This window comes from Staurois parvus, unplaced genomic scaffold (assembly GCF_062004578.1).
Source record: "Staurois parvus isolate SC_StPar_1 unplaced genomic scaffold, SC_StPar_1.0 ptg000205l, whole genome shotgun sequence".
NCBI classification, from domain to species: domain Eukaryota; kingdom Metazoa; phylum Chordata; class Amphibia; order Anura; family Ranidae; genus Staurois; species Staurois parvus.
The window spans coordinates 5995337-6139515 of NW_028318001.1; the positions used below are offsets into that span (position 1 = coordinate 5995337).

At 40.1% G+C, this 144179-nt stretch overlaps 1 protein-coding gene across 1 annotated transcript; it reads right to left on the reverse strand.

Moving 5' to 3' along the window:
* Window positions 1-30821: 30821 nt before the first annotated feature.
* Window positions 30822-118926, reverse strand: OPRK1 (opioid receptor kappa 1). The gene is made up of 4 exons (XM_089678429.1): window positions 118559-118926; window positions 70003-70322; window positions 54997-55349; window positions 30822-32593 (listed from the first exon to the last, which is right to left on the reverse strand). Exons 2-4 carry the CDS (start codon window positions 70299-70301, stop codon window positions 32070-32072), a joined length of 1176 nt encoding a protein of 391 aa, XP_089534555.1. The 5' UTR covers window positions 70302-70322; window positions 118559-118926; the 3' UTR covers window positions 30822-32069.
* Between the last annotated feature and the right edge of the window lie 25253 nt (window positions 118927-144179).

Genomic DNA, 144179 nt, shown 5'->3' on the forward strand with positions numbered 1-144179 from the left:
GTGGTAGGAGCAGTGGCAGCTCCACCAGCAGCGGCTGCCTCAGTCTGCAGTCGATGATGAGTAGCTTTCTTCACCAGCGCAGTGAGGAAACTACTAACCAGCCGCAGCAGCAGCAGCAGCAGCATCAGGTGGACCTGGAGCAGGACCTCAAACAACAGGCTTAGGCCTACTTGGACAGCACCCTGCCAACCGAGGTAGACAATCCCCTTGACTACTGGGCAACGAAACTTGACCTTTGGCCCCAACTAGCTGAATTTGCCCTTGAAAGGCTGTCATGCCCGGCCAGTAGCGTGGCATCGGAGCGCGTGTTTAGTGCGGCAGGAGGTATTGCAACTCCGCGGAGGACACGACTGTCCACCCAAAGTGTGGAGAGACTCACGTTTGTGAAAATGAATCAGGCGTGGATTAGTCTGGATTTCAAACCACTAGTTCCTGACACAACTGACTAAATCCGCCATGAATCATGCCCCAAACATGTGCCACTTTCAGGTCTCCTCACACTGCTGGTGTGTTCCATTTTTTGTCATAGGGTGCTGGCAGATTACGGGCCTCCCATAGCTGCTGCCAGGCCCCTAATCTGCCATGGGCCCCTATACCGCCTCCTCATGCTGCTGCCAAGTCCAGAGTCTGTCATGGGTCCCTGTACGGCCTCCCATTGCTGCTGTCTCCATCGCCACACTCTGCCATGTGCCACTTTCAGGTCTCCTCACACTGCTGGTGTGTTCCATTTTTTGTCATAGGGTGCTGGCAGATTACGGGCCTCCCATAGCTGCTGCCAGGCCCCTAATCTGCCATGGGCCCCTATACCACCTCCTCATGCTGCTGCCAGGTCCAGAGTCTCTCATGGGTCCCTGTACGGCCTCCCATTGCTGCTGTCTCCATCGCCACACTCTGCCATGTGCCACTTTCAGGTCTCCTCACACTGCTGGTGTGTTCCATTTTTTGTCATAGGGTGCTGGCAGATTACGGGCCTCCCATAGCTGCTGCCAGGCCCCTAATCTGCCATGGGCCCCTATACCACCTCCTCATGCTGCTGCCAGGTCCAGAGTCTCTCATGGGTCCCTGTACGGCCTCCCATTGCTGCTGTCTCCATCGCCACACTCTGCCATGTGCCACTTTCAGGTCTCCTCACACTGCTGGTGGGTTCCATTTTTTGTCATAGGGTGCTGGCAGATTACGGGCCTCCCATAGCTGCTGCCAGGCCCCTAATCTGCCATGGGCCCCCGTACCGACTCCTCATGCTGCTGCCAGGCCCGTAATCTGTCATGGGCCCCTGTTGTCGCTTGTTGGCATATTCCGCTCGTTCAGATGCTCCTTCTCCTGCTACTCCTCTTCACGGATTCTGTCAGCAGTCTTTCTTGTAATCCGTTTCCAAGAGACAACAGTTTGTGAGCACGCACCCGACGGTGCAGAAGCTGAACGTCCTCCTGTCCAAGTTGCTGCTGCCAGGCTCGTAATCTGTCATGCGCCCCTGTACCGCCTCCTCATGCTGCTGCCAGGTCCAGAGTGTGTCATGGGCCCCCGTACCGACTCCTCATGCTGCTGCCAGGCCCGTAATCTGTCATGGGCCCCTGTACCGCCTCCACATGCTGCTGCCAGGTCCCGAGTGTGTCATGGGTCCCTGTACGGCCTCCCATTGCTGCTGCCAGGCCCGTAATCTGCCATGGGCCCCCGTACCGACTCCTCATGCTGCTGCCAGGCCCGTAATCTGTCATGGGCCCCTGTACCGCCTCCTCATGCTGCTGCCAGGTCCAGAGTGTGTCATGGGTCCCTGTACGGCCTCCCATTGCTGCTGTCTCTATCGCCACACTCTGCCATGTGCCACTTTCAGGTCTCCTCACACTACTGGTGGTTTCCATTTTTGTCATAGGGTGCTGTATGGCCTCCCATTGCTGCTGCCTCCACCGCCACACTGTGGCTCCACACTCTGGTTTTGGCCCCGTGACTGCCCAAATGAGTGAAGTGTGCGGTGATTCTAAGATCGACGGCACTCATCTGCATGTCATACTGACTGACAGTATTATTTCTCTTCCCCAGCAGACTCCAAGGGCATTTAAATTAAAGGTACAGTGTTCTGCACTAATATTAAGTCTCTCTGAAGCCTAGAAACACCCTTTTTTAAGTTAAATTCACAGCGAATATATTCGACTCGAATCAAAATTTTTCCACGAATTCGCTGAATCAGTCGAATCGAATTTTTGAATACTTCGCTCATCTCTATTAGTAAGCATGTTAGGCCAGAAAAAAATTATGCAACACTCAGTCCTTCAGTCTTAGTGATTTCCAAGTGACCTATGGGGGAATCAAGTGCCACTTTCAACAAATGCCCCTTAAACTGACTGGATGCAATGGGCTCTGTTCTCTAAAGCAGATTGCATGCAGAATTTAGGTGATCTGACACATTTATCACAAATATCGCATGCGGTGCTGAAAATGTCACTTTATGTGGTATTTACCTCAAAATAAAAAATGCTTAGTAAATACCACATGAAATAACATTAAAGTCAATTCACAAATGAAATAAATAAATTAATGCATGCGTTAAGTAAGTAGTGGTCCAGACATGAATTAGTTAAGGGATCTGTATTATTTTAGTTGTTCGTTTAGGATTGGGCAGCCGCCAGCTGCATAGAATGCATGAAGGTAAAAAGACTTGAGCCTTTACAACCACTTTAAGTGTATATATTTCACAATAACTCCATAGATGGTATTTATGCATTTTTGGTTGACTGCATTTTGAACATGAGGGACTACAGCTAGCTTTTTAATAAATATTCAAATTTAGAGTGTATTTACTTGACAAATAAAAAGACAACTAAAGATTTTACTATCTACCAACATATTAATAAAAAAAAAGTAATTGGCTGCATTTTAAACAGTAGAGATATCTACTAGCTTTTAATAAAAACATTGATATAGAGTACATTATTTCACCAAAAACAGGTCAGCAAATATTGGCAATTTTTCCAGGTGGTAGCTTATGGAAGAGAGACATGGCAGGTTTAAAGCCTAGGTTTAGCTAAAAATCAGCACAAGGGCAAAACTTACAGTTAGTACTGTGATTTTTCTTCTTTTTTTTAGGAGAAATCTTCCTCTGTCCTACTGCCCATCCCCAACCCTGCTGCCATAATCTTCTGGTGTGGTGGGGCTCAATACAACTAAAGGGAGTTGGGGGTTCTGATCAAGACAGCTTGACTATGCCCTCACTTTCCTGCCAAATCCACCATTCATAGAAGCCATACTATTTTTATTTTATTTATTTATTTCAGGTACTTATATAGCGCCATCAATTTACACAACACTTTACATATATATTATACATTCACATCAGTCCCTAATCCTCAAGGGGTGTACAATCTAAGGTCCCTAGCTTACATTCATAGTTACACATACTAGGGCCAATTTAGAAAGGATCCAATTCACCTACCAGCATGTCTTTGGAAACCCACGCAGGCACAGGGAGAACATATAAACTCTGGGCAGGTGGTGCCGTGGCTGGGATTTGAACCAACAACCCTAGTACTGCCAGGCAGAAGTGCTAACCATTTAGCCACTGTGCTGCTAGAGATTCTATGAATAACACAAGATCTCTGAATGGGAGACTGGGAAAATGGGAGGTGGATGATTGATATCTGTGCCCTCTCCATTCATATATCCTACAGTATGTAATTCATAGAAGCTGTAGTACATCTTTTATGAATGGCGAATCTGGCAGGAAGGGGTGGGCATAGTTGAGCTCTCTTGATGAGAGCTCCTGAAAGCCCTTTAGTTGTTTTAACCTTTTACGTATAGTTGGTGAGAAAACATTATATGTGGCACTTTGACAGTGCCAGAGCAGCATTATACACTGCTAACATTGAGTTTCAAAGCAGGATTAACCCTAAAAAATATTGCCCAAATTTGGCAACTTAGGAGCAACTGCAGAAAAACTAGGTGAAAAACCCTCACAGTGACAGATCAGCATATTTCACCAATAACAATGAGACACAAAGCAGTATTGATACTGCATAAAAATTGCCCAAATGCGTCAGTTCAGAAAATGTCGAACATTAGGTGAGGTACTTTGAAAGTGCTGAAGCACCAAACTAGAGCTGTAGAGGCTGCATGAGAAGACAATGCTGGCAGACATACAGTGGTTGCCTGCCCTTGAAATTCTTACAGAATCTCTGCTCCAGTGAGGCTCCTGTACTGCAGGCATACCAAATGCAAAACAGAGTAGCAACATTCTGCCTGGGAGATTTTATAAAGTTTTTGCCATGTGAGCAGGACTGGTGGTTTTGATTAAGACAATGAGGAGGAGGGCACAGAGGTGACTGAGCTGTCACCATCATCAAGTTGCAGAAAATGGGTAACACCACCAACTCTAGCCGTGCATTATGGAGAGATTTGATTTTGGCACATTGGCAAATGACCCCATAGATTTGCCATGCAGGCAAACTGTGATGAGGCAAAATTATGGTTAAAGTCTGCATCAACCGAAAGTCAAATCTCACTCCTAATTTGAAGTGAATTTCCACCACTTCCTGACTCATGTACAGTATATGTCAGAAAATAAAAATATAAACTTGATAACAGCTCTCCCATTACTCTCATTCCTTCACATTCTCAAAAATAAATGTTGATGAAGGGTTAAATTAGGAAATATCTCTATGAAGTTACATATGTGATTTCTTGCTGTACAACTGCCTAAACCATTTACTGAGCATAAGGTTGTTAGAAATTCCCAGCAGGTAGATATTTGCTATCAAGACATGCAAACATATCTGTTTTTCACTTTTATATTATTTTAAATGGCTTGCTGCATATTTTACAACACAACCAATTTCCTGACATGTTTCCTCTATGGAAAAGGCAGGTAAAAATGCAGATTTCTGTTTACAGTGTACAGTGCTTTTTCCAGCCTTTAATTTAGCACATTATATTATCAGTTTTAGTTTTTTTGGTGCTGGCTAAGCATTTCCAAACCATTTGTGTATATTTATTTTTACATTTGCAATGCAACATGATTTTCTTTCAACATAATTTTTTTAATTCTTTGAATTTACATGAATAATCTTCTAATAAACTATTGTTTCTTCTGCTTTATCACCTTTAAAGGAAAACTGCACTTCCAATACACAACATATATAACATTCAATTGTTACAAAAGCCATTGTGTAATAGAGAGACCCAATTTTAAAGCAGCCTCTGAAGGTGCATTCATTTTAATGAGCATGTGAAAAACATATTGAAAGAAAAAGTGTCTAAAGGTGTCAGAAGACCTACTGACAGGTCATGTGACAGAATTCATCTCCAGAATTATGCAGAAACCTCTCTGAAGGACACCGCAGGCTTCACATTGAGCAAGTACAAGTACAGCGTGAAAAAAACACTGCTGTGACTTGTAGTGTGTGGGGAGCATATCTACTCTTTCCTTTATTTGCCCCTTGAATGTTATATAAATGACCTTTCAGTTTCATTCTACTGCCATCAATATTTTTTTTAAACTGCCACTTATTAAACCCTTGGTTGCTAAGAGACATATGCTGCGAATGATCTTACATTTCTCATATCACCTGACATTATTAGAGCTGATCAGTGCAATTAGTCTGTTTGAGATCTCTTATCTTACTGTGATCCAGTACTTATCTCTGTGTTCTGATCTTTCCAGATACCAAACCCACTTCTTCACTGGGCCACGGCATCTCCTGTACAATGAGAAATACACTCAACTTTGCGTTGAAAGTTAATTATTTGGGTTTGAAATAGGTTTTCACCTAATGTATCAATGTTTCCTCTTAAATTACTGTTCTAAACGAGCATAGACAGCAAATGTTGCAGCACAAAACACTTCATTCCCTAAAATAGAGTTATTTTAACCTTATTAGTTATCTCATAATTATTATCTCTTAAAATTCTTTATTTCATATATATACACTCACCAGCCACATTATTAGGTACACCTTGATAGTACTGGGTTGGACCCCCTTTTGCCTTCAGAACTGCCTTAATTCTCCCTGGCATAGATTCAACAAGGTGTTGGAAATATTCCTCAGAGGATTTGGTCGATATTAACATGAGTTACTGTTGCCTTTCTATCATCTCGAACTAGTATGACCATTCTCCTCTGACCTCTGACATCGACAAGGCATTTTCATCCACACAACTGCCACTCACTGGATCTTTTCTCTTTTTCGAACCATTCTCTTTAACCCTAGAGTTGGTTGTGCGTGACAATCCCAGTAGTTCAGCAATTTTTAAAATACTCAGACCAGCCCATCTGGCTCCAACAGCCTTGCCAAATTCAAAGCCACTTAAATCCCCTTTCTTCCCCATTCTGATTCTCAGTTTGAACTTCAGCAAGTCATCTTTACCTTGTCTAGATGCCTAAATGCATTGAGTTGCTGCCATGTGATTGGCTGATTAGAAATTTGAGTTACCAAGCAATTGAACAGGTGTACCTAGTAAAGTGGCCAGTGAGTGTGTGTATATATATATATATATATATATATATATATATATATATAAGGAAATAAGTAATTGATCCCTTGCTGATTTTGAATGTTTGCCCACTCACAAAGAAATGTTCAGTCTAAAAATCGAATGGTAGGTGTATTGAGACACTGAGAGACAGAATAGCAACAAAAAATTCAAAAGAGAAGCATGTCTAACAAATTATGCACTGATTTGCATGTTCATGAGGGCAATAAGTATTTGATCCCCTTCACGAAACATGACTTAGTACTTGGTGGTAAATCCCTTGTTGGCAATCACAGAGGTCAGATGTTTCCTGTAGTTGGCCACCAGGTTTGCATACATCTCAGGAGGGATTTTGGCCCACTCCTCTTGGCAGATCCTCTCCAGGTCATTAAGGTTTGGTGGCTGACGTTGGTTAACTTGAGCTTTTAGCTCCCTTCACAGATTTTCAATCAGATTAAGGTCTGGAGACTGATAGGCCACTCCAGGACCTTAATGTGTTTCTTCTTGAGCCACTCCTCTGTTGCCTTGGCCATGTGTTTTGGGTTATTGCCATGCTGGCACGCCCATCCCCGACCCATTTTCAATGCCCTGGCTGAGGGAAGAAGGTTCTCACCCAAAGTTTGACGGTACATTGCCCCGTCCATCGTCCCTTTGATGCGGTGCAGTTGTCCTGTCCCCTTAGCAAAAAAACACCCTCAAAGCAGAATGTTTCCATTACCATGTTTGACAATTTGGATGGTGTTCTTGGGGTCATAGGCAGCTTTCCTCCTCCTCCAAACACGGCGAGTTGAGTTGATGCCAAAGAGCTCAATTTTGGTCTCATCTGACCACAACACTTTCAACCAGTCCTCCTCTGCATCATTCAGATGTTCAGTGACAAACGTCAGACAGGCCTAGACATGTGCTTTCTGGAGCAGAGGGACCTTGCGGGCACTGCTGGATTGATAGCGTAGTGTGTTACCAATTAGCGTAGTGTGTTACCAATTGTTTTCTTGGTGACTGTGGTCCCAGCTGCCTGGAGATCATTGACAAGATCCTCACGTGTAGTTCTGGGATGATTCCTCACTGTTCTCATGATCATTGACACTCCACGAGGTGAGATCTTGCATGGTGCACCAGACCTAGGGAGACTGACAGTTGTTTTGTGTTTCTTCCATTTGTGAATGGTTGCACCAACTGTTGTCACCTTCTCACCAAGCTGCTTGGTGATATTTTGGTAGCCCAGTCCAGCCTTGTGTAGGTCTACAATCTTGTCCCTGACATTCTTGGACAGTTCTTTGGTCTTTGCCATGGTGGAGAGTTTGGAATCTGATTGTTTGATTGCTCCTGTGGGCAGGTGTCTTTTATACAGGTAACAAAATAAAATTAGCAGCACTCCCTTTAAGAGACTGCTTCTAATCTCAGCTTGTTATCTGTATGAAAGACACCTGGTAGCCAGAAATCCTGCTGAATGATAGGGGATCAAATACTTATTTCCCTCATGAACATGCAAATCAGTGCATAATTTGTTAGACATGCATTTCTTTTGAATTTTGTGTTGCTATTCTGTCTCTGTGTTACAATACACCTACCATTCGATTTTTAGACTGATCATTTCTTTGTGAGTGGGCAAACATTCAAAATCAGCAAGGGATCAAATACTTAGTTCCTCCACTGTATATATATCAGGGGCGGACTGGCCATTTGGAAACACGGGCACTGCCCGAGGGCCCGGGGTCAATAGGGGGCCTCATGAGATGCCACTGGTACCTTTTTCATAGGCTTTTTTGAGTTTGGGCAAGGACACAGGGGCCCCATGATCCCCTATTGCCCGGGGGCCCCATGAGTTGTAAGTCTGCCACTGATATATATATATATATATATATATATATATATATATGTGTGTGTGTGTGGTTTTAGGTATCTATTTTTTTTTTCCAAATCTAGAGGCATTTGGTGTTTAACTCTTTATTTTCTCATGGATAAGAGAATAGATTTGTGCAAATCTGAACTTGTGAAGAATCCAGGTGGTTCTATGTCAGTCTTTACCCGTAATAAATGAGTGCCACTATTTTCTAAGCATAATGTCAGGAAAGCAATACTAGTTCAGTAACTGCTCATGCTCATACTCATGCAGCTAGTGCTTGTGTGCATGTACCAGCACACTTTGACCAGTAACCAGCATGCACTGACACATCAGGGCATCTTTTTTTTGGCAGTACTTATCGGTGCACACGTGCACTCACATTTGTGCACCCATGCGCACATACAATTCTGAGAATGGAGCCAGGCTGCCTTTTTAAAGTACTAATATTCTTCAGCTATCTGTGACCTGTGTTTTTGTTCTTGTTGTCTGAACTCCTGTGACTGATCTGGCCTGTTCCTGACCTTGCTTTGTGGATTCTGAACTCTGACCCTGGCTTGCCTCTGACCATGCTCTGCATCTTCCTGGTATCAACCTCGGACCACTGCTTGACTATGCTTTCTTCTGCTACTCGTGTATGACTCTTTCTTGTCTTGCTGACTACATTCTCTCTGTTGATCCATGCTGACCCTGGCTTGCTGTCTGACCACATCCTTGATCTCATTGGGAACCTACATCTACCACTGACTATTTGTCCTTGCAGTTTCTGTATGAAGCTTCCAATATCCAGTTCCCAGGTGCCTTCCTGTGGACCCCTATCCTTGTTTCTCCTGTAGTGTGCCTGCACTGCTGCTGACTGCAGTCCAAAGATGACTGCTACCTGCTTACCAGCTTACCAACTGTCCTGTGCCCAGTGTCCCTGTTCCCACATTCAAGGGTGCTAAAGCTACAAGGGGAAGCCCTCTCATCACTTCAGTCTCCAAGCAAGGCACGTGACATATATGTATGTTTTGTTGTCAAATTGGTGGGTCTCCTCACATATAAATCCAGCACACATCTGCATGCTTGCATTTCTTGTATTGGTTGGTAAGGGAAAGAGTGATACATTGGGTTTAGTTTTATCTACTGGACCATATGTATTAAACATATTAGTGTGGTTTCTGTTCTGGTAGATTAGTTTATAAATGGAAGGTTCTTAACCTCCCTAGCAGTATTCCTGAGTGTAGCTCGGGGTTAACTTTCAATAAAAAAAGCGGTAACCCTGAGCTACACTCAATATTACCCTGCAGCGTTGCTCAGGGATTCCCTCGATCACTTACCTTGCCCTTCGCTCCCACGATGTCCCCCCTGCAGCATCCCCAGCCATCGCCTCCGGCCGATGCCGGCATCCATCTTTTGGGTTCCATTCCCTGCGAGCGTCGGAATGTACGGGATGTACCGGGGACAGAACCGGCGGAAAATTCAAAAATGTTAAAAGTGACATTTACTCAATACACTAAAATCATATAGTACAGTTGCAAGAAAAAGTCTGTGAACCCCTTGGGATTACGTGGAGTTTTGCATGAATTGGGCATAAAATGTGCTCTGAACGTCATCTAAGTCACAACAATAGAAGAACACAGTCTGCTGAACATAATACTACACAAACATTAGATGTTGCCATGGTTTAATTGCACATAACATGTAAACATTCACAGTGCAGGGAGGAAAAAGTATGTGAGGCCCTAGCTTAATAACTTCTCCCAGAGCTAATTGGAGCCAGCAGTGAGCCAACCTTGACTCCAATAAGTGTGATGATATTGGATGTGTTGCTGACAGCTGTCCTGCCCTTAAAAAACACACACCTGTTTTGGGTTTACTGGTTTCAAGAAGCACTGTCTGATGTGAACCATGCCTCGCAGAAAAGAGCTCTCAGAAGACCTACGATCAAGAATTGTTGACTTGCATGAAGCTGGAAAGGGTTACAAAGTATCTCCAAAAGCCTTGATGTTCATGTGTCCACGGTAAGACAGACTGTCTACAAACGGAGAAAGTTTAGCACTGTTGCTACTCTCCCTAGGCATGGTCGTCCTGTAAAAATGACTGCAAGAGCACAGCGCAGAATGCTGCATGAGGTAAAGAAGAATCCCAGACTGTCAGCTAAAGACCTACAGAAATCTCTGGCACATGCTAACATTTTTGTTGACACATCTACAATAAGGAAAACATTAAACAAAAATGGAGTACATGGGAGGACACCAGGAAGGAAGCCATTGTTGGCCAAAAAGACTATTGCAGCACGTTTGAAGTTTGCAAAAGAGCACCTGGATGTTCCACAGCACTACTGGCAAAATATACTGTGGACAGATGAAACCAAGATTGATTTGTTTGGGAAGAACACACAACGCTATGTGTGGAGAAAAAAAGGCACAGCACACCAACATCAAAACCTCATCCCCACTGTAAAACATGGCGGAGGGAGCATCATGGTTTGGGGCTGCTTTGCTGCCTCAAGGCCTGGATGGATTGTTGTCATTGATGGGAAAATGAATTCCAGAGTTTATCAAGACATTTTGCTGGAAAACGTACGACCATCTGTCTGCCAACTGAAGCTCCGCAGAGGATGGGTGATGCAACAGGACAATGACCCAAAGCATACAAGTAATTCAACAATACAATGGCTGTAACAGCACAGAATACGCCTTCTGGAGTGGCCCAGTCAGAGTCCTGACCTCAACCCGATTGAAATGCTGTGGCATGACCTTAAGAGAGCGATTCACACCAGACATCCCAAGAATATTGCTACACTGAAACAGTTTTGTGAAGAAGAGTGGTCCAAAATTACTCCAGACCGTTGTGCAGGTCTGATCTGCAACTACAGGAAACATTTGGTTGAGGTTATTGCTGTCAAAGGAGGGTCAATCAGTTATTAAGTCCAAAGGTTCACATACTTTTTCCTCCCTGCACTGTGAATGTTTACATGTTATGTGCAATTAAACCATGGCAACATCTAATGTTTGTGTAGTATTATGTTCAGCAGACTGTGTTCTTCTATTGTGACTTAGATGATGTTCAGAGCACATTTTATGCCCAATTCATGCAAAACTCCACGTAATCCCAAGGGTTCACATACTTTTTCTTGCAACTGTAAAACATTACTGTATCAAACCATTTCACATACATTTTGTCCCAAGTGCTGTGTCCTGTGCCCTGCCTGCATTTTTACTGTTCTTTCTGCCTGGAAACTGAGAAAAGTCCATGGTGTCCAAAAAGCATCCCTTTAGGTCAAAAGCAGTTTTAGACCAGCTAGAGAACAGTGATAGTAAATTAGAACCAGTGCAGAATTGAGTGATAATGAGTCGTGGGGAAATTCATCATCAGACACTGAAAACGATTTTGCGACTAAGATCAGTGATGTGCGAACTTAGCGCTCTATTTAAAATTTCAGTGTTTTTGGTTTGATTACATTATTGAACTAATTTATTATTATATTATTCTTTTTTATGATTATTTATAATATTATAATTTATGATTTCGTGTTTCAAATTTTATCATACCTGGGATGTTTACTAGACTCTTGTTCGGACAGATTTCAGTGAGTTATTCCTAAGAATTACAGGCCTATAATAAAAAAAACTACATATTTCCATGCAAAAAAATGTACCGCTTTGAGCACAGAAATATTGACATAATCAGACCGCTAGGCAGGTTAATTATGGTTACACAGTTACATAGTTGGTAAGGTTGAATAAAGACACCAGTCTATCTAGTTCAACGTGTGTGAGTTCTTGTTTATGTCAATGCTGTTTCTCATATCCCTGTATATTGCATTCCCTAATATGCCCATCTAAGAGTTTTTTTAAATCATCCACACTCCCAGCTGAAAGCACCTACTGTGGAAGAGAATTCCGCAGCTTTACCTCTCTGACATTAAAGAACCTCTTATGCAGTTTAAGGTTAAACTGCTTCTCGTCCACCTTCATTGAGTGGCCATGTATCCTACTAACCCACCAGAGACTGAATAGTTTTCACCCTATGCTAGAATCGCCATTGAGATATTTGTATATCGCTGCCATGACCACTTGTCTCTCCTCCAGGAAGAATAAGTTTAATGCTTGTAATCATTCCTCAGAACTGAGGTCCTTTAGTCCCCTTACTAGCTTTGTTGCACTTCTCTAGACTCGCTCTAGTTCCAGCACAGCCTTCCTGATGACTGGTGACCAGAACTGGATGATATACTCAGGATGTGGCCAAACCAGAGTTTTGTAAAGTGGTAGAATAATAATCTTATCATTTGGGTAATTACCATTTATAATGCATGCCAGTAGTCTGCTAACTTGCTGCAACTTGGAATTGCATGCTATTGCTGAGCCTCTGATCTACTAGGGCACCCAGATCTATTTCCATCCAGGATTCCCTCAAAGATTCTCCCCATAATAAGTAACTTGCCTTCATATTTTTAGCCCCCAAATGCACTATTTTAATTTTTTCAACATTAAATCGCATTTGTCATGTAGTTGTCCATCACTTTATTTTACTGAGGTCTTCTTGCAAGGTTTCTATATTCTGCTGTGAAGTTATTGTCCTGCTTAGCTTTGGATCATCAGCAAACATTGAGATTGAACTATTTACACGAACCTCTATATCATTTTTGAATAAATAAACAGAATTGGTCTCAGGACAGAGCTTAGAAGTACCCTGCTCATAACTCCAGATCATTCAGATCACAAATTATTTATTGCCACCTTCTGGTGCACCCTGTAACCAGTTTTATATCCAGGTACATACACTATCATTCTTGTTAACAGACAGTGTTTACAAAGGCTGAAGTTTTTTTTACCTTCATGCATTCTATGCATGAAGGTAAAAAATCTTCTGTGTGCAGTATCCCCCCCAGCCCCCCCTAATGCTCATCTAAGCCTCCTCTCAATCCAGTGATGTGCACTGGAGTCTTGGCTATCCCGGAACTCCCTTTTCTCATTGGTTGAGACAGAAGCAGAAGCCATTGGCTCCCATTGCTGTCAATCACAGCCAGTGAGCCAATGAGAAGAGAGAGTGGGCAGGGCCAAGCCATGGTTCCATGTGTGAATGGACACATGGAGCAGCAGGTGCCCCCATAGTAATACAAAAAATGGCAACTGCCCCAGTCTATAACTGGCTTTTGCAGCAACGATACGTGAACCGGGCGAAGCATGTCAAACAAGAAAAAGAGAAGGGTTGCTTGCTGTGGGGGCCAGCGACAGGAGAGAGAGGCCAGGAGTGTCGGCAGGGGACCATAGAAGAGAAGGATCCAGGCTGCTTTGTGCAAAACCACTGCACACAGCAGGTAAGTATAGACTTGTTTGTTATTTTTTATTTTAAAAAATAAGCCTATCACTTTACGTGTTTAATCAGCTGGTACATTCCAGCCACTAAGCTCTCCTTACAATTTAAAAAAACGGTCCGGCTATAACCTGGCTAAGTTCTTTCAAGATTCTCGGGTGTAAGCCATCTGATCCTGGTGATTTATGTACACAAAAGTTTTCAAGTCTTTTTGGCACTGGCTTCTGTTTCCCACAAGGGTACATTCTGTGTTGTGTTACTAACAATACAATCTTGATTATTATACTTCACCTTTTCCATTGTAAAAACTGAGGAGAAGAATATATTTAGTACAGTTACCTTCTCCTCATCATTTGTAACCAACTTCCCCTGATCATCCTTTAAGGGGCCTATATGCGCTGACATCACTTTATTACTACAGCTTATATTTAAGTATTGGAATGCTGACAATGACCCCTTGACCTTATATTTTTAAATAACTTTTTTCTCTTTTATATGCCTTTTTTTTGCAAAATATAGCCACCCACGTTGAACTTTAGCTCTTTTATATTTGCTGCCCATTGGAATGTACTGGCTAATGTCATTATTTCGTATTTTCCTAAAGTACTCCTATTTTACCTCAGTGCTCGTGGTTTCTAGAATTTGATTCCATTTAATATTTTGCAGTGTGCAGTGCAGTTTAGAAAAGTTGGCTCTTTTGAATTTCAGTGTTCTTGCACTACCCTCATGCCTCCTTTTCAAATGATTTGCACTGAATGTAAGTACTCTGTGATCACCATTTCCTAAGTTATCCCTTATTTTCACATCTGAAGTCACATCTGTGTTTCTTGCAATTAATCTAGTAATCTAGCAGAGCATTATTTCTGGCTGGGACATTTGCCAATTGGCACATGAAGTTGTCCTGCAAGACATTTATGAAATGACGAGCCATAAATGAGTGAGCAATTCCATCGCCCAGTTAATATCTGGATAATTGAAGTCCCCCATTATGATAACTTTTCCCTGCCTTGCTGCCATTCCTAACTGTGACAGGAGATCAGACGGCTCCACATCCTTCACATTAGAGGGCCTGTATTAATTCCCCATTTGTTTCTACCCTTTGAAGCTCCAGCCACAAAGATTTCACATCCTCACTTGTCCTATTAGCAATATACTCTTTTTCCAGTCAACAAGCCAAAAGAATTCAGTTGTTTAAAAGCATAGAAATATTTGTATTTTGTATAAAACAGTGTGTAGGGGTAGGGGGGTACTGTAATCCTCGTGGAGTGGGATCAGAGCTAATTCCATTGTGAGGACTGTATTCAGTATAGTGTTAGGGATTTTAAAACTCTTGGATTTGGGGACAGGACACTACCATATAAAGGAATGAACCTATGTCTGTTTGACATCTCTGACATGTTGGTGAAGTGTTAGGATTCCCTTTATGCAATCTAAAGCGGGTATAGTATACATTGTGGAGAAGTAGCTCGATTGAATTATTTAACAGTATTTTTCCACTGAAAAAAAACTTATTTTACAGAATACTTAGCTGTTTTACTTACAAGAGCTGTTAGTCAAATGTCTTAGGCTGAATAAACGTTAATTCATAATAATAAAATGTAGTGTCTTATTGGTTATAAGAACTGTCAGCTTCTACTGCACAGTAGTTATAACCCGATGGCTTATTGGATGTCTCCGTGCTGATCTAACAACTTTAACAATTTCTGCTTTGCAGAATTATGCAGACAAGGATTTCTCAGGTTACTAATCTGCATCCTTGTTCCAAGTGTTGAAGCCAGAGGCAACTGTGGGCAATTCAATAATTGACTCAACATTAAAGTGTCTCAGGATAAATCACTCTCACTTATGGCCCCAGAACACACATCTTATGAGCTGGTACCTAGCTTATCTTTTATCCCACAGCACAAGCAACAAATATTGAGACATAACCCACTGGAGTTGTGGAACAAATTGGCTTAAAAATATAGGTTTATCTTTTTTTTCTACCATGTCATCTGCTGGGCAAGAGGTCAGAAAATACATACAATCTTTTCGATATTCCCTCTACCACCCCCAAACAGTGCAACAACATAAATCAACAAATGTCCACATATGAGTCCATATATAGTGTTTATAATAGTGTTTTCCAACGTTGGAGAATCCTTCACTTTTGTTGTTATTCAATCCAGGAACCTCAAATAAGGATACCTCAAAAAAATATAAACTTAATATAGTGCATTATCTTTAAACAAAAACAAAAACACTCGTGAGAAACCACACGTGAGAAACTACAAGTGATTCCTCCTACATTCCCCTCAGTGACAAATCAGCATTCCCAAAAAAAACAAACAAGTGATGAAGTGCAACACTCCACAAATAGTGTCACCATCCAAAGGTACTAAATGCCATTACCCTCTTATAAAGAACCACACACATCCAAATAAAATAGTGCCATCTCTCTTGTGATTCAAAATACTATTACCCTCTTCCAATGCAGATCAAGCAAAAAAATTCCTTCCGGGCAATCCAGAATTTCTCCCTCACCGGAAGCTTCCTATTGCTTCCAATTCACCTTCCCCGTTCCTCAAAGGGGCAGATAGTAGAAAGGCTCAGTGGAGTATATAAAAGGTATCACAATTTTATTATACATATCTTACATAAAAGACGCCAACGTCCATCCTCTCCCACAGTCCGTAAGCCGAACTCCAGTCTTCAAGATGGCCGTGCCGCTCCTTCCGGTTTGAAATATAATGTAACGTCCTTACGTCCCTGACGCGTTTCGTCACTTCCGACTTTTTCACAAAGTCGGAAGTGACGAAACGCGTCAGGGACGTAAGGACGTTACATTGTATTTCAAACCGGAAGGAGCGGCACGGCCATCTTGAAGACTGGAGTTCGGCTTACGGACTGTGGGAGAGGATGGACGTTGGCGTCTTTTATGTAAGATATGTATAATAAAATTGTGATACCTTTTATATACTCCACTGAGCCTTTCTACTATCTGCCCCTTTGAGGAACGGGGAAGGTGAATTGGAAGCAATAGGAAGCTTCCGGTGAGGGAGAAATTCTGGATTGCCCGGAAGGAATTTTTTTGCTTGATCTGCATTGGAAGAGGGTAATAGTATTTTGAATCACAAGAGAGATGGCACTATTTTATTTGGATGTGTGTGGTTCTTTATAAGAGGGTAATGACATTTAGTACCTTTGGATGGTGACACTATTTGTGGAGTGTTGCACTTCATCACTTGTTTGTTTTTTTTGGGAATGCTGATTTGTCACTGAGGGGAATGTAGGAGGAATCACTTGTAGTTTCTCACGTGTGGTTTCTCACGAGTGTTTTTGTTTTTGTTTTTGTTTTTGTTTAAAGATAATGCACTATATTAAGTTTATATTTTTTTGAGGTATCCTTATTTGAGGTTCCTGGATTGAATAACAACAAAAGTGAAGGATTCTCCAACGTTGGAAAACACTATTTATTATAAACACTATATATGGACTCATATGTGGACATTTGTTGATTTATGTTGTTGCACTGTTTGGGGGTGGTAGAGGGAATATCGAAAAGATTGTATGTATTTTGTTTGCACTTTCAAGGGTGAGAGTGATACTTTTCACGGGGATATCTAGAGTCTGTATTACATTTATAAGAGGTCAGAAAAAGCACTGATTTATTTCATGCATTGGTGGTCCACTGTTTTTTATAGGGGTACTATTGCTAACTTTAGTAGACTTCAGATCCTGGCTACCCAATATATCGACTTTTATGTAGCATTTGCTTCAATTATGAGCAAGAATTTCAGTGGCTACTCTAAGCACAAAGACATTATATCACTACACACTGTGAAAGAAAGGAGTCAGGGACCAGGAACAAGAATGCAGGTCAGGAGGTTTGAGAAAACTTTACTGATTTCCGAGACTGACAAAAAAACTAGCATTTTTCAAACTAGTTTGGCAAACGCAGCCTAAATTGTTCCCTTGGGTAAGGTTATCTTTAATAAATATGAGACATAAATAAAAAAAGTTCCTAATTAATGAGTAAAAAAATGTCCATTCTACAAGTTTGTCCATATTTATGCAGCACATGTGCAGAAGCAGAATGTTTTGTTCCTGCTGCCAAAATTTAGTCTGCTACTAGCTCTTTACAAACCCCCCTGACAAGACAACACTCTGTAACCAGCGTAGAGCAACACTGACATTTTGAAGTATTTCAGAGAGTAAATCATTTCTGTAACTTGATCAGAAATAAGTTTGTGAAGTTCAAAATACCTCAAAAACAAAAAGCCTAAATAACATCGAACTGTAAGAATTCAGAAGCTTTAAATACTTTGGACTAAGAGCCTGTCCGGAGAATTCTATGCTTTTATCACAATTAAATTATTACTGCTACTGCCTTTTGTACAGTCATTATGTGCCAGGTACTAATATAATTTTAAGGCATTTTCTGCTCATGGAACAATTTTGTGTCTTACCACTTCATTTTCTCATGCTTTCTCGAATACCTTATAGCTATAAGTTTCCATTATCTATTGTCCAACATTATTGCAGTCTTGTATTTCCATGGTAATCTTCAGGATGATGTACCTTCTTTCAGCTCATGTAATATCATACCCATATCTATTTTTCTTTTTCGTCACTAAAAGTTGGAGGACTTTTTCACACCAGATGGCTTAGTATGCATTTTGTTGCATTTTACAGTAAATGAGCAAATCAGTTTATGTAATTTGAAGAAATGTCATACAGTCTGCATTTTTTGGTAAACAATACTTTTCCATCATGTTCATGTGTAAATTAACTCATATATGTCAGGCATCTTGTGCACATGAAGCATATACAGTATATCCTATAAAAATGTATACAATGCCTTTCAAATGTGGTGAGATTTCTACCTATTACGTTTTAAAATGGGCAAGCATATCAGGCTTAAAACATTGGCATAGAGCTATAATGGATTGAAGTCTGTTCAGCCTGTAAATAGGTCTGGGCCATCACTCTTTGGTTTTTCCCTTTATCATTGCCTTTTCCTTTCTCTTATGATGCAGGTTCTTTTTACCCCTTCTACTCTGTAGACTCTGACTATTACCTATATTGTGGTCTTATTTATCGAGCCACCACATATTTGCAGTTTCTTTATACTGCAAATATGTGGCGTGCTTGCGTTGTAGTGTCAAGCTTGTGGTGAGCAACCTTATGCTGGACAATAATATCATAAACACAACTTATTCATTTCATTAACTTTGTTAGTTGCATAAATGTTTCTCTGCTGTTTTTGACTATTCCATGACTTACTTGCTTTCTGTGATACGTCTACAGAAAAAAATCAATAAAAACATATTGAACCATAAAACATTGGCATAGAACATCAACCAGATCAGTGGTGTAACTATAACTGATGGTACTCTGTAACAAAATCATAATTGGGAGTTCCAGCTGTGCAGTGAAAAAAAGTATGTTACTGTGACCTGTACAGTTCTCAAAAAATAACTAAATGTATAAGGGTAAATTCTTTACAAATAATCCAATCTAAATGCACATTCATTTAATTTGAACTTTTTGAGCTGGCTGCAGAGAGGCCAGGTGAGTGGTGCAGGTTCATAAGCTGAGCCCACCTTCCCCTGTTCTAGAATTGCTGATCCCACCCTCCTGCCTCCCGCCCGAGCCCTGTCAAGCTCTCCCTACTGCAGCAGATACGTCCCTGCCCGGCGGGCTGGATAAATGTCCTCGGCGGGCCGAATGTGGCCCGCAGGCCATAGTTTAAGGACCCCTGATCTAGGAGGGGCTAAATAAATCAGGATGCTCTTACTGTATAAAGAGATTTTTTCCTGTAATCTCGGACCAGAGTAGCAAAGGCTCCACAGGCACAGTGAAGGGCACAGGGAACAACTCTGTCTTGTACTGCAAAATGCAAGCAAGTTGTGCAAAACACAAGCGCGCTGACATAATTGCGCACCACGATCCACCATGATGTTATGTGCATGTGCAGGAGGGTCAGTGGTGTTCAGTTGTGGTTTCTCCCCATTTCCTGCTATTCAAGATTCTCATAGCCAGGGTTAGATTGACAACTTTATTCTTTTCTTATTTATATGAATTGGGACTTATTATATTATTGTTTCTTTTTTATGTAGATTGTGTCATGGGTGGTGGCTTGCTTTAGCTAATCATGGTGAGTTATCCCGGCCCCCCGTGGGTCTGTTTGGGCCTGGGATTCTTCCAAGGTGAATTTCAAATGTTTCTTATGCTTTACTCTGGTGATTTTGGCGATAAGGTTTTAAATGATAAAGTCACAACATGATGAAAACAACAGAGCCAACATTAGAATTCATCAGCTGAATGCTTACATCCCGTAACAGAGGTATTGTGGTAACACAGCACACTGAGTAGGTCCAGTACATAAAGTAGGTTGTAGTACCTTTGGTGAAGTAATCAAAGTTACGTTCCAGAGGCTCAAATCAAGTTGGACCAGATGTGGAGGCCTAGTTGCAGGCATAATTCCCAGGGGGTAGCAAGAGGTATTGTCTTTCAAGTGATAATGCAGAGGTTGGATGTGCAGTGGATGGTGTTCCTACCTACTGCTGAGAAGAATGAGAGGAAATGGTGATATTGCGTTAGCTTGACACTAATGCTGGAAGCCTTTCCCTGGCCAACCTTCAACATGCTGGGACAGATAGAAGTCCCTGTTGGTGGCATAGGCAAAGCAATGCAGCGAGTAAGTGTTCCAGAACTAGAAGCAATCAGCTTATCAAAACCTAATATGTTAGTCTTCTGTGGCATTTTCTGTTCCTTTCAAAATAACATTATTGATAATAAGGGATCAAATTCAAGTTCAGGATAAGCCGGGTTGTGGCCCATGGACCCAATGAACAAATGCATGATTTCTCTGCCAAAGCAATCCGCTACCAATAATGCACTTGCTAGCATTTGAAGTTTGGTAAGATGGCTTAGAAAAGGCAATAAGGGTGCATATGAATAAACCAACTAACTCACTAGGTGTTCCTAGCAGCCATACTGACAATGAGCTTAGCAGTGGTAGAGAAAGCATAGAAAGTACTGCTGATAAAATGCATAGGGACAGATTAATGTAGAGATTGCAGGCACTGGTTTTAAAGTAGATGTAAACCCTTACTAAATGTCCTTTAGATAGCAAGATTTTGTGTATCTCTTAACCATTTGGACATGGAAGAGAAAAGGGATATTAAATGTTAATGATTCTGATGTCCTGCTGCTTCTTTGCAGCTTTTCCCTACCTAGTGCACCACAGTCATAGCCGTCCACATGCATTTTGCACACAGCATATTTTCTCATTTTTGTGGACCAATTGATTTTTTGCATTATTGTTGACATTCTATTCAAGAGCTGTCGGTTTTGTTGTAGCATATCAAAGCATCCTTTAAAAATTAAACAAAGGCTAAAAAACTGTGTACCCAAAACCTCACCGTACCCCCAGGTTATTAAAAATCAGTTTCACAGTAGCAGATGCTACCCACTGTGCATCAAAGTCCTTTTTGCTATGATGCAAGTTCCGTGTCCAGTCTCTTCTCCCACATACTCCCCCCCGGCTGCAACCATTGGGAGTGGGAGGAGTCAGAGGCAGGGATAACCCAGATTGAGAAAATTCTCTGAACCTTAGCTTCGACAATCATTTGCTTTAAACCAGTGTAATTAGTATGGCACCTTCTAGTGTCTGGCTACAAGAAGGCAATGCACAGTCAAAACTGTATTTCTCTACTATAAATGATAATAGCAGCATAGATATATCAGCCCCATAAATGTACCTGTGCTCTATTACCTTAACTCAATTGTAGTATATTTTAAAGCGGTAGTAAACTACATCCAAAAAAAAAAATCACCTGCAAGGTAAAGGCATAATGTGCTAGTATGCATCTCATACTAGCACATTATATAAAACTTGCCTCAAAACGAAGCCCCCCATCGGTGCTCTGTCAACGCTGTAGAGGCTTCCATATTCACCCAGTCTTCCTTGTGGGTTTGCGAGCTCTGGCCATCTGGCTAGCTCAGCCACAATGACGTCACTTCTGCGCGTGCGCACGGTAGTCTTGGGACACGGCACAGTGCTCTGAAGGAGCAGCATGGGTATGCAGTTCCTTCAAAGTGCATGCGCTGGCTGTAAAAAAAACCTCAAATATCTCCTAAACAGTGCAAATTTAGGAGATATTCTATTTATTTGCAGGCAAGCTTTATTATAAGCTTACCTGTAGGTAAAAATTAACAATGATCAGCTTTAATCATTTAAACAAAGGAAAAAATGAATCCCAAAAGGAAAAAACTGTTACTGTAACTGCTTATGAAGTGTAAGCTGGAGTTTGGCTTCAATTTGTTTGCGTACCTAACTCTGCTAGTCCATCTAACACTTCCCTACCCCCAGATTAACAATACTGCTATCCAGAGGTGTCTCACTTGTTCCTTCATCCAGAGTGTAGGGACTATAATACAGGAGGCATGTTACTGCCCAGATCACTAGGTGAAAACAAAGGGTAAAAAGCCTTAAAACAGAAACCTAATGCAGCCATTGTAACTAAGGATGGGTAAGCTGCAATATGTACAAATTTTTGTTTTGGGTTTGATGCCGCTTTAAATACACTCAAATACATAAACCAAGACAGAGAACATCCTTCCTCACAAACAACCTACAGATTCTTTTAGAGATGGTGGACACACACTCCAAAGATTATAGATCCACAGCATCTCGCGTAGTACTTGCTTATCACCACCTCATGTATGAAAGCAATCCAGTGCTCAAAATGACATATAAAATGGATCATAGTGTTGCTTTTTTGCCACATTGTTTTATTATAGGTATGCATATTGCACTGTCAATTTACGCAGCACTTTCATATATTGCACATTAACATCAGTCCCTGCCCTCAATAAGCTTACAATCTAAGGTCCCTAAATCACATTCATACATACACATACTAGGGCCAATTTATACAGGAGCCAATTAACCTTCCAGCATGTCTTAGTAGTGTGGGAGGAAACCAGAGTACCCAGATGAAATCCACACAGACACAGGGAGAACATGCAAACTCACAGGTAGTGTTTGGGATTCAAACCAATGAACCTAGTGCTGCTAGGTAGAAGTGCTAACCACTTAGCCACTATGCTGCACATGTCTAGCTATTGTGCCAACAAATACCAATTATTTATCTCATATAAATGATTATACAGTAATTTGCTTGCCTACATAGGCATTTTTTCCTTCCAGTATAGTATGATCAGCATTTGCAGGATAGAATGTAGACCACTCCCTGTTCTACAGTCTATGTTTAAGTACATCTTCATTAGGTAATATACAGTATATTGGTTACATTCATGAATGTATTGGCATTGGCAATATCTAAATGTCTTACACATAAAATTACCTGTCCTCTTACATGGGTCACCTTGGTGGCTTCCTGAATAATGGCTTTTAACTAACTTGTCTCTTATTGACTGAGTTCTTCTACACACAATTTCTAGTTTATCTTTTACAAAGCCAGCTGTATTCAGGCCTGCCTTCAGAGACTACCAATATTTTCCTAATGTTTGACAAGTATGACCTGTGCAGGGTTGCCAACCGCCCTTAAATTTATAGATAGTTTGGAAAATTGTCCAATATTTACCTGACAGTAAGGGGTTTATTTACTAAAGCTGGAGAGACCAAAATCAGACTCCCTTCTGCATAGAAACCAATCAGCTTCTAACCTCAGCTTGTTCAATGAAGCTTTGGCAATGAAACCTGGAAGCTGATTGGTTTCTATGCAGAAGGGAGTCTGATTTTGAACTCTCCAGCTTTAGTAAATAAACCCCACAATGTCTGGGAATAGGCACAGAGTGCCCATAAAAAAAAAAATCCAAAATGTTGCTGCTATATGAAGTACCCCATCCTAATATTATATAGCAAAAATTACCCCCCAAAAAAACAAAAAATGGACATTACTGGTACCAGGGATGACTCAACTCATACAAAATATACAAAAGATAAAATCCATAAAAAGAATAAAATATACTTTATGTATATATAATGTACATGATTGTGTATAATTACATAGTCTGAAAAATCCAAGAGGCCAAAATGCTTTAAAGAAATGCTTCCTCAGGACCTCTCCTTGGAATCAGGAGAGAGCAACCTATCTGAGAAGATATGATATAGAATATATATATAAGATATGTTAAACACAAATTACAACCATGGTTCATTTAGCATAATAACAATGAATTATCCTTGCAATCTCACATACTATGTCAGAGAAACTAATGGAGGTAGCAGTCAATGGTGGCCAGTTGCTACATCAAGCTCAGTGGATGTATAAATGTCACATAGGGCCACAAAGCAACTTGTATGATGTATTCAACTAACCAATCACAGGGTAAAAGAGAAGAAAAGAAGAGAGAATCACATTAGCTAAATAAGTAAATATGATCTGTGACCTGGGGTAGTTAGCTCTCGTGCATTTATAAAGTGAATCCAGGGCAGACAGGAACTATTTTAAGGGCCTGGTAGCCCACTTTTATTTAAAAGAAGGCAAAAGTTCACAACAGAATGACTTCCCATGCAGGGGATCCTCTTCAGCTTCAGCAAAAAGACAAACTTTGGAAAATGCTGAGCCACCTGGTTCATAAGCTCACTCAGCTTCAATTGCAGTAACTCTCCTGGATACATGGCTCTCTAGCCTTTAAACACAGTGCCCTGCTGTAAGGTCCACCACTGGCCTATAGATGGGGCTCTCCTGACACCCCGATAGGAGCTGACCTGACTCCTGGAACTGAGACCTCTGTCTCTTGGCTTCCGGGGGGGTCCTCTGATCCCTCGATGAGACCTTGCATCTCCCCCACTGGGAGCGGTCTCCAAATGGGAGCCGTAAGCTATTCTCAGACCTGAGTATAAAATGACACCTCACAGCTGTGTACTGCAGATTGCAGATGTCTAACAAAACCCAGACACAGGATTGGGTGTTCCGATCCAGAGCTGCAAAATCCAGAAAAAGCCAAATCCACAGCTTTCTCTGCCCAGAAACACTAGTCTTGAACATTACATTCACCCTAAATGTGAATCCTGCGTCACATTTTCCTATCTTTTCGCAGTGACAGTCTCCTCCTGTCACAGATGACATGGACTAAAAATATCCTTGTTCCCGCTGGTCCACCAATCAAAGGAAAATACAGTGATTTATATGCAGGGGAAACAGTGTGTCAAATAGGTGCTGAAAGTTCACATCACAGCCACCTCTGCAAGTACAAATATATTCAATCTAATGTCTTGACTACATTACATCTGTTCAAATACACTCAATTCTATAGATAACACATAACGGAATATGTGAAATAGATGTATACTTCAAAAAAGAGGGGAACAATTCTAGCTGTTGATAGACTGAAACATAAGTCAAACACAAACTAAACAATTACTGCCTGAAAAAGGTTACCACTGAATGAAAATACTGTATCTACTCTTTTTTCCTGGTAACTGCCAAACGATAACTGATGTCTCTCCTTTTCCTATTGCAGGACTTTCCAAGAATTGTCTTAGTATACCCTCTCTTTAACAACCTAGTCCTTAATGCTTGGGTTTCTTTTTTAAAGAGGTCATTAACTTCTAATAAAGGCCTTTAATAAGGCAAAAGGAAATGAGATGCATTAGTTATTGTTTGGCAGTCAATAGGAAAAATGAGTGGATACAGTAAGGATCATTGCCACATTCTCTAGTCAACACCAACACATAGGGGAGGCCATACAAAAATATTAACATTTATTGATTAGTGATCCTATAGTCACAAAGCATATTAGGGAATATCCAAAGATTACCTATAGGAAATCTAGATCTAGTAAGGATCATTTGGTCCATAATTATTTTGAGAAAGAAGAACATACACATGAATAGGTTAAACGATCAAACAAATGTGGATACTGTGACTACTGTGTGTGGATCCTAGAGAGGCCTTCATTTAGATTACCAGATGGATCACTACATGAGGCCAGGCACTTTGTGAATTGCCAGTCGAAGGGTGTGGTTTATATTATGTTATGTAAATACGGTGCCAATTATATAGATAAAACCATGCATAATTTCTGGCAGTGGATTTGCAATCATATTTATTATATTCATAAAAACCTTTTATATACACCCATTGGCAAACATGTAGCATTGAAGCACAATAGTGACTCCTTTATGATCTGTTTTGCAGCACTTGACAGGGTCTATGAAGACCCCAGGGGAGGAGACTTTGATAAAAGGATAGTACACAGGGAAGTCAGATGGATACTGTATATAATTTGAAGGCTACCTCTCCGTCAATTTTAAATGAGGGGTTAAGCTTCAAACCTATTTTGTAAACCATCAACAATTGATTTTTAGTCCGTACGTGATTTTACACTTGCATGCGTGCTGCCAGCGGATCACTTCTGCTGTGAACTGTCACAGCAGAGGTAGATCTGCGAACGAATCTTTGCTGGCACTTGCAGATTGTTGGGCAGGGAGGAAGAACATAGGCACAGCTGTGTTGTGAAAGGGGAAAGTGATTGATAATGTGTCCCTGCAAAGCTGGGAACTTGATCCATCACTTCCCCCTGTACCAGCACCATCTAGTGTACACCAAGCACATAGCTAGGCACACATTTAACCCTTTGATCACCCTAGATGTTAACCCCTTCCCAACCAGTGTCATTAGTACAGTAATCAGTGTATATTTTTAGCACTGATCACTGTATTAGTGTCACTGGTTCCCACAAAGTGTCAGTTAGTGTAAAAATGTCCACCGCAGTATCGCAGTGCCACTATAAGTCACTGATCGCTGCCACTACTAGTATAAAAAAAAGTTTTAAAAATTTAATTCCAGTATATGTCCCATAGTTTGTAGATTTTGTTTACAAAAATAAGCAGCAGAATACATTTTGGCCTATTTTTATGAAGAAATTTTATTTTTAATTTTTGGATATGCTTTGTAGTAGAAAATAAAAAACATTAGGTTTTTTCAAAATTGTCAGTCTTTTTTTGTTTATAACGCAAAAAGTAAAAACCGCAAAAGTGATCAAATACCACCAAAAGAAAGCTCTATTTGTGGGAAAAAAGGACATACATTTAATTTGGGTACAATATTGCATGACCATGCAATTGTCAGTTAAAATAACGCAGCGCCATATTGCAAAAAATGGCCTGGTCAGGAAGGGGGGTAAATCTTCCAAAGCTGAAGTGGTTAACAAATCAGATTCTTTCTGAAAGTCATTGCCACTAGAAGAATTGCATTTTGGGTGCAAATATCGGCTATAGAATATACTTTGAATCAATGGGGTTGGGTGTGTGCTATCTACATGAAGTGTAAAATTGTCAGTGGCTGGTTTATAGTATAATGTACAGTACTTCCTAGAGGACCGTCATTTTTCTTGCAGATTTCAACATCCAAGAAAGAGATCTGGTCTCTATTACAAGTCATAGTGATCTCATAATTGATTTTATTTTGAAATCATTCATATTTAGAAGACATACTAATTCATGAGGTGCTTTTCAGTACCATTCTACACAAGGAACAAATCTTCTATGTACCCAAGGGAGCAGAAGCATTTCATAACAATAGTTTGACAGGTCATACCTGTGCCAGATGAGGCACTTTTAAAGGGGAGTGTAAATTGTACCTTTTAACACTATATTTTAATAAATGTGTTGCACAATGATACCTTGTTTGCATTCCTGTCCCTCTGCCTAAGTATATGGATAAGGTTAAAGTAAATACAGTTCGAGATGTCCCTGCAGAGATGGATACTGACAAGATTAATCTGGGCATAAAAGACCCATTTTGACTAGCTTATATTTATGAGAGGCCAGCTGCAGCTGGTGAGTGTTTACTACCTGTGGGGGCACTTTGGATCACTGTACACATGTGAAGGGTGGAACCAAATGGTACATCATTACCAGGGGCGGACAGACCATTTGGAAACTCAGGCACTGCCCAAGGGCCCGGGGTCAGTAGGGGGCCCCATGAGATGCCCCTGGTACCTTTTTCATAGGCTTTTTTGAGTTTGGGCAAGGACACACGGGCCCCATGATCCCTTATTGCCCGGGGGCCCCATGAGTTGTCAGTCCGCCCCTGATCATTACTGTGGAACTCTGGAGCACTGTTTGGATCGCATGTATTTGTTTGTGATGTGATCCACTGGCATGAAATTTTGTAGTTAATTTTGCCAATTTTATTGTGTGATATATATACTGTATAATCATAACACTTAGTACACTGAGCACATGTCACTTTGAGTTATCTAAGATTTAGGAGCAGTTTTATATATGATAATTGTTTTTTAGGGGAATGGCTCTTTCTATTTTCTGCCTATTCAAGTGCTCAAATACAGTCCTGATGCTGGCCAATTACTACTAAAAAAATACCAGAAGTCTATATTTTAAATATTTGAAGGCACGAGGATGGGAAATGTGTGGATGTGTTTTTTTTATGTTCTCTGCTTTGGCAGTTTATCAAATGTTTGAGACAATGCAGTGTGGTATTACAAAAGAAAAAAAAAACAACTCACAATTTATACTACTGAACGGTTGTACCCCTAGCCAATTTGTAAAAAGCTCAGAGCTTTCGCTGTTTAACTATAATCTTTCCAACAACTTTTAGATCTGTTGTGGCTGTTATTTTAACCATACATTTTAGGATTATTACCATTGGATAAAAAAATCAGATGTTGCAGTCAAATCTACCTAAAATCCATTTTTTAAGGTTTTAATGAATCAGATTGGGGTGCTACTGTTGTTTCTAAGCCTAGATAGGTTGTAAAGTTAAAACAGTAAAAGTTAAAAAAAAATCAATTACACATCCAAAATATGTGATGCTAGAATGTTGTAGCTGATACCATCTGTGAAAATTGTATTATTTCATTATAATGCATACAGCATCTCCCAGGCATATAATTGAATGGATGCCAATTAAAAGAAGACCTTCTCCCTGTTGTAAGGTATTTAAAAAATATTTTTGCTTTATTAAATGCCACCATGGCATTGTTTAGCTCCCCATGGCTTTTTTGATAATCTCTTACCTGTTAGCCTTGAAATTGGTCAAAATTGATTATCAAGGTTTGTTCCTCCCCCATAGACTTCAGCAGGATTTGATTTTAAGTTTGGATTTTTTTGACCTTCACTATGGATTCCACAAATCCTTTGTGAATTAAACCCAGGCACATTCTTCCATTCCTAATGATAACTGAATTGGGATAATCTGTAGTTCTTTAAAAAAAAATGTGTGCCTGAGCATTAGTGTACTGCTCTAAGGAGCACACATTTTATAAATCTCAGTGAATTGTATTTTTCTACACAGCTTTGCTAAAATCTGCAATTACTGTGGTATAACACATTCACTGCAGGCAAATCTTCCAGCTGCAAATGTTTTAAAGAGAGTGATTGATTTAACACCAGAAAATATTGGTAGAAGTAACATTCACTGGTTTATAAATAAACCCTAAAGGGGCATATTTATTAAGGAAGAATTTTGACATTCACTAAACCTTTACTGTAGGTGTATCAATTAGTGAAATTTAAAAAGCATTCACCAAGAACATATGCCTGCAGTGAAGATTTGGCGTATGTTACATTCACTGCTTTATAAATACACAATAGTTTTTATACATGTTTTTGTTTGTAATGTTCAAAACTAACTGTGTTTTACAGTGATCGCCACGTGATTCTGCCCACGATTCCGAATCATGAAGTGTAAATAGAGCCTTGAAGAAGGGACAATCTGCACTCCAACTCCTTGATCTTTGGCTCCCTACGAGTTTTTATTTAAGCACAGCCTGAAATTGAGCAGAAACTTCTGTGTCATGAAAGCACTATGTATTAAATGTGAATTTGTAAAATAAACATTTGTAAAAGGGTATAAAAATAATAATGTAAAAAAACAGTTTATAAACTTGCAAACCTGAAAAGAAGTAGAATTGACAGAAACATTTTGATTTCCCTTTAAAAAGTAGGTAAAGTTTGCTAAAATAATTTTACGATGTTCTTATAGTTATAACACTTATTATATTCCTATAAATACACTATATCGCCAAAAGTATTGGGACACCCCTCCAAATCATTGGATTCAGGTGTTCCAATCACCTCAATGGCCACAGGTATATAAAATCAAGCACCTAGGCATTCAGACTGCTTCTACAAACATTTGTGAAAGAATGGGTCGCTCTCAGGAGCTCAGTGAGTTCAAGTGTGGTACCGTGATAGATTGCCACCTGTGCAATAAGTCCTTCTGTGAAATTTCCTTGCTACTAATATTCAACTGTTAGTGGTGTTATAACAAAATGAAAGCAACTGGGAACAACAGCAACTCAGCCACATAAAATGAAAGAGCGGGGTAAGCACATGCTGAAGTGCACAGTGAGCAGAAGTTGCCAACTGTCTGCAGAGTCAATAGCTAAAGACCTCCAAACTTCATGTGGCTTTCAGATTAGCACAACATAGGGAGCTTCATGGAATGGGTTTCCATGGCTGAGCAGCTGCATCGAAACCTTACATCACCAAGTGCAATGCAAAGCGTGGGATGCAGTGGTGTAAAGCACGTCATCACTGGACTCTAAAGTAGTGGAGACATGTTCTCTGTAGTGATGAATTATGTGTCTCTGTCTGGCAATCCGATGGACATTTCTGGGTTTGCCAGGAGAACACTGCTTGCCTGACTGAATTTTGCCAAGTGTAAAGTCTGGTTGAGGGGGGGTTATGGTGTGGGGTTGCTTTTCAGGGGTTTGGCTTGGCCCCCTAGTTCCAGTGAAGGCAACTCTTAAGGCATCCACATACCAGGACACTTTGGACAATTTCAACTTTGTGGGAACAGTTTGGGGATGGCCCCTTCCTGTTTCAACATGACTGTGCACTAGTGCACAAAGTAAGGTCCATAAAGGCATGGGTGAGCGAGTTTGGGGTGGAGGAACTTGACTGGCCTGCACAGAGTCCTGACCTCAACTCGATAGAGCACCTTTGGGCTGAAGACTGCGAGCCAGGCCTTCTCGTCCGACATTAGTGCCTGACCTCACAAATAAACTCCTGGAAAAACAGTCAAACATTCCCATAGACACTCCTAAGCCTTGTGGACAGCCTTCCCAGAAGATTTGAAGCTGTTATAGCTGCAAAGGGTGGGCCAACTCAATATTGAACCCTATGGACTAAGACTGGGATGCCATTAAAGTTCATGTATGTGTATACAGACAGGCGTCCTAATAATTTTGGCAATATAGTGTATATATATGCATACCCGCATGCCATATAAACACTTTATTTTTATATAGACTTTATTTATTTATATTTGAACATATCAAACATTGGACAAGATCAAGTATAACTGAGCTGCACGCCAAAGCACTGAGAACTGTATACAGCAACAAATTAGGAGTGAAAACAGAAATCTGATAACACTTCAAGACCACGTGTTAGTTCATAGCATTTACAATAGTTATAAAAAGTACATCAAATTACCTATATATTGATTTAACATTAAGGAATGTTTGTTTATTTTCAATGTTTATTCTATGTTATACTGTATGAATATATTTCATCTGAAATGTATTTTACATATTTGTACTGTACTTTTATATTACATTAGGCTTTATCAGGACCCTATTTGCACCACTGGAACCTATAGGTAGATGAACTGTGGTACCTTAAAGTGACTATCTGAAGGAACTGAAACCAGCAGCACCCTGTAAGAAGAAAAGGAACAGTTACCTTTCTGGTGGACAGTGTGCTAAAGCTTCACTCAGAACTATGACCACTAGCTCTATCCAAAACTTCTAGCTATGTCAGATAGATTGCCCCTCTTTGCATGCTTTTGGATCCATGCTTTGTGTCCTTTAAATTACCCCTACTGACTGTGTCCTCTAGTGACATAGGAGTTAGCAGGAGGAACCACAATATGCAAAGGTAGTCATGCTAGCCAGCACAACCAGAAGTGTTGGATACAGTAGTAGCTGTAGCCCTGTAACAATACAAAAACTGGTGTCACCACCCCCTGGATAGTTAAGTATTCAGTATCCTCTTTGCTGCATGCTGCTGGTCTGGGGCCTCTCAGTTAATAGCAAACTTGCTTTAAGCCCCAATTCATTTAAAATATGCAGCACTTTCACATTCAAAACTTCTAGCTCTACTCTGCTAGTCCTGCTACAGAGCAAAATATTGAAAGATCTGTAAATAACTCTATGTGGATTTTTCACTTATGATTTTTTTGCTGATGAGACAATAAAGTTTGATATACCCACTCTGTGGGTGATAATGACGTCTTAACATGTGCACTCAGGCCCAGATTAGTCATGCATGGTTGTGTGTCCAAGTTCAATTGACCTTTGGTGCACTGAAGTGCCTAAGACTATGTATCCATGACATATCTAACATCAGTTCAATAAAATCTGTGACTGAAAATATTACTACAGTTGGTTACACTGCAGATGTTATCTGTGTTAATCCTAGTTCATGAGTGGTACCACTTCCTTGTGGTGTATAAGAAGTCATTTCCACTGCTAGTCATACTGGCTTGTTAGTTCGGTCACCTTCCCTTCTGTAAGCCGGATCATGTACTGTGTTTCCAACTTTACTGTTTCCTTGGCGATCCAAGCGAAGTTTTGATGGAAAGCAGAAGTCTTTGAAACACCTTTTAAAATTTTCATCCAAGAATGCATACAAGATTGGATTTAAACTGCTATTAGTATAACCCAATGCAATGCAAAAATAGTAGATTGAGCTTACTGCTATGCCTTGTGGGACATCCACAAGGGTCTCAACGAGCACAAAAATATGAATGGGAGTCCAGCATATAATAAACACTGCAACAACAACAAGCACCAATCTTGTTATGCGTCGGAGATTTCTGTCTTTTTCACGAGATCCAGATAGGAGACGCACACTTTTCAGTCGTAGGATCATTAAAGTGTAGCAAATTGTTATAATAAATACAGGAATGACGAATGCAAAGATGAAAACACAAATTTTCATTACTGTGTCCCAATACCAGTAAGGAGATGGAAATTGCAGGGCACATTCTGTGACACCTAAAGCAAAAAAAAAGGAAAATTATTTATTTTCCAAAACAAAGCAAGTATATTTTCTTAACTGATTAAAATTTATGAGTTTGATTTTGTGAGCAGCTTTTGGGAAGAGGTTAAACTCATACAAGCTAAACAAGGCCAATATCTCTGGTAGATATAAACCTTTCCAAATCAAATTTCTTTTCTGAAGTTTGTATTATTTATAGTACTCAACTATCTGTTTTTTCATCAAGATGTCTACCTGGGTAAATTTTATAAATGTCCACCAATATCTGTGCAATATTTTTTTTCTACAAGGAAAACTTTTTATGTGTAAGGGATAAACAGTATCATATTCATATAAGCTGGAAGTTTAATCCTTTATCAAAGTTACAGCACACATTATTTTATGTGAAATAGTGCCAAGACATGCTTTGTTCCATGTAAAATCTAGACACCAGGTCCCTGCAATAGAAGACTCTGAATACCTACCCCACTGGTGTGCAGGATTTATTAACTCCTCTGTCTACTAGTGCTGCAGCCTTCCAGGAGTGTCTAATGTCCGTGACTCCTTTCTCCAAACCCTATGACACTAGAGGGTTCAGCTGTGATGTAGGGACCAGTGGGATGAAACACAGCACATGACAGGGGGTGCAGGCATTTGACATTACTGGTAGTGTTAAATGTAGAAGACTTTGCCAGAGGCTGCAATACTGGAAGACAGAGAAGTTAAACTATAATTATAAAAAAAAAAAAATCGTTATACTAAAATGGTCAATATTTTTATGATTGTATGAGATTGTATAGTATGTCCAGCCCTTTTAAGCCTTATTACATCAGTAAAAAGGAACACAGTACAAATTATATTGTGATTAATTTCTTTATTACTGGATCCTTACTACTGTTGCTAGCAGCGTAACAGAGTGCAAAGCTCGCAATGGCCATAAAAAGGAAATTCTACAAAAAAAAGGTATGTGTTAACAATAATGTAAAGTTCCACTAATAACACAATTTATCAATCAACCTTTTGTGGACACCAGAGGGCTATCTGCATTGTTTGGCTTAGCAGCCTTTTAAACATTTTCCATCAGCATTTGGTTTGGATAGCAGCTGTGTATTGTGACAAGTCTTCTGAATATATAACAAGCTGTAGCAATATTCTAGACATTTCCTTTCTAAAATACAAGTGATGCAGATGGCATACAGAGGATAATTATGAATTCTTTCTTTGTTCTTGTATTATGTACTTGTACACTCCATTCCAGTTACTTTGAGCCTTCAGTGTTACCTGAGTATGGTGGGCACTGTACTGCCTTCCTAGTCTAAGCATTGAAAGTGTGATCTCTGTAATCTATGAAGTTGTAGGGAGAAAACGTACAATCAAAGCAGTGTTGGCAGACAGTTGTCTTGATCATAATGACAACTTGAAGGCCATTGAGAAGTTTAATTAAATACTGTGCAGATCTTGACAACAGGGTGGAATTTATCAAAACGAGAGAAGACAGAACCTGAAGCCAATCTGCATGAGAGCCAATCAGCTTCTATCTTCAACTTGTACAGTTAAAAGAGAAATAGGGCTTTTTTTTCCTATATATTCTTGAGTTCTCCTCTCTGCTCTGAGCAGAGAGTGGGACTGTCAGTCACCGCTGTCTGCTCAGCCTCCCCATTGCTCAATGGAGCACTGGGCTCTGGAGGGGGGGGCTTGATCAGGCTCTCAGAACTTCACTGAGAGGCTGAGCCAGGTGCCATTCCAGGCTCTGAGGTGGATCCTAACTCAGCTGAGTGATATTAGCCGACAGTGGTAGTACAGCCAAAAAAGCTTTGACTGTACGTCTCCTTTAAAATCAAAGAAAGAAGCTGATTGGTTGTCATGCACACCTGCACCAGATTCTGGCTGCTCCAATTTCGATAAATTTCCCTCAATTAATTGAATTCCTAGACATGTCAAAAGATCCTAATGTGATCCACTCTAGCAAAATGCATGTGAATGGAAATGGAATGGCAGAGCTAACAAAAGAAAAGAAAATTGAAATATTGAGGAAGGTAGAGATACATTAACAATTGTAATTTCTTTGAAACTGTTGACTGTGGAAGAAATAGAAGACTTGGTGTTAATGACCTCCTTTTAAAAGGGAAGGCAGCAGCATGCATATGTCCTTCTTACCTGCCATTTAAGGAACATTATCTGGTAAAAGATGGAAGACTGTTAGGGCCATGCCAAAGATGAAAATTCCAGATTATGGCCTGAACCAGATCACTGATTTTGAAGGCTCATCCTCTTGTTTGGATAAAAGAAGCACAATTAAATTTTTTGGGTCTGAAGTAGAGTTGCACTGAATCTTCTTTAATTAATCTCAGAAGAATTATGTCACACACTTGTAGGTTAAGTTTGGTAGTTCTCCATTTGTTACAACCTTGTTAGTTGCAAAGGTGCTACTTCTTCTAATTACCCTAGAACACATTGGTGTTGAGCCCGATTTTTTTGTTGTTTATGAGCATTGAGGCAGATAATTTCTTCAGGAGAAGTAGCAGGTATATCAGGTACCTGGTGATGGAAGCAAATGGAGAGGGCTTCCCTTGCGGCTAAGTTCCAGACTCCCCTGAGAGTGGGACAGCGGGAGTCAGGCCCAAAGTGGCGCAGGTCGCCTGTAGGAGAGCTTATTGGTGGTCCACCCAGGAGCACAGCTGATGCACAGAGATGAGGTCTGCAGACAGATGGTGCCTGTGCAAGGTATTCAAGACCTTCCAGGAATAGAGGATTACTGGATAGCCGGTTCAAGCCAAGGTGAGGTACCAGGTGGGAATCAGAGCAGACGTAGTCAGATGGAATAGCCGAGGTCAAACACAGAGGAGCTAGAGAGAGAGTTTCCATTAGCCAAGCCAAGGTCAGATCAGGGGTTAAGCAGAGTAGACAGCTCCAAGAGCAAGCCAAGTCGGTATCAGGAAGTCGCAGGTCCCAATAACATAGGAAACAGGAACAAGGTACGGGCAGCTAGAGATCATCCAGCAACTTGAGGGAGTGAAGAGCCTCCTTATAAAGGCCGTTTGGTGCCAAAACTGGGCCTGATGTGTGTATTTCTGCAGCCATGCAGGGTACTGGCGGAAATGCCCGGTCTTCCAGGACCTCCGCCGTGGACAGAACCCTGACAAGGTATCCCAATTTTCTTGGAGAGGAGAGTGGCTGGAGTGAGCAGCTCTGGAGACCCTTGATTCATGGACACTAAACCAGTGGTCTAGCACCTTTGCATGAACGTTGACTAAGATTTCTTGGATGAACTCGGAAGATTTGAGGTCAAGCAGTATATAATCCAAGATTTCTCTTGCAATCCCAATCATGTGTTTCCAAGAACCTCCCATATGTTAGGGATGAGGTTGGTTTGATTTCCATTTATACTTACTATTCAAAAAAAATGTCCACCATTTCTGCTCCTGTAAATTTAGTCCTGTAGTCAGGTATCAGTAACTTTATAGTTCCTTGTACAGAGACAAATCTTCAGAAGGCATTAATGAAGCAAGAAGAGACCACTGACTCTATCACTTCTATGTGCAGTATACAAATGCTTGTGCAAATGAGCAGCATAACCCAATGTTTATTATAAGCGACTCGAGCCCTGCATGTACAGAGTAGGGGCCCAAAACACCCACACTAATATAGAAAAGGGTAACTTGGTCAATCTGTTGACCGGAAGATTTGACATCCATTGTTGTTGGTGTATTACACTCAATTTTTTATATTACACACATTTGTGGAGATTGGAGGATGTTCATCTTTTTGATCCCAGTGATCCAGAAACCTACAGGCCCCGAACATAAGTGTTTTGTTATTGTCTTGTATAATGCAATGTTGTATACCTTTGCTACATAGTCTTTCCTTCACACTGCAGTGATATGGACATTGTTTGAAACAACTATCGCATCCATTGGACAGGATGTGTGTCTTGAAGAAAGAAACCACTGTAGATCTTCTGATTTTACACAGACAGACATTACCTATACTGACCCAGGAATTGGACATATAGTGCATCATGAGGTTTTTGATTTGTTGATGATTCTTGTAAATCTTAATACATCTCTGCTAAGTATGTGGTCAGCTACAGCTCCCAAGTGAGAGTGATGAGAGCCAGATGCAGGAGTAGGGATCTCCTCCCTGTTGTTCAGAATTAGGTTATACTCGATGAGAATGGGCAATGGTATTTCTAACCTGCCATTCAAAGGAGATACATGACCACCTGCTCTCCTAATAGAGAATTCCATAGTTCCAGTAAAGGTGCCCAAAGTGTAAGTAGGGCATTTCTTGTTTTGCATTAAAGGTCATAAAATGTTAATCTTGAGGGGGATTGTTTACTGTGATCATCTAGAATAGTATAGTCTTATGACTGTTGAACCATGCATATTTTGGTACAAGATTTTGCAATTTTCAGCACATTTGGAGCATGCTGGTATAGGAAGTGCTGTTTGATATGTACTCTTTCTGCTTTGCGCTGCCATGGGAGTGTCATCCCTATGGATGAGTGGAACTGTGTTGAACTGGATGAAGCGTCTGTAAATGATCATCACTGTTGCATTCTATGCACTTAATAGTAGCATTGTAGTTTTTAGCACAGAGTTTTGTGGAGTCAAAGCATATTTTTACAGTTCCTTATGATCCTTCAGGTGTTTCTTTCTGAAGCCAAAACAAACCTTGGTGATATGGTTCTCAATTTTCTTGCTTCAAACAGCCTATTTAGAGGCTGTGGTAGGTGCAAGTAGAACACCAGTCCTTTTCACTGACACTAAACCCTTACTCTCTATTTCTGGGACGTGTGAGCTTGCAAGCTTTGAACAAGGTGGACCAAGAGGGTAGATTCACTACTGGACAAACTTGGGTCATTCTTAGGGGTTTATTTACTAAAGCTGGAGAGTGCAAAATCAGACTCCCTTCTGGATAGAAACCAATCAGCTTCTAACCTCAGCTTGTTCAATGAAGCTTTGGCAATGAAACATGGAAGCTGATTGGTTTCTATGCAGAAGTGAGTCTGATTTTGCACTCTCCAGCTTTAGTAAATAAACCCCTTAGTGTCTGCAATTCTCCTGATGAACATACAGAAAAAGTAAAAAGGAGGCAAGAAAACTTAATTTTCCTCTTTGTACTTTTTTCCCTGAGTACAAACAAGTAGCTTGAAAACTATTTGGTTGACCCCATGGGCTGTGTCCAGGTAAGTGAGGCTGGATAGGTGGCTGTCAGTCTTGACTAGTTGAAGCTCCAAGAGAAGGTGACTGAGCTTTAGATTGTCCTTGCCAGTTATTATTGGAAAGCTTTGAAACCTTCTGAGTAAAGCATCGTCATTGGCTTCTTTCCTGCTAAAGCTAAGTTTAAGCCTGTGTCAAGCAATGTTAAGGTTTGTTAGTGTAAATTGCTTTGTATCTCTTGAAATGTTTAGCAAATTGAGTATCTAGCAATCTCATAAGCAGATCTTCAGGTTTGTCATCAAACCTAGTGAGGCCTATCTTAGTAAGTCTACATTAACCATGTATTTAGCAAACAGTGAAATATGTGTGTTTTCAAGCCTTGGATGTACAGCTGAAAGTGGAACAAAATTAGTTCATTGGCTTGTTGAATTACAACTGTGTAGCAGAGTGTTTTATAGGAAGAAACTGACTAGTATCATAGAAAAGCAGATTGTCCAGTATCTGCATACAAGTGTTCACAGCTTGCTGAGGCCTTGTGTTCTTAAGCTTAGGTAGGCAGATTGTCTAAAGAGGTGGTAGATGCAATTTGCAGATCTTGGCTTAGTGATGGAACTGCATTAACTTAGAGCTGAAGCTCTGGAGGGGAATCTAATAGGTTTGTTTCTTTACATTGGGGGTGGCAAGCTATCAATCGCGATCTACTGGTCGACCGCGGAGAGCCGATAGGTAGATCATGAACACAGCTCTGCCTTCCCCCAGCCTTCATCATTCTCATGTTCACTGCAGAGCGGAGAACAGGAGGCAGCATAGTGCTGGATAGAGTGGGGGGGGGCAGGGGTTGCCTCCATTAACCTTTCGTGTTAACCATCAGGTGATTGGTTGCTAGGTGGTCCTTTCTGTACTAATGTAATAGGTAGAGTTAGTGCCCATACTTATATCAGGTTGGGAGGAGCCAAGGGCAGACAGGGGATTGGAGCCAGCCACCCCACACCTATGCAGATTTAGTCAGAACAGCTAAAGCCCTGCATAGGGCAGAAAGACATGGTAAGATAATCCTATACCCAAAAGAGACAACTGTAGTCACCTACAGCTGCAAGAAAAAGTATGTGAACCCCTTGGGATTACATGGAGTTTTGCATAAATTGGGCATAAAATGTGCTCTGAACGTCATCTAAGTCACAACAATAGAAGAACACAGTCTGCTGAACATAATACTACACAAACATTAGATGTTGCCATGGTTTAATTGCACATAACATGTAAACATTCACAGTGCAGGGAGGAAAAAGTATGTGAACCTTTGGACTTAATAACTGGTTGACCCTCCTTTGGCAGCAATAACCTCAACCAAACGTTTCCTGTAGTTGCAGATAAGATCTGCACAACGATCTGGAGTAATTTTGGACCACTCCTCTTCACAAAACTGTTTCATTGTAGCAATATTCTTGGGATGTCTGGTGTGAATCGCTCTCTTAAGGTCATGCCACAGCATTTCAATTGGGTTGAGGTCAGGACTCTGACTGGGCCACTCCAGAAGGCGTATTCTGTGCTGTTACAGCCATTGTTTTGTTGAATTACTTGTATGCTTTGGGTCATTGTCCTGTTGCATCACCCATCCTCTGCGCAGCTTCAGTTGGCGGACAGATGGTCGTACATTTTCCTGCAAAATGTCTTTATAAACTCTGGAATTCATTTTCCCATCAATGACAACAATCCGTCAAGGCCCTGAAACAGCAAAGCAGCCCCAAACCATGATGCTCCCTCCGCCATGTTTTACAGTGGGGATGAGGTTTTGATGTTGGTGTGCTGTGCCTTTTTTTCTCCACACATAGTGTTGTGTGTTCTTCCCAAACAACTCAATCTTGGTTTTATCTGTCCACAGTATATTTTGCCAGTAGTGCTGTGAAACATCCAGGTGCTCTTTTGCAAACTTCAAACGTGCTGCAATATTCTTTTTGGACAGCAATGGCTTCCTCCGTGGTGTCCTCCCATGTACTCCATTCTTGTTTAATGTTTTCCTTATTGTAGATGTGTCAACAAAAATGTTAGCATGTGCCAGAGATTTCTGTAGGTCTTTAGCTGACAGTCTGGGATTCTTCTTTACCTCATGCAGCATTCTGCGCTGTGCTCTTGCAGTCATTTTTACAGGACGACCACGCCTAGGGAGAGTAGCAACAGTGCTAAACTTTCTCCATTTGTAGACAGTCTGTCTTACCGTGGACACATGAACATCGAGGCTTTTGGAGATACTTTTGTAACCCTTTCCAGCTTCATGCAAGTCAACAATTTTTGATCGTAGGTCTTCTGAGAGCTCTTTTCTGCGAGGCATGGTTCACATCAGACAGTGCTTCTTGAAACCAGTAAACCCAAAACAGGTGTGTGTTTATTAAGGGCAGGACAGCTGTCAGCAACACATCCAATATCATCAGACTGATTAGAGTCAAGGTTGGCTCACTTCTGGCTCCAATTAGCTCTGGGAGAAGTCATTAAGCTAGGGCCTCACATACTTTTTCCTCCCTGCACTGTGAATGTTTACATGTTATGTGCAATTAAACCATGGCAACATCTAATATTTGTGTAGTATTATGTTTAGCAGACTGTGTTCTTCTATTGTTGTGACTTAGATGACGTTCAGAGCACATTTTATGCCCAATTCATGCAAAACTCCACATAATCCCAAGGAGTTCACATACTTTTTCTTGCAACTGTATGTCTTTATGGCTGGTGGAGGCTAAGAGCTACAGGAACTAGAGGAGCAGCTGCAGCAGTCCTGTCTCTGGTATGACATTCAGGGAATCATTAGCTAGATGCATAAAGCCTAATGGTAAGTCAGAGCCCACTGAGCGAGTACTAATGACCCTGATATGCTGTAATGTGCAATGTGCTGCTTTCACATAATGACTGCTATTGTACTTCCACTGTATGTGATTGGCTAAGAATGCCAAGTGACCCTGGATAACATGTCAGTGTGATCTAATGTGAACTATCACTGTCCATATTTAGGAACATCAGTAAAGTGCAGAAATTAAAATGTTTGTATGGACATTTCTTTCTTATGAAAATAAACGCTAATGGCTGGGAATGTCATGGGAAGGCCTTTGGCAAGGAATGGAGCACAATATGGTGAAGGCTTACATATTAGCAGTAGTGGGCCCCTGTGCTATCCATGAAGAAACATGGTGGGAGCTTGGGGATATGACAACAACAGCTAGCCAGTCACAAGCTCCCTTACACACATGCTCTCCCAATGTAAAGTACAAATAGCCATGCTTACGCACTTTGCCCAGGCATGGTCTACTGTTGTCAGGAAACAAACACTGAATAATGCCAATCATTGCTGAAGTGTTTACAATTAGACAAGAAAGGACTACAAAGAGGCTGCAGGATATCAGCGGTGCTGATATGCAACAAAGAATGTGAGAAAGATGAAAATGGGATCTTATTTAAAATAATGTCAATTAATTATTAACCTCCCTTGAGGTAATCCCGAGTGCAGGTCAGGGTAAAGTTTCAGCACCACAAGCGGGAACCCTGAGCTACACTCGGGAATACCTTGCAGCGTTGCTCCGGGATCTCTTCTTCGCTTACCTTGTCCTGCGATCCCGCGATGTCCCCCCTGCAGTGTCCCTGGCAATATCCTCCGGCTGATGCCGGCATCTGTCTTCTGGGTTCCGTTCCCTGCAACGTCAGGACATACGGGAGACGGAACTGACGGGAAATTTGAAAGTTGTAAAAGTGACATTAACTAAATTCACTAAAATCACATAGCAAAACATTACTGTATCAAACCATTTCACATATGTTTTGTTCCTAGTGCTTTGTCCTGTGCCCTGCCTGCATTTTTACTGTTCTTTCTGCCTGGAAACTGAGAAATGTCCATGGCGTCCAAAAAGCGTCCCTTTAGGTCAAAAGCGGTTTTAGACCAGCTAGAGAACAGCGATAGTTAATTAGAATCACTTGCAGAATTGAGTGATAATGATTCGTGGGAAAATTCGTCATCAGACACTGAAAACAATTTTGCGACTTTGCTCAGTGATGTGCGAACTTGGCTCTCAATTTCAAATTTCAGTGTTTTTGGTTTGATTATATTATTGAATTACATTTATTATTATATTTTTTTTATGATTATTTATTCAATTATAATTTATGATTTCGTGTTTCAAATTTTAACATACCCGGGATGTTTACTAGACTCTTGTTCAGACAGATTTCAGTGAGTTATTCCTAAAAATTACAGGCCTACAATAAAAAAAATATATATTTCCATGCAAAAAAATGTACCGCTTTCAGTACAGAAATATGGACATAATCAGACCGCTAGGGAGGCTACATATGATGGTTTAGCAAAATAGATACCATTTAGTTACGATATGCGTTTACTTTAATTTATATTCAAAACTCACTCTAAGCCTAAACATGGAAATGTAGAAGAGTGATGGCAGAAAAAAGACCAATTGATCCACCAAGGTTTGTTGATCTTCCTTAGAGGCCAGAACATCACACTGTCTACTAAAATGTCTCAGCAATCAGTAATGGCGTTCCAAATAAATAGTGGTTTTAGGGTTGTGCCTAACTCTGGAGTTGGGGTTTATCTCTGAAGTTAAGCCTCTAACGACAGAGCTTGCCAAAGAGCTACCCAGGGGCACAGAAGAGGGTTGTCAGATTATTGAGGGTGATGTCTGTCACCTTGTGAGTGTCTGCAGTTAGGTAAGATTAAAGTTCTACAATGTACTGTACAGCACATGCAAAGATATTTTGATATGTTATCTACAACTACCAATTAGAATCCAGCTGTAATTTTCATAGTTCATCATGCAAATGAGAGAAAATTTCTGATTTGTCATTCTATTTATTTATATTCTTTTGCTTCATTTTTGCCTAAACACCATCAAAAAACATGCTTATCTTTCATAGAAACATCTTACTTACATTTGTGATAACAGTTTTATCATTGATTTAAATGCATTAATGGTTGTGTGATTGTGAAAGGTAATCAATAACCTGCGCATTCTAGTGAAAAGCCCATACATCCTGTTACAGATCGCACAACAGATACAGTCTATTGAATTTAGAAGACATTTTCTACTTGAGTATAATACAATGCTTGTCGTACAGAAGAGTGATTATGCATACTATATTCACCTTGGTTACTGTCATAACCAAGGACATATTTATAGTTAGAGCATTTATTGAGTTTTCAAGGTCTGAGTTCATGTTGGAAATAAAATAGTACTTCTAATTCCTGGAATGCTATGAAATAGCTATTCAGTGTGAAGGACAGCAATCAGTTGAAACTGCTGGTTTGTAGCAAAATCCTTTAGCTAACCTGTTTACTTCTTGAGGAGCATGAATTCAATTTGAGAAATTATAACAATCAGAAAGTTAAACCTTATGCAGGTCTTATTTATAGGAATTGATGTGCAGCAATATTATTGCAATAGTAGGCTTTCTTTTAAATAATGAATGGGCCTATTCAATAAATCCTTGAGAAATCCACAATAATGTCACTGTGAGCCACTGTTGAACCCCGAATTCATGAAAAACAATGTTTTTACTGTATCAGCTTGTATTCAGAGACTCTCTTACCATTAACACTTAGTGAATAGGGTTATTGTCAAAGCTTAATTGAACAAGTGAAGTTATAAGATGATTGGCTACCATGCACAGCTGCACTAGATTCTGAGTGCTCCAGTTTTGGTAAATCTATCCCAGTAGACATTTGAAAGCTCACCACCACCCACTTATACTCACCTCCACTGTGCTCCACCAGAGCACTGCATTCTGTGTAGAGGTTCTTAACCTCTTCACGCCGGCAGAACGCAAATGTCTGGCCTCCCGGCATCTGGGCCTAGACGCCGAGCGGCCGCACATTTGCTTTCTATTAAAAAAGAACATATGTGCTGAGAGCGCGGGCCCTGCACGCTCCCAGCGCACATGTCCGGTACTCATGGAAAGGTCCCAGTCTCTTCTTTCGATCGGGACCTTTCCCCATCATGTGATCGCCATGACGGCGTGTCACGGTGGTCACATGACCCAAAACCCCGCCCCATCTCCCAGCTTCTGAAACCCTCCCGGCACGAAGGGGTTAAGTAGAAGCACGTGGTATTTCACAAGGTCTCTTACAAAGCGACAGAACAGCAAAGAAGGGGTGGTGGTGGTGGTCTGGGGAGCTTTAAAAATACTTTCAGTCTGAATGCGTGATTGACTTTTTTCTTACTTTTTGCTTCTTTTTATATCTAGGTATTGTTTAAAGGGTCTGCTATTTGTTTAAGTAAAAAATTAGTAATATTAATATTCCAGTATTTCTATTAAAACTAGGTAAAATGCTTTTGTTAATAAGTAACAACATGCTACCAATAAATCATATTTTTATAAGGGACATATTACTGCCTTAAAAACAAATATAAAATATGGCTTGAGTAAGATTGAATAAGATACTTTAAAATTTATGGAGATTACCGCAGTATCAGTGCACATGCAACAACAAAGTTGAGTATCTTCCATGGTACTTTTTAAAATTTGAACTAATAGTTTATTGTTCAGGATAATCTTTCTCTAGATCCTAGACCAGTAAGTTTTGCTAAATCTCTGTGTACCAGTACTGTTTGGACCTCTAAGGAGGGAGTAGCCTCCGTGCAAGTTTATCCTGAAAAAAATACTTTTAGTGCCAATTTAAAAATTTTAATGGACTTGACTGCCATTCCCATGATTCACTCACCTCTGATTTATTGTTCAGTGCTTAGTCTGAAAGTGGAAGGGCGACTTAGGAAGCCCTAGGGGTTATACTAAGAGCTTAAATGCAACTGTGTCATCTTAAGTGTGTTGTGTGCAAGAGCAACATAAATATAGTTAAATTCTGCTTACAAAGAGTGTGGTTGCTGTCCAGACACTTTTACATAGTAACAGCCCTTTTTTTTCCAATGATGCATTCTGTGATTCCAGCTTTCTGTTCTTGAATGACAACCCTCATCTATTACCTTACAACACAAAAGTGGCATTGTCACCCTTCTGTGTGCACCCCTGCTGTGAGACTACAAGCTGTTGGAAGGCTCCGCATTCTTGCATTCATTTCCCTGAAATAATGTCATCCTCCCTGTAAATTATTTCCATGACAATTATTATTATACAGTGTTTATATAGCGCCAAAGGGTTTGCTCAGCGCTGTACAATAGCGAGGGGGACAGAACAAGAGACAATACAGTAATACAATACACGAGGGGTTCAAAAGCCCTGCTCTTTCGAGCTTACAATCTAGGTGGGAGGGGATAGTGGTACAGGAGGAAGTGGCTGTGGGGGATGGAGTGGTGGGAGGAGTGGAGGAGATCGGTTGTTAGGTGAGGGTGGGGTAGGCTTCCCTGAAGAGGTGGGTTTTCAGGGTGCGCCTGAAGGTGAGGAGGGTAGGTGACAGTCTGATGGATTGTGGTAGGGAGTTCCAGAGGATGGGGGAAGTCCTGGAGAAGTCCTGCAGTCGGGCGTGGGAGGAGGAGACCAGGTAGCTAGAGAGTAGGAGGTCCTGTGAGGAGCGAAAGGGCACGGGTAGGGTGGTATTTGGGTATCAGGTCAGTTAGGTAGTTTGGGGCGGCGTTGTGAATGGCTTTGTAGGTCAGAGTTAGTAATTTGAATTTGATGCGCTGTGCAATCGGGAGCCAGTGAAGGGATTGGCAGAGGGGGGTGGCAGATGTGGAGCGGTTGGTGAGGTGGATGAGTCTAGCCACTGAGTTCAGGATAGACTGGAGTTGGGATAGCGTTTGTTTGGGTAGGCAAGTGAGAAGGGAGTTGCAGTAGTCCAGGCGTGACATGATGAGGGAGTGTACGAGTTGTTTAGTAGTGTCTGGGGTGAGGAATATACGTATCTTGGAGATGTTGCGGAGGTGGAGCCTGCATGACTTTGATAGTGATTGGACATGAGGTTGGAAGGAAAGGTTTGAGTCCAGGGTGACACCCAGGACTTTGACGTGTGGGGTGGGATTGATGGTGGCGTTGCTAGTCGTGATGGAGAGGATGGGGGGGGGCGTGGGCTGGGGGGAAGACCAGGAGCTCGGTTTTGGACAGGTTTAACTTGAGGAAATGGAGCGACATCCAGTCTGCCGTTCAGGAGGTGGGCGATGCGGGCGGAGAGTGAGGGGGTAAGGTAAATTTGTGTGTCGTCGGCATTGAGGTGATAGTTGAAGCCGTGGGAGTGCATCAGTTTTCCAAGGGAGGAGGTGTAGATGGAGAAGAGGAGGGGTCCGAGAACAGAGCCTTGGGGGACTCCAACAGAGAGGAGGAGGTGGCAGTGCTGTAGGCAACGCTGAAGGAGCTATGGGATAGGTAGGAGGAGAACCAGGAGAGAGCAGCGTCCCTGATGCCAAAGCAGTGCAGTTTGGTAAGGAGGAGGGGGTGGTCGACTGTGTCGAAAGCCGCGGAGAGGTCGAGGAGCAGGAGGATGGAGTAGTGGCCATTAGCTTTAGCGGTTAGCAGGTCGTTAGTGATTTTAAGTAGGGCGGTTTCGGTGGAGTGTAGGGGATGGAAGCCAGACTGTAGTGGATCAAGGTGGTTGTTATCAGTGAGGTGGGCGCTTAGACGATTGTAGGCTAGGCGCTCAAGGAGCTTGAAAGTGAGTGGTAGCAGGGAGATGGGTCTAATGTTGTTTAGGTCAGTGGGGTCAAGGGAGGGTTTTTTGAGTATGGGGGTGATGTGTGCGTGCTTTAGGGGGGAGGGGAATGTGCCAGTAGAGAGGGAGAGATTGAAGATGTGGGTGGGGGAGCAAATGATGGAGGAGGGGAGTGACTGGAGGAGTTGTGAGGGGATAGGTCCAGGGGGCAAGTGGTGAGGCGGGCTTCAGTGAAGACCTTAGTGACCTCCTCAGTGGTAGCAGGGCTGTAGGAGCGGAGCGTTGGGGAGGTGATAGTGTGCGGGGCGTTAGGTATGGTGGGGGGCAGTGCGGTTACGAGGTCAGAGGAGGGGAGAGTTTAGGGGGTGATGGAGGGAGGGGGGCTAGGTGGAGAGGAAAATTGTGAGTTGACAATGTCCTTACGGATTGCGTCAATCTTGTTTTGGAAATGATTGGCAATCTCGTGGGCGGTGAGTGAGGTACTGAATGGAGGTGAGGGGGGGGAGAGAGCAGGGATTTGAAAGTGGAGAAGAACCGGCGAGGACAGGGCTTCCTAAGTCACCCTTCCACTTCCAGACTAAGCACTGAACAATAAATCAGAGGTGAGTGAATCATGGGAATGGCAGACAACAGCAACACTTCCTGTCCAATGATTCAGCATAGTATATATATATGCATTTCTCAGTGCTGTGAGCCAAGGGGACAGAGTACAGATGTAAGCCAATCCTTGCTTTTCACCTGCTGCAGTAGAAAACAACACATATACTATATATATATATATATATATATATATATATATATATATATATATGGTAAAAAAAAACCCAACAGCTATCCAGCCTGTCCTGGGAGTGGTACACCAGCTCATGCCCTACCCCGTACACAACATATAACAGGTGGAAGTGCATTCAAAAGTAACTCCAAAAAAACCCAAGGAAGAAATGGATACAGCACTTCAATGGCTAATGAACAGGATATATTTATTGGACATAACAAAAAACATAATAGTGCACATCCCATACATGCCCTCCCCCCCACCGCTCACCCCCACCCAAAACCGGCCCCCATCCCCAATGGATATACACACTCTTCCACTGGTCTTCCTCTTCAGGCTTATGTCTGTCTCCTGCAGACTCTTTCAAAAACATGGCTCTCGCACACAGCTGGCCACTAGCACATAGCTAGTCTCTAGCAGCCCCTTGCTGCTATTGGCTTCCACCTCTCCTTGGTGGAGCCCTCCGTACTCCTGTCTTCCAGGTGGAGCCCAGAACCCTGGTCCTGACTCTATGAAAAGTCTTGCACACACCTGTGCAATCAGTCTCCTGGCCATTCCCAAAACCTGGTCCCAGGATTGAAGATTTCATCCCTCCCAGATCTCTTTGAAATGCCACTTTCCTCCGTATCAAACACTTACCCTGAAGCCCCTCAACCTGCCTTGTTGAGAATCCTGGGTGACAGATTGCCACACTGTCACAATATATATGGGTCTTAAAGTCCAAGAGCAAGCAGCTACATTACTAGAAGTGATAAAATTCTGCACATTCTTGGAACCCTTTGCCCTTGTTCAGACATAGGACCACATCAAAAACGGTATTGCAATATGTATTTTTTATTTATTTTATATATTGGTTTAAGATTTCCTTAAGTTTGCATCCACATTTTAAACTTCTTCCCACAATATGTTTAATAATGTTCCCCAACATGATGTTCTCTGAAATAAATATGGTAATAAGCACCCTCCCTTTGAAAACTGGCAGCTGACATGTTGTTAAAGTGGAGCTTTACCCAAAAGGGGAAGTTCTCCCCATTAACCTTTGGGGGGCAAGTACCCGAAATTTGACAGGTGCTCGCTCCCACTTTTGGTCCGATCACCTAGGCGATCGGAAACGGAAGGTGTCCTCCCTCCTTCCCTCCCTGTAGTCTTTTGGGACATGTGACAGGCCCCAGAAGACTACAGGACCATTCACGAAGTGCAGTGCTACTCGCGCATGCACAGTGGGTACCCACCTGTGAAGCCGCAAGCTATCACAGCTGGGTGCCTACAGTGAAGATGGCGGCCTCCTGGAATACAGGACAACTGGTGAAACGAGCTGTTGGGGGACACACCACGGGACCGAGGGACAGGTAAGTGGCTGTTTTTTAAAAGTCAGCAGCTACAGTTTTTGTAGCTGCTGACTTTTTTTTTTTGATAGGTCGAGTGGAACTCCGCTTTAAGCTACTGGCTCTCAATCTCAGCCTGCAGCTCAGTAGGATGGGATTGACAGGTCAGGTACCAACTGAAGATTGGAGATTAATCATAATGATTCCCAGTGTCTGCAAAGGCTTCAGGTTGGAAAGGGTTCTGCAGTGCCAATTGTTTTAATAATGTAATCGTCATATACAGTCAGGTCCATAAATATTGGGACATCAACACAATTCTAACATTTGTGGCTCTATACACCACCACAATGGATTTGAAATGAAACAAACAAGATGTGCTTTAACTGCAGACTGTCAGCTTTAATTTGAGCGTATTTACATCCAAATCAGGTGAACGGTGTAGGAATTACAACAGTTTGCATATGTGCCTCCCACTTGTTAAGGGATCAAAAGTAATGGGACAATTGGCTTCTCAGCTGTTCCATGGCCAGGTGTGTGTTATTACCTCATTATCCCAATTACAATGAGCAGATAAAAGTTCCAGAGTTCATTTCAAGTGTGCTATTTGCATTTGGAATCTGTTGCTGTCAACTCTCAAGATGAGATCCAAAGAGCTGTCACTATCAGTGAAGCAAGCCATCATTAGGCTGAAAAAACAAAACAAACCCATCAGAGAGATAGCAAAAACATTAGGCATGGCCAAAACAACTGTTAGGAACATTCTTAAAAAGAAGGAACGCATCGGTGAGCTCAGCAACACCAAAAGAGCCGGAAGACCATGGAAAACAACTGTGGTGGGTGACCGAAGAATTTTTTCCCTGGTGAAGAAAACACCCTTCACAACAGTTGGCCAGATCAAGAACACTCTCCAGGAGGTAGGTGTATGTGTGTCAAAGTCAACAATCAAGAGAAGACTTCACCAGAGTGAATACAGAGGGTTCACCACAAGATGTAAACCATTGGTGAGCCTCAAAAACAGGAAGGCCAGATTAGAGTTTGCCAAACCACATCTAAAAAAGCCTTCACAGTTCTGGAACAACATCCTATGGACAGATGAGACCAAGATTAACTTGTACCAGAGTGATGGGAAGAGAAGAGTATCGAGAAGGAAAGGAACTGCTCATGATCCTAAGCATACCACCTCATCAGTGAAGCATGGTGGTGGTAGTGTCATGGTGTGGGCATGTATGGCTGCCAATGGAACTGGTTCTCTTGTATTTATTGATGATGTGACTGCTGACAAAAGCAGCAGGATGAATTGTGAAGTGTTTCGGGCAATATTATCTGCTCATATTCAGCCAAATGCTTCACAACTCATTGGACGCAGCTTCACAGTGCAGATGGACAATGACCCAAAGCATACTGCAAAAGCAACCAAAGAGTTTTTTAAGGGAAAGAAGTTGAATGTTATGCAATGGCCAAGTCAATCACCTGACCTGAATCCGATTGAGCGTGCATTTCACTTGCTGAAGACAAAACTGAAGGGAAAATGCCCCAAGAACAAGCAGGAACTGAAGACAGTTGCAGTAGAGGCCTGGCAGAGCATCACCAGGAGATGAAACCCAGCATCTGGTGATGTCTATGCGTTCCAGACTTCAGGCTGTAATTGACTGCAAAGGATTTGCAACCAAGTATTAAAAAGTGAAAGTTTGATTTATGATTATTATTCTGTCCCATTACTTTTGGTCCCTTGACAAGTGGGAGGCACATATGCAAACTGTTGTAATTCCTACACCGTTCACCTGATTTGGATGTAAATACCCTCAAATTAAAGCTGACAGTCTGCAGTTAAAGCACATCTTGTTTGTTTCATTTCAATTCCATTGTGGTGGTGTATAGAGCCAAAAATGTTAGATTTGTGTCAATGTCCCAATATTTATGGACCTGACTGTATATTCATAGTATTAAAAATAATAGAAAATTACCAAACAAAATGATATATATATACCAAAATAAATATATAAAAAATTAACCTTTACATCTTTTAACCTTTAAAACTAAACATTGCATATTTTTTTTAAAAAGTAACCATTTACAGTTTACCATTTAGATCCAGCAGTTTATGGAATTATGAAAATAATCACTGTACAAAAAGTAGCATACAAAGCACTAACATTTTTGATGGTCATAAATCATTACATATTGATTAACTGCGACTAAGTAAAAGAATATAAAAAAAACTAATTCAAAACAAAGTAAAATCAATGCTGAGATGTCGAAGGATACTAAATGGTATCCCAAAGGAGTTTGGAAGCTGCCTAGACTTAATCTGCATATGTGAAAGCTCAGTAAAATTGTTAGCAAAAAAACTAAAATTATAAAAGGGATGAATGTCTGTGGAATATGACTAAGTGAATTATGCAATTGATTTGCAGTTGATTTATAGACTATTATAAAACTCTTTTACAGTAAATATGACTTTACACAGAGAGGACAGTTAGATGTGTGCAAGAACATTCCAGTTACCCACAGGCATCTCTTCTGACAGGTCATCTGCCAAAATGGGTCCCAAGGACTGTTCACATTTAGTTTATAGAATAGTGTGTGTTTGTATAGGAAGTGGGGGAGGGGGGGCATAATGGAAACCCTTCTGGTGCCTGATAAGCATGGTCATGAGTGCAGTCAACCAGTCTAGTTGGAAATGCTCAGATCCAGAGATTATCATCCAATGTATATCAGAATCTGTAAGTAACTGTTTCACGTTTTAACCAGTTCCAGTTTGGACCAATTCTGACATCCCTCTCCTATATATAAAAACATCTATTACACCCCAGATCTCTCCTCTGGCCTCCAGTGCAGCTGATCAGAAATGGATCGGTCTGATCAGCTGCTGCACTGGCTGGTAACCAGCCAGTAAATGCAAAGCCGAAGCCAGAAGTGACAAAATCCATGTAGTTTCCAGTTTCTGTCATCACACAGTGGGAAGAACATCAGTTCGTCTCACTGTGTGCCCAAAGCCTCTGCAGTGCCCGGTAAAGGTGGCGGAGGTGGCAGGGGTGACTCTCTTCTGCTGCCTGTAAAAGTAATCCAGCGGCTCTTTAGCCACTCAGATTACTTTTCCCAACTTCAGTATCATAAGCTGGAAAAACTTATGTTTCAGTAATCACTGCAGCTGCAGCGATGACCGAGATATAACCCTTCCTATCCAGCAATATACGCATATGTCACTGGTCAGGAAGCAGTTAAAAAAATAAAAACCAGTTTATAGAGTTTATACTTGGTTTAGTAACACTAAAGTGTTACTAAATCCACAACAGTAAAATCAGTCTGTATATGCAGTAAAGCTTGCTTGTTATACTCACTGTAGAACCTAAGGAGCTAATCCTCTGCATTGTGTAAAAATGCTGTTTGATCCTGACTTTTCTGATCCTCCCCTTCTTCCAGTGCATCCCTCTTATCTCCTGATAGGACATATCGTGTGGAGACACTCTGCACATGCTCATTTTAGTGTGTATTGCTAGAGAATCTTTTTTCTCTTGAGAGAATGCATGTGATTAGCACAGGGTCAATCAGCGCTGTCCAGACAGAGGCCAGGGGATTTGCTTCCTCCTAGAGACCGCTCTAACTGCTGATGAGGAAAGGTATTTAGCAATTTATAATTACTAAAATAATTGCATTTCTATGTAGTATGTACTGTGGGACACCAGATATAGTGAATGTAGGGTCCTGGGTTTAGTAACACTTTAACTAATGTGGTTCCATCTATTGGCTCCTACATCACTATGGAACACATTAGGGATGGTGGATAGAACCACAGTGCATGACAGAGAACCCAGGGACACAGCCACCTGACCAGAAGTGTGTTGGATGTGAAGATTCTGCTGGAAAATAAACTTTCTTCTTTTGCACTGTAGTTTTTAGATTTTTTTTACGTCAAATAGGACCATTTAATTCATGTAATATTTTAAACATTATGATGAATAAGAAAGGAATTAATAGCCCAAAAATGTTGCATCTGAATAACAAGAGTAAAATGTCCAAAGCATTTACCACAGATCTTCACTTTGACAATAGGCAGCAATCAGCAGCTCAGTGAGAAACATGTTTAAATTTAGAGCAATACAAAAATACAAAAACTGGCAACCATAGGGATTAAGTTAACAAAGAGCCAACTGCACAAAATAAAAATTAGAAGCACTGGGGGAGACTTACTAAAGCTACTTCGCTCATATCTCATGACTTGTGCATGGTAGCCATTCAGCCTCTAACTTCATCTTGTTCAATTAAGCTTTAGCAATAAAACCTGGAAGCTGATTGGTTTCCATGCTGAAGTTTACAAGATTCTGAGTGAACCAGCTTTAATAAATAAACCCCACTAAGTAAGTAGTCTGTACCATCTCAGTGACATTCACATTAAAGGTCCTCTACTAAATACACTGCATATATACTGTATATATATATATATATATATATATATATATATATTCATATGACCACCATATATAAAACTTTATTTACAGTAAATGATGTTTACAAGCATACATGTACAGAGAAGCTTTATTCCATTGGGTTTTCTTTAGGTATGTCTATTTTCTCCTACAATATGATGGGTTAATTAACTGTAGTGTATATGTATGTGTTTGCTCTGCTACACAAATTAGATTTAATGCAGAGTTTATTGTGCATAAATAAAATCCTGCAATTAGAGTGAAACACAATAATGATATGCAGTTATGAGCAGATCTTTCATGTCTCTGCATATATGCAATTATTTTCATGAGTAGGGCGTACAAAGTAGAAAGTATTTTATTAATAAATATCATTCTGAGAATGGGGATGGTTAGGGATGTGAACACTGTACTTGCTTCTTTCAGTGATTAAAGTGTTCCTGTATTTTTAAAATGTGCCATTGAATGCAGATCTATGAGTAGAAATGAAAGCATTTTACCATAACACCAAACCACTGAGCAGAATTACAGCAAAAAAAAAAAACCTTGCACAGCACTTATGAATACAAAAGTACATATTCATTGGGGCCAATTCACCAGACCTTTATGTTAGGCATTGATGATGTCTACTGTGCCTTTCCGGTACATCTTAGATTAGGCATATCATCAGGGAAAATCTGCAACATGGATGCAGATATCCGTACAAAGCAAAAAGGAGTTCTTGGCTTCCCCTACTGTTGTACAAAAGGCATCTTCATTTTTGTTTGTTTTGCCCTTGGAATCTCACCTCACATCCTGTCTGGGCAGTAGGACAGAAAATGAAGGAAATCTCTTTAATGGAGCCCGTAACCCATTTCTACTCTACTCCAAACTTTAAAACAAAGTTTTGGCTGGACATACACTATGTTTTTTCCATGCCTGGCTAAACAGCAAGGTTACATTATTGCTGGCCCTTGCAGCTGTTAGCACTTACCTTCCCTTCACTCCCTATGGAAGCAAGGTTACATACATCAAACTTCCAGGTACTTCCCCCCTACTGTGAACTTGCTAGTTTTAGGTATTTGGCTGTTTAGACATCCCCAGCTCTCACACAGAGGTGAAGAGAGACTCCTTGTGTAGGCTCCAAGTCATGACTTAGAATTTTCACATGGTATTATTCTCTTCACTCCTGGTGGCCAAACTGAGAAGAGGAGAAGAAAAGGAAAGGAAGTATGAGGTGCTGCTGGGGCCAACATTTGAGTGCATCTTTTCCTTTGCCTGCTTGAGCAAACCAAAAGTTCACTTTATTATGGTAGTAAATAACTTTAAGTTCAAAGTTATAAAACTGGTAATGCAAGCAAGTAATTGCAAGCAACTGGAGGCGCAGTATTTACCTTTAAACATATTTTTGAGTGCCCTGGGAGTCATAAAGTGTTATTAAAGGCAATTAAAAAAATAACAAACATGTCATACTTACCTGCTCTGTGCAGTGGTTTTGCACAGAACAGGCCTGATCCTCCTCTTCGCCAGTCCCTTGCCAGCATTCCTGGCCCCTCCCTCCTGCCTAGTGCCCCAGAGCAAGCAGCTTGAAGGTTTTTTACTTTCATGCATAGAATGCATGAAGGTAAAAAAACGTGAGCCTTTACAGCCACTTTAAAGCCTAATTATTAATATTTAACATAAGCTCTTAACAGTACAAGAGGTAGGGCTAAAATGGTACAAGAAATTCCCATTATAAAGACTTTACAGTTATATCTCCAAATCTATAGATGCTTTTTTATAGAAATATTGTGATATACTGTATGTAACAAGGAATTTACATGTGCAAGAAAATTATCAGAAATGAGATTTTATTAGCATCAGTCTAGCAAATTACAAATAGAAAAGTGACTGGTGGCAAAGCACAATTCTTTTCCTGCAATGCACATTCAAGAATCTTCTCAGATTACTAGAAGTTTTTTATACATTAATTTAGTTTGTCATAGGTCACAGAATAAGTGTAAATAATGAAAAATATGATAATCCATCCTTATCACTGCTCTAGGAGCAACTCATTTATTGTAGATGAGAAATATGTTATCATTTACATCCAGATTGCATGTCCTCAGAAAGATACTTGTAGGAATATTCAATATACCGTAAATGGAAGACATACTCACCATCACTTATTTTAGTGCCTCCTAGTACAATGGCTGATATCCCAACAGAGGAGGAAAGCATCCAGATACACACATTGATGAATTTAGCTTTCAGTGGTGTCCGGAAATCCAGGGCTTTTACTGGGTGGCACACTGCAATGTATCGGTCAACACTCATCATGGTAAGTGTGAATATACTGGTAAACATATTATAGTAGTCAATGGACATGACTATTTTACAGATAATATCTCCAAAAGGCCAAGAACTCATTAAAAATTCTGTGCTTTGGAAAGGCATGGTAGTGGTCACTAGGGCATCAGCCAAAGCTAAGTTGAATATATAAATGTTGGTTGCAGTCTTCATTTTTGTGTATCTGTTGAGGACAAAAGGCACAGGTGAAAATCATAAAGTAATTCAATAATTCATACATTTTTGTCACACTAGTAAAGTAGAATGTATAAGTGTTATAGAAGCCAGATACACTGACTCTGTAACGTAGAAATTGCAGCAGTTTCAGTGATGTCTCATGGTTGAATGGGGCTTGGAGGACAAAAATGGCAAATTACATTTTTTATAGTAAGCGAAATGCTGAGACTCATAGTATACACAATAAAGTGTATGTTTACTTTTCAATAAAGTACAATGGTTAAGACCATTGGATGGTTTTTCTTAGCTGTCTCTCTCATTTCTGTTACCTTTCTTTTCAATTTCTACCTAATACACAAGATTTGAAGTAAGAGGAAAATTGGATTTCTTCAAAGTTAGAAGAAATCCAATTTTAAACAGGTGTCATCTGCACAGGTGTCTCCATAGGACCTCACTACTTTGTTCTTGTGAAATCAATTTTGGATTTCCTATCCCTTTCTGTAATGGAGGGAATGGTCATCATGAGAAATAGAGAGGGTGAATCTTCTCAAATGGGACACAAACAGCTAAAAAAAAAAGAAAAACCCTAAGGAGAAGAAAGTGCTATTTTTTTTATACTGCTCTTAAAGGTAGCATCCATGGGTCGACATATATCTTTTGTAGTCTCGTATACAATTAGGAAAGTTCCCACCATGCTGTAAAAAGTCCACAAGCTAATGTTAATAAAACTACCATTCAGTTAGATCCAGTGTAGTTCAGGGGTTCACAGGGACAACTTTCATCAATGTTTGTATAGAAGAGAAAAATGAATCCTTAACCTTAGTAAATGTGGAGCCTTCGCAAAGAGACATTTGAAAACATGAAAAGGGGATTTGCTATAAAACCCCAGTTAACACAGCACTCTGTTTTCTAAATTGGCATCTAGAACTGAATTCCTTCTTTACCTGAAATGAGGTTTTAACACTTCTTCAATTTAGCAAAAATTTAAAAAACTGTTTTAGTTTTAAACCCACTTTAATTAATGTCCTATGGTCAAAATAGGATCTCATCAGTATACAGGGCACGAACATAATGTCGTATTAGTTCAATTAGACATTAGACTAGGGTTCAGAATTCAGATCATAAATTATTGTTAATCAAGTTTGCACATGTAAGAACCACATTGTGCCTGTGACAAGGCTAAGTTTAATTCTTCTGTGATGTCAATAAAAATATTTAGAAACACAAAGGCTATCAGTACAAATAGCATACAGTTTGGCTTACCACTTCTGCTCTGCAATACTGGGGTCCTCAGTTTGAATTTCAGTCAGACAGTTTGAATTTCAATCAGAACACTACTTTCAATGTCCATATTCTTCCTGTGCGTGTGTGGGTATCCTCCCACATCCCAAATAAATGCTAGCAGTTTGCTGGCTTCTGTTTAGATTTGCCTCAGTACGTGTATGCATGTGAGTTAGGGAACTTAGATTGTTAGCTCATTGAGGGCAATGACTGATGTAAATGCACAATATGTAATTCACTTTGTAAATTGTTGGAACTATATACTGTAAATATCTGTAATAAACACATACATGTGTTTTCATTTCGTGAAGTCATACTAGGAAAAGATGACCTCTGCATTGCACTGTGCATATTGTCTTCTGGTATAAGCCCAACAGACTTTTCTTGGTATGGCTTCATATGATGAATTGATGCAACACAACAAAATAAGCTTCAATACAGCTGGTTCCTGGTTTCCTGATTTCAACTTTTAGTTCTATATTAAATGGATATATTGACTTTTGCCCTTTTTAAAGGTCATGTTGTTGAGCTTCTACCATTTTATAAAATTATGTTTTAGTGTATTTTGCCACTTAAATATTTTATGTATAGTATGTACATTTTTTCCAAGAAACTTGAAGTAGACAGCTAATGCCCTATACATATAACATGGCACTTCTAATTTAAAGATTGCTTATATTTATGTATTCTTTATGATATCTGTCTGAAAGATCTGTCAGCACTTTAGGAAATTGTCTGCTATTTCCATTTTGGCTAGAAGCAGCATGCTGGCCAGCTGGTGACTTTGTTTAAGCTCAGATTTCATGGCCTTATTGAGTCATAAAATGAAAGATTACTTTTGGATGAAATAGATAAAACACTCAATACCAACAGTGCTGAGACCTTTTAATATTAGACTCCTAATTGTGAATAGTAACTTGTACAAAATGAAGCTGTTGTCCACAATAATAATTTTCATTCCTAGAATGTACATAAAGCCAAAATGTTTTAATTTTAGACACAGTAGGGAAGGATTGAAACCCCTGCCAGGTACCTCTTTCTGCTTGTGTCTGGAGATTTCCCTTCACCTCCTGCTCTCAACAGAAAATAAAAAGACATTTATCCAAACTGAATGAAATTCCTACCTTAGAGTGTTGTCAAGGGGATAGGTGTCTCCATTTGAGAAATGTCTTCTTCACATTATGCATTCATTACAACTCAAATATTTTTGATTTACTGTAATTTTCTATCTTAAATAGCAAGAGTGAATCTACCCAGTAGGGACACAAACACTTAAACTTGACAAATGTTCTAATCCTTCCCCATTCTATTCAAAACAAAAAAAATACCTTTGCATATAGAGTGCTTTAATTTTCCAGAAACAGTAAACTCAGGATCTGATCCGTTGCTATGGTCAGCATCCTATGTTTTGCTCCATTTTTTTCTTTTGGCTTTTATAAACCAATTCCAGTATCAGGGGCTCATTTTCACACACCCAACTATCAGATGTACTTGTACATGAACACACGTATGATGTTGACCATTTGCGCAAGTAACAGAAAAAGATGTCTAGACATGCACAAGTCTACTTCACACTTACCCAAAAGAGCCAACATCCTTACTATCTACCTTCATCTACCTTCAATCATAAATTTGGTGTTAATTCTTCTCTCTTCTTTAAAGCGGTTAAAAACCTTTGAAAAGAAAAACAAATAAAGCACATCTCCCCTTCCTCTGCAATGTGTCACTTCTGGCAGTTTTCTCTTACACCAGGCACTCATGGTGACTCCTCAAATTAATGGCACTGCTATAGAGCAGCATGTTTCTTTATGTGTTGGGAACGTGTACAATTTTGTGCTCATTCACAAAATGCAGTAATATGAACCTAGCCTAATCTATGTTCAGTGATACTGTATGTTTGCAAAACTATTATAAATTTAAAAGAACTAATATGCACAAACTTGCAGGAGGGTAATCTATATGGCAATAATAGTGCAGTAGGGATTAAGGGTGGCTGGAAGGGCCAGAGATGTAATAAAGGGGAAAATCTTCTAATAAAGAGTCAGGAAACAGATAGTATAAACACTGCATCAACTGGGTGCCTTGTAGACTTCCAAACACGCCAAGGCATTTAGTGTAATGTGAGCTATTTTACTTAAGTTTTGTGGATGCACACCCTCTCTACAATTACAGCATAGATCAAGATACAGATCAAGTAGCAAGTGAGTATGTTCTAGTGAAATTACTATGGCTATGGATATTAAAGAAACAATAATTCACATGAGATTTGAGTTTTAGTCAAATAGATCCATAATGTAATTTCACCTAACAGGCCCTCCTGCTACTTAAAGGACAAAAATCAATACTTAATAAGGAAAACTACATTTGACATTAACACCACAAATTAATTGAGGTAATTGCGAGTACACTCTGCTTTACATCTGTCTTTTTATTGTATAATCTATATGATCTCAGATTCAATCAAGCAAATAATATTATATTAGCTTCCTAATCTAAGCTCTTATTAAAGCTAAATGGCATATACCACAGCTGCTGTTATATTATAAAAATTATTTTGTAGACATATATGGATATGATCAATATGTATAAATATAGTGCTCAAAAAAATTAAAGGAACACTTTGAAAACCCCTCAGATCTCAACGGGGAAAAATATCATGATGGATATCTATACTGATATGGACTGGGTAATATGTTAGGAACATCAGGATGCCCCATCGCTTGATGGAAATTAAAATTGTCAACCTACAGAGGACTGAAATCAAAGACACTCCGAAAATCAAAGTGAAAAATAATGCAGCAGGCTATTCCATTTTGCTGAAGTTTCATTGCAGCAGCTCAAAATGGTACTCATTATTTTGTATGGCCCCCACATGCTTGTATGCATGCCTGACAACTCCGGGGCATGCTCCTAATGAGACCACGGATGGTGTCTTGTTGTATTTCCTCCCAGATCTGGACCAGAGCATCACTGAGTTCCTGGACAGTCTAAGGTGCAAACTGGCAGTGTTGAATGGACCAAAACATGATATTCCAGAGGTGTTCTATTGGATTTATTGGATTTATGTCAGGAGAGTGTGAGGGCCATTCAATGGTTTCTTCTAGGAATTGCTTACATCCCGATACCTAATGGCAATCAGAGTGCAATTGTCTAGCCTGTAAAGGTCTGTGCGTTCCTCCATAGATATATCTTTCCAGACCATCCCTGACCCATCACCAAAATAGTCATGCTGAACGATGTTACAGGCAGCATAATGTTCTCCATGGCTTCTCCAGACCCTTTCACGTCTGTCACATGGGCTCAGGGTAAACCTGCTCTTATCTGTGAAAAGCACAGGGCACCAGTGGCAGACCTACCAATTCTGGTGTTCAATGGCAAATGCAAATCAAGCTATATGGTGCTGGGCAGTGAGCACAGGGCCCACTAGAGGACATTGGGCCCTCAGGCCACCCTCGTGAAGTCTGTTTCTGTTTTATTGGTCAGAGACATTCACATCAGTGGCCTACTGGAGGTTACTTTGTAGGACTCTGGCAGTGCTCATCCTGTTACTCTTTGCACAAAGGGTTGATGGGTTAAGGACCTTCTATGGCCATGTTCAGCTGCCTGTCTCCTGGAATCTCCTCCATGCTCTTGGGACTGTGCTGGGAGACACAGCAAACTTTCTGGTAATGGCACGTATTAATGTGCCATCCTTGAGGAGTTGGACTGCCTGTGCAACCTCTGTAGGGTCCAGGTATTGCCTCATGCTACCAGTAGTGACACTGACCCTAGCCAAAAGCAAAACTAATGAAAAAGAGTCAGAAAAGATGAGTAGGGAAAAAAAATGTTAGTGGCCTCCATCTACAAAGCCATTCCTGTTTTGGGGGTCGTCACATTGTTACCCTGCTAATGCACCTGTTGTTAATTTCATTAACACCAAACCAGCTGAAACTGATTAACAACCCCCTCTGCAACTTAACTGACCAGATCACTATCCCATGAGTTTAATTGACTTGATGCTATACTCTGATTAAAATGTGTTCCTTTAATTTTTTTGAGCAGTGTACATCAGTGGTTCATGTAGTGAACTCAGTTTAGAGTTATTCATCCTGAGGTCATCACAAAGCACAAGGAGACACTACATCTGGAGGAAAAGAGATTTAATCTCCAAATATAGAAAGGTTTCTTCACAGTAAGAGCTGTTAAAATGTGGAATAGACACCCTTAAGAGTTGGTTCTGGCCAGCTCAGTAGACTTTTTAAAAAATGGCCTGGATTCTTTCCTAGATAGACAGACTATAACTGGATACTAACATTTATAGGTAAAGTTGATCTAGGGAATATCCAATTGCCTCTCGGGGGATCAGGAATGTTTTCCCCTGGTGGGCACTGTTGCTTTAAATCACTGGTGTCCTCATTTTACATTACTGTAATATATTTAAATAGTTTATATGTTTTTCTTTGCATTAGTTTTCTGCAGGTGAGCTTGTTTTTTCATATATTCTAATAGTGTATTATTTAGATTTTGACTATCCTGAGGAAGTCCACCTCTGACAAAACTAGTTGGACAAGGGTACAGCACTGTGATGCCATCACGCCTTGTGGCTTGTGCTCACACAGATGGAGTTGCTGATGTGGAGTGTTGCAGCCTGGGAGCAATTGAGCTGACATATCTTAGTATTGGGCAAGCACTGTGTGAGTGATCTTAATGGCTTTTGTTTTCAACTTTTAATAAATTGGTTGCACAATAATGGTCTCCTTCCTTTCTTCATCCATTTATATGAGTGTTATCCTGCAACCTCTAGAGGAGTGGTTCCTATATTGACATTAGTATATTGTGACATAATAAAAGGCGAAGTGATTGATGGACATTATGTTTCTACTTGCATGCTTTCATATGTGGTAAACTAAGATGGAATCAGGTCTATATTTTCCAGGCCACCTTGGCAGTGTTGAATCTGAAACGAGTTTTGCCCCCCCCTTTTAACCATCAGCAGGTAAGATAACGAAGGAAGGGCTGGAGCAAGAGGGTTCTCTTGCTTGGGACTCAGGAAAACTACTTAAGAGAGCTGCATGTGGAAATTGCTCCATAAGAGAAAGAAAAGGTTTGCAAAATGCTTGTCTTTTTGTCGTTGACAGAGAGAAGCCCTTGACCTGTCAGGGAGAAATCTGTACTGTTTAGTTAGTGACTGTAATGCAAGGATTTATTTTCTGTTTTGTTCTGTTTGTTTTATTGCAACCACTTAAAAATGTAACTTCCTAAAAGTCAGAATTTTAAGAAAGATTTACCATTTGGACTGCCTTTTTTCTGGGGAAAGTGATCCTCTCATGAGCTAACCCCCACATATGATGGATTTGGTGGGCAACAGAGTAAGTGGAAAGACAGAGGATGTGATAAAAGCCTTTCTGCAGGCTACTGCAACCCAGCAAAAAAACAAACCACCAGTTTGCATAGCTTCAGCAGCAGACGGCAGAGATTCACCAGAAAGGCCACTGCAGCACAGCAGTAGATGAATCGCCAATTTGCAGAGTCCCTGCAAGTAAACCAAGAACTCCTCATGGAGGTGGCCTAACACCTCATAGAGTTAAAGTGGTTATAAAGGCAGCTCTCCCCGGAGCTCCCCCTAAATACTTACCTGAGACAGATCTTGATCCAGCACTGTGCCCAAAAGCACCAGCTCTCTCCTCTCTCAGCATTCTCATTGGACATGACGGCTGTAGCGGGATCCACGTGCTCCAGCTCCTGCTACTGTCTAACAAAGCCTGTAAAGAGGGGGTGGGGTCAAGCCACAGTGAGTGTTTTAATAGACACACAAAGCCCATCTCGGGACTGAGTCTCTATAAGGGCCCCCTAAAGCAAGTGGCTTGCTATGGGGGCACTCTGATGAGGAGAGGAGCCAGGAGCACCAGCGGGGGACCCCAGAAGAGGATTGGGGCTGCTCTATGAAAAACCCTTGCACAGAGCAAGTATGTATGACATGTTTATTATTTTTTAAAAAATACCTTTACAATCACTTTAAAGAATAGCTCTGCAGGTCTACTACAGTGGAAAAGAAAATAGTGTATGCCAACTATTACCAGCAAAAGATGTGGACTTCAGGTGGCATGGAAGCTTACTTCACAACCTTTGAGACTGCTGCACAAGAAAGATGCAAGGGATGTGACTGCTAGCACCTTTTCTTACAGATGAACTCTAAAAAGTCTATTATGATCTGACATCAGACACTGTGCTGGATTATGGGAAATTGAAGGCTTAAATTTTTCCACACCTGGGCATCGCCATTGCGGTCTACCTGTGAGCACTACACATCTCTTATAGTCCTCAAACTCTCATTAGACCAGATTCTTTTTCTTATTTCTGAGTTCTGGACTTTCTTTTTATCCATTCCTACTGTTGTAACAGTCCACTACAGCTATGTCACTCCTAACTACAGAGAGTGTACTCATATACGTAGTTCTCATATACAGTTGTGCTCAAAAGTTTGCATACCCTGGCAGAAATCATGAAATTTTAGCATTGATAATGAAAATATGACTGAATCATGCAAAAAAAATGTCTTTTATGTAAGGATAGTGATCATATGAAGCAATTTATTATCATAATGATGACAAAAATCACCAAATGACCCCGATCAAAGTTTACATACCCTGGAATGTTTGGCCTTGGTACAGGCACACAAGGTGACACACAGGTTAAAATGGCAATTATAAGTTACTTTCCCATATCTGGGGATCTTTAAATTGGAATTAGTGTCTGTGTATAAATAGTCGATGGGTTTGTTAGCTCTCACATGGATGAGTAGGCTAGCTACTGAGCCATATGGAGCAGAAAAGAACTGCCAAAAGACCTGTGTAACAAGGTAATGGAACTTTATAAAGATGGAAAAGGATATAAAAAGATATTCAAAGCATTGAATATGCCAGCCAGTACTGTTTCAACCACTTATTAAGAAGTGGAAAATTCTGGGGTCTATTGATACCAATCCAAGGTCAGGTAGACCAAGAAAGATTGCAGCCACAACTGCCAGAAGAATTGGTCGGGATACAAAGAAAAACCCAAGTAACCACAGGAGAAATACAAGCTATTCTGGAAAAAGACAGTGTGATTGTTTCAAGAAGCACAATGCAATGATACTTGAACAACACACCTTGACACAGCTTCTGGCACACACCAAGTCACGACACCAAAATAGAGCTTTATGGTCACAACCATAAGCTCTCTGTTTGGAGAGAAGTCAACAAGGTCTAGAGACAAGAATACCACCCCCACTGTGACATGGCGGTGGCTCACAGATGTTTTTTGGGGGGGGGTGTTGAGCTCTAAAGGCACAGTGAATCTTATGAAGATTGATGGCAAGATGAATACAGCATATTATCGTAAAATACTAGCAGACAATTTGCATTCTTCTGCAAGACAGCTACTCTTGGACTTTCCAGCATGACGATGGTCCTAAGCAAAAGGCTAGGTTGATCCCTCTAGTGGTTACATCAGAAAAAGGTGAAGATTCTGGAGTGGCCTTCACAGTCTCCTGGCATTAATATCATTGAGCCATTCTGGGGAGATCTCTAAAGTGAGGTTCATGCAAGACGACCAAAGACTTTGCATGACCTGGAAGCATTTTGCCAAGACCAACGGGCAGCCATACGACCTGCAAGAATTTAGGTTCCTCATAGACAACGATAGACTATAGACTGCATACTATCAATTAAGCTAAAGGGGGCAATACACAGTGTTAAGAGTTAAGGGTATGCAGACTTTTGAACAGGGTTAATTTTATTTGTTTACTTATTGTCATGTTTTATTTTATGATTGTGCCATTATGTTATGACTTACATCTGAATATGAACCCCATAAGAAATAAAAAAGATGTGTTTTGCCTGCTTTCTCATGTTTATTTTTTTTTAATGGTCCATACTATTAACAATTCTCCAATGGTATGCGGACTTTAGAGAACAACTGTAGGCACTTTGCCTATTACCTTATCAACTCAGTACATTCTCTGGGTTCATATCCTCAGTCTTAACATTCAATTTCATTCTCCACAGCTCAAATCCAGTCTCGGTTTATGCTTTTTGGTACATTCCTTCCTTGACACAAATCATTGCTCAAGGTCAGTTTACCCCTCAGCTTACAGCTTTTGTAAGTACAGTTCATCTCATTTGGTTCTTTATTTTGTTTATTTTTTTATTTATTTCATACAATCTATATAACTTTTATGGCCCATATCGGTTCATAATAGATTATTTAACTCTTTACTAGATGTTTTTTAATTGTATTGCTAGAGGATAAAACATATGCAATTAGTTATAAAGTATGGGCTACTAGTTATTCATTTTTACAGTATGATCAATTTGTCCTCTGTGTCTAAATTTTATAGAATGCCAACACCTTCTTGTAAGATATCTGTTAAAACCAACTGGCATGGTTTAGCTTTAGCAACGTTAGTACCACTCAATTCACCACTCACCACTAGCTTCACTACAACTCCATTAAGATATAACTGCCAATATTTACAACAATATTGGGATTACACCTTGCCATGATATGAAAAAAATGGTGATGTGCCTCCTGTTGCTGCCATCAATGTACCACCCCCTGTCTGGTTGAACATTTTGTAAGACAATAAAAAAATTAGATCCCAGAATGAAGGCAGCAAAAAAGGGACATAAAGGCACTTTACTGAGTACACTGGGTCATTGTTAGACACACTGACATGATGTAACAGGAAAATAGATGTAATAATGGTTAGTTTAATGTTTAGACTACATGAAATTGCATATCTGTTTCTGTGACTTTAAGTTTGGCTTTAAAACTTACTTTTATAGGAATGTAGAAGATTGTATTTTCTGCCCAGAAATGACAGTGAAACTGTTAAAATTATACTTCAATACTTTGTCACCAAATGTATATGTTTCTTTTTTACTTTACAAAATATAGCTCACAGGGAAGAACATTTTAAATTACCAAATTTCTGTATGTGCAGCCTGTTGTCAGCATTTATTTGTCTCAATTCATTCATATTAGCTGCTTCCCTGGGAACCCTTTAGAGCCTTCACAATTGCATCTAGTCAATAATAAACTTTTATTTATAGTGCATCATAATTTATTCACACAGAATGGATACTAAAGATTGATTAGAACTAGAGAAGTGATTATTTTGCATAGCCATGAAACATTCATTGACTAGTTAGCAAGAAAAGTCTCAGAGGAGCTCTGAGAGCATGTGTGAGATAAGATTATAATTAAATAGGGCTTAATAAACCAAGACTGATTTTCTAGGTGTGAAGATGGGAAAATTATATTTACTACAAAAAGACAAACAGAAGCATCAGACACGTAGCGCATCTATGCTTATACACTATAAACAGATATTAACAAACTAATCAAGCCTATTTGTGTAAACTAGTCAACCTTGGTTGTTTTAATCACCTAATTAGATTTTACTGGTTCATGCCAGAAATTTTCAAGTGATTTAGATTTTTTTAGTGCCCTTCACTGGATCCCCTGGATCATGTCTAAAATGTTCTCTCATCCTCCACTATGTTGGCTCACAATCACTCAGGCAGCGTTGTGTCACCAGACATGTCACTTCTATAAAGTGAAGCAAAGCGGTCATAATTTTCTTTGGTGCTAGTCACTTCCTCCTAGTTAATGCTGCTCAGTTCTATCATCAGTCACATGGCCACAGGGTTTTTTTCTTACTCAGTGACATAAAGTCTTGACTATCAGTAATAGTTGCAGATAGTCTACCTGGCATTTGTCAGTGTTCACTAAGCAATATTAGCTGTCAATGCTGAACACTGGCTTATGTAAAAATCTGAATATTTTGTTAAACAATGCGTGTTTTTACAAACATTTTCCCCAAAAACAAGGTAATCCTTGTAGAAGAGAAGACACAATTTGAGCCACATGCAGCAAGAAGACCCTTTTGGATTTGTATGTCTTTTTGAGGATAAAGTGGTGAGTAACTAAAGCATTTGGATTACACTCACTGGCCATGTTATTAGGCACACCTGTTCAATTCTTTGGTAACACAAATTGCTAAACAGCCAATCACATGGCAGTGACTCAATGCATTTAGGCATCTAGATGTGGTGAAGATGACTCGCTGAAGTTCAAACCGAGCATCAGAATAGGGAAGAAAGGGGATTTACGTGACTTAGAACGAGGCATGGTTGTTGGTGCCAGACGGGCTGGTCTGAGTATTTCAAAATCAGCTGATCTAAAATAAATTGAATAACTCAAGCGCTAACTATGGTGAACTGAAAACAAAAAATTTAAAAATTAAAACAAAAAATCACAATTAAATGCTGTAGCCACTAGTGCACACAACCCATGTCTCAGTGAGGCAAATTATACAATCATACTGTGAAGTGAATAAATGCTGCACTGCATGAAACAATTGTACAAACCATTATATATCCAAAAAATAAAGTGAAGAAATAAATATACAGATGAAACTCGAAAAATTAGAATACCGTGCAAAAGTTCATTTATTTCAGTAATGCAACTTAAAAGGTGAAACTAATATATGAGATACACTCATTACATGCAAAGCAAGATAGTTCAAGCCGTGATTTGTCATGATTGTGGCGATTATGGCTTACAGCTCATGAAAACCCCAAATCCACAATCTCAGAAAATTAGAATATTACATGCAATCAATAAAACAAGGATTGTACATAGAACAATATCGGACCTCTGAAAAGTATAAGCATGCATATGTACTCAGTACTTGGTTTTACTACCTCAATGCGGCGTGGCATGGAAGCTATCAGCCTGTGGCACTGCTGAGGTGTTATGGAAGACCAGGATGCTTCAATAGTAGCCTTCAGCTCTTCTGCATTGTTCGGTCTCATGCCTCTCATTTTTCTCTTGGCAATGTCCCATAGATTCTCTATGGGGTTCAGGTCAGGCGAGTTTGCTGGCCAATCAAGCACAGTAATCCCACGGTCATTGAACCAGGTTTTGGTGCTTTTGGCAGTGTGGGCAGGTGCCAAGTCCTGCTGGAAAACGAAGTCAGCATCCCCATAAAGCTCGTCTGCGGAAGGAAGCATCAAGTGCTCCAAAATCTCCTGGTAGATGGCTGCATTGACCCTGGACTTAATGAAGCACAGTGGACCAAAACCAGCAGATGACAAGGCTCCCCAAATCAACACAGACTGTGGAAACTTCACACTGGACTTCAAGCATATTGCAGTGTGTGCCTCTCCATTCTTCCTCCATACTCTGGGTCCTTGGTTTTCAAATGAGATGCAAAGAGGACTTTGGACTACTGAGCAACAGACCAGGTCTGTTTTTCTTTAGCCCAGGTAAGACGCTTCTGACATTGTTTGTTGTTCAGGAGCGGCTTGACAAGAGGAATACGACATTTGGAGCCCATGTCCAGGATGCGGCTCTGTGTGGTGGCTCTTGATGAACTGACTCCAGCCTCAGTCCACTCCTTGTGAAAGTCCCCAACACTTTTGAATGGCCTTTTCCAGACAATCCTCTCCAGGCTGCGGTCATCCCTGCTGCTTGTGCACCTTTTTCTTCCACACTTTTCCCTTCCACATAACTTTCTATTAATGTGCTTTGATACAGCATTTTGGGAACATCCAACTTCTTTTGCAATTACCTTTTGAGGCTTTCCCTCCTTATCTAGGGTGTAAATGATGGTTTTATGCACAACTGTTAGGTCAGCAGTCTTTCCCATGATTGTGTTTCCTACTGAACCAGACTGAAAGACCATTTAAAGGCTCAGGAACCCTTTGCAGGTGTTATATCTTAATTAGCCGATTAGAGTGGGACACTTTGAGCCGAGAATATTGCACCTTTTCACAATATTCTAATTTTCTAAGATTGTGGATTTGGGGTTTTCATGAGCTGTAAGCCATAATCATCACAATTATGACAAATCACGGCTTGAACTATCTTGCTTTGCATGTAATGAGTCTATCTCATATATTAGTTTCACCTTTTAAGTTGCCTTACTGAAATAAATGAATTTTTGCACGGTATTCAAATTTTTTGAGTTTCACCTGTATATTAGAAGAAAAAATAGTAGAAAAAATATTAATATTGAAATAAAATTATAAATATATGAATATATATATATATGTTTTATATATATATAAAACAAAAACTACACAAAAAATAAAGAATATTTTAAGTATGAATCAAATAAAGGTCATTCAAAAAATCAAGTTCAATCAATAAAGTGTTAATTCAGTGAACCCTCCTTTGAATAACGAAAAATACGTGCATCTGTCAATTCCCATGCAAAGACATCCTCCACCATATATCTGCTCACCTCATGCAGTGTGACCCCACATTATACAATGTTACGGTCTAACTGCACTTTTGGTCCCATATTGACTCAGAAGATCAACTTGCTGAATGAAGACTCCAAAGTAAGCACCGTCCTGATAAGCGTCTTTGTATCAGCCGTATTCCTCATTAAAAAGAACTCAACATGGTGCTTTATCCTTTTAAACTTTTATTCATCAATTAAAACATATGAAATACACTCACGTTCTGGAGGTGTATTTTGCACCAGGTATGATGAATATCCAGTGATGTACTGATTAAACACAAGATGGCAGTATCATCTCAGCAGCGGAGTCATGGCGTGTGGTGTTCCCAGAGGGCCATCTTGTGTATGGGAGATTCTCTATGCTGTCATCTGCTGCTGACTGTGGGATCTCTGGAAACTACCCTGGTGTTGTGGCGATTTTGGATTCATCTTATGTAAACAAAATGCTGATTTTTATCATTGAGAATGTGAGCGGCGTGGTACTTGATTATTCAGTTGACCAAGTGTTGCAGTATTACGCTATATTATTTTGTCTTTCCCTACATTGCACTGAGTGTTCTTGGAGAGTGGAGTCTGGTGATCCTGGAGGTTGGAGGTTGGCTATTCTTGGGTGGAGTGGAGATCTGGAGGCATATCAACTAGGTCTAGGATCCCCAAATAAAACCTAAAAGGTGTTTTTTCACCATTATCTGGTGAGTGCGGTATATATTGTTTGAGCACTATTCCTGGTAGAAGCACATTTCTTTGGAAAGAGGACTTTCTGTGTTTTTTTGAAGATTTTTTCACTTATTTTGGAGTGGGGATTTTTTATCAATATTATTTATATTTATTTATATATGTCATGATATAATATTTTGGAGGGAAACACATTATATATTTTATATATTTTTTATTTATTTTTGCACTGTTTGTATTGTCTAAATATTTTTTGGTGTGGGTTTGCACTGATGAGCAGCAGCATTTATTTGTTTTATTTTGTTTAATTTTGGCGCTGGTGATTTATGGTTACAATATCAAAGTAAAACGGAAATAAAATGTAAATATATAATACACTACAAACACATTTTTCTAACAATATATCTAATTTATGCAAAATTAAACTTACCGTATAATTACAAACATCACCAGTGCATTGCCCACCAAGCCAACAACAAAAACCATGGAGTAAACTGCTGTAATGATGACAGAGATTGTGGGAGAAATGGTGGTGTGGTTGCCCTCATGTGTAGGGGATATAGGATAGTCGCTGACATTTTCATAGTCATCCCAGCCTAGCAGTAAACTGGAGTTGGCAAAGCAGCTGGAAGTGCACATGGGCATACAATTGGGAGAGCATGTTGAACCCATTGGAGGTCTCTTAGGGTCTATTTCCTCCTCTCGAAAAATCTGCACCGGAGATTCCATGAGGATTAAACAATTCAAGATCTGAAAAACAGAATTCAAGGTTATTTAAATGCAAATACTATGTGTAGCTCTCTCTTTCAGAATTTTAAAGGCAACACTGTTTATGGCAGCACAGTGGCTAAATAGTTAGCACTTCTGCCTGGCAGTACTAGGGTCATTGGGTTTCGTGGGTTTCCTTCAGGTATTCCAGTTTCCTCCCACACTCCAAAGACATGCTAGTAGGCTAGTATGTGTATGCATGTATGAATGTAAGTTAGGGACCTTAGATTGTACGCCCCTTGAGGCTTAGGGACTGATGTGAATGTACAATATATATGTAAAGTACTGCTCAAATTGACGGTGCTATATAAGTACCTCTAATAAATAAATTAATTAGTTAAAGGCAATATGTAAAACAGAAAACACAAGGAAACAAAGAAAGAGATAACAGAAAATTTTACAATGGAAGTCGTGCACAAATAGTTATGTACAATATGAAAACACAACCACCAGTGTCAAAATTAAAAGGAACAAATACTCTCACAATCCCCCCCCCTCCCAAAAAATAAAACAAAAACATTCATAAGGTCAGAAACACCTACATCTGTTTTGCAGATACTAAGATAAGATCATGTCAGTACATTCACGGAAATCATCTTTAATATAATTAGTCTCAGAATTTAAGAAAAAATAAGAAAAGAAACATTTTTAATCTGCATGAATGCCTTTAGACCAGTGGTCTCCAAACTGCAGCCCTGAGGCCAGATGTGTTCCTTTGCTTGCTTTTATCCAGCCTGTGGGGTACTATTTCATCCATTGATACCAACAATGGGCCATTATTCCCCCAGCTGCCACCAATGAAGAGGAACAATTTCTCTTAAAACACCAACAATGGACTATTATCCCCCCCACCCCCACCCCCACCCGACACCAATGATGGGGCACAATTATTTCCAATGACACAAATGATAGGGCACTGTTTTATCCACTGACACTAAACATGGGGCATTTTTTCCCATTGACATTGGGACCTTTTTTACTCCCAATGGCCACAGTCCGGCCCCCCTAAAGTCTGAAGGACAGTAAACTGGCCCTTTGTTTAGAATGTTTGGAGACCCCTGCTTTAGACAACAGCAATCCTTTCATGTGTTTAACCAAATCTAAAAATACAGTATTGTAACCCTAAGGGCATTTCTGTAAACGTTCCTTAGGTTCTGTGCAGACTAATAGTAGAAGTGATTTTATTGCAAGAGCCAAATATTTTTGGAAAAGCATACCTACAAGTGAGCTGTATTGACATGGTTGCTAGAATGAAAAAATATAATTTCCATACTGGTAAAAACAATGTCTACTTCATTATTAAACTTTGATGTTATTTCAAAGGTGCTTTAAAAAAACAACAACTCAATTGGAACCTGAAGAAGATATTGTTTTTAGTTTTGCATAGTGGGGAAGAATTAGAACCCCTTTCAGAATTTTTACAGGGTTCTGTTAGAGAGATTTTGCCTCACCAGTTTCACTAGATATGAATTGAGGGTAAATCTCCAACAACAGCACAGACTGAAGTATTTTTTATTACAGTAGGATAGCAGTAAAAACCTAAAGGAAAACCCAGAACTCCAAATAATGTTTCACAATAACCATATACTGGTCACCAAAAACAGAAACAGAGTGTTGTCAGAATTTTTGTTCCAAGGATCACAATACACAAACCTGGAGTTATAGTAATATACAGTATTATATGTGTAACCAAAATACTGTAGCTGTGTTCATTAATAACCCAAATGCAAACAACAAAAATCATCGATTTGGACTATGCATATTACAAATGAGACATCAATAGTACTGTATGTGGTTGGATCCTTCTACTAATCAATAAATTCCATATGATCCAACTTTAGTTTTTTGCAATAAGCTTAACCATCATTATGAAATCAAACTCGCCATTGACTGATTATCAGATGAAGTGGCTGAATATACAGCAGTAGCAGTAGTGTCCCATTAAATCAATCAGCATCCCCAGTTATTTACAGCCTACATAAGGTGCATAAGGATGTCAGCTCCTGGCTAAGTATTTGGATCAAAATCTCCAGGCCCTTGTGATGGGTCTTCCATTGTACTTACATGACACCAATGATTTTCTGGTCAAGCCACAAAAGACAGAATGGTCTCCAGACTGTACCCTGGTTAATATGAACATCAGCTAGCTATATATAAATATCCCAACTTTGCATAGCTTAGATGCAGTCCAGCATTTTTTTTTTTTAGGTAAAACCCCATGAATGGTACCAACAGATTTCATTCTCAAAGGACTTGAACTTGTGTTTGAAAATCATGTATTTGGCATTTACAAGCAGATTCTTGGTACAACCATGGGTAGAGCCAGGGCCCCAGCCTTTGCCAATTTATTTGTAGGCATGTTAGAAGAAAAACAATAGTTTGGTTTGACATTGTGCATGCACCACAGTCTAGCTCTGATACATTGATATCTTTGTGGTTAGTAGAAGATAATCTGTAGAAGTTGATGCATTTGTAAACTTTTTGAATTCTCTACATCCTAATATAGAATGTAATCATGTATTCTATCAAAGCTTTGTGGACATTCTCAATGTGTTTCTGAACTTTTTTATCTGTCAAATTATTCATAGCTTTTGGATTTGTTCCAAACCTGATGAAAGGTATGTACAAATTGCAATGGCCAGGAATACATTTTTAGAGAGGGATTACCCCTCTCATGTTTTGGACAATGAAATTGTGCAAGCATATGAAAGATTTAATAACTCTAAACCAGACAAAGGCACTATGCTCAATTTGTTTAAACTTATAGGTGTTGATTTACTAAACTGAAGGGTGCAAAATCTGGTGCAGCTCTGCATGGAAACCAATCAGCATCCAGGTTTTTTTTGTTAAAGCTTAAGTTAACAAGCTGACTGTTAGAAGCTGATTGGCTACCATGCACAGTTGCACCAGATTTTGCACTCTCCAGTTTTACAGAATCAACCTCATATATTTTTTTGTCAGAGTTCATTAAAAAAATCACAGACAGTTACGGGTATATCTTAAAGGGAAGTGGTCAGGAAGCCTGCTTTCTTACAAGCGTGGCAAAAATGTGTGGGATCTTCCCATACAACAGATCTGAGAGTAAAATAAAGAGATTAAAACACAGTTTAGAATTTCAGACAGGAAGGGATTTGACAAATGTTGCAATTGCAACATCTGGAATGCCCTGATTTGTGATTAATTTCTTTTTTACCATCCACATCTGGGACACCAATTTTTAAGGACTATTACAATTGCAACACGGAGTTTTTTTTATCTATTTACTCAACTGTATCTGTTACCTGACATATGTTGGAAAACCACAGGCCCTTTAAAATGCAACGTCCAAAAACACTGCAGTGATATCTGTGTGGCTCTTTGCCTTCACAGTCAGCAACAAAACAATTAATCAGAGCAAAGTGGTGGATGGCTGCCATATATGACCACATACCTAAACCTATTAGAGCATTGTTTCATTGCAAAGCTTTCTGGATTCATACATTGTGGATTGCAAGGCAAAGGGAACCTCAAATTGGATTTATCACTCCAATATTTTTTTCTTTGAATGGTAGTAATTTTTTTCTTTGTTCCCCATTATTATATGGTTCCTTATCAGTGGAGTTTTATATGCTATATATGTTCAAGCATATTTTTACATCAGGGTCTTACTGTGACACTTTTGTACTGTTTTATTTTTTAATTCTTGTAATTTTTGCAGTTGCTGCCATGTTTACAATGGTCATAGTGCCCAATTATAGTTGGCAACTGTGACAATTGTGTGAATAGAGGCATGGACGATGTACATGACAAGCCATCTTGTTAGGTCTCAGCCATTTTGTCTCTCCTGTCCTCCCTCCTCCCTTTTGAATGGAATGTGAGTCAGTAAGTGAACGGAGTTCAAAAGTGCATATCGTAGATATACACAGCTACATGAGCTCCATGGCTGTAAACCACTAATTAGTCTGGTTCCAGAAGGTCTGCTTGAAAATCACTTTCCTCTGTCTGGTCGTAAAACAATAACTCAGTCAGTCATGACCTGTTGGGCCATTAAGGGCTAAAGCATGCCACAAAATGTACATTCCATATAAGTCATTTTTCATACAAATTCATAAACTTCAGCAGAAACTGGGCACATTAATATGAAGTATATATTCGGATAGGTCATTTTAATATGAGTCACATGACACCTTACATCCCTACAAGATGGTAGAAAGCAATTTCTTTTATCCGGAGTGGCAGGATATGCTAAAGTTTGGTATCTGTGTGTTTGGAATATAATTTTAAATATTAATCTGCCAGTTACTAGGATGCTACCTGTACCTATTGAAGGTTATTGACCGTAGTATCAACTTGAAAGGGATTTGGTCATAGCCTTGGTTACCGCCCAAACACCCATCCCCAAATGTGGTGATTGGTCATTTGTTCTCAGGAGACACCCCTTTGAGATAATAGAAAAAGACTGAGAGCCTGGAGAAAAAGAAGCTCTCCTTTTACCATCTATCAGAAACCATCTTGAGAGCAAAGGCAACCTTTTGTTCGGACAATTGGACTCTGCTCAAACCAAGGTCTTTTGCAAGTATTCTGCCTTCTGAAACTTCTTTCTTTTATTTCTCTGTTGTTTTCTTGCTCTCTTTATATATTTGTTACATCTTTTTCTGTAAATATTTTAATTTAACCATTTTAACCTTTTTAGTAATAAATCCTATTTTCTGAAAAGTGTTGAACTGTCTCTAAAGCTTTTAATGCAAACTAAAAAATCCCTGTCTCTGAAGAGTGCTACTGTATGTGATAATCGTCTGAATACATCTTTCTGTGGAGACAGTGTGTTACAGACGCTTATACTAATATCATAGTGTTACTGCTAAGATTTGTGAGTTTCCTCCTTCTCTGTAAAAAGGTGGTGGTGGCAGTGTGAAGGGTTAATTGCATAATTAACCTGACCCAGTAACAATCGCTCTCAGGCTGCTGGCACATAGATTGTGGTCCCGCAAGCTGGAAAATCTTTGCACAGGGCGCAGCTGAGAGTGACATTGTGTCAGGAATGGACTCAGCACTGGTGGTGGGACTCACCTGCCGTGTGGGCTGCAGTACCAGAGCTGACCAGCGGGTGCTCTCAGCAGCCAGAAGCTCACACGTGCAATCAGCCAAACCTGGGGCTGATTGCAGAAAGGTTTATTTAAGGCATGACCAGGCCTGTGATCTGGGCCATGGTGTATGTTTTCCCATGAGCCTCTGTACCTGGTATCTTGTGTTCCTGCTTCGTTGCTGACCCGGCTTGATCCTGACCTCTGCTGACCGTCTCCTGTTGAACCCCTGGCTTGCCTGACCATCCTTCTGCCTGATCCCCTGTACCGCGCTGCCCGTGAGTTACTGAACCCGGCTTGTGACCTTGACCATTGTCTGCCTGCTCCTTTGGTACCTTGCTGCCCGCACGTTGCTGACTTGGCCCGCCTGACCACGCTAACTACTCTGCCCTCCATCCATCCTGCACGGATCCAGCCGTACCTGCACATACCTCTGGCGGGTCCCTCTACCACTAGCAGGTGTACTCAGGGGCCGCGACCTGGTTCCTGTCTGCTCCAAGTCCATCCCCACCATCAGGGGCCCTGGTGAATAAGCAGACTGGGACTTAGACTCCGCCCCCTGGGGAATCCTGTCCTGGGGACCACTAGAGGTACCACCAAACGGTCATTACAAAACCCTACGGCCGGCCTGACCGTTCCACCTCTCCAGCCCTAACTACGCCTGTATTCCTGCACCTCCTAAGATTAGTGGAAGGTTGGTTTGCTCACTGTGCGTTTATATATATATATATATATCTGGGTGGCTAATAATAAACTGTATTATACTATACCTGAAACCTGCGTTTCCCTGTGTCAGTCCACACCTTTCTGGTCACTCCTAGATTCCTGACACATTGCATGATGTGAGATCGGCTGGTCCTTCGATCTCACCGAGCACCGTCACAGCAACTATATGTCAGTGATGACATTTTTTTACTTTGATAGGAATTTATTTTATCCAGTCCCCCCCTCCCCCCCCCCCCCCCCGCAACACTGATTAAAGGTCATACAGTGAATCTTGCTCGTCATTTACAAAAGATGTAACCAATAAATTGACCTTGTGTTTTCTAAGTATAACTGGGTCAACTTCAAAACTGCAAATATCAACTTACATATAAGTTGTGCAACGCTTTGTCTACCACTATTTCATAGATCACCGAAAAGTCCTCATTAAAGAACACAATCCCAGACACTAAACAATCGCAGACCCCACCACCTCTAGAGTTTCTGTTAACCCCACCCATCTCCTAACCTCAACCCTGCTTGACAATAGTTATCCCTTTGGGTGCAATCATGGCTCTGTCTTTTGCCAAGTATAAAAAAATTCCTGCTGTGGAAGATCCCTATGCCAGAACTAGACTGGAGAAAAATAAGGTAAATGTCTGGACCAAATATTTTCTTTGGAGTTTAAAATTGGCCAACATATTAAATAAAGTGTATGTCTGGTTAAAGAAAAACATTCAGTTTTGCAATGCATGTGTATGTATACCTATGTGTTTTTAAAAAAAAAAAAACACTGAAAGCACAGAAAAATATTCTGTTAGGAACGCACTACATTTCTGGCAAACCAACATGCATTTTCCTGTTGTACTTTTCAGTGTAAAATTACAATAAGATAAATACTGTATATGCACTGCTCCAAAAATGTAAAGGAACACTTTGAAAACACATAAGATCTCAATGGGGAAAAATATCATACTGAATACCTACAGTATACTGATATGGACTGGGTAGTAACGACTTTAGCTAGTGAACAATTTATTAAGGAGCTTCTTGTGTTTATGCTGGGGTGATGATAAATATCTGGATTAGCCTTTCCAAAGTATCTTTGATTCTCTGGGCTCCTGCCCTTTAGGATCACATACTGAGTTCTCTCCCATCATTGGGCTTCAAGCTGTGAGTTGTGTGTTTGAGGAGTCTCCCCTTCTGGGAGGTTACTGAAAAATGCTGGCTTACTAGAACTGGCTTACTAGCATCTACTACCAAAATACCACTAGAAGCTTGGCCCCTAGGGGCCCAAAGATCATTGATTTTTCTATAGATCAATATAGTCTGTGGGGACACAGAGAAATTATTTGAAGATGATTAGAAGTCCTTTCTACTCCAGTTCTGCCAAAATAGTGTACAGATTTTCTATCTAACACCCTAAATAATCAGCCCCGAGGTGGATGTGTTTGCAACTTTATGGCCAAATGAGTGAACTGGGTCATTTATTTTTGCCTATAATCTGTCTGGAGGTAAATCTTTATTGCATCCAAGGTAAACATTCTGTTCTGTCCTTGCTACATATTACTCTGTGACCTGTGTGCAGCTTGACATGCAGTATATCTCTCTTATGCTCCAATAAACCAGACTGTGTGAACAGATCTTGAAATTTCATTAAAATATGGGTGGGCTAGAGTGAAACTGGGAAGGGATTGAGGAAAACCATATATTAAAAGCACATGTCTTATAATGAATTGAGCTGCTGGTGAGCGTTGGTGAGTGCAACAATAAAATGAAGGTGTAAGCCCAAAGCTCACCAATGATGCTGTCATTTAGAGGAGAAACAGGTGTTTCTTCTCTACATGTGCTGAAACATGGTCACTGGACTCCTGCAGATATTTCTTCTTCACAGGTGCTTATCAAAATGGGGTTGAGGGTTCCTAAGATGCTCCTGTTTCCTGTAGAAAGGGCTCATTGGAAAAAAAGAGGGGATCAACCACTGCTAGAACAGGTTTGTAAATCAACAAAGGGGCAGTGCCTCTGTCTTGGACTTTCCCTAGTGGCCAAAGTCAATAGGAACAACAACCAAATATAAATGAACCTTGTGCTCGAGACTTGACACATTGTACATTTTTGAAACAATAGCATGAGCTGTTTTATGTGGTAATTTAAGGACTGATGGATGTTTAGAAAATAGTCAACGGTCAGAAAGAATGTGCCTCTTACTGGCTTATTGGTTTAGTTATTTTACAGACTGCAGTTTTCCTCATATCATCCAATGTCCTTCGCAATACTAAGGCTACATATTCTCATTCTTACTCATGCTGTTTTGGTAAGTAATTATTTAGCATATCAGCTCAGCTCTTTACAATAATAGGTAACTGTAAGTAAAATAAATAGCATCAAAAAGCCCTGCAAGTTGGGAGATATGTTTTTTTTCTGTAGGCAACCCCTCTCTCATTCAGCAACTTAACTGCAATAGAAAAATCCTTGGGCATCTTTGCTTCCAACGTAACAGTTCAGTAATTATTGGTTCCATTGACTACAAGGTGTAAACCACTTTATCATCTAACAGCTCCTCTTCATTTTTCAAGCTTTTTTTTATCATCTTCTTTGAAAAGTGTGTGTTATGAATCTGATCCTAGGCTTTTCAGGAATACATGTTACATTTATGCCATATTTTTGTATCTGCACCAACATTATATGTAGCCTTACATAGTATTACCTGTGCGTCTTGCCTGAATGGCCTGCAGGGGTTTATGATTAGATGTTAGCTTCACACTAGCTCCATAGGTGTACTGCTGGAATCTCTTTGTCACAAACACAAAGGCTATTAGTAGTTTCCATTGTGTGCATAAATACATTTTGTAATGCATATACTGTAATAATATACTTTGAATGCATTATATACCAATTTTCCTTGTGAAGATATGCTCCAAGGATGAGACCATCTTTATATCCTTGTATTTCTAGCTAACCACAATAAGTAGATGCTTCTGCCCAACAATCAGGACTTCCCAACCAGCTCACCATTGTCTTAGAATATCTATTAGTCTTGTTAGTAGTGCAGGTGAAAATAGTTAATGGAGAATATTTTGATCTTAGTACCATACTTAAATGCATATCCAAATCAAAAAGTTCACAAATTCTTATTCTGTATGTGCTGGCTGCATTCGTTTTCATTTTTTGAGGCTAAGAACATTTTTAACAAGTTAATAAAATACCTGTACACGTTGTAAATGCAGTGTCATTGTCATTTCTTGTGAGCTTAAAAGAAAGCTGAGAGAACCTTAAATTTTAGTTTATAAACTACTAGTTCTATCAATCCACCATGTATTAGAGATGAACAACGGAAAACGCGTTTGAAGTCCCACCTGGGTGACAACCATGTCTGCCACCATATATAAAGTACATTGACAGGAAATGTGTTATTCACAGACTTACTAGATAAAACTAAAGGGGAAAAAGCATGTAAAATTGAAAACAAATCCATCCACTACACCTAAGCATTGGTGAGTTGCAATATATTACATTTTTGTTTTTGGGTTTGAATATGCTTTGATAAGTACATTAGACAATTTTTTTTTCTGGCATAGGTATTACATTTTGAACTTTTATTCATTATGCTTTAAAGCCACTAAAGTTATTACAAGTCCCATGAGTTTCACCTCTTTCAGTAAATACTGGATTTTATATTTGGTAGCCAAGATGCATGCTTTTTTTTAGTTTTCCAGCCCTACATAATATGTTATATTGCTCTGATTTTAGGAAGCAATTAGGAAAATGTAATTTATTTTGTGGATGACTTCAGTATCTTCAAATTTTTTTGTGTTTGTTGATGAAACATAACACTGCAAACTTATTTGCAAAGCAATCACACTTAACCCATATCCTCCTAATATTGCACTAAAGTATATCTAAATCCAGTCACAAAAAGTTTATACTAGTTCTAACATGTGCATCTAACTTGCCTGCAGTCCTTATAATTATGCAGCTTTAATTAAACAATACTCATGATACTGCCATGAAGGTCTTTGCTCTTGTTATGGGATAATACATCCTAATTGTTGTACTAACATACAGTACATTGAATAGGTATGGTCCACTGTTGCCACCATCTGTAGGCCCACCATTTGTAGGTATTTTAGAAAAATACTGAGTCAGCGCTTAGTGGACAAAAGTAGCAGCTAACTCCAGAGGATAATACACCCAGTCCCCCTCAGTGTATGTAAAAGTGTATGGGCTCAGAGCTAAAAACATTTTCATCAAAAAATATTTACTATAAAATAAAGTACTTCTGTGCAAGTAAATAAATAATTAACAACCAAATCATATGTATGAAGAAAGTGATGAACAAAAATAAGACAAATCAGTAGTCCACATATCATTGTATATAGCAAATCTACCAATTCTTGAATGTGTGATGTACAAACTTCTCCTGTACTTTATTCAAGAATTAAACTGTGGCAATCCACTGTGCCAAAACCACCACCAGCATTCCGCACTCTCCGGAACATGTGGCTGCATAAGTTACAGTTGTGCTCAAAAGTTTGCATATCCCGGCAGAAACTGTGAAATGTTGGCATTGATATTGAAAATAAAACAGATTATGCCAAAAAACTGTCTTTTATTTAAGGATAGTGATCATATGAAGCCATTTATTATCAAATAGTTGTTTGAATCCATTTTAAATCATAATGAATGCAGAAATCACCCAAATGGCTCAGATCAAAAGTTAAAATACCCTGGAATGTTTGGCTTTGGTACAGACACACAAGGTAACACACTCAAGTTAAAATGGCAATTGAAGGTAATTCCCCATGTCTGTGGCATTTTAGATTGCAATTATCCCTGGTTCACATGAAATATAACTTTGAAATTGTCCAAGTTGCAGAGTTTCATAGTTGCATGTCAACACGACTTCAGGTGCAACTTGTAGGATATCTGTGTGACTTCATGCACAGATGTCAATGCAAGTCGCACTAGAAATTGGCAAAAGTAGTGTAGGAATTACTTTTCAAATCGATTTCAAAACTTCTCCATTGCCGATCATAGGATGCGACTTGTCATGCAGTTTGACACTGTCAAATCACATGACAAGTCACATCGGTGTGAACTATGGCTTTGAGTCTGTCTATGGATGCACTGAATAGGCTAGATACTGAGCCATGGAGAGCAGAAAAGAACTGTCAAAAGACCTGCATAACAAGGAAATGGAACTTTATAAAGATGGAAAAGGATATAAAAAGAGAATCAAAGCCTTGAATATGTCAGTCAGTACTGTTCAATCACTTATGAATAAGTGGAAAATTTGGGGATCTCTTTATACCAAGCCAAGGTCAGGTAGACTGAAAGACTGCAGCCACAACTGCCAAAAGAATTGTTTAGGATACAAAGAAATTTCCACAGGTAACCTCAGGAGAAATACAGGCTGCACTGGAAGAAGATGGTGTGGTTGTTTCAAGGAGCACAATACAACAATACTTGAACAAAACTGAGCTGCATAGTTGAGTTGTCAGAAAGAAGTCTCTACTGTGTCAATGCCACAAAACAGCCAAGTGCAGCATATCAAGGTGCTGCTTTAAAATAAATAACAGAATAAGACTGAACAATGTAATCTCTAGATCTTCAGAAATGAGGAGTAGATACACTCCAAATGACCTGGCAAATAACTGATCCAGGAAGGCGTCAACCCTTGAAAGGTGAATAAATGTAATATCTTCAAGGTTCAGGGATTGCTAGGATATAAAACACAAACTTGTCAGTTAACATTATGTAACTGGGAAGACAGGTGAGTGGATAACTGATTCATATAGGAAATTGGTGAAACCCAACAGGGAAGGTTAGAGACCAAAGACAATCAAACAATTAAGAGTAGAGATCCAATTTAAAAAAAACTCGAAGCAGAGACAAGTGCAGGACTAATTGGGATAGCACCAGCTAGCAGCATTTCCACTAGGATACAGGAATTTTCTTAACATTGGCAAGAAACACAATGGAGTGTAAGTGTGTCATAAAAAGAATCCTTAAAGATACTTGATCTAAGTTCTAGAAACTGAACTACAGAGGAAAACCTGGGTGTTCAGACTGCTAGGACACAACTAAAATGCTATCCATGCATAAATAAAAACGTTGCAGTTCCACCTGCAGGTGAGGGCAAGTATTTATGCAAAAAACATGAAGTAATTGTGGACACAATATCTGCTGCTTGAATGTGAGAATGACTGCAAATGTCTATAAGGTGCTGCTTTAAAAGAAATAATAGAATAAGACCAAACAATGTAATCTCTAGAACTTCAGAAATGAGGAGTAGAGACACTCCAAATGACTTGGCAAATAATCGATCCAGGAATGCGTCTACCCTTGAAAGGTGAATAAATTTAATTCTCCTTAATTAAGGCATTATCAACTTCCCAGGCACAAATTCAAAGTGCCCTATGCATATTAATGGTCATGATGCATGTGTAAGAAGTAAGCCTTATGGCTTGCAATAGACCATCACAGTGCAAGGCTTTTGACATTTTTTGCAAAAGCTCGAGGGTGTGCGGGTCTGCCCTAGAAACAGAGCAGTCTCTTTTATTAGTGTTAATCCACTTTGACATGGATGCACAAATCTGAGTTACTGCCAAAATGGGTTGGATATTTAAATGAGACAACGCAAACCTTAGAATAGAAAAGTCAAAATCAATGATACAGCGTGCAGAGACTGTTTATTAAAAATTTCCCTTGGAAAAGGGAAGCACTCCCTCACATTATTATTGGTCCTCTGATTCCACAGACAGATTTCAGTTTTCATTATGGATGTTTCTACAGTGTCTTCCACATGTGTTCCAAGAAAGGTCTTGGAAGACACAACTCTGAAAGAGCCTATGCCCAGAACTACAGGCTAATCCTGAAAGTACAGGTTAGAACACACCTCATCAGTGAACCAGCAATTGCTTGTGAAGCAGTCATATGGGACTTGTTGAAAAAAAGGCTGTTCAGAAGACATCTGTAAGTGCTCTGAATCAGAATCATAGATAATAAAAGGAGCCTTAGGCATACTAAGGGTGGAAGCACAGCAGTGGGTGCTCTAGTGGAGGGCAGCAAAGTGCATTTAAAATCCTTGCAGGTATATTTTTGCATTAGATGTGCACAGACCAATAACAAATGCTATATGTACTATATGTTAAATGTCTAGAGGAACTATGTGAGGGATCAGGCTCACAGTGTGTAGCAGTACAAGATTTTAGAGGGGGTGGCCATTATAGGGGACTAAGGATCTTGGCTTCAGGCTTCGGCCTATTGAAAGACTGCCAGAAAAATCATTGCTAGAGCAATAGAGGAACAAAGGCTGCAAATCCATTTCAGCTGAACTGTCCTCTGTACTTCTATGAAGAAACATGTGATACCATGAAGTAGATGAAGTAGACAGCAGTTGGGCCTAGAAGGAGGCAAAGCCTCGAATACTCACAAACCCCAGGAGCTAGTCATGATGAGGGTCATAGATGACTCAAGATGACTGAATAACTGTGGGCAGGCAGGGAACCAGATGATTCTAAAAATTATACTTAGACATTGCTTCTTGTAGGCTGAGAAAGGATTATCACTTTAGTTATCCTCAAAGAAGGAGGCTCAGCTTGTAGCCAAGAATATGAGATAGAAAGAGGCTCCAGGAGTATGAGAATTCTGGTGGAGATGTCAGACAATGCACATGCCATGGGATTTGAAGGAGTCAGCTTGCTTGTGTCCAACAGCTGGAGCATCCTAAGAACAGGTTAAGACACGCCAAAGCTATATGTATGCATTTTTCAGCCAGGCTCCTGTGGGGGGCACAAATGGCCTACACATATGGAATTTACATTTGTAAACTTTTTTAAATCTGCGTACTTTTCTGTTATTTTCTGGGGCTCCTTGACTGCATAGGCAATTTTATACAAAAGGTGAGCGGCAGTGTATGAGTACGACGCTCTGACTATACTAACATAGGGGGAGCGCTGCTCACCCACGCTGGCACACAGTGCTCACCACGTACAACAGCTGTGTCCACCAGACACAGCAGAATGAAGATCCCGGTGAACAGGACCTGGTGATCATGTGATCACTATAGGTTCACATGATCACAATGCTAGCAAAGCTGTTATGAATCAGTCTGGTTCATAACAGCTCTGCTTCTCTTCCTGGTAAGCTGTAATAGGCCCACAGCTCTCACATGGTACATGTGGACAATCACAGCACCATGTTCCATGTGATCAGCTCTAGCCAATCACAGATCACTATTATTTTGATCTGTCATGAACTTAACTTATGCATGACAGTTCAAAGTAAGCTTTGCATTGCAGGAGCAATCATTTTTATTGTTCCTGCAAAGCAAATTGTAAAAAAAAAAATCCCTGATCACCCCAGAGTAGTACAATGTTACTATGGTAACATTGTACTACTCTGATAAAAGTATTTTTAAAAAATAATAAAAATTTAAAAAAATTAAAAAAAATAAAATAAAAGCACATTTAACCCTTTGATCACTCCGTCACACAGCTAGTGCCATTAATACAGTGTCAGTATATCAAATATTTCCCTGTTCACTGTATTACTGCCACTAGCGACATCAGATAGCATCCGGGTCTGTAAGCTCCCCCCCCTGTAAGCTCCCCTCAAGCGTTAGATTGCCCGCATTACTAGTATAGTGTACAGATCAATATATTGGTGAAAAACAGAACTATACTTGTGCCTCCTTTGTATAGTGTTCCCAAAAATGCAGTGTTAGTAGGATCAGCCCTATTCGCTGCCAGCATTAGCGTTTAGCCCCTCCTCTGTGTTTCATGGAAGATTTGTATCAGTTGAATGTGGGCCAAAGCAATTTATAAGCACAATACATCACCGCCCACCCAAATTCAGCTCTTGGCAGACAATTCGCATAGAAACCTATCACAGTTTCTGAATTTAAAACTTTTTTGGGTGTAACCTTCAACATGGGAATTACAAAAAATAATGAAAGACAGTCATATTGGTCCACAGACCGGATTCATCATATGCCCATGTTCTCTGCTGTTACAAATATGCCCAACAAGGACCAACAGCATACTGGTACATCGCTGGACTTTGCAACTACAGGCATCTTCATGGTATCGTTTTTTTCAGCTGCTGGTTGGCTTTCATGAAAAAGCAATCCTAGTGGCTAATTAGCGGCTGGATTGTTTTTACAAGCAGCGAAAAAGGGATGTTCCCCCTGCCGCATTCCACATTTTTCTTGGGCTCTCCTGTCCCACCGGGGAACCTGAGAATGCAGTCATCAGTTCCACCAGTTGACCATAGAGCTGATTGGAGACCAGAATGGCTCCAATCATCTGCATGGTCTAAGAAACCAGAAGCTATGAGCATTTCATCATTTCCATTCTGCCGGATATTAACAGCACTATTTTTGTGTGATCAGATGCTTTAAGGGCAGAAGACAGATCTACAGTCTAATAGACCCTAGATTTCTCAGAAAAGAGTACCTGTCATTGCCTATTGCTATCACAGGGGGTATTTACATTTCCCGTGATAACAATAAAAGTGATAAAAAAAAAAGAAAGGGACAATGTAAAAATGATTAAAAAAAATCTAGATTAAAAATAAAAAAAATCACAAAACACTCCCCCTTCCCATGCACAAAGGCAACCACAAGCGTTGGTTCCGTGTCGGTATGTAAACAGAGATTGCACCACGAATTTGAGGTATCACTGCAAATGCCAATTTGAGGGCAGTAATTCTAGCACTAGACCTCCTGTGTAAATATAAAGTGGGATCTGTAAAAACCTTTATAGTATCATCTATCGATATTAAAAATTTACATAGTTTGTTGCCATTGCTCGGGCAATTTTAAAGCATGTCATGTTTAATATCTCTTTACTCAGCGTAACATCATCTTTTATATTTTATCAAACAACTGGGCAAGATATTGTGTTTTTGTGCATTAAGATTAAAAAAAGTGTATTTTTTAAAAAAAAAATTGCATTTGAAAAATCATTATGCAAACACTGTGTGACATAAAAAATTCCAACACCCACCTTTTTATTCTCTAGGGCCAGTAGTAAAAGCACTGCCCCCTCCCCAAAATGACCCCTTTTTTGAAAGTACTCAAAGGTATTTGCTAAGGTTCATGGTGAGTATTTTGCAGATCTCATTTGTTGCCTCAAGGAAAATGAAGAAAGAAAACAAAAAATTATTTTTTCATTTTTTTTCCTTTTTCAAAACCCTGTGACAAAAATGATATCTGAAAAATACTTACCATGCCTCTTATCAAATTGCTTGGGGTGTTTGCTTTCCAAAAAAGAGTCAATTGGGGGGGTGGGGGTTTTTGTACTATCTTGGCATTTAGGGCCTCTAAAACTGTGATAGGTAGTGAGGAAGTTATATGAGGAAATATGCCCTTTTAAAGCCTCAAGTGGTCATTGGATTTTGGAGGCCTGTATGTGGCTAGGCTGCCAAAAAGTCTCTTACATATGGTATCCACATTCTTGTAGCAGAATGTGTTTTGGGGTGTTATTCCACATTTAATCATGGCATATGTGAGCAATATATCATTTAAGTGACAACTTTGTGTAAAAAAAATAATTGTCATTTTCCAAAAATTTGAGGCAAAAAATCAATTCTTCCATGGACTCAACATGCCTCTCAGCAAATTCCCTTCTGTCTACTTTCCAAAAAGGGGTTTTTGTACGACATTGGCAGTTTAGCTCCTCAAGAATTGTGACAGACAGTCCGAAACACAGAAAGAAAAAGCTGCATAAATTCCAGCATATATTATATATATACAAACCAATTGATATAAATTTATTGGAATTTTTTTTTTACCAAAGACATGTGGCAGAATACATTTTGTCCTAAATTTGTGACTAACTTTAAGTTTATTGGATATTTTTTATAAGCGAAAGTAGAAAATATCTTTTTTTTTAAAATGTTGGTCTTTTCTTGTTTATATCACAAAAAATAAAAAAAACCCAGTGGTGATTAAATACCACCAAAAGAAAGCTCTAATTGTGTGAAAAAGAACATAAATTTTGTTTGGGTACAGAGTTGCATGACCGTGCAATTACCAGTTAAAATACCACAGTGCTGAATAGCAAAAAATGGCCTAGTCAGGAAGGGGGTAAATCTTCTGGAGGGCAAGGGGTTACATTTGTATACCAGGCAGGCATCATTTAGCCACTCCTATGTAGAATCCTATTCTCAAAATGTCTTTTTTATTAATTTTTTACTAGCAATTTTGGTTCTGCAACACTTTCAAAAGTCAACTCGTAAGCTGAACTTTGTTTTTGTTTGTGCTTTTGTTTACTTCTCTATACCCTGTATACTGTATGCTTGCCCTGTGCAATTTCTGAACTTTTTTTTATCTAACACTGGTCTCTAATGTGTTCCCACAAATATGGTTTTACTTTATATCCTTCAGAAACATCTGTTATATGGTTTATACGCCTTAATTTCACTTTCGTCTTAGCTTGTAAGACCTTCTCTAGGTTGGACTATATTTTCATTACCCAGTCTCTTATTCCATTATTAAAGGAGTCAGCTATAGATGCAATCACATGCGTATCATGCTTGCATTTATGTGTCCTTGAACTAGGTTCACTCTATTGCCCGTTCTCCTTCTTGGGGACTAAATTAATCTTTGCTTCTAGATGTTGCAGCAGTATTCAACCTCTTCTCATCCATTGCCAAATAGTGAACTCACAATGAGCATTCCATTACTGACCTCTCATTAGTGTGAGAAGCAAATAAAGCTGCCATTTGTGGTAAACCTATCTTGATAGGCTCACGTAGAAAGCATTAGAAATGAAGGATATTTCCACTATTTATAATCAAATATTTTAACCCACTTGGATTGTCTTTACAAGCTTTCCTGTTCAGTATCCACCATCAAATTCTACAAGTTCATGGGAGTGTGGATGAACTGCACTCACTGTATTCATTTAAATGTCTCAGTTGAGATGCTGAGAAGGCCATGAACAGCTCTATATGCTATGGGTTTCTCTGGTGTCTTCATAAACACATTAGGTGGGCCATATTCATAACTCAACTTCAACTGTATGTTTCCGCTTTGGGGTTTCTCATTCATTCCAGAATACCAAAAGCAACTTCCAGGGATGCCCTCTCTCTCCTCTTCTGTTTGCTTTCCCTAGAGAGCCCTAAGTGGTTAGTCAACAATCCAGCTATCCAAGCAAATTTCATAAAGTATTTTGGTGTTCATCTAACTACTGCATATCATCAACAGTAATTCCCTCCCCCTATTCTCTAAAATCAAACAAAACTCTTCCCCCGGGATACCTAGATAAACATTTGGTAAAACAAAATGTACTTTTTCTCTACATTACCCATAAAAGTCAAGTCACTGGACAATTTATACAGAAGATGATGTATAGATTTATCTGACATCATGTGAGGCCCTGGATCAGCTGGGGTACATTTCAAGCACACACCATGCAGGGTGGTCTCTCAGTCCCTAATCTCCTTTAAAATTATTATGCTTTGCACCTTCACTAATTGATCAACTGGACTGAGAGATTGCCTCATGCCTGTTGGGCCTAAATTGAATTCTCCATGGTTCACCATATGCATCTTAATATCTTCTATGAATACCAAGGCAACATCCTCCTCAAACTCTTACTTTGCATACTATGTGATTTTTAAAACTTTTATGTGTCTATTGCATAATATGTTAGGAATTTCCAAAACAGCTCCTAGATCTGTAATGGTTGGTAATTCTACATTTTTATCAGCATACAATCTCATCACCTCTCTAGGTGGGAACATAATGGAGTTCATTTTGTACAGATATTATTGATCAGATAACAGGCCTATTATTGGATTCAGTCACCTAAATTTCACTAACGATTGACCTAACTGCAATTCTGTCATTATTTGTTTTCCCTTACTACAAATTTCACTCTCCCATTGCTTACCTTCTTCAAGATATTAGAGACAACAGGGATATAACCAAAAAAGGTTGATTTCCTAAATATACCACCCCTTGTCCTCTCTATCTGCTTCTCAAAATAAACCTCTTAGGCATTCCTACAGTTATTGGGAAACAGAATTTCACTTCCCACTTTCTACTGAGGAGTGGTTCGATATTTGGTGGAATGCAGCTTGCACTTTCATGTGCGCTTCTCTAAGAAATAATTTTATAAACTTATACACAGATTGTGCAGACACTTAGCTATATCTATCCAAACTCCTCATCTCAATGCTGGAGAGACTATAGTCAAACAGGGAAATTAAGCCATATTATTTTTTTTTATCAACAGTGCAACTTACTGGATGACAATTCTAGCTCTCACAAAAGAACTCAATGGTCTTCAAATACCTTTAGATCCAATCATTTTCATCTTGTGTAAAACCATTCTGCAGCTTGTGCTTACCAACACAAAGCTTATTAAACCACATCCTCACAACAGCTACATGTGAAAATTCTTGTTACTGAAAGCAAAGGCAATTACCAGATAGATAAGTCATCTTTAACAGACTCACATTTTTGTAAAACATGGGCAATTTTACCGCACAACTGTAATAAAGTGTGGGCCCCATGCCTTCACCTCTTGCTGCTGAACTCTTCCATTACTGTGGATTGATCCACAACAGGATTCCATGCCTTACTGCTACACTCTTCAACATTGTGTGCGGTTCTCTGTCTTTCTACGGGATGTCTGTTGAGATACCTCTCCCCCTTATGAACCCCAGCCCCCCCCCTCCTTTCCCCTATCTAATAAATGACCTATTCTTTATCTTCTTATTTTCACTTTTCCATTGAACTCTATGAAGTAGCTACAAACAATCTACAGGGGATATTCTTCTTCTTTTTAGTGCTCTAACTGTTCCAAATTTTAGAAGACTGAACTGTTTTACACTTACTGTCTTTTCTAGTGTATTTTTACTGTTGGTACTATCCTTTACATTCTTATTTATGTATAGATTATATTGATTGCCCGTGAGTAAGGCACCACACCAGCAATACATTTTGAATTTTTTGCAGTTTACCTGCAGACCTGTTACACTGCTAATAGAGATTGGTCTTAAAATTTACATAGCTGTGCCCCTTCCCTACAGGAGATTGCTATACCTACTTTATGCTTTTTTTTTATTGTAATAAAACTTTAATTGGCAAAAAAAATCACATTGTGTTGACGGTCCACCACTGGGCTTAAGGGTCTTTAAAGAATAAACCACAGAAAATTTGATTAAGCGGGGCTTGACATACTCTTTAATAGAGAACTAGAGCCATATATATATTTAATGTCATATACATGCTTGTTAAGTAATTTGTAAGCGTAATGCCTAAGGACATTATTTTCTTTTCAACAAGATCATAGTACTTTCCAGACAAAGTCTTCATCTTCTTTTGTTCCAGAAAGCCAGTACCATCTTTGTTCAGGCTTACCAACATCACCTGTCCAGAGTCACTATTCCCTGTAATAAATGTTTCCCCTTATATGACACAAAAATGTAAATGCTGGTACCAGGGCAACAATTGATATCCTCTGGACTGAATATAAATTAGCTTTACTGCTGCCTTAAACTTTGTGACTTTCTTCAAAATTAAAATGTTACAGTTGGAGTAATCACTGCAGAGAGGAGACTGAGCAATTTTTTTTAGATTGTTTCAGCAGGATGAGAACATCTCAACCTAGCTCGGTCACATGGGTGGCATTCATGGTCGTTTTATTGTTTATTTTGTGAAAAATGTGTTGTATTGTCACGATCCGCCTGGCGGCATCTCTATCGGTCCACAGAACGGAGTTCCTCAGGGAGCGGGGTCTAAGTCCCAATCTGCTTATTCACCAGGGCCCCTGATGGTGGGGATGGACTTGGAGCAGACTGAGACCAGGTCGCGACCCCTGAGTACGTCCGACAATGGTAGAGAGCACCGTCAGAGGAGTGCGGGGTAAGGAGTCTGATGTGAAGAGGCTGGCAGACCTGGTAACCAGGAACGATCCCTGCAGGATGGATGGATGGATCGTCTGGGTGGCTGGAAGCATAGTCGGGCAGGCCAGGTCAGCAATGTGCAGACAGCAAGGTACCGGAGGAGAATGCAGAGAATGGTCGGGGTCACAGCCGGGTTCAGTAACTAGCGGACAGCGCGGTACAGAGGGTCAGGCAGAAGGATGGTCAGGCAAGCCAAGGGTTAAGCAGGATACAATCAGCAGGGTCGGGTACAATGCAGAGGTCGGCAACAGAGTAACACAGGATCAGGTATCAGGAACAGAGCACAAAAGACCAAACGGCAACTTGACATACCTCTTGTCCGTTTAAATAGCCCGCCCTGCGCTGTCATTGGTGCCAGGCGCGCGTCCGCGAGTGCGCATGCGTGGCCATCGCGATCGCCCAGGTCCCACTGCTTGCTGGTTAGGACGCATCGATGTCCTGCGCATGCGCTGCCCGGTGCATCGTGGCGGGGACACCGATCCCTGACATTGCCCCCCCCCCATGGGCAGCCGCCGGATGCCCAACTGTCTTCTCCTGTGTGGGTGATTACGAAAAAACTCCTGAATCAGTCTAGGGGCATGAATGTTCTGGGCTGGTTCCCACGAGTTCTCCTCTGGGCCATAACCTTTCCATTTAATAAGGAATTGGGTCTGACCTCTCCTTTTCCTGCAATCTAGAATTGTTTCCACCTCACATTCCTCCTCCCCATCAATGTTTATGGCCTCCGGAGGTCTAGATCTCCGGTTCGGAAATGGATCCGGTGCCGCGGGCTTCAACAAGGACACATGAAACACTGGGTGTATTTTGAAGGATTCGGGGAGTACGAGTTCTTATGCCACCTCGTTGATTTCCTGTCTCACCTTAAATGGACCCTTGAATTTTGGTCCTAATTTCCTTGATGGGCAAGACATTTTCAAATTTGTTGTGGCCAGCCAGACCTGGTCCCCCGGGTGCAGAACAAGTTCGCCTCTCCTTCTTTTATCGAAGGCCCTCTTACTATCTTCCTGAGCTTTTGTGATTGCCTCCTATAGCACCTTATTATTTGCTGAAAAGAATTGTAACATATCTTGTGCAGCCAGTACTGGACTCTCTGGAATTGTGTCAGGTAGAAATGTAGGGTGGAATCCGTAGTTGGCAAAAAACGGAGATTGCTGAGTAGCGGAGTGGCTCGCATTGTTATAAGCGAATTCGGCCTGCGGTAAGAGAGTCAGCCAGTCATCCTGAAGGAACGAAGTGTAGCATCGGAGATACTGCTCCAGGGTCTGGTTTGTACGTTCCATCTGTCCCTTGTAAAAAAGTCAGAAGTGACGAAACGCGTCAGTTCGTGACGTCAGACGCAAAACCGGAAGGAGCAGCGCGGCCATTTTGGATGTGGTCTCAGCATAGGACGGACTGAATCTAGGATGGACGGTATATTTTAAAATGTAAGCGGCTAATAAATCTGTGTGTTATATACATTACTCCACTGAGTCTGCTCTTCTCTGCCCTGTGAGGAACGGGATCCCGATGCCCATTGCTGCATGGGAAGGGGGTTTCCATTGTGTACTCCCATTAAAGGAAAGCATACTCCCATTGAAGGCAATTCTATCTGGCATATGGGGATTTTAGAACGCTTAGAAATCTGAAAGAGGGTAATTGTATATTATCCTAAACGCAGAGTGGTGGCACTTATCAGATTTTGCACATTTTTCACTGATCACTAATTGTGTATTTGTGGCATTTCACGTATTGTAGTGGTTGTTTCACAGGATCACTAGTGAAGTTGTGTGTGGACTTTCACTTCACGTGTTGATGCTCATCTATTATTATATTTACATCACTAGTGTGGTTGCATGATATCACTTATATTTTATGTAAAAGATAATGCACTATATTTAGTTTATTTTTTTGAGGTACTTTGGATTGAAGTGAAGAATTGGACATTTTCACAGTTGGAAGATTGGAGAGTGGGGACTATAATCTTGGATTTTTCAATTTTGAATTTGGGACTCTATTATGGACATTATCTTAGTATTGAGATTGTGGGATAGGATGTGTGGTTAATGAAGGTTATAGAAAAGGTTTACGATGATAGCGACAGTTTGATTCCCAGAGTCTCGCACAGTGCTCTCCAGAATTTAGAGGTAAACTGAACCCCTCTATCTGAGACGATGTCCTTTGGGACTCCATGAAGTCTTACTACTTCTTTTACGAAAACTTGTGCTGTCTCGGTGGCTGATGGTGTATTCTTCAGAGGCAGGAAATGGACCATTTTAGCTAGGCAGTCCACCACCACAAAAATGGCGGTATGGTCTTGGGATGGTGGGAGCTCCACAATGAAATCGATGGAGATCATCTCCCATGGTCTCTTAGGTATGGGTAAAGGTCATAGCACACCCCAGGCCTTGTTTCTGGAAGGCTTGTTTCTCTGGCAAACCGCACAGGTTTTTACATACACTTCACAATCCTTAGTCATGCTGGGCCACCAGAACGTACGTTTCAGCAGTTCCAATGTCTTCCATATCCCAAATTGACCAGCCAGAGGATGGTCATGACAGTGACCCAAAACTGTGGTGCGGGACTCTTCGGGCACCATGATCCGTCCCTCCTTCCACCAAAGTCCTTCCTTATTCTGTAGAGATACTCCTGGTGGGCTCAGAATTCCGACGGATGCAGCCTGTATTTGGGACCGTAGCTCGGTCTGTAACGCGAGGAAATTCCCAGAAGACAGGATGGTGTCTGGTTTGTGGGGTTCCTCAGGGTCTTCAAACATACGCAAGAGTGTGTCAGGTTTTGTGTTCTTTGATCCAGGCCTATATGTTATGTGGAACACAAATCTATAGAAAAAGAGTGCCCACCTAGCCTGACGTGGTCTCAAGCATTTCGCCGTCCTCAGGTACTCCAAATTCTTATGGTCCGTGAAGATTAGAATTGGATGCAGGGCCCCCTCCAGTAGGTACCTCCATTACTCTAACGCTGCCTTGATGGCCAGAAGTTCCCAGTCTCCAATATCATAGTTCCTCTCCGCAGACAACAGTTTTCTGGAGAAAAATGCCACAGGGTGCATCAATTCCTTGACGCCCTTCCTCTGGGATAGTACAGCTCCTACTGCGTTTTCAGATGCGTCCACCTCTAGAATGTAGGGTAATGAAGAGTCCGGATGGCTCAATATGGGGGCTTCGGTGAACAGCCTCTTCAAGGATTCGGAGGCTATCTGTGCCTCAGGTGTCCACCGAAAATGCACTCCTTGTTTGGTGAGTTGGGTGATGGGCCGGAGAAGCCCTTGATAAACTTTCTGTGGAAATTGGCAAAGCCAATGAATCGCTGCACACCCTTCTTGTCCACCGGCACCGGCCACTCCAGAATCGCAGAGATCTTTTGGGGGTCCATGGCGACCCCAGTGGTGGAAATGATTAGCCCCAAGAAAGAAATGCTGCGTTGCTCAAAACTACACTTTTCTGCCTTTGCGTATAGCCCATGTAGACGGAGCCATTCTAGCACCTTTCTAACGTGGCCCCTGTGCTCTTCCAGGGACGCAGAAAAAATTAAGATGTCATCTAGATAGATGACCACAAAGATGTCCAGAAAGTCTCGGAACACATCATTAATGAAATGCTGAAAGGTTGCTGGGGCATTACACAGACCGAAAGGCATTACCAGATATTCAAAATGTCCGAACCTCGTCCGGAAGGCAGTTTTCCACTCGTCTCCCTCCTGAATACGGACCAAATTATAAGCCCCCTTTAGATCAAACTTTGTAAAAATGGATGCTGTCCTGAGCCTCTGAAACAATTTTGGTACCAAGGGCAGTGGGTAGCGGTTCTTTACCGTGATCCTATTGAGTTCCCTGTAGTCCACGCAGGGTCTCAGGGATTTGTCCTTCTTCTCAACGAAGAAAACTCCCGCCCCAGCCAGGCCCAGCGCATCGCGGCAGGGACACCGATCCCTGACATGTATCTTGTGAAGAACATATTTACGATGACTTTGTCATTGCCAAATCAGAGGTCCGCTTTAATATTGTTTGTTTTACTTCATTGCAGGCCTTACTCAAACTCACTAATGACCTACTAACTGCTAAAACCAACGGCCACTATACTAAAATCCTATTACTTGACCTCTCTGCGGCTTTTGACACGGTTGACCACCCCCTCCTCCTCAAAAAACTGCACTCTCTTGGCCTCAGAGACTCTGCTCTCTCTTGGTTCTTCTCCTATCTTTCACAGCGCTCCTTCAGTGTTTGCTATAACGCTGCCACCTCCCCTTCACTCCCTCTCTCTGTCGGGGTCCCTCAAGGTTCTGTATCGGACCCCTCCTCTTCTCCATCTACACCTCCTCCCTTGGCCAGTTGATAAGCTCCCACGGCTTCAACTACCATCTCTATGTTGACGACACACAATTTATCTCTCTACCCCTCACCTCACCCCCTCGTTCTCCAATCGCATCACCAGCCTACTAAGTGACATATCGGACTGGATGTCACTCCACTTCCTCAAACTCAACCTTTCCAAAACTGAGCTCCTATTATTCCCCCCAGCTCATGCCCCCCCCACCCCGACTTCTCCATCAAGATCAACAACACTATCATCAGTCCCACCCCTCACGCCAGGATACTAGGTGTAATCCTAGACTCCAATCTGTCCTTTCAGCCCCAGGTCCAATCATTGACAAACTCATGTAGACTTCACCTCCGCAACATCTCCAAGATACAACCGTTCCTAACCTCGGAAACCACTAAGCAACTCATTCAATCCCTTATTATATCACGCCTTGACTACTGTAACTCCCTCCTCACTGGCCTACCTCATCGTAGGCTATCCCCACTCCAGTCCATTATGAATGCTGCTGCCAGACTCATTCACCTTACTAACCGTTCTGTATCTGCCACCCCTCTCTGCCAATCCCTCTACTGGCTTCCAATTGCCCAGCAGATAAAATTCAAAACACTAACACTGACGCATAAAGCCGTTCATAACACTGCCCCTAAATACATCACCGACCTTGTCTCTAAATACCACCCAAACCGTACTCTCCGCTCCTCGCAGGACCTCCTACTCTCTATCTCCCTTGTCTCCTCCTCCCATGCTCATCTCCAGGATTTCTCAAGGGCTTCACCCATCCTCTGGAACTCCCTACCTCAATCTATCACCTACTCTGCTCTCTTTTAGGCGCACTCTGAAAACCCATCTCTTCAGGGAAGCCTACCCCGACCCCAGCTAATACTGGAATCCCCTACTCTTCCTGCCACTCCATCCCCCACAGCTAATTTCCTCTTGTACCACTATCCCCTCCCTCCTAGATTGTAAGCTCCAAGGAGCAGGGCCCTCCAATCCCTCTTGTATTGAACTGTACTGTCACTGTACTGTCTCCCTCCATAATGTAAAGCGCTGAGCAAACTGTCGGCTCTATATAAGTCCTGTATAATAATAATAATAATAATAATAATACATGGTCTCTGAATTATGAATATTCTGGTAAACTAAAAAAGGACCCTGAAATGTGGAGAACACTCTAGAAAACTCTAGTACCATACATAAAGAAGAAGCTGTGTGACCTAATGCTCCTTAAAATTTAAAGTAAAAACTGAATATATTACACTGGCAGAATTGTAACTAGTCCAATTGCATCATTAAATAAAATCAATTAAATTTACTAAAAGTGGTACATGTAAAATCTGGTGCAGCTGTGCAAAGTAACCAATCAGCTTCAAACTTCAACTTGTTCAGTTAAGCTTTGACAATAAAACCTAGACGCTGACTGGTTTCTGTACAGAGCTGCTCCGGTTTTAGTAAATCTCTACCAATATGTCAATAAAAGGGAATTTTTCACTTTGGATTACAAAATGCCTGTGAAGCATGAATGTAATTTGTTACAAAATGTCACAGAGTATCTGGAAAAAATTATTTCACTGGCTTTGCTGTCATGTAACGAGACTATTGTAAGGTAAGAACATTAGCCCAGATGTTTACATACAGTAGTTGTATTTATTTAGAGCTATGTTGGGACAAATAAACCATGAGCAATAGAAAGGCTAAAATAATTACCTTTACTGGTGAGATTGTTGTTCCATGCTCTTCCAAGTGTGGCAGTGCTAAAAATAAAAACACCTTATGGTGTGCACTGAAGGGGAAGATGAAAGTTCAGAATAGCCAATCTAGAAACATTGCTGCAAAAAGTCCCATTGTGCCCTGGTTCCAGGTCATGTGACCTGAATCCAATGTCTTAGATCTTAAAACCCACAGAAAATTCTGCACTTATCTGAAAAAGTAGAGTATTTATTACCTTTCACTGCTGCACCAGGGCAGTACCACTGGAGCTCCAGGTCACATACCCCATATCTATTTTATCCAGTTTTGGTCTAGTGCTCCTTGCTATATTTCTATAATCCAAACCTGGACCACCATGGGATCTATTATTTTTTGCTCAGAAATATGTTTGTTGTGATTTTTTCACACCTAGCCAACATTCCTAGTAGCTGCCTAATTTGAGACACTTGAATTCAGAGGTTAGGTTTTGTTTTTGGTTAACATTGATGTAGAATAGGTCAACTGTAAAGGGCCAATCTACAAAAAATTATATTTGAGTCTCACTTTTCCTGCTTTATTCTCTGTAGAGCGAAATGAATGAAAAACCCCGCAAAAAGAGTTAAACACACTTTGAGATTATGTTAGTTTCATTACTAATGATAAACATATTGGCGATGCAGGATTTTGATTAAATTAGTCCAATCCACAGCAGATGCTTAATACACATAGACAGTCTTCTCAGCTTCTCCATAGCTCACTTTTGCGTCTCCAGTCAGCAGTGCAGTAAGAAAAGATTATACCTTAACATGCAAATACTATACTCATCCAGTGAACTAGTAAGGGGTCCAGGGATCCCCTTTAGTGGTTCATTAAATATCAGTAGTATATCTGGAGAAAGATATATTATCCAATGTGAATATGAATGTTGTTTCTTCATCACTGTTCAATGCCTGGACAGAACTGTCATGATAGTGGCGTCAGACCCCAGACCTTCTCACCAAAACTCGTGACCGAAGGGCTAGCCGACCTAAAACTGCGATGTGACGTGCGTAACAATGCCACACCCAGCTGCACCCTGCACAACGATTTTCCAGCTAATGGATACCGATCGATGTGCCAGCAGCCTGAATCGATTGTTACTGGGTCAGGTTAATTACGAAATTAACCCCTTCACAATGCCACCACCTCCTTTTTGATCAGAGAAAGAGGAAACTTGTGTTCAGCTATAGCACTATAATGGATGATATAATTGACTGCATAACTCGATCATAATACAGGCCTGTTATACAGAGGGTTAACACAAACAGTAGCGTCTCTTTAAAGGCAGGGATTCGTAAATTGCAATTAAGAGCTATAGAAACAGTTCAACACTTTCAGAAAGAAAGATTTATTACTTAAAGGGTCAAACAGGTGCAATAAAAATATTTACAGAGAAGATGTAACTAAGATATATAAATATACTGTATATACATAGAAAACAGCACAGCAAAGAGATAACAGGGAGAAGTTAAAGGGTTAAGTTACTTGCCATTAAGCCTTGGATGGAAGCAGATCACGTTTCAGAGCGAAAGGCACAGGTCTCCCCAGGTGGTATATTGATGTTAATAATGGGAGAAGTCTTTAAACTTAACTTCCTTAGGCTTGGCAGCCTGTTTTAAAGTTCCCCAGCAGGGGGTGGTTCTGAAGTGAAAGACCAATCCCGTTTAGGGAGGAACCGTCAGGTGGAACCCTAAACTGCAACCAACATCTTTCGTAATTCATATTCTGGTCCATAACTTTCCATCTGCACGAGCGATAGTCCACTCATGGGTATATTATTACACAGACAAGTCTGAGGATTATTTAGATATGAATTATGAAATTATATATTGCACGGTTCACGAGTTCTATGTTTCGGCTCCCCTGATGGTCCGAGATAAGCGAGTGACCCGTCAAACTGTTCGCCTGCTCATTGGCCATCTGACGAAGTGTCCAGTTTTTATGTAAGTCTCTCATATTCCAAGATATGAGACATAGGGTAAAAATTGATTTGAGAAGTGTTCATCTAATCCTGTCACCTACGCCGAGCTAGGTTTATTAGCTCTGAGTCCCTTTCAACTCCTGGGAAGGCTTCCTTATCTTGTTACGAGGTGTGAAATTACACAGGTACTTTGGCCAGTGAGACTCCAGCTCTCTTGGTAAAACTGGTCCTAGCTCTTCATGGGTGAGAAAGGATACAGCTTTCACAGACAGCTCGGCACCTAGCTATAGATGCCTTGCCCGGCCAGTGACCCATAAACAGTACACATACACACACACTGGCCAGATGTCTCCTCTCAGTGAGAGGGAGGGGTGGGGGAAGGATAAGGGAGAAATATATGTGTCAGGACAGTTAACCCCTTTGCCAAGATGGAGGTTGAAACCAAAATGGTTGAACGGGTATACGCTGTTCCAAGAACAACTGAAGGTTCACACCAAAATACACCAGAAATATAAGAATCTGGTTGGTGGTTTCATATCTGAAAAACTGGATATTTTTAAGTGGTCTAACCATTCAATTAAGTTCATGCATATTTGATGAGTGGCCATTTTGCAAATCACAAGTAGCCCAGAAAAATAAAATGGCCAGTTCACCCACAGACAACAGAAGATTAAAATGTGTCCAGATTAGCATGTTTCATGTGAAAGAAATTTACAAAGGAAAAAATCACTTGACTTAATGTAAAACTAAGTGCCTCTTGTTCACAAAGTAAAAATTCCAGAGACCTTTTGGTAAGTTAATTAGCAAACTGTTTAAGAAAAAAATTGCAATTTTTAACTTTCTAATCAGCCCTGTCAAGTGTCTTGTTTGCCCCAGTTCCCAAAGCCTGATGGTCATTCTCCCATGAGCATTTGTATGATCAGGATTACAGTAGGTGGGGCTAGGCATGACCAATTGGTGACTGAAAAGTAGAGATGAGCGAATTATTCAAAAATTAGATTCGGCTGATTCGCCGAATTTGCGGAATAAATTCGATTCGATGCGAATTTATTCGCTGCAAATTTAACTTATTAAAAGGGTTTCTAGGCTTCAGAGAGCCTTTATATTAGTGCAGAACACTGTACCTTTAATTTAAATGCCCTTGGAGTCTGCTGGGGAAGAGAACTAATACTGTCAGTCAGTATGACATGCAGATGAGTGCCGTAGATCTTAGAATCACCGCACACTTCACTCATTTGGGCAGTCACGGGGCACGACGAAGAAGAAGAAGAAGAAGATGAAAAAGAAGAAGAAGAAGAAGATGAAAAAGAAGAAGAAGAAGAAGAAGAAGAAGAAGAAGAAGAAGATGAAGAAGAAGAAGATGAAGAAGATGATGATGAAGAAGATGATGATGAAGAAGATGATGAAGAAGAAGATGATGAAGAAGAAGAAGATGAAGAAGAAGAAGATGAAGAAGAAGAAGAAGAAGATGAAGAAGAAGAAGAAGAAGATGAAGAAGAAGAAGAAGAAGATGAAGAAGAAGAAGAAGATGAAGAAGAAGAAGAAGATGAAGAAGAAGAAGAAGATGAAGAAGAAGATGAAGAAGATGAAGAAGAAGAAGAAGAAGAAGAAGAAGATGAAGAAGAAGAAGAAGAAGAAGAAGATGAAGAAGAAGATGAAGAAGAAGAAGAAGATGAAGAAGAAGATGAAGAAGAAGAAGAAGATGAAGATGAGGAAGAAGATGAAAAAGAAGAAGAAGAAGAGGATGAGGATGAAGAAGAAGAAGAAGAAGAAGAAGAAGATGAGGATGAAGAAGAAGAAGATGAGGATGAAGAAGAAGAAGAAGAAGAAGAAGAAGAAGAAGAAGAAGATGAGGATGAGGAAGAAGAAGAAGAGGATGAGGATGAAGAAGAAGAAGAAGATGAGGATGAAGACGAAGAAGAAGATGAGGATGAAGAAGAAGAAGAAGATGAGGATGAAGAAGAAGAAGAAGAAGAAGAAGATGAGGATGAAGAAGAAGAAGAAGAGGATGAGGATGAAGATGAAGAAGAAGAAGATGAGGATGAAGAAGAAGAAGAAGAGGATGAGGATGAAGAAGAAGAAGAAGAAGAAGAGGATGAGGATGAAGAAGAGGATGAGGATGAAGAAGAAGAATAGGATGATGGTGAGGAAGAAGAAGAAGAGGATGAGGATGATGAAAAAGAAGAAGAGGAGGATGAGGATGAAGAAGAAGAAGAGGATGAAGATGAAGAAGAAGAAGAGGATGAGGATGAAGAAGAAGAGGATGAAGAAGAAGAGAATGAGGATGAATAAGAGGATGAGGATGAAGAAGAAGAGGAAGAGGATGAGGATGAAGAAGAAGAAGAAGAGGATGAGGATGAAGAAGAAGAAGAAGAAGAAGAAGAGGATGAGGATGAGGATGAAGAAGAAGAAGAAGAAGAAGTAGGATGAAAATAAGAAGAATTCCAGTACAGCAAAAAGTGTATCTGCAGAGAGCTCCGCTATTTCTGACAGTTCTCTGACAGTTCCTTCACATTTACAGCGGTTGAAACATTGTATCTATTTGTTTCCGAATAAAAACATCTGTATCCTAAATGGAAACAAATAGATACAATGTTTCAACCGCTGTAAATGTGAAGGAACTGTCAGAGAACTGTCAGAAATAGCGGAACTCTCTGCAGGGACACTTTTTGCCGGCTGTAGAAGGGATGAAAATCGGCCGATCGGGAAAAATTCGATTCGTGCATCCGAAGTTTGCTAATTTTCGGATTCGACGCGAATCGAATTTTTCCTAATATTTGAAACGAATTCCACTTCGCCAAGTTCGATTCGCTCATCTCTACTGAAAAGCTTAAGGGGGAACATTGAGAACATTTGCTATCAAACTCAGTAAAAAAAAGTTCAAGGAGTTAAAGCCAAACTTCAGGCCTTGTTTTTCTTGCAGATAGAGTGGGTAGGAGTTAAAACCTCTGTCAGGTTTAAGTTTCCATCTGAGACCTGTATGAGAAATGTGAGTTGTAGTTGTCATAAGAAGAGCAAAGACACCAATGAATACATTGTCAAGAGTCCTAATCCTTCCCCACTCTTCAGAAGTCAACTGTTTTTTTTTGTAGTTTATTAATTTTCCAAAGAAAAATAATTACAGAGAAAAGACAAGGCAATAGAAATGAGGTGTCTGCACTGTACAGCATTACTAAAGGAATGCATGAGTTGACAAAATACAATCACATAGAAGAAGTACATAATGAGACATTCCCAGACAAAGGCAAAAAAAAATCATACAACATATGTATCAATGCTGAAAATGCCTGTACACTACAGCACCCAACCACACAGAAATAAGTAGGAGGAAAAAGGAGCATTTCCTAAGAAAACCATAACAAATATAAAATCGGGGGGGGGGGGGGGGGTTAGGTGCATTGATGGCATGTACGGAAGCAATTAAACCAGGCAAGAGGTGTCAAAAGGGTTGCCGTCAGTTCCGGGAGAAAACTTTGCAGTTATGTGTCTGCAATTTGATCAGAATAAGACATCCATAAACTCCTCTTGTTGGTGTTTCACCGTATGCACCCAACACTCCGCTTCCATTCACCTCCCTCTTCCAGTCAGCCAAGGAAGGGCAGACGGCCTGTTTCCAAAAAAAAGGGATTAGGGATTTTGCCATGTTCAGCAAATGCAGGATGTCACTCTTTTTATAAGACTTGATGGAGGAGGGAGAGCCAAGAAAAAGATAATGTAAGGGGGAGCAGATGATGGGCCTAAGAATTCGCTTTTCAACCCATGGGGCAATTGAATCCCAAAATGCCTTGATCTTTGGAAGGAATGTGCCCCTTTGTCTGCAACCCCTTCAGTAGCGTGCATCAGCAGCAGGATAGATCTGAGCGAGGCATGAGGGAGTCCAATACCACCGAGTCAAAAATGTATAGGACTCTTGAGTACGTGGATGTCACATGGGTCAATGTAATAAGTCTAGAAGTTTGGGAATGGGAACATTCCAATTCAAGTTCCTTCTCCCATTCTTGTATAAAGTATGGATTGGACTGGGAGTGGGCACTAAGGGCCAATTTGTACATATGGAAAAGTAAGTGTCTCGAGTCTGGAAGTCTAATACACAGAGGTTCAAATGGGGAAAGAGTATCCCTGGACCTCAACCTAGCCACTAACTTGCTAAAGAAGTCAGACAACTGTCGGTACCTCCAGTCCAAAAGTGGGAAGTGTGGGGGCGTGTCCAAGATGGTGACTGGAGCAGTCGCATAATCCGGAGCTCCGTTGCCTGTTATAACAATTTGCTGTCATCCTTTACTTTACTGCTCATATGCTAATGCTATAGGACTGTTTGATACATGACCCCACCCTGCTACCTAGCATGGCTGGAGATGTCACTGCCCAGACGTGGAGTGGCCGCTCCGCCTCCCGTGTTTTAAGGCTGCAGGTTTTGGGCCCAGTTGGCCTTTTGATGTTAAGTTTTTCTGTCTTTTCAGGAAAGGCAGCTAGCCTACCTGATCCATGGTTTTTTGTGATTTCTTTAGTTGTAGGGGCTCTTAAGGCCCCAATTCTTTTGCTTTATGTTTTTGTTTTTTTGACAATTTTGGTACATGATGTTGTTCATACACAATTTTGTGGACGTCCCGGCTGCCACATTGGGACTTGGATGCTCCATAAAATAATACAGACAGATTTCACCTTATACGATGTAGATCCGGATGTTCCACTGATTAGAGAAACTATTTTTGATGCTTTTCAGATGGTTACGATAATGCTGACTGATACTAAATTTTTTTGCCATGGTAATCCATTGCATCTCACACAATGTCCAGGGTTTCAACTCTCCAAATAAGCCTAAAACTGACTTCCACCAGTATAAATGCCTAGGGGCAAAAATTATTTTATTACAGGAAACTCATTTTTCAGCCGCTAAACACCTGACATATTTTCACAGATCTTACAAACAGGGGTTTTACACCTTACATTCTACTAAAAGCAGAGACGTGGCGAATTTTCTACACAACTCGTTCCCCTTTGATATTCAACATGTCCATCGTGATCCTGAGAGCAGATTTATCTTTATTAAAGGCACCCTTTTGGGTCCTGAACTCACGATTGCTAATGTTTATGCACCAAATTCGGCGCAAGCATCCTTCTTTTCCCATTTCTTCAAAGTTCTTGTTGGGTTTCTGTCTACTCATTTATTGGTGGGAGGTGATTTTAATTTGGTAGCTAACCCCCTCCTAGACAGAAGCTCATCCTCACCATCCTCCCAGGCTTTCCCAAAATCCCTTACCAAAAAATTAGAAACACTTCAACTGGCAGACTCCTGGAGGGCACACAATGTAGGAGCTAGGGATTATTCATTTTACTCCCACCCACATGACTCTTATGCTAGGCTAGATTATATCTATTGCTCCCCCATTCTGCTAGCTAACTCTAGGAAGGCATGCATACATTTAAGTCCTTGGTGGGATCATAATATAATGGCACTGTCTATAACTTTCATAGGTCTAGCACCCACTCTCTACTCCTGGCGACTTAATGACTCTATGCTTACGGATATTAACTCCTGCCAAGAAGTAGTTACTTCTATCCAGGAATACTTTCAGCTGAACACAACTCCTGATATCTCCCTGGCTACTTTGTGGGTAGGCCATAAGGAGGTCCTGCGAGGCCATCTTATTTCTATGGCTTCATCTAGGAATAGGGAGCAGTGGAAACAAATTCAGAAACTTACCAGAGAATTTGAAACACATTATAGAGCTCATGTTGGCAATCCATCTCTCCTGAACAAAATGATGATATCGCAAAAGCATCTAGAATTTAATACTTTACTATCCCAGAAAACTGAAAAATCTCTACGTTGGTCGAAGGCCTCTTTTTTATTACATAGCAACTCAGCGTCTACTATGTTTGCACAGAAATCAAACCATTCTATACGACCCCCACATATCTATAAGTTACGAACTAAAAACGGCAGCATCTCCTCTCTACCTCATGAAGTCCTTGGTATTTTTGAAAAATTTTATTCCACCCTATTAGCTCCCCCACAACCAACTTCCACTCCCCCAAATGGCTCATGACTTGACTCTATATCCCTTCCTGCTCTTACACCCTTTTAGATATCCTCCCATGTACCTTGGAGGAAATAACCTGTGCGATTAGCGCACTAAGAACTTCCACAGCACTTATTATAAACATTTTGCTTCTACATTGGCTCCCCTTTTGATGTCATTATTCAATGATGTTTTGCAGGGCGTCAGGTTTCCTGAGGAGATGCTGTTGGCTAACATGTCTCTATTACCTAAACCCCTAAAAGATCATCATCTACCTCAAAACTATAGACCAACCTCAGTGATGAACAATGATCTGAAAATATTCAGCCGTATTCTGGTAGATAGGTTGGCCCCTATTATCTCCTCTTTGGTCTCACTGGACCAATCGGGATTTATTCCGGATAGACTTATCATGGACAACATATGTCTCACACGAAATGTTATTCAGAATGCCAATTTATATTCTAAAGAAGTTTTGTTACTAAGCCTGGACATTAACAAGGCCTTTGTCCTCTGGCCCTATTTATTTTCACTACTGCAGAAGATGGGCTTCAATGACGAATTTCTGTCCCGTGTACATGCTTTGTACGGCTCTCCCCAAACAAGAATTAGACTCCCAGGCTGCAATTCTGATTTTTTTACACTGGACAGAGGTACCCGTCAGGGCTGTCCACTTTCACCCTTACTATTTGCGCTTGTTTTGGAACCCTTGGCAATTGCAATAAGATCACACTTAGACATTTCTGGATATCCATTATTGGTATCACAATTCAAATTATGTATGTATGCAGATGATGTTATGCTTTTCCTTACTAACCTGTTAGTGTCATTGCCTAATTTATGCACATTATTGAATGACTTTGCAACCATATCGGGTCGTACTGTAAATTTTACCAGATCAGTAGTTATGCCTATTAATGTTACTGATTCCCTGAGTGCATCTCTCTGCAATTATTTTCCAATTTGTTGGGCCACAGACCGGATCTCATACCTATGTATCTACATCACTCCAAGCTACTCAAATCTATTTGCTGTTAATTACCCACCATGTGTGTCACGTCTCTCTACTCTGTTGAAGATCTGGCATGGATACCCTATCTCATTTTTGGGCAGAGTCACGGCAGTAAAAATGAATGTCTTACCTAAATTACTTTACTTATTTCGAGCACTCCCAATCCCTGTCTCAAAAACATTCCTTGATCACTTTCAACGGATGATTAACAATTTTATTTGGAGTAACAAACACCCTCATTTTACTTCATGAGTCCTATACCGGTTGCAATGGGTGGGAGGCCTCGGACTCCCCAATTTCTGGCTTTATTACCTGTTGGCCCACTTCGCACAGCTATCACAATGGGCGACTATTAATTCCCAGATCCCTTGGATCAGATTTGAATCTCAGTCTATATGTCCTTCTGTCTACCAGGCATATTATGGACATAAATTCCCCCACCGCTCGTTATTGACCTATAATTACATTGTTGCCCAATAATTGATGCTTTGGTCCTGATATAAACTTAAATTAAATCTTGTCTCCTCTATCTTACCAGGTTCATCATTTTTTGATGACCTGAATTTTATTACAGCATTCTCATCTCCACAGACTCCGTTGGTGGTACGATAGATCCTTTATCAGGTTATCTGACTTTCAAAAAGGAGGGTCATATATCACTTTTGAGATGCTACGCATACTTTTCAATATCCCGCTTCATGAATATTATCATTATCGACAGATTAGACATTTTTTCAACTCACATTTTAGTCTGACACCTTCATCTCTGATCTCATTTTTTGAACGTATTAGCCATGACTCTCCTAGGGGCAGGGGTCTTATTTCAGATTTGTATTGCCAATTTTCAGTTATTACCTTTCCCTCACCCCCCCTTTATAGACAGAAATGGGAGGTGGATAGTGGTGTCACTTTTTCTGATGAGGATTGGGACTCCATGGTGGATAATATACGTAAGAGCTCTAGATCTCTTTCTGTCCGTGAGACGACCTTCAAAGTATTAACCCAATGGTCTTATACCCCATCTAGACTACATGTCATGTTTCCAGAGACGTCCCACCTTTGTTTCTGGGGCTGTGGCCTTGCTGGTACCCTAGTGCATATATTTTGGGCCTGCCCAAGCCTGTCATTGGTGAGATCTCTGAAGTGGCCTCTTCTGTGGCAGATGCCCCGGTGCATCTGTCTATGTAGTCCTGCCTACTGGGAGCCCATATCTCGGGAGTTCAGACTGAGGTTATGACGCTAATCCATACCATCTGTATATCCACCCTATGGGCTATTGCCTTACACTGGAAATCCCTCATGGTACCATTGGCTACAGTTCTACATAGAGTTGATGCAGTGATGCTCATGGAAAAAGTAATTATACTTTATTGGATAAGATGCACTTATTTGACAGAAAATGGGAAATTTGGAGAACTCATAGGCATTTACTATATGACTAATGACCACTCAGGATTTGATTGATTGAATTACTCTGTTGATAGCTATATAGCTCTGCCTATCTCTCTACCTATATTGCTCATGTACTTAATTTATTTTCTCTTTTTTTTTTTCAAAATGAATACTACAGATGTGCCTTGTCTCTGTTGTATATTCTACTTGTTGCTGTAATGACAGCCTATTTCCTAAAAAATAAAAACGTTTGTAAACAAATAGTAAGATGTGTCCGTATGAAGCCTGGAGTGTGAACAAGGGTAGCAATTTACCGCGAGGGGCAAATTTTTGCACAGGATGTATCCCCGTGCAAACCCAAGAGCAAAAAAATTTTAGGTCTTCACTTGGCAGAAACGACAGGAAGCCTCCCATAGGCATCAGTGGGGATGTCATGGGGGCATAGAGGCTAGTCGAGTTCAGTCTATCCCAGACCGTCAATGTGTTCTGCATCAGTGGGGAGGTCCAGTCTGAGAGTCCTCTTGAGGTCGATGGAAAACATGGTGCTCCCGCCAGGTCTCTACCAGCCATTGATTTCTCTAGGAGGACCCATATTTTAGAGAAGACATTGTGGCGTCAATTTAAAATGCGCACCAGAGTCATAATGTTATAATACAGTGCAAAGGTTGGGATACCAACCCCGCTGTCCAGTTTATATCTATGTAACACGGCATAAGAAAGTCTAGGTCATTTTATGCCATACAAAAGACAAAAAGGCCCGACATAAGCATTTGAAAAATGTCTGAGGCAGCTAGATAGCCAACGAGTATAGCAAAAACACAATCCAAGGTAAGATCGTCATTTTAAGCACATTTACCCTCCCAAACCATGTCAAGGGAAAATTCTGCCATAGCTTCAGGTCCCCCAGCACTCTGTCTAACAACATCCTATAATTGAGGTCATAGAGACATTTTGGGTCAGGGGTGATATGAATACCCAGATACGGCAATGACCCCCTCTGCCACACAAAAGGGAAGGAATGATGTAAGGAGTCCATTATGGCAGAAGAAACAAGAATCGGCAAGAGCTAGGATTTGTTATAAATAATATTGAACTTTGACAATAGGCCAAATTTACAAAATTCTTCCATGAGGACCGTAAGGGAAATGTGGAGATTAGAGAGGTAAAAAAGGAGATCATCAGCATAGGCCAACAATTTGTGTTCAGTAGAGCCAATAGTGATTCCTGAGATATCCCTATTGCTGTGGATTAGCAGTAGGAAGGGTTCCAGGACAAGCGCAAACAGCAAAGAAGGCAAGGGACACCCCTGCCTGGTCCCATTACCAATACTAAAGCAATCAGACAAGGTGCCATTCACTTTCTCCCGAGCCCTGGGTTTCTGATATAAGGCCCATATCCAACCCAACATATGGTCACCAAGCCCCACTTTGCGAAGTGTTTCCAGTATAAAAGTCCAATTTACCCTGTCAAAGACCTTTTCGGCATCCATCAACAAAACCCCACAGGGCTTCTGTGCAGGACCATGTTGGGCCCAGTGCAAGACATGTAAGGCACAGATAGTATTGTCCCTGGCCTCGTGGCCTATCATGAAGCCTGTCTGGTTCACATGCAGGGCCGCAACATGGTTCTGAGTTGAACCACTAGGAGTTTGTCCAGCAGCTTGGTGTTAGAATTCAGCAATGAAATGGGTATATAAATAGAACAAAATTGAGGATCTTTATCTGGTTTCAGTAGCACCATGACATGAGCCAAGAGCGCCTCCAGAGTCAGGGGGTTAGTGGCAGTAATGGAACTAAAGTGGTAACATAAGGGATCAACTAGGACAGGGAAGAATTTTTTGTAATATTGCCTAGAAATATACTCTTGCCCAGTGGGAGGTCAGCGACAATGGCGCCTAATTCCTCAGTAGTGATAGAGCGTTCTAATTCCTCCACAATTTTGGATGAGAGGTTGGGGAGAGCAGAGTCATGTAAATATTCCTGAACCTCAGCAATCTGGGTCAGATCACCCCCAGTAGAGGAAGTGGGCAGAAAGTTATAAAGGGAGGCATAAAAGTGCTGAAATTCTCCAGCAATGGACAGTGTATCCTACTTGTCTACCCTGTACTGTCAAGCTATGAACATGGCGTAAAGCTTGTCATTTTTCAGTCTGGCTAGGAGCCGGACACATTTATTACCATGTTCGTAAAAATGGTGAGCATAAAATCTAAGCACGTCTCGAGCTCGAAGATCTAGACACTGGGATAAAGACGTGCGTAAGTCCTCCAATTGCTGGGAATCAGCTGGGGTCCAGTAAGCTTTATGTTTAAGTTCTAAAACGTGGATCTTATCCAATAAGTCTGCTATCCCCTTCTGTTTCTCCTTCTTAAGTCGAGAACCATGGGCAATCAATTCCCCTCTGATCACAGCTTTATGCCCGTCCCATACAGCCTGTGTGGACAGGTCCTGTTAGTTGCAAAATAGGACTGGAAAGAATTAGTCACAGCCGTCACAATAGTGGGGTCATCCAAAAGATTTTCATTAAGTCTCCCCATTCTCTCCACCTGGTGTGCAGTAGAGGGACAAATGGAAATCGTTGCCGAGGAATGGTCCGAAATTGTAATTGATTCTATGTAGGAGAAAATAGCGTTGCTCAGATAAAATTGGTCTACAAAAAGAAGGTCAAGGTGGGAATATGTGTCAAATGATAACTAAAGTCCTTGACCTGAGCATGTGATATCCTCCAACTGTCCACCAGGCAACAGAAGTACAATTGTTAGATTGACTTCTATCGAGCATGAACTGCCATATATGGATCAAAATTTGGCCTATCTCTGCTGAACTTGCCAAATGTCTATCCATCTGTAGGCAGGTTTAAAGCTGAACTTCAGGATTGTACTAAAAAGTAGCCTTGCAGTGGGTCCCCCCTCTGCAAAGTGTTAAATAAGCATTATTTCTAGGGCAAGAGGAACAGGCAATATCACTTGCTCTAATAACCCACTTCAGCAGACTCTGGCGCTGTCCTCTCCTTCCTTGGTATCATCACATACAGTGCAGGGTTATGAGCCTTGCACTGTGCATGGAGGAGACAAGTATGCAACGGTGGCTGACAGCAACCCTGGACTGGTTGCATTGATGAAGGAAGCCTATTGGAGCCAGTAATAAGATTAACAGTACTCCTTATGTCCCTTAGAAGTGGAAGCGATATTCTTACATAATGGCAGGTGTAAATTACACTGATGAGCTTCTCAAGCCTTTTGGTATTAGTAGGATTCTTGGTGTGATTGGTGTTTGACCTGTCAACTATATTTGGGTCTTCATGGACAAATCTGTAGCCAAGTTGCAGTTTAGGTCAAAATTTACATCAGGAATGTACAATCACGATCTCTGAAATTCTTGCCTGAATTATCCAAGTGAAGGGATGTCATGTTTTTGCAATTGCTAAGTGTAGTTTTATTGATGACAGGTCTAGCTAGAGGATGCAACTGGTCCTTTGTGAGCAACTCTGTAGCATCTACTGAAGTAGATAGTAATTTAGAGTCACTAGTTACACAGTCTAGGAAGAGATGAACTTCAGTATTGTGCCAGATTTTGGTACTTGTAGATTCTTGGTCATATGTAGGAGTGCTTTGCTGCTTCTTCAGTCTTGCTGCTACCAGTAGTTTGAGATGTAGCTTCACTGACACTATTTAGATATAATTTTTGAAGGGGTCTGTTCATGGCTGTCTCTGTCATTATCTTATGTGGGTGTAGAATCTTGATTAAAGGGGCTTGGTGTAAAGCTGAAATGTGTATATCACTGTCACATTCTGAGCCCTTAACTGTAGCCTTGCAGTCTCTGGCTTGCAATTCTCTAGCGATTTTCATGGTTCTTTAGAATCTCCTTGCATTCTTTAAAGGGCTTTCATATGACTTTCTCAGAGGATGTGGTTTGTCCTGAATGAGACAATTTATCCTTTCTTTGCTGGTGCCACTGATAGTGAGACATTTCTTCAATTTTGTTTTTAATTCTTGGTGGGGGGGGCTAGAACAGTTCAAGGTAATAATTTGGAAGCTTGGGTCATTCTTAGTTCTTGCCAAGTCTTTGATGAACTTCTAACAGAAGGAGAAGGGTGGAGAGAAAACGTGATATCACTTCTGGTACCTAATGCCCACTGTTGAATATTGTAATGCAATTTTACTATGACAGGGTTCACATCATGTGAAGTATCTAGACAGCTAAACTCTGGCAGATTTGAGTCTTCCTTGGCAATTTAAATTTCAAGAAAAAGCTCACTCAGATGTTCTTTGAACATCTGGTTGTCTATGTTGGAAAATTTAGGAGAGTCATGTAATCTTTCAAATAAGTTCTAGTATGGCAAGACTGCCATAAGTTTGTCCTAGTGTCTAATGTGTGAGATTTAGGCCTTTTTCTGGATTTTGGATGTTAACACAGTCCAATAAATGAGGCTTAACCATCTGAAAAGAAGATTAAGTTTTTTGAAAAAGTCTTGGTCTACTGTATTAATCCATCTCCAGCTTCTCTAGTCCTCTGGGTGATCATCAAAGTTCATAAGGCCTGTTTTAAAAGATTCTCTGCAAGTCATGCACCTTGCAAGGTTTGACATATTCATTCTTTTAGACTTTTTTGTCACAAGTGCTCCTTCACCGTTGCTGCAGACAGATGTTGAGGTGTTGGAGGAGAGAATAGAATAGCAGATATATTCAGTTTAGGTGATAATTTCACAACTTAAGGTTACTGGTCCCAAGAAGTTTAAAGGTAATTTGGTGAACTGGGCTCAGAAGGGACAATAGCACACAAATTATTGCATTCTATAAAAGTAACTTGTAAGGTACAGAAGTGTCCAATGCATAGTTGATAGGTGTGTGGTTATAATATGTAACTTCTCCTGCTGGTGAATTTACTGTGGGATGGCATATGGGATTTAAAGCGTCCAGTGCAATTGTATTATCATCCTGGCATAGGATAACTTGCACTGTCAGTCTTGCAGGGTCATCAACACATCCCAAAAAAATGTTTAAAAGGAAATCACCAAAAAAGACATTATCATGCTCAAGAGAAGGGTAGGAATAAAAATTAGCATACTGGTTATTAAAGTGTTACTAAACCCAGGACCCTGCATTCACTATATCTGGTCTCCCACAGTACACAGAACATGGAAATGCAAATATTTTAGTAAATATAAACTGCTAAATACCTTTTCTCATCAGCAGTATATAGCAGCCTTGTGACTTCTAACAGTGTCCAACTGAGCACTGGTTAAAGCATGTAGGAAGTGTTTTCATTCTGCTCTAGGAGGATGCAAGACCCCTGACCCTCTGTCTGGACAGTGCTGATTGGCCCTGTGCTGGTCACATGCACCCTTCCAACAACAAAAAAAACTCTCTAGCCATACACACCAAAATGAGCATGTGCAGAGTGTCTATAAACAATGTTGTATCATGAGATATTTAGGGGGCACTGGAAGAAGGGGAGGAACAGAGAAAAGAGGATCAATCGTCCTTTTTACACACTGTGGAGAATTAACCTCTTAGATTCCACAATGAGTATAGCAATCATGTTTTACTGCATATACTGCACATACTGATTTTACTGTTGTGGGCTTAGTAATATTTTAAAGGAGAACATTTCATACAGCAAAACATCATACTGGAAAAATGTGCTTGAAAAGCTAAAGTGTTGTTATGGACAGTTTAATGAACTCTCTTAGGTTTGTGAAAATGCTCCAGACTAATTATGCATAATTACTCTGAGTGTGCTCCATCTTTATGATCCCACATATAAGCCTTTTAATATGAATGAATGCTCTGGTGAATATTAAGGTAAGTACTGGTTAGGTCAGTTAGGGGAAAAGTCAGTAATTCAGTTAAATGTAATATGTTTAAACAGAAACATGGGAACTACCATTGTTGACTTGTTTTTAAAATAAATGCTTCGGATGCTCACCTTGATGTCACTACTTAGTGCAATGGAGGTCATCCTGGTATATATACAATATATATACTGTATATAAATACATATAGATATATATATATATATAGAGAGAGAGAGAGAGAGAGAAAGAGAGCAAATTTATTGTCAGCCCAACTAATTAAAATGGACCTGTTGTAGCTTTACAGGCTCGCATAAATAATTGCTGACATGCCACAATATGCAGGTAAAAAGGTTATTTTTACTTTAAAAACCAGTTCTTGAGCTCCATGCAGTCATGTTATTGTGCGCAGGCTTAGAGGTGCAGTCTGGAAGAATGATGTCAGACAGAAGAAAGCATTTCCACAGTTTCTGTTTCCCCAGTGATTACACTGTCTGTTACATTTTATCTTTGTGGCAGCTCACAAAGCAGGAGACAGCCATAGGGGCTGATCTGTGTTACACAGCCCAGAACAAGATAAAAGCTACTACACAGGCACCAATGTTTACATGATAACATCATCTAGGAAAAAGCATTTCAGTAGATGCTATTCCTGGATGGACAGATTAGGTGCCAATCTTCTGCAGATGAAGAGAGTTGAAGGCATCATCTGCAGGAATATTATGATCTCTATAATAGGTAGTAAATACCTGCAAGAGTTGTGTATACTCAATACTTAAGCTGGCCATACGCATATAGATTTTCTTGTTCAATCTGTGGGATAAACAGCACAAGTGGATGAAAGTCCCCCTATGGACTATTGTATTCTGACAGCTAGTGCCATCTGATTGGAGGCCGGCACTGATTGGCTGACAATTTTGCACCTGACTTCTTGGACAAAAGTTGATTGAAAAATTGATGTTTTTCAACCTGGATGTTGCCTACAGGGCCACCTACAGAGCAAATTTTGGTCAACTCAACAAGAAATATTCCGAATTTCCATGATTGCAGCAACAGCTTTAAACAAGATTAGTTTAGCATGAAAAATATATCTGACACTAGGTTTCATTTAATGCATTTTGTGTATGTATTATTTATTTATGTGACCTGAAGGGAGCACATCTATAGTATAATTTCTTATATGGACAATCTGCTATATAGGGATGAACTTTAACCCGAAACCAGCCTATCTGCAGCTTGACAAAGAGGCTAACAAAATTGCCAGATTTGGCAAGTTCATCCATCTGAGCCTTCAGCTGATGTTTTACACACTAATGTTAATGACAGTTCCCAGCTGGCTTAGTTTTGCTAGCAAATAACCTGTCCATGGGGATCCTGGGTGAAATCATTGATCAATATGGTCATTGCCATTTTTGATCAATAACATCATCCAGCATCATTACACGCCAGTTTGCTTATAAATAGAACACAACTGGGGGAATTTTCATTTGCAATGGGAATGGCATTGGTCTAACATTGTCAACCCTTGTTCAGGCATGCAGCCTAGAAGGCCAGGAAAAGGGGATCAGAAAGTGTGCACTCTCTTCCAGAACCATATCAATCCCATGCCCTCAACATTTGGAATGCCCCTTGCAATGAAGAGCAAAAAAGTTACCTACTTTGCAAGGTACCTTGTCCCCATATTAATGCAGACTAGGGCCTCATTCCCACATCCAATGACCCAAAAGAATGTGGAGGTCTACTAATGTATCTGAATCTGGATGCCCCTTTAGAATAAGGGAGCTCCCTGGATATCGACCTACCAACATAAAAAAGTAAAGGGTACTCAGTACCATTTGTTACTGACAAACAAACTTGAAAAAATTTTTAAAAAGCACCCCATAATATAAAGTTAACATCAATGACATCCTCCGGGGATCCAGTGTCATTCACAATGAGTGATGCCCTATGACCCACTACATGATGTTGTTGGTTTGCTACTACTCCCATTGCCAATGACAGCTTCCCAGTAAACAATAGTGGTAGGGAACCTGGGTGGTGCTATTTACCAAAAAAGATCATGACCATAATTGGTCAATGCTATCACCCAAGATATTCTCGCACTTCTTTTGATTACAAACAGAATGAAGCTACTGGGGGATTGTTGTTAAGTGTTGGTCTTTTTTTTTTACGTCACCTTTAAAGGAGTACATCAGACTGGTGCACAATTTCATGTGCAGGTGTAAGGTATCCCCCAAGCATGTTATTTAAAAAATGTGTTCATTTTTATTTTGCCCTTTAAAATGGCATTAAACCCAAAAATGTGATATATTGCAGCTTACCGATCATTAGGTGACTGCATTAGATTTATTTTTTAAGCTTTTCCCTCTGTTTCACCTGGTGATCTGGTCAGTAACACACCTTCTGTATTAGAGTTCCCCCACTCTGGATGAAGGAGCACAAGTGCACCTATGGACAGCAGCACTGCTAATTTGTTAATCTGAGGAAGGGGAGTGTTAGATGTACTAGCAGGTTTAGATACACTAACAAATTGAAACAAAACTCCAGCTCACACTTTATAAGCAGTTACAGCAACATTTTTTTTTCTTTTTGGATAAATATATAAATAAAAGTTGATAATTGTAAGCATTCCTGTCAGTAGTAAATGGTTTGTCTCATTCCAGTAACTGCTACATCTGTAAGAAAGCTTGTTCTTTTGAAAAACAACAGACTTACTGGCAGATTACCATGTGAAAATAAGGGAAATGAAGTCTAAAAAGAAAACTAATGCAGCCACTACATCTAAGAATAGGTAAGCTGCAATATAAAAATGTTCGCTTTTGCTGTCTAGGGCAATTTTTAAATTTTTCACATACTTGTTAAAATCAGCATTTGTTTTGCTGGAAAACTACTTAGAACCCCAAGCATTCTATATTTTCTGAAGGCAAAGGCCCTGGAGAATAAAATGGTAACACAATATTCATGCAGCCATTTATCAAACTCACATTTTCAAGAAAAATACACATGAATGAACTTTATTGCACACAAGCACAATATAATACCATTTCTTTTTGTAAACTATAAAGATACAATTGCACACCTCTGTAAAATTTCAATAAACTATGGTACCTAAAATTGTCCATAGGTGACAATTTGTCCCCAGGTTTTTAGTTTAGAGTTGACCATAAAATAGGGCCCTATGATTATTGTTCTCACTCTGACATTCAGAGCAATACCTCACATGTGTGGTGCAATCATCGTTTACATATGTATGGCATGTATGCCAAGGATACAGAGGCACTTTAAGTTTTTTTAATTAATTTTATTTAAATGTATTTCTTTATTTTTTCATTGATCCCCTGATGTTTCCAATTCCCTACAAAGCAACTAACCAAGCAGAGATCATGCTCGGTAAGCTGATTCACTGGCTGTCACAGCAAGGGAATGACTACTCTGAAACCGGACGTGATGAAATAATTGTCACTTCTAGATTAATTCACGGATGTTTCTCCATCTTCTCTGTGGGCAGATGGCTCAAAAAAACAGTACCAGGATCATAAGTGAAGCTGCTGCCCTGTTTGGTATACCCCCTTGCTGACAAGACATTTTAATATGTATGATGGTGAGCAAGTGATTAAAAGGCCCTCTCCTCACTGAACTGTTTTTCTTTTATTGGTACATGCCCCCTTGGCAGTGCCCAGCTACCCAGTCCTGTCCTTTTTAAGCAACAGCATGCAAAATGGCCTTGACAAAGTCCAGAAAGCAATAACAAGATATATTGTTTTCTTCTTATTTAACAAAACCTCTATGGGGTTTGGCACAATATTCAATTTTAGCTGATGGAGAATCAAACTTTGCCCCATTTGGTCATCACTAATGTTAACCATTAAGCACAAATCTAATGGTAAACATCCACCTAAAAAGTTTGAAATTACTTTCTTAATCCATCTAGTTAGCCAATTGTATCACCATACCTATAATCACCACCATCATCATTGTTATCATCTTTATCATATACTATATGTGGTGCATTCTGCCAATAGCTACCCTTTCCTAATTAAGATTATTCTGGTAAGTTCTCTCTAACCTGATTTAGTCTCACCTAGGCTTTCCGGGCTGCACCCTGTTATTGTCAAGAACCACATGCTCAACTCCTATTTATGCAGTCATAAATGCAAACCATATAAAGATAGGTAAACCATTTATGTACCTTATTCTACCCAGTGTTCTGTTAACCACATTCTGATGTAGGAGTATAAGGTCCAAGTTAAAACTATTCTGATATATGGAAATAAAGTAGATCCAGTCACAATAGGGTCATACCATGTGTGATAAATTGGAAACATGATCATTTTGGTGCCCTATAGGTCTGTGCGTAACCATAAAACAGCACTTGGATTTGAGAAAGAAACACAGTTTTCTACAGAGTCTGAAATACAGTAGACTGATTGAAAAAATGGCCATGAGCTCATTTCGTTTTATGGGAGATTACTAAATGACCTAGTACCTATGGAAACTAAGAACCTGTCATGAAAAAAGAGCCCACACTGTCATGTAAATGTATGCCTAATTGATGCTGATTACCATCACCATGGATAGCTAGCAGTGCTCTTCCAAATAACACAAGAGGCTACAAGTGCCTTTGACAGGGAGATCAATCACTTCATTCTGAGCAGCAGCCAGCAATCTCTCATTCAGCCAGGAAAGGGTCAATGATATGTGACAAGAGTTGTATGAGCCTTCAGCTGTACGGGTCTTTACCATGCACATATTTCAGGGACATTATGTCCAGAGTCCATTAAGCATCTGGATAATTTGGATGAGATACCTTGCTTAGGAAAATAATCTGAATACATTGACCTCTCCTTATGTATTACATTATTATTTGAACTAACAAGTCGGCAGAACAGATACATGTATAAAACAACTGATTACTAATTACACACCAAATATTTCCATAATAAATAAAATCACACTATGAGAATAAATCAAACAGAGTTGTGATTAGGGGATATGTTACCTTTACATTGACATATGAAACCTCTTATACACAAAATTTTACACTCTGTATTTACTACTTTCATTTGCTTGCATAATAAAAAGTTATTTCACTGACAGTTCTAAGTAAAAGCTATGAAACAAGTGATTGGCAAATAAATAAGTTACTTAATCATTAAATACGGTCTTTGATTTAGGAAAGGTAACTCATACTATTAATTAACAAAATATAGCTTACTTACCAAATACACTGCATATTTGCTAACATTGTAAAAAGCATAGCTGTGCTATCTCTTCACAAACCATATGTTGCAACTGTATGCTGAATCTCTGCTGCTAGGAAATAAATCTAGGAAGTGATAGAGGATAGTTACCTGTTCCAGACACCTTGGATGAAGTGCAGCTGGACCCTGTCTGTGATGTCCTTGTCACCGATTCTCTTCTTGCCCCCTCTAGAGATTTTTATTCAGTTGAACTCCACAGCTGTACATCACTTTCTTATGTGGATCCTGGTTCCCATTTTACATGCATATTTGGATGTGAAATAAAGACTTATTTTTTTTCATTTATTACTTTCCTATTCTCGTCTTTCTCTCTCTCTCAGCTTCTCGCTTTTCTTTTTCCTTTCGCTAACCTCATGGTAACACTTCTTTTCTGTGCTTGTGGCTCCCAGCCCCTCCCCTCTACTTGCTCTCCCTCTCTCTCCCCCTCTTTCCAGGTCCCTGCATTAAGCAGCACTCTGGTCTAGCTCAGCCTCTGAAGCCTGGATGCATGAGAAGCTATAGCACTATGACATCTGCCTGCCAAGTGTAGGAAAAGCCAACAGGCAGATCTGTGCATTGAATCCACCCGGGAGAAAATATCTCATGTTAATATGTTTCTGTTATATAGCAGTTATAAGTGGTGGTACACAACTTACAGGATTTATAAGAAGAGACATACCAGTGGTGTGTATGTAATCAACCTGCATCTTAAAAATATTCTCTAAAAGGCCTAAAAAAAAGCTTATAGTGTGTTGGCATTAGTATAAAGATATAGTATATTGCAATATACATAATACATACAAAAATAATACACATAGTATATAGCATTTATAGATATAACATCAGCGCACACATATGTATACACACACAAGCCACACATACATGTACTCAGATATTGTAACCTGCTATACGTGATCTTGTACACTCTTGCCTATATACAGTATATAAAATAAAAAGCATATAGTATAAAAGAGGCCCTTGGACTAGGCATATTGTTACCTGTTGCTATAGCAGCATGGTGAATTACTGTAAAAGATCAAGAACAGTATTTCTCCTCTAACAGATAATGTGGCTAACGGAATGGCGATATCAAATTGTCAGAACATGGAGAAACTAGAATGATAAACATGTATCACTTTAGGGGGGTTGAGATGAAAGAGGGTACAAAAAAAGATATTATTGAACATTAAATAAGACCTTACTTCAGTGTTGATATACGTTAAATTAAATCTAAACTCTTGACAAAAATGTAATATATTGTAACTTACCAGTTTTTAATAGTGATGACATTAGTTTTCTTTTTCTTTTGGGGGGCTAACTACGTCTAGGGCTTAGCACAACATGTGCATCAGTCTGCGTTGGGCAACATTGCTTAACACAGGCCCAATGCAATACCAATAAAAACTACATTTTTTCAATGTGCTCAGTTCACGTCAACATTGGAATGCACTGGGTCAAAAAAGAACATACTGCATTTAACTCAATACATTACAACATGTCACAGTGTGCTGCAACACAAATGCAAAATAAGTATTTTGGCTCCTGCTTAAAAAGAGAAAAATGCACAGCAATATAATGCATTACAAAAAAGCACTTGAAGACTTGTCAATGCAAATGTGTGTCAAATGTGCGTCAATGAACACTAAATTCAGTGCACGTAGTTTTACTCCATCTTTACAGCAAGTACAAAAAAAACTGTTATTCATGCCAGAACTCTTGTGTCCTTGTAATGTCCTATGTATTGATCTGAAATTCCAAACTATGTAATTAACTTTAGCAGCTATCTTCTGTGAACTACAAACTCTGCTACTTGTAATGGAAATGAGGAGAGGAGGGGATATTTGTAGCCCAAATCAGGAAATCAGGAAAGTGGCATAGGGTGATAATGCTTTTCCATCATTCAGTCCAGTACAGTGAGTGAGCATTGTCACCCTAGGATAGGAGGCGTGCTACTGGCAAAATAACCAGGTTAAAATAAAGGGAAAAAAGCCTGAAACAAAGGTTTGGTACACGTATATACTGTGTATATATATATACTGTGTATACACTACTGCACAAAAATTTCAGACAGGTGTGAAAAAATACTGTAAATTAAAGAAGTACAGCCAAAGCTCTTTTGGCTGTACTTCTGTGGATCACAGGAGTGCAGTTCATTCTGCAATCTTTTAACCCATTTTCAGCTGACAGCGGACTAAAGTCTGCTGTTGGCTGACATCACTCGGCCAGTCCAGGCTGGGGAAAGATCCTGACTTTAAAGTCAGGATCCACCCCAGAGTCTGGAGTGGCACCTGGCTCAGCCTCTCAGCAAAGCGCTCAGAGCCTGAGCAAGCCGTTCCCTCCCCCAGCAAAGCCCAGCACTCCAGTGAGCGTTGGAGGGGGCAGAACAGACAGTGGTGACTGACAGTCACCCCTCTCTTCTCAGAGTGGCTGTGAGAACTCAGAGATCAGCAATCATGTGATCGCTGTGTTCTCGGACCGATGCTACATCCACCTAGGTAAGTATAAATGGAGGGGAAGCCTTCTCTTTAAAGAATGCTTTCAGAACTAGAAATGTTAATAGTTTATTTTTATCAGTAAATGAATAGAAGAGAAATCCAAACTAAATCAATATTTTGTGTGACTAACTTATGCCTTCAAAACAACATCAATTTGTCTAGGTATACTTGCACACAGTTTTTAAAGGAAATCAACAGGTAGGATGTTCCAAACATCTTGGAGAACTAACCACAGATCTTGTGTGGGTGTTGGTAGTGGATGTAATCCTATACACCTCTGTGAGGACCAACCCATTGCTTTCAGGACTCCTTGTTTTTTTTATGCTGAAGATAGTACTTAATGACATTGGCTGAATGATGAGGAATCACATGCCTCTCTGATGGTACATTTCTCAGCATTGAAGACACCATTGATCCTAACCAAATCTCCAAATCCATTTGCAGAAATGCAGCCCCAAACTTGCAAGGAACCTCCACCATGCTTTACTGTTGCCTGCATTCATTATTGTATCACTCTCCAGCCCTTCATGAAGAAATCGCCTCCTGCTACAGCCAAATATTTCAAATTTTTGCTCAGTCCAGAGCTGCTGCTTCTCTGCACCTCCGTTCCTAATAATTGAGTCACTTAGCCTTGTTTCCACATCTGAGGTATCAATTTTTTGATTCAAACAAAGTAGATGGGTGTACCTGGGTCTCACTGGTTTCCACCAGTTCTGTGCTGATAGTATTGCTGGACACCTTCCATCGAAGGGAGGTAAGCATGATGTGTTTCTCATCTTGTGCTTTAAGTTTCCTAGGCCAACCACTGCATCTATGGTCCTCAATACTGCCTGTTTCTTTGTGCTTCTTCAAAACAGCTTAAACAGAACATCGTGAACCCCAATTATGCTTTAAAATCTTTGCCTGGGTGAGACCTTGCTGACGCAGTATAACTCCTTTGTTTCTTGTTGCTGTCCTCAGTCTTGCCTTGGTGTGTGACCTGTGCCATGAACCTGTATTCCACAATCTTACTTTTTTAGCAGATTTTGGCTGTTCCTCACCCAGTTCTAAGCTTCCTACACAGCTTTCTGTTGCTGTGTCAGTACCGACTGTATTTCAACCTACATATGAAATTGATGATCACTAGCACCTGCTTTGTTTAATTGATTAATCTTACACCTGACTCTAATCCTACAAAATCCCTTACTGTGTACAGACTGTGCAAGTGTAAAAATTGGTATGATTTAGATTTTTCCTCTATTTGCTCATTTTGCATTTTGTAAATTGATAAAAATAAATAATTTTTATTGCATATCTGCTTTAAATATATATATATATATATATATATATATATATATATATATATATACATACACACAGTTGTGTTCAAAATAATAGCAGTGTGATGAAAAAAGTGAATAAAGCTCAAAATCCTTCTAATAGCTTTTATTTCCATACACACAAATGCATTGGGAACACTACACATTCTATTCCAAATCAAAACATGAAGAAAAATATATCAAATTTGTGTTGTTCCTCTAAAAAAATTGAAGAAAAGTGAATATTAGACTGTTCAAAAAAATAGCAGTGTTTGTATACTTCTTTACAAACTCAAACATTCACTATATAAAGTGAAAAATGTTTGAAGATTTTGCTTTCCTTTGAATCACTTAATTAATATTTAGTTGTATAAGCACTGTTTCTGAGAACTGCTGTTCATCTGTGTTGCATGGAGTCAACCAACTTCTGGCACCTGTGAACAGGTATTCCAGCCCAGGATGATTGGACTACATTCCACAGTTCCTCTCTATTTCTTGGTTTTGCCTCAGAAACTGCATTTTAGATGTCACCCCACAAGTTTTCTATTGGATTAAGATGCGGGGATTGGGCTGGCCACTCCATAACGTCAATCTTGTTGGTCTGGAACCAAGATGTTGCACGTTGTGTTTGGGGTCTTTGTCTTGTTGGAACACCCATTTCAAGGGCATTTCCTCTTCAGCATAAGGCAGCATGACCTCTTCAAGTATTCTGATGTATTCAAACTGATCCATGAACCCTGATATGCGATAAAAAGGCCCAACACCATAGTATGAGAAACATCCCCATAGCATGATGCTTGCGCAACCATGCTTCACTGTCTTCACAGTGTACTGTGGCTTGAATTCAGTGTTTGGGGATCGTCTGACAAACTGTCTCCGGTCACTAGACCCAGGAAGAACAATCTTACTTTCATCAGTCCACAAAAAATTACACCATTTCTCTTTAGGCTAGTCAATGTGCTCTTTGGCAAATTGTAACCTCTTCAGCACGTCTTTTTTTCAACAGTGGGACTTTGCGGGGGCTTCTTGCAGATAGCTTGGCTTCACATAGGCGTCTTCTAATTGTAACAGTACTCACAGGTAACTTTACACCTTCTTTGATCTTCCTGGAGCTGATTGTTGGCTGAGTCCTTGCCATTTTGGCTATTCTTCTATCCATTCGAATGGTAGTTTTTCGCTTTCTTCCATGTCTTTCAGGTTTTGGTTGCCATTTTAAAGCATTTGCGATCATTTTAGCTGAGCAGCCTGTCATTTTGTGCACTTCTTTATATGTTCTCCCCTCTCCAATCAATTTTTTAATCAAGGTACGCTGTTCTTCTGAACAATGTCTGGAACAACCCATTTTCCTCAGAATTTCAGAGAGAAATGCACTGTAACCAGCATGTACAACATTTGCTGCCTTCCTTCCTTAAGTAAGGGCAATAATTGCCACCTGTTTTTCAAAGAATGACTGACCTCACTAATAGAACTCCACACTGCTATTATTTTGAACATGCCCCTTTCAATTAGTGATTCAATTACACAGAATCAGCAGCATGCATGTCATGACTGTTGGGTCTGTTGGATTTCTATTACTCTACTACACCTGCTAGTAAATTATTTGCCATGTAGAAATATCATTTCTGCCAAAAACAGTGATTGATCAGGTTAGTGATGTCTGACTGCTATTATTTTAAACACAACTGTATATATATATATATATATATATATATATAGTTTTTTTTTTGTTTTGTTTTGTTTTATCTTTGTTTTGTTTTTTGTTTTATGATTTTTATACATCTTATAGACTCCAAATTCATGATAATGATGTTTTGAGTTCCTTGTTTTATCTGTCAAATGTTTGAGGCCCAACACAATAATGTCATTACAATTCACCCCCAGCTATCTCACTCACCCAAAGATTTGTAGCCAAATAGCTAAACTCACCATATTAACAATAGCAGCAGATAACCTTTGAACACCTAAATTATGTTGCAATTTATCAACTGATTCCCCGTTGTGCCCTAAAGATAAAAAGAGATGAGTTTACACCCTGTGAATGGCTCATTTGATATGACGTGAAGGCTTCCTGGTATTTTGAACATTGTTGCCTGGTGAATTGTTTCATAATGCTTTTCTTTTTTCTATGTATGATATGTCTGTTCAAGTAGACCTAATGACGTGTAGTCCATTCTTCATGAAAGCAAGTTATTTGTTCCTTAAGTTAAAATTTAGGGTCTCTGCCATATGCGGTCTACTGTAATGTACAGGATGTATTCACACTAAAATTAGCTGTTTTGAACCGAGTAAATATCTACTCCTACTTGAAGAACTTAGTCCAGACTTGTAAAATTGCTTTGTAACAAATTTATATACAGTATATATATACATATATATTTATATAGAGAGAGAGAGAGAGAGAGAGAGAGGGAGGGAGGGAGGGAGGGAGATAGGGGAAACCACTATTCTAGAATTGTAATAGCATCATGACAATAGTTATAGTATGGTTTCAATGATGGTTTAATGTCTGTGTAAATGCAAGCTGAGGGCTCTATGAATCTTGGATGTCGAGTTGCCATGGTGAAAGGTGCATGACCTCCCCAGAACTTAGTGCTAGAATGATTCCCCAATTAACAATAACTAAATGACTCTGCCCTTCCATCACTTACCAATGTCACCATGGTACTGTCCAGGAAGCCTCAAATTATTTGTTATATTGTCAATGTCCCAAAACATTAGCCTCAATGTCTTATAGACAAAACATAAATGGCTCACATCAGGAATACCTGAACTACCAACATGTTATAATGATATTATTCATTAACACTGATCCTTTGCGTGCAGAGGCAGTAGTCAGACAGGCTGGCCTTCCTATTTGCCTAGACTTAAAGTGTACGTTTCATATTCCTGATATGTGTCTGTTGTACCATGTTCTTGTATTTAAAAAGTATCCTGTTCTCTTTGTATTGCTTTCTTTGTGTGAAATACGTGGTGATCCTGACAGTCCCCTTGCTTTCCTACTTCAAACTGACCAAGCTAAGCATAGAAGCACATTCATCCTAGTGTGGTCAGTTTTCTGGCAGTGCTGGGAGAACAGCCTGTCTGTCCTAGAATGATCAGACTTGTGCATCCACACCCCCTACACAGCTCTTCACTGGGAACACTGCTGTACTGCTCTCTCTCTCTCCTGCTGACAAGCCCCCCTGCAGTCTCCAGTCCCACCTCTGCAAGCCCCATGACCTATAAATGGAGCTATTGTGATCACTTATAAAAAAAAAAAGAGTATATACAAATGTTTTTCTTTGCATTTCTATTGTAAACTGAACGGGTTGTTTTACAAGGCGAGGTATCACATATACTTTAAAAGATTGCTGTATATTTAGGTGGAAATGGGTATTTTCTATTCACCAGGTGGTGCCCCTATTTTTCAGTTGTTGAATAAAACTGGGAGGTCGGTTAAGGAATTATTAGGGGTAAAGAGGTTTACTCCTTTTACATCTATTTGGGGTAACTATATGTATAAGAAAGTGGCACTGTTAAAGGGATTGGGTAGCACAGTGGTTAGCACTTCCACCTGGCAGCACTATGGTTGTCAGTTTAAATTCCAACCACAGCACTACCTACCCGGAGTTTGCATGTTCTCCATATGCCTGATTGAGTTTCCTCTCATACTCCAAAGACATGCTAGCAGATTACCCCGTTTCTAAATTGACCCTAGTATGTATATATATGAATGTGAGTTAGGGATCTTAGATTGTAAGCCCCTTTACAACAGAGACTGATGTGAACGTACATCATACACAAATCAGTGCTATATAAGTACCTGTAATAAATACAAAAAAAAATTTCAATGGCTATGGAAAGAGTTATTAATACCTAAATGCACTTCTGTGTTGCAGCACTGGGATCCTTATGTCTAATTCCAGTCAGAACGCTGTCTACATTGAATTTACATGTTCTCTCTCTGCTTGCATGGATTTCCACTGGGTTACTTTGGTTTCCTCCCACATTCCAAAGAAATGCTGGTGGAGTAATTGGTTCCTGCCCTTAGTGTGTATGCATTTCAGATAGTTACAAGAAAAAACAATATTTTTATATGTATTGCTAATAGTCAAAGGACAATATTAAGTGCCTATATGCTAATTTTAGGTTCTTTATATAACAGATCTGCTTGCTAGAAATTACTTTGCAGAAAAATATTATTGTAACAAGCCCATGGAATTTGCTGTTGTACAATCTGTAGGGAACAGTTAGTTTCTGATGTGGAACATACTGGGTGCTTTCAGCTGCCTGTGCTATTGTTGAGCGTCTGTGCCTTTAAAGAAAGATGGACTCCCTCCAGGTAAACCTGCCTTTAATCTATCCACTGCTATATGTGCTCCAACTTTAGAGACTCTAATAAAAATTAGACTTAGGACCGCAGTATACAAAGGAGCCTTGACGTAGGCACTGTAGTATATATTTGCAAATGTTTGCATCCAAAACCCTCTGTTATTTTTTGTGAATTGTTAGCAGGGTAAGTTAGGTTTTTTTTTGTGTTTTTGTAGACTAGCTGGTAAGTGTGCTGGAAAATCTTTGTTTGTGATGTAGGAAACAGTTCCTTTCTGAATATTAATTGTACAGGGAGGCATTTCAGAGTAGTATGATAGGGTGTTCCAAAACAACAGAAATGAATATCTCTTGTGTTTATTATGTGTATTACTTGTGCAAACTTTTAAGAGAATGTGTTAAAATGTAAAACTTTTATATCTTGGCAAGTAAGTTGTAGCAACTGTCCAGGATTGGAGATTAACCACTAGCCTACAGGGAACTTATACCCCCTTCCTGCCCAGGCCAATTTCCAGCTTTCAGCACTGTCACATTTTGAATGACAATTGCACAGTCATGCAACACTGTACCCATATGACATTTTTCTCATTTTTTTGAGACAGATAGAGCTTTCTTTTGGTGGTATTTAATCACCTCTGGGATTTTTATTTTTTTTTAAACAAACCAAAAACCACTGAAAATTTTGAAAAAAAAAAGTTTTTTCTTAGTTTTTGTTATACAATTTTGTAAATAAGTGATTTTTCTCCTTCACTGATGTGCGCTAATGAGGCTGCAGTGATGGGCACTGATAGGTGGCACTGATGGGCACTGATGAGGAGGCACTGGTAGGGTGCACTGATGGGCATTGACAGGCATCACTGATGGGCACTGAAAGTCAGCACTGATACATGACACTGATAGGCGGCACTGATAGGTGGCACTGATAGGCAGCACTGACTGGCACATATAGGTGGCACTGACTGGCACTGATAGACGGCACTGAAGCGCACTGATAGGCGACACTGACTGGCACTGATAGGTGGCACTGATTGGCAGCACTGATAGGTGGCACTGACTGGCACTGATGGGTGACATTGAAAGGCAGCTCAGATGGGCACTGATATGTGGCATTGATGTGCACTGGTATGCACTGATATGTGGCATTGATGTGGCACTGATGGGCACTGGCACGTGGCACTGATGGGCACTGGCACATGGCACTAATGAGCACTGACAGGTGGCACTTCTGGGGCCACACTGATCATCAGGGCACACTGGTCATCAGTGCCCTGATGATCAGTGTACATGTCCCCTCCGCAGAAAGCCGATTACTGGCTCTCCTCTCTTCTCGAGCTGTCAGCGTGACAGCTCGAGGGGAGAAAACTGCTGATAACTGGCATTTCCGTGTTTACATGTGATCAGCTGTGATTAGACACAGCTGATCACATGACCGAGCCGACATCTTCAGCCCCTTCCGTAATCTGCTGTGTCCGAGGGACACAGCGCACCGGCAATCGAAGCACTGCGCGCTCCCTGAGCTGCTCATGCGCAGTGAGAATGGTAGGATGTCATATGACGTCCTATCAGAATGAGAGAACCACCTTGCGCCCGTCATTGTACTATAGGGTGGGCGAAAGGTGGTTAAAAGCCTAAATTTCTGTGAAGATGCTAGATCTTGGCACACCTCCATATGTGTGTAGGTCTTTTCTCTACTTTCTGATCTTTACTATTACTTTGTAACTCTAATTTTCTAAATAAACTTTCAAAAATAATCACTGTGAGCAGAGATATTTTTTTCCAGAGCAATAGGGACCTTGGTCTGTAAGTTCCCTGATGTTGGGGACTGATGAGAATGTACAGTATGTAAAGAGCTGTGTAAGTTGTCTATGATATATATATGAGATAATGTCTCTAATAAAAACATTCTTGCAATTGTGCCAGGTTCCAAGGAGAGGATAACCCATATGAGATGTTGTAAAAGGAAGTGGTGTTCTCTGATCATATAAATGCTTTTGTTTTCTGTATGTACATTATATTAATCCATACATATCTAATGAAATAACTCCTGAAATGCAGAGAGCAATGGTATCAAGACATAAGTAATATTGGGGAGGATGAATGGACAGAAGGAGTCTACAAACAAAATTTATGTGTCTCATGTCCAAAGTTAGAGAAGCTATAAATATCAAGAAAAGGGCATTTAAAAATATAAAATAAAGAAACACTATCAGCATATACAAGTTACAAATAATATAACAGATTATGTAAAAAAGAAGCCAAGGCTTAAAAATTCAAAATGAATGACAAGTTTCAAAAGAAAGTAGGACAAACCCCAAAATATTCTTCAAATATAAAAAAGGTCAGGCCTGAGCATTTTACAAGATAGTTTAGCGTTGACCGGAGACAAAGAGAAGGCCAATGTATTAAAAACCTTCTTCAGTTTTGTGTATACAAAGGAAAATGGGAAGCTCGTGTCCATAATAGGGATAATATTCACATAGCCCCAAAAGAAACCCAATGGCTCACAACTGATATGGTCCAGAACCATTTAGACAATATAAAGGTTAATAAATCACCTGGACCAGATGGATTACGTCCATGTTGAGCTCTGTTATTTCAAAGCCATTGTTTCTCATTTTAGGGATTCTTTAATGATTTGTGTGGTACCACTGGATAAAAAAGCGATCAGTGTCTATACTGAGTAATTATTGACCAGTTAATTTAACTTCTATAGCCTGGAAGATATTAAAGAGTTTAACAAAAGACCACATAAAAGACTTGTTTTTCTAAGAAACAATATTTTAGGCAATAGACGGATTCATAAAAGACAGAAGTTGTCAAACAAATCTGATTTCTTATAATGAGGACGTAAGCAAAAACTTAGAAAGAGGAGAGCTGTGGATGGACTTGGATTTTGCTGGAGTGTTTGACACAGTTCCTCACAGGGCTAATGTGTAAGGTAAAGTCTACAAGCTTAAAAAATTAATTTTGTTAATGGATAGAAAACTGGCTAAAAGATTGTATTCATAGAGTAGCGGTTAATGATTAATATTCTGAATGGTCTAAAGTTATGATGTACCCAATGTTCATTGTTGGGACCCCTGCTTTTTAACATATTTATAAATTGTATACAGTTTTGGATTAGAAGTACAATTTCAGTCCTTGCAGATGACACCAAGCTAGGCAGCGGATAACATCCTTACAGGATGGCTGCAATTTACAAGCCAACCTCAATGCACTATTTAATTGGGCAATTGTGTGGCAAATGAGGTTTAATGTTGATAAATGTAAGGTTATGCACTTGAGGGCTAAAAACATGCATACATCAAACATTCTAGGAGGAGAACAGCGAGGGGAGTCAATGGTGGAGAAGGATCTGGGTATTTTGGTGGATCATATACTTAAAGCAATATTAAACCTAAAAACAAAAAAGTACTAAATTGCAGCTCATCAATTTTAGATGTGGTGGCTGTGTTCATTTTCTTTCTTTTTTTAAAGATTTTTTATTTTATTTTCATCTGCTGATTCAGCCAGTAAGTCTGTTGTTTTCTGTTGTTTTTAAAATTACTTTAACTGACCAAGCTGCCCAGACAAAGAAGCAGTTAGCGGGCTGAGACAAACCATTTAACACTGAGAAGGGTGCTTACAATGGTCAGCTTTTATTCATATGTAAAACCTATATCCCAAAAGGGAAAACATTTTGCTGTAACTGCTTATAAAATGTTAGCTGGAATTTAGCTTCAATTTGGTACTCATATCCACCAAAATCTGTTAGTACATCTAACACTCCCCTCTCCCCAGACTGAAAATGCTATCCAAAGGTGTCTGCTTTACAACATCATCAGGAATGCAGGCATAATTTTGCCCCTGTGCAAACTCTTCATCTGGAATATGCAGTTCAATTTCAGGCACAGATTTACAAAAAGGATATTGGAGAACTGGAGAAAGTGCAGAGAAAGGCAACCAAACTGATAAGAGGCATGGATGAGCTCAGCTATGTTGAAAGATTAGCTGAACTAAATGTATTCTCTTTTGAGAAGAGGCAAATAAGGGGGGTGTGATCATGTATAAATACAAAGGTGGTCCATATAGTGAACTTGGTGTTGAGCCATTCACTGCCAGCTCATTACAGAGGACAAGGGGCACCATTAACATTTGAAGGAAAAGAGATTTAACCTCCACATATGGAAAGCTTTCTTCACAGAAAAAAAGGTGGAATAGACTCCCTTAAGAACTAGTTCTGGCCAGCTCAGTACATTGTTTAAAAAGAGAGCTGGGTGCATTCCTAAATGCATAAAATATAACTGGATATTAACATAGCAACAGCATAGGGCCTAATATGACAAATGTTCATCCTATTTCCATCAACAGATGCCTATGTCAAATGAGAGCAAAGCCCTTAGAGGATCTAGTAGATGTTAAAAATAAGGTTCAACAGGAACTTAAGACAGAGACTACTATAACTTGTGAACAGACAAACCAAATAACCATAACACTCCACTGAAAATAAGAAAGGGTACCAACAATGGTGTTGGATTTAACTTAAACATTATTTTCCCAGAGTTCACTGGAAACAGTCATAGGGAAAAAAATCCAAAAGTGGTACATTTCACAGAAAACCAAGCCCCTTAGTGACTCAGGCCTACCATCAACAAGAGACCCTACGCATGGGTATAGAAGCTAAAAGAGGAGTGATGCAGCAAAATTAAGTGAAGTGGAGGATATAAGAGTCCTAGTAGATCATAGAATTATCAACATGAAATCCCAATCTGTAACGTCTAGAGTGAGCAAAGTAATTTCTTGTATTTAAACAGGCCAAGACTCAAGAGAGACATGCATTTTTTTTCTCTTCTTTTTCCCCGCAGCCCTCCTCCTTCTCTCCTCTCTTTTTCCCTAGAAAGAGGTTGTCTACTTGTCTTCTCTTCTTTTCTTCTCTTTATGTTTGGAGAGGAGTTTTTTTTTTCCTTCCTTCTTCTTTTAAATATCTCTCCTTTTGGTTAAACTGACGAAACGCTTGGGGAGAGTAAATGGGTGGAGGTGGCATGTTCAAGAGCTTCACCCTAAAGAGGAATCAAGACCACAATTGATTAGACCACGTAGACCACTTAGACCACAAATGATTCATAGGCTAATTATTTGCCTAAAAAGGGTGGGGGTTGGGAAGGAGTAGGGGGGAAGGGTGGGTGGGGGGTATGGGGGAAGGGTAGGTAGTTTTAGACTCTGCAGAATAGTAAGAAATATACAGTATGTGTCTGGAGAAAACCTAGAAAAAGAAAGAGAAGATACGGAGAAGAGAGGAGAGGGGGGAAGAGGGAGATGGGAGGAGAAGAAAGGAAAAATGGAAGAGATTAATTTTATGACTTATAATTTTAAAGGTTTAAATAGTTTTGTGGAGAAATTTAGGATTTTTAAGGAAATTCAGCACAGATTCTCTTCAGTGGTTTTTTACAGGAGACACATTTAGAACAAAAAGCAAATATGAAACTAAATTCCAGATATTATCCAGTATGGTACCATGCAGATTCCCCAATTAAAAGAGCCAAAGGAGTGGCAATAGGTTTTGCGAAAAATATCAGGTTTAATTTGGAAGACAGTGTGGTAGACCTGGAAGGGAGATATTTGTTCCTGAAGGGGAAATTACAGGATTGGGAGTGTAGTTTAGCAAATATCTACTGTCCAAATAAGAAACTGGAGGAGTTCCTAAAGAACACACTGAGGAAATTAATGGATTTTAAGAAAGGAAGTTTAATTGAGGCGGGAGATTTCTGTGTATGGATCCTCACATACTGTAGAAATGACATCTCATTTGCAGAGAGATGAGAGTAGGTCTCTTAGATTTTTAAAGAAAATGTTATATCAATGTCAACTTGTGGATATATGGAGAATTAAGCATATGAGGGACAGAGACTATACCTTTTATTCTCATGCACATGAGACGTATTCAAGATTGGATTATATACTGTTGGACCATCGACTTATTGAGTCTCTGGTTCAAGTAAAAATAGAGGAGATATCAATATCGGATCATGCTCCGGTCACAATGAAATTATTATGGGGAAATTAGTTGAATAGGAGGAAATTGTGGAGGTTAAACGAGACACTTCTACAGGATCAAGAGACGGATCAAAAGATTAAACAAGAGATAGAGCAATTTTTTAAGGAAAATGATTCTGAGGAGGTGACTGTGGCAAAGGTGTGGGAGCCTCATAAAGCCTATATCAGAGGCATCCTGATAGCAATTGGAGCAAAAAAGAAGAGAGAAAGGAGAGAAAAAATAAATAAGCTTCTGAAGGAACTCTGGGAGTTAGAGCAGAAACATAAAAATTGAGTAACAAAAGAGATTATGCAGAGGGTTATGAACAAAAGAGAGGAATTAAATAATTTCCTGGAAGAAGATAAGAGGAGAGTGTTTAATAAAATGGTATGTGAGAGATATAGATGGGGAGATAGACCAGGAAAGTATTTAATGAGGGCCCAGAGGAAAAAGAAATCCAGTAACTATATAGAGAAAATAAGGGACAACAAAGGTGAATTAGTATATTCAACTAAAGATATAGCTAGTGTGTTTAAAGAATATTATAATAAGCTATATAATATTATTCCCCATAGTAAAGAGGATGCAGGAAAAATAGAAAAAAGAAGAACATACTTAAAGGAAGCGGGACTACCGAAATTAGAGGAGGAACAATTAAAATCTCTGGAAGCAACAATAACGCAGGAAGAAATATATTTAGCGTTAAAAAGTAGTTTAGCAGGGAAAAGTCCTGGACCTGATGGTTATACTGTGAGATATAAAAAATATAAGGAATTATTAGTACCCAAATTGAGGACATACAGTTGTGTCCAAAATTATTCAACCCCCACTGAAATTGAGTGTTTTGGCCAGTTTGACATTGCTTTTGATCATTCAGTCATCTTGCTTACATTTACATTAAAGAGGCACTTGTAGGTCAGACAAATATAACATAACAGTTATAATGAAATAACCACAAATGTCTTTTCTGTGCTCACAGCATTATCAGTTTTATTCAACCCCCAAGTGACATTCAATCTTAGTACTTAGTACAGCATCCTTTTACAGTTATAACAGCTTTTAAACGTGAAGCATAGCTTGACACAAGTGTCTTGCAGCGATCTACGGGTATCTTCGCCCATTCTTCATGGGCAAAGGCCTCCAGTTCAGTCACATTCTTAGGCTTGCGCACTGCAACTGCTTTCTTTAAGTCCCACCAGAGGTTCTCAATCGGATTTAAGTCTGGTGACTGCGATGGCCACTCCAAAATGTTCCAGCCTTTCCTCTGCAACCATGCTCTAGTGGACTTGGAGGTATGCTTGGGATCATTGTCCTGTTGAAAGGTCCAACGTCTCCCAAGCCTCAGGTGTGTGACGGACTGCATCACGTTTCCATCCAATATCTCCTGGTACTGAAGAGAATTCATGGTACCTTGCACACGCTGAAGCTTCCCTGTACCTGCAGAAGCAAAACAGCCCCAAAGCATGATTGACCCTCCACCATGCTTCACAGTAGGCAAGGTGTTCTTTTCATCATAGGCCTTGTTCTTCCTCCTCCAAACATAGCGTTGATCCATGGGCCCAAACAGTTCTAATTTTGTTTCATCAGTCCACAGAACACTATCCCACAACTTTTGTGGTTTGTCCACATGGCTTTTGGCATACTGCAGTCGACTCTTCTTATTCTTTGGAGACAGCAAGGGGGTACGCCTGGGAGTTCTGGCACGGAGGCCTTCATTACGCAGTGTGCGTCTTATTGTCTGGGCTGAAACTTCTGTACCCACATCTGACAAATCTTTTCTCAGTTCCTCAGCAGTCACACGGGGACTTCTCTCCACTCTACGCTTCAGGTAGCGCACAGCAGTCGAAGTCAGCATCTTCTTTCTGCCACGACCAGGTAGCGTTTCAACAGTGCCCTTTGCCTTGAATTTGCGAATGATGCTTCCTAAGGTGTCTCTTGGTATGTTTAACATCTTTGCAATCTTCTTATAGCCATTGCCCTTCCTGTGAAGAGAAATCACCTCTTCTCTTGTCTTCCTGGACCATTCTCTTGCCTTCACCATGTTTGTAACCACACCAGTAAATGTCTAGAAGGAGCTGAGTATCACAGTCATTTTAAAGCTGCCTAATTGGTGCTTATTATGCTTGATTGCTGCTCGGTGACATCCACAGGTGTTTTCAATACCTGATGGAAAGCACCTGTATGAACCTCTGTTCTTCAGAGTGGTAGTCTTTAAGGGGTTGAATAATTGTGGCAATGAAGAAACCACATAAGAACCATTTACTACTGTATTACATAAACAATTGATGTCATTTTAGTTGCATTTGGGTAGTTACAACGTCCTTGTAGGATTTGATTCTGAATACAATTCCAAATGTACACTATAGTCCCTAAACCCCTTTACAGCATTGGGGGTTGAATAATTTTGGACACAACTGTATATGAATGCATTGGGAGGCGAGATGGAAATGAGGAGGGAATCTTTACAAGCCTATGTAGTCCTTATACATAAGGAAGGTAAGGATGACACTCAATGTGCAAGCTATAGACCAATTTCCTTGTTGAACACAGATACCAGGCTATATGCAAAAGATCTGGCAAATAGGTTAAAAGACTTGATGCAGGAATTGATACATATGGATCAGGTAGGTTTAGTTCCAGGAAGAGAGGGTAGAGACAATGGATTAAGATCTTTGTTTCTCATACAAAAAAGTAGGAGAGAGAAAATCCCGGCAGCGGTCCTCTCGATAGATGCAGAAAAGGCATTTGATAGGGTGGATTGGGGTTATATGTTGGATACGCTGGAAATATTGGGGATGGGATCCTAAATAAGAGAATGGATAAGGAAATTATATAGTCAACCCTCTGCAGCAGTCATGGTTAATAGGGAATTGTCAGAGAGCTTTGGAATGCGGAATGGAACTAGACAGGGATGTCCTTTGTCTCCACTGTTGTATGTTCTATCTCTGGAATCTTTGCTGGCTACAAGAAGGAATAATATAGATATAAAAGGGATCAGGATAGGACAGATAGAGCATAAGGTGGCAGCTTATGCGGATGATATGTTGTTCTACGTGGGAAACCCAAGGATAACATTACCAAACTTAATGAAATCATTGAGGGAATATGGAGAGATGTCAAACTTAAAAATTAACCCAATTAAAATGGAGATTTTAAATATAAATCTTTTAAACAGCGAGAAAAATATATTACAGGAGGAATTTCCCTTTGTATGGAGAGAAAAAGAATTAAAATATCTAGGTATAAAATTAACTGTATCTTCTAAGAATTTATATAGATCAAATTATATCCCATTATTAAATGAGATTAAGGACAAACTAAGAAAACTAGGTGGGGGAACTCTGTCATGGATAGGTTGTATACATATGATAAAAATGGTAATTGTTCCAAAAATTCTATATAGATTCCAAATGATACCAATCAAAATACCAGAAGCATATTTTATAAAAATTAAAAAAATGTTAACAAGATTTATTTGGAGGGAAAAAAAACCTAGAATAAGTTATGAAATCTTAAGTAGGAATAAAGAGAAAGGTGGACTGGGAGTTCCAGACTTAAAAAGGTACTATAACTCGGTAATACTGACAAGAATTTTTGATTGGACACATAATTCACATGGGAAAAGTAGGGTAAAAATAGAAAACACACTAAGTAACACAACCCTTAGTAGAAATAGATGGGTACCCTCACAATTCTAAAGATTAGCAGATAGCACAAGTTTTTTCACACTGAATGTGTTAAGGGTATGGGATGTTTTACATAAACAAAAAGGGTGGGAATATAATTCACTTTTAATGCCCTTATGGTCCACAGATTATTTTCCTCCGGGTAAAGAGAGTGTTGCCGGAAAGTGGATAAAGAAGGAAGATGTACGGTTGAGAGATATAATGGTGGGGGGAAGAAATAGGCTCACTTAAGGATTTGGAAAAAAAGACGGAAATATTTAAGAGAATTGACAAGTGGCGTTATTCTCAGTTGAAACACTTTGTAGGGAAGCTTCCAAGGCCATTGAGAACAAGAGAGGATTGGAACCCTTTTGAGCACTTATTTGACACAAGGGGAGATGGGAGACACGGGATATCATAAATATATAAGATTCTCACTGGAATAATCACAGATACAAGTCCGCCATTTATAGAGAAGTGGGAAAGGGATTTAGGATTAATGATGGATATGGAAAAGCAAAAGAAAATATATAGTTTAATACACGATAATGTAAATATGAAGGCGGTAGAGATGAATTATAAATGTTTGGCAAGATGGTATATTACACCGAGTGTAGCACATGGATTGAATGAAGATAACTCACCTTTATGTTGTCGTGGATGTGGGGATGGAGGTACAATGTATCACATTTGGTGGGAGTGTCCTAAAATTCAAGAGTATTGGGGGCAAATAGTAGATATGATCCAGAAAATAACGGAGGTTGATATTCCAAAAGACCCAGAGACTTGTCTATTTCATGGTACTAAGCTATCAGTTAAGAAATATGAAAAATATAATTTATTGTATTATCTTAATGCAGCGAAGGGATTGATACCCAAGTTTTGGAATAAACAGGAGGTACCAAAAATAAAGGCTTGGATAAATAGGATGGACCAGATATATAGATTAGAAAACTTTATCATTTGAGTGAAGATAAGATGGAGCGTTTCCATGCCAAGTGGAAAAGGTGGAAGGATTTTAAGGAGTCAGAATTAATCCTAGAGTTTATGAGAGTGTAATAGAGAAATAATGTGGATATATTTTTGAATTGGGATCTCCAGAGGGAGTGGGAAAGATGCAGAGTGGAGGTTTTGGGGGGTTTGAGGGAGGGGGGTATGTGGTTGGGTGGTAATGGGGGGAATGGAGGGGAAATGTTAAGGATTTCTGGATAACAATTAGATATTTGATAATCAAAACTGTGCTAGTTTTATGTGTTTATTTGTCTATGGTTTGTTTGTACAAATTTGAAATTTTGAAAATGTAATAAAATATTTTAATTAAAAAAGAAAAAGAGAGAGACATAGGGCCAAATTCACAAATACTAGAGAAAGGAAAAATCATTCTTGTTGCTCATAATGAGGACACTGCAACAGGTAGAAAGAGATTTCAACTCCGCATACGGACGTTATTCTTGATTACTTTAAATAAAGTGCTGTGTGTGTTTCCAAATGCAAAATATATAAACACCTAATAAAGGACAACTAAACCCAGAATTAAAATTGTAATACAATGCAGCTCACTAGTCCTTTGGTGTGGTGGCTGTATAATTCTAAGAATTCTAAGAACATTTTCAGCAAATGCAGAAAATATGTTTTGATCTTGTCAAAAATGTAGTAATGTTGTCACTTCCTGTGATCTAAACATGCAGCAACTTACAGTATCTCTCCCTTCTGTAAAATACTAATCTCCCTGTTCCCTATGTAATGGAGATAAACAAATACAGACACGTTTGAAGTCCAGCCTGTGTGAATAGGGCTCCCAACTTAGATACAGTAGAGGCATGAGCGTATAGGGATAAAAGGTTTTGTGTGTGGACTTTTTACCCTGAATAACTTAGTAACTATGCCTCACTGCTTAATATTTCTATTAAAAATTGTAGAATGTGTATCGAAGAAGTGTTTTGATTACCTCTTGTGATCAAGGATTTTTTCCCTGGCTGTAGCAAATTGTTGGGTTTTTTTTTTTTTTTTTTACATCCCATCCTGTAGTTAATAATTGGAAAATTCTCAATTTATGCCTGGCTCTTAATGGGAGCTGCCATAATACTCACAAACGTAATGTTCTGCCAGACATAATAGCCTCCTTATTCTGTGGTAGCTTGCAAAATCCTTGTATACCACGTCCACCGCCACCCCTCTGTCCAAGGTTTTGCTCACCCCCTCATAAAAAGAAATCAGATTTGTTTGACAACTTTCATGAATCCATGCTGTCTGTTGCTTAAAATATTTTTTTCCAGCAAGAACTCATCTATGTGTTTTTTTATTAAACTCTCCAGTATCTTCCCAACTATAGAAATTAAACTAAAAAGCCTATAATTACTTGGTAAAGATTTTGACCCCTTTTTAAATATTGACACCACATTGGCCTTATGCCAATCCAGTGGTACTATGCCATTCATTAAAGAGTCCCTAAAAATTAGAAACAATGGCTTTGAAATTCTTTAAGGACCTGTGGGTATATGCCATCCCTTCCAGGTGCTTTATTCACCTTTATATTGTCTAAATATATTTGGATTATATCAATTGTGAGCCAATGTGGATCATCTGGAGCTGTGTCAAAACCATTTCCATTATGGACAAGAGCTCCCCCATACTCCTTTGTATACACAGAGCTGAAGAAGGTATTAAATAAATTTGCCTTCTCTTTGTCCCCAGTCACCCACTCTAGCTTATTTTGTAAAGGGCCTACATGCTTCGACCGAACCTTTTTACTATTAATACATTTGAAGAATTTTTGGGGGTTCGTCCTGCTATCTTTTGCAATCTGTTGTTCGTTTTCAATTTTTGCGGCCTTTATTTTATTTTTGCATATTCTGTTATATTCTTTGTAATGTTAAAACGATGATAGCATTCCTTCATTTTTATATTTATTAAAAGCTCTTTTCTTATTATCTATAGCCTTTTTAACTTTGGCCGTAAGCCACATAGGTTTGATTTTTAGCCTTTTAAACTTGTTGCCCATGGGAATATACTTTGCAGTGTGTTCACCTACAGTCTTTTTGAAGAACTTCCATTTCTGTGTTGTGTTCATCAATTCCAATATTCCCTCCCAGTCTAAGTCTTGGAGAGCAGCTCTCAGCCTTGGAAAATTAGCTCTCTTGAAATTGAGCGCTTTTATTTTTCTTGTATGTTCTTGCTGTTTACAGCTAACAATAAATTAAATCATGTTATGGTCACTGCTACCCAGATGTTCTTTTATATGGACATTTGTAATAAGCTCTGCATGGTTTGGGATTACCAGGTCCAGCAGAGCATCATTCCTAGTAGGGACCTCTATGAACTGTACCATAAAATTGTCCTGCAGTAGGTTTAAAAATGTTTGCCCTTTAACTGTTTCTACCGTACCATTACTCCAGTCAATTTCCGGGTAGTTAAAATCCCCCATTATTATCACTGCCCCAGCCCTTGCAGCCCTTTCGATCTGTGCAAGGAGCTGAGTCTCCACCTCCTCATTAACACTGGGAGGCCTATAACAAACTCCAATGATTACCTTTGTATTACGCACCCCCATGTGCAGTTCCTCCCATAATACTCCAGCCTAATCACACTCTCCATCAACTAGGTACTCTTTCACACTCGCTCTGAAATCACTTCTCACATAGAAACAAACACCACCACCTTTCCTATTTATGGTTATCATTTTTTTAAATTTTATATTTAAATTAAATTTTTCAGATATATGTATGTAAATGTATATTTTGGACACTCTTTTATAATCATGAAGTTTGTGGCAATCATGCATCTTTCGGTCACTCTGGATTGGACATACCACAACTGATATCTATATTATGTAGTAACAGTGGATAGTCCCTGTTCTGTTTTGTTGACTTACATTTTAGTTGTTCTATCCCTTGTACCTACTGTAAATCCTAGTATTGTACAGTTGTCTCATACAGGATATTGCCTGCTACAGTTTAAAGCTGAACTCTGCTGGTTTGAATGTTAAGGAAAGTTACATTGGAAGTTAAAGCTTTTTTTTCATCTGTAGCAATCCTCCATTCATATGGATGTTCCTTACCATTTATATTATTGGTCCACATCTAGCCTTCTTGATAGTCCACTAGATGGTAAAAGAGGGACTTGTTGACTATAATACTAACACAAAAAGTGTCAGTTCATGCTGTAGCAATGGCATTGCAATAAAAAAGGTAGTAATAATATCACGGCTCAGTGTGGAATGTGCAGTGGAGGTGGAGACCCCCAGCTTCTCAACCTCTCCCTCTACCTAGAGGGGCTGATTCACAACATAATCCCTTTTTAGTGGCATGCCTATTGGAAGTTTTGCAGAGCAAATCTCCTCTCAGTCCAATGTTAGTGTATCATGGTACGAATTTCAGCACTTTACTTAGAAGCCCCAGCAGATTTTCTCTCTCTTGGGCTGCATAATTTGATATAGGAAGCAGGCAACAAGATCATGTGATCAGGGTTGCCTACTGTTTATTATTCATAGAGAGTTCAGAAAAAAGTGGTGGTTTTCTCCCATCCATAGTTGTCTATAGACAGGGGCAGGCACCGGTAAAAATGTAACATCTGCTAATTAAATCAGATTGCACATGAGCAGACTCGGAATCAGCTGATTTTAAATTGGCTGAGCTTGGGCATCTAGTGACCCATAATGTGATGACTTCAGGGTCAGCTTGGAATCTGTAGAGCAAAGTCAGCTTAATCAAACTTTGCCTGCTCAGTCCCTGTCAAGCAGCCAGCCAAAAGCCACTTCACTGCTGCAGTACTGCTCATACAGTATGTAACCTGGCCTGACATCATGAAGAAGGCTGTGGTTGGGATCTGAGGGAGTAGGAGAAGAGCACTGCGTGTCTAGACCAGTGGTTCCAGAGTGTACAACTTTATTTGCTGCTTCACACAGTGGTTCTTCTGAAAGACATGAGGGTAAGACCTCAGTGTTGCATAGGTACATTAAACGTTTAAGCCAGACACATTAATTGGGGGCCTTGGGAGCACTGCAGCTAAGGTGTTTACTTAATTTTCTTATGTAAGTGTTCTATAATGAGATTGAGGTGCAAATACTTTCATGGCCCATTTAGACTTGTGCATCACGTAATACGCAGTAACACATGGAGAACACATTTCTGTGCTGAGGTCTTATTCATTGTAACGGCACCCCAGCATTCTAAGGCAATACATCTGCTTCGCAGTACACCCCAGTGAAAGGCAACACACAGTAGTATGCTGTGGTGCATTGCATTATAAAAAATAGGCTATGTATGATTTTCATGATGTTTTAATGCATTGGCAACTCATGCATTTCAATACTGTATTGCCTTAACACAGCACACTATGACAAAGCTCACATCAATGCACTGAAATAATGTAAATAGGCTCTAAGCAATTTTAAAGAACCAATCCAGTCAGAACCAATATTCAGTTTCAGGTAGATTGGGATCAAACAATTACACAAAAAATGGCAACCGTCCTAACCTATAACCAACCTTAGCAATAAGGTGCAAGAATGGGATCAGAACTGGATTTTGGTCAGAAAACTGATTATTTACTGGTTTACAAAATATTCTGAGATGTGCTGTACTTGTAAAGGGTTATAGTAGATACATGCATATTTAGGCATAAGCCAGACTCAAGCACAGTTGCAAAGCCTGTAATTGCTGCCTTATATCAGTTATGTCAGAATTTAAAATGTTAAAATTCTCAGTTTCAATCTAAATGTTGTTCTTCACTACATAAAAATCCTTAGACCAAAACAAAACTACACTATATTGCCAAAAGTATTGGGATGCCTATCTTTACACTCACATGAAATTTAATGGCATCCTAGTCCATAGGGTTCAATATTGAGTTGTCCCACCCTTTGCAGCTATAACAACTTCGACTCTTCTGGGAAGGCTGTCCACAAGGTTTAGGAGTGTGTCTATAGGAATGTTTGGCCATTTTTCCAAAAGCGTATTTGTGAGTTCGGGCACTGATGTCGCACGAGAAGGCCTGGCTCGCAGTCTCCACTCTAATTCATCCCAAAGGTGTTCTATCTGGTTGAGGTCAGGAATCTGTGCAGGCCAGTCACGTTCCTCCACCCCAAACTCGCTCATCCATGTCTTTATGGACCTTGCTTTGTGCACAGCTGCGCAGTCATGTTGGAACAGGAAGGGGCCATCCCCAAACTGTTCCCACAAAGTTGGGATCATGAAATTGTCCAAAATATTTTGGTATGTTGACTTCTTAAGAGTTCCCTTCACTGGAGCTAAGGGGCCAAGCCTAACCCCTGAAAAACAACCCCACATCATAATCCCCCCTCTACCAAACTTTATACTTGGCACAATGCAGTTAGGCAAGTACTGTTCTCCTGGCAACCGCCAAACCCAGACATGTCCATTGTATTGCTAGACAGAGAAGTGTGATTCGTCACTCCAGAGAACACGTCTCCACTACTTTAGAGTCCAGTGGTGGTGTGCTTTACACCATTGCAGTTGATGCTTTGTATTGCACTTGGTAATGTAAGACCTGGATGCAGCTGCTTGGCCATGGAAACCCATTCCATGAAGCTCTCTACGCACTGTTGTTATGCTAATCTAAAGGCCACATGAAGGTTTTAGGTCTTTAGCTATTGCCTCTGCAGACAGTTGGTAACTTCTGCGCACTGTGCACTTCAGCATGCGCTGACCCCGCTCTGTCATTTTACGTGACCTGCCACCTCGTGGCTGAGTTGCTGTTGTTCCCAGTTGCTTCCACTTTGTTATAATACCACTAACAGTTGACCGTGGAATATTTAGTAGCAAGGATATTTCATGGATGGACTTATTGCATAGGTGGCAATCTACAATGGTACCTTGCTTAAATTCACTGAACTCCTGTGAGCAACCCATACTTTCACAAATGTTTGTAGAAGCAGTCTGCATGCCTAGGTGCTTGATTTTATACACCTGTGGCCATGGGGGGGATTGGAACACCTGAATCCAATGAGAGATGTCCCATACTTTTGGCAATATAGTGTATATCTGAGCACCACAAACTGAAAAAGCTATTTAATTTGTTTTTTTAACAGAAAGGGGTTTAATTCATTTTTAATATTCAAAGAAAACTCACTTACCCATTCATGTCTCCATGCTTAACTTTGTTGAGAAATCACTTTGTAAAACACACCCCTCTTTTTCCCGCTCCGTTTCTCACATCGTATGCGGCTGCACACACACACCTCCTCCAAAGGCTGCTGATCTCCATGCAGCAGGAAGGAGGAGGGGGGGGTGCAGTCCCATATGATCTGTCAGTGCAGGGAGGGAGACAGGGAGATCCCACAGATAAGAGCACAGCTCATCCCCTTCGGATCCTCTCCTCTCCCTGCTCCAGGCTGTCCCCTGGTCCCGGCTCATCAGCTGCTGGAGGGAGAGGTACAGGAGCATCGCTCTGCAACTGCCCTCCCCCACATCGATCCTCCTTCTGTCCTCTGGGCCACTGCAAGAGTACCAAAGGTACCCCTCTGCTGGTGGCCCTGCATGGCTCTGTCCGCCGCTGCTCTCAAGGTCCCTTCTTCTGGGGGGGGCAGTGCCGCCCCCTAAAAGTTGCCGCCCTAGGCAAATGCCTTGTTTGCCTCGCGGTAGATACGCCCCTACCTACTTCAGCAGATGCTACAGGAGTTGCTCACAAAGGACCAGCTCCATCCTCTAGCTAAACCTGTAATTGATTAAACTACACCTAGCAACTGCAAAACCATAATTTCCCTTCCCTTGGATATTCCCAGCAAGAATCGAACACCAATCACACCAATAATCCTACTAACACCAAAAGGCCTGGGAAGCTCGTCAGTGTCATCTACACCTGCTATTATGTAAGAACAGCCCTTTCTTTGAAAGCTGGAAGCAGAACCTCTTACCGATGGACTTTTCAAGTTTGTTTGACCAGCTGTTCCACTTCCATCTCTAAGGGACATAGCAATATTTCCCACTCCTGGAG

What these genes read in the sequence shown, in the direction of transcription:
- OPRK1 (XM_089678429.1), bottom strand. Translation starts at nt 70,301, where the DNA reads ATGGAATCTCCGGTGCAGATTTTTCGAGAGGAGGAAATAGACCCTAAG. An exon ending in GTGATGTTTGTAATTATACG is followed by an intron (nt 55,350 to 70,002) that starts GTAAGTTTAATT and finishes TGTCCTCAACAG; the next exon opens with ATACACAAAAATGAAGACTG. An exon ending in AGGCACTAAAATAAGTGATG is followed by an intron (nt 32,594 to 54,996) that starts GTGAGTATGTCT and finishes TTTTTGCTTTAG; the next exon opens with GTGTCACAGAATGTGCCCTG.